Source organism: Mytilus edulis, chromosome 14 (assembly GCF_963676685.1).
Source record: "Mytilus edulis chromosome 14, xbMytEdul2.2, whole genome shotgun sequence".
In the NCBI taxonomy this organism is placed as follows: Eukaryota; Metazoa; Mollusca; class Bivalvia; order Mytilida; family Mytilidae; genus Mytilus; species Mytilus edulis.
In genome coordinates, this window is record NC_092357.1 from 8,368,982 (window position 1) to 8,513,160 (window position 144,179).

The 144,179-nt window shown below is 32.7% G+C and overlaps 3 protein-coding genes and 1 long non-coding RNA gene across 4 annotated transcripts; 3 read left to right on the forward strand and 1 right to left on the reverse strand.

Moving 5' to 3' along the window:
* Window positions 1-35,472: 35,472 nt before the first annotated feature.
* LOC139502783 (ankyrin repeat domain-containing protein 33B-like) lies at window positions 35,473-82,385 on the forward strand. The gene is made up of 5 exons (XM_071292366.1): window positions 35,473-35,633; window positions 58,928-59,120; window positions 75,468-75,597; window positions 80,460-80,600; window positions 81,600-82,385. Exons 2-5 carry the CDS (start codon window positions 58,959-58,961, stop codon window positions 82,046-82,048), a joined length of 882 nt encoding a protein of 293 aa, XP_071148467.1. The 5' UTR covers window positions 35,473-35,633; window positions 58,928-58,958; the 3' UTR covers window positions 82,049-82,385.
* Window positions 82,386-86,739: 4,354 nt separating this feature from the next.
* LOC139502662 (perlucin-like) lies at window positions 86,740-94,533 on the reverse strand. Its single transcript, XM_071292188.1, has 5 exons — window positions 94,409-94,533; window positions 90,626-90,708; window positions 88,875-88,968; window positions 87,774-87,981; window positions 86,740-86,821 (listed from the first exon to the last, which is right to left on the reverse strand). Exons 1-5 carry the CDS (start codon window positions 94,455-94,457, stop codon window positions 86,794-86,796), a joined length of 462 nt encoding a protein of 153 aa, XP_071148289.1. The 5' UTR covers window positions 94,458-94,533; the 3' UTR covers window positions 86,740-86,793.
* Window positions 94,534-97,212: 2,679 nt separating this feature from the next.
* On the forward strand, window positions 97,213-101,344 carry LOC139502663 (RE1-silencing transcription factor A-like). The gene is made up of 2 exons (XM_071292190.1): window positions 97,213-97,260; window positions 100,708-101,344. The coding sequence occupies exon 2, from the start codon at window positions 100,731-100,733 to the stop codon at window positions 101,133-101,135; it is 405 nt and encodes a 134-aa protein (XP_071148291.1). The 5' UTR covers window positions 97,213-97,260; window positions 100,708-100,730; the 3' UTR covers window positions 101,136-101,344.
* Window positions 101,345-127,458: 26,114 nt separating this feature from the next.
* Window positions 127,459-131,179, forward strand: LOC139502672 (uncharacterized). Its single transcript, XR_011658909.1, has 2 exons — window positions 127,459-127,592; window positions 130,786-131,179. It is a non-coding gene; the product is annotated as an uncharacterized lncRNA (long non-coding RNA).
* The last annotated feature ends 13,000 nt before the right edge of the window (window positions 131,180-144,179 follow it).

Here is a 144,179-nt window from a genome sequence, read left to right on the forward strand (position 1 = left end):
CATAATCATATGCATCTAAAATACACCTGAAAACTGATGTGCTTAACTGGTATCACCGATTGCTCAGAAAGAAACCATTTCCTTTTATGCACCTGTTTGATTAGCTTTGTGATTATGACGTATTAAGATTTCAAACAGAAAATCTTATTTAACAAATATATGCATAAACAAATATATAGAAGGACAATGAACATATGTTGTGCACATAAAACCATGCTAAATATCATGTCATGTGCGACATATTATTTTGGCGGACAGCATACGAAGAATATATAAGAAGAGTTAAAGTACAGGTAAAATTGTTTGTCTTATCTCCTATACATTTCTAGGAATATGATTGGTTAAAAGCGTCCGCGTGAAAACGGTGTATATTTGATATTAGGTTAGTAGGGAGGCGGGGCTTGTTTCATTCACGGTTAGTAGTTGTGTTACGTCCCTTTATATTCCATATTAGGTAAGAAGGAAGGCGGGGCTTATTTTATACACGGTTTGCAGTTGAGTTACGCCCCTTTATATTCCATAACGAAGGCGGGGCTTATTTCATACACGATTAGTAGTGGTGTTGCGTCCCTTTATAAAAACAAAACGGAACTGAGAAAAAATCTTGAAGGTTTAAAACAGACGAAGAAATTGATGATTAACATTGAAATTAATTCACAAATCACATTTCAACCAATTAAGTTGCTATTGCTGGCATCTAATTTTGTAGGATGAATGAAAGTAGTTTAATAATGCTAACAAGACTTGCTCATTTTGATAGGTCACTAGTCTAAATTTCACACTAAAGATAGTCGGTAAGATAAATTCGTTACATAGTGTGCTAGTGACCTAATATGGTATATATGGGGTCAGTAAATTCCATATAGGGATTCGAGATTCGCTCTCACCCCATATGGAATTCACTGACCCCATATATACCGTATTAGGTCACTAACACACTATGTAACTAATAGTATCAAGAAACAATCTAAGTAAATTAATCAAACACCATAAATGCATTAGCAAATATAGGTCATATTTGATACGATATCTATCTATATATATATATATATGTTGCCAAATACTGAGAAATGTTATTATTTACAACTATTTATCAGAAAGTTAGACTGAGAAACACGTTATAACGTACATCTATATATCAGATTGACAGAAAACTATATAACCAAATTTGAATAGGATGTTATTTTTGGTATTATTTTGAGACGATCTGTCCAGAATGGCTCTCTTGGGAATCATACAATTGAGATAATATCAATGCAAATCCATCACTCGATTGTGAGAGATTTACACAATATTGATATTAAGTTGTCCTGTCATTATATATTGCTTTTAGTGAGACACTTTCCATTTAGCAATTACTTTTGTTGGAATTACTATTGTTTATTGAAGAGATAATACTGATCTGGATAACAGAGGTATATTGAAACTTATATCTCTTATTTGTTTCTAGTTAAAAAAGCATGCTAACGATAAAAAGTTTAAGTGTTGGTTAAGGTTATTTGCTGAAACTTGGTACAATTGAAAAAAATAAGAAGATTTGGTACGTTTGCTAATGGGATAATTTTCCACCAGTGACTGAATGATGTTTTCATTTTTATACATAAAAAATACATATGCATACGTAATATTATGTAATCGTTAAGACATATTTGTAATATAACACACGATCATAAAGTTTGACAATTTACTCATTAAAAGTGAAAATCACGATTGAAACACACATGATCTTATAAGAAAAGAGTAAAATAACAAAAATACCGAACTCCAAGAAAAATTCAAATAGGAATGTCCCTAATTGAATGGCTAAATAAAAAGCTCAAACACATCAAACTAGTGCCAAATACCTTTCCTAATTTGCTACAGACATGAACTTATGCAGAAAATTGTGAATTAAACCTGGTTTAATGTTTAGTAAACTTCAATTGTATGATAGTTGCATAAAATTCCACTGTATTGAAAACGATGTGTAAGGAATAAAATTTGAATTTAAAAAGGAACGATTAACGATTATGAAACAGTTGTACGCTAAACCTCAATAATAAATAGCTCCAATTGTAGCATACAATGTAATCAAATTGTTAACTATCGTCTACTAGCAATACAACTATTTACTGTAGATTAAAATAGAATAATACAACAAATAAGTCCAAACAGGCAACCTAAATCGAGGCGATTTATTTTTAATGGTGAACGTTGATAAAATGAGTATTTGAAAGTGGGGCTTTTCATAGGTTCCCCAATGTGAATAAGTCTTTGTTTGATTTTTGCTTACAAAAGTTAAACTTCTAAAATTTAACTCTGTCATATTTTATTTAGTCTACATCTATTGATTTAGGTTCCAAATAGATAATAATAAGTTTGTATATTAAAATACCATATTAATATCAAATTTCCTGTTGCTTTAGTTATTAGTTTTCTCAGTTGTACATTTATATTGATATTGACACTTTTCATCTTGTTTGCAGTCAACAATTATGCATCTCGATGCCATACTAATTTGATAAATATATCACGTGGTAGTAACAGCGAGGCGCCGATGTCGTAAATAGTAAAAGTACACTTATAATTGAATAAGTAATATCATTTTTGTAATTTAGAACAATTCTAATAGAAAACTGTTAATGTGATCCTTTCCCTGACAGCCTTCTTTTATGTTATTCTAATTAGCTATTGGTGAATTTGGTATTTTATATATGAGTTTTGAATTGGTTGTTTTCGGTTATTGAAGTCCAAACCTGAAAACGGGAATTATAATTATCATTGGTAATATCTTAACAGTTGGTGTCATAGCTAAATTATCTTAATGAATTAGGTATGTGAAAAATTAAACAAATTATTTCGTAAGAGAAATAATCTAGCCAAGAAAGCACCCCACAAACGTTATTTATAATCGTGATCACAGATGAAAGTGATATCATGAATTGCATAATGAAAACCATTTATATTTGCGAACTTATATCTATTCCAGACAGTTGTAATTCGTGTTGGAGGATTAGATTAAATAAATGTAAAAATAATTGACAGTTTCGGGAATTCATTACCATGGATTTGACTCCTTGTAACAAATTTTAATCTTTGACAATATTTATCTATTCCATACTAGGATAACTTTAACTGAAAACGTTAACTGTCCAATATCAGAATAACAGGCTCATGAATTTGAACTGGCACCCACATATTGACACGGGGTTTCACATGTTTGTGCCACTCGGCCACTCCTCATTCGATGTGTTAAAGTTGGGAACACAAAACGATATAATCTAGAAAAATATGCTGCATGAACGATATGTTATGGCAACACATAAGTAATGACTTATTGCCTTGTTATAACTATTTATACTTGAATCTTTGAAAAACAAATGTTCTCTATTCCTCATTTCTAAACATTATATGAACTTCAGTGGTTGTACTTTGTTGACGTGTTACATATTTGTTTTTTGTTCAGTTTGTGTACATACATTAGGCCGTTAGTTTTCTCGTTTGAATTGTTGTACATTTGTCATTTCGTGGTCTTTTCTAGCTGACTATGCGGTATAGGATTTGTTCATTGTTGAAGGCTGTACAGTGAACTTTAGCTGTTAATTTCTGTGTCATTTCGTCTCTTGTGGATTGTTGTCTCATTGGCAACCATAACACATCTTCTTTTTTATAAGACCTGTGCAACCAACACAACCAAAGCCATTTTGAATCTTGGTTTCTTCAAAACTGATAAAATATCGTAATGTGTGTGTATAGCTCAACATGCAGACATCTTATACGTTAAGGTATTTCACATCCAATCTTTTATGGTAATATTCTTTACAAAGCACAAACATGTCAGTATTCACCTAAAAGCGTACAAAACCTTTAAACAGACTTATTAAGCAGGGATATAGTTACGATTCTGCCTCCAGGTCATTAAAGATTGCATATTTTGGTTTTAATATTGATTCACTTATAGGGTCTTTGAATCGGAACTAAACACATTTATTTAAAAAACTGTTGTTGGCATGACACGGGTTATGTTCTTCTCATATATTTTATGATAGTATGATACTAAACCTCTAACTGGAGGTATTGTGCCTGATATGCATATGATGAAGACATAATCTTTCAATCAGTTTAATTGAGGTCTAGAGCTTGCATGTCAGTTAGTTGCTAGTAGTCTGTTGTTATTTATGTATTATTGTCATTTTATTTATTTTCTTTTATTTCATCTTCAGACATCGGACTCGGACTTCTCTTGAACTAAATTTTAATGTGCGTATTGTTATGCGTTTACTTTTCTACATTGGCTAGAGGTATAAGGGGAGGGTTGAAATCTCATAATAGAATTGAGAAAGGAAATGGGGAATGTGTCAAAGCGACAACAACCCGACCATAGAGCCGACAACAGTCGAAGGCCACCAATGGGTCTTCAATGTAGCGAGAATTCCCGCAACCGCAGGTGTCCTTCAGCTGGCCCCTAAAAGTATGTATACTAGTACAGTGATAATGGACGTCATACTTAACTCCGAATCATACACAAGAAACTAAAATTAAAAATCCTACAAGACTAACAAAGGCCAGAGGCCCCTGACTTGAGACAGGCGCAAAATTGCTGCGGGGTTAAACATGTTTATGAGATCTCAACCTCCCCTATACCTCTAGCCAATGTAGAAAAGTAAACGCATAACAATACGCACATTAAAATTCAGTTCAAGAGAAGTCCGAGTACGATGTCAAAAGATGTAACAAAATAAAATAAAAAAAATGACAATAATACATAAATAACAACAACTACTAGCAGTTAACTGACATGCCAGCTCCAGACCTCAATTAAAATGATTGAAAGATTATGTCTTCATCATATGCATATCATGCACAATACCTCCAATTAGGGGTTTAGTATCATACTATCATCAAATATATGAGAAGAACATAACCCGTGTCATGCCAAAAACTGTTTTAAAAAAAATAAATGTGTTTAGTTCAGATGCAAAGACCCTATAAGTGAATCAATATAAAGCCAAAATATGCAATCTTTAATGACCTGGAGGCAGAATCGTAACTATATCCCTTCTTAATAAGTCTGTTTAAAGGTTTTGTAATCTTTTGAGGTGAATACTGACATTTTTGGGCTTTGTAAAGAATATTACCATAAAAAATTGGATGTGAACTACCTGAACGAATAAGATGTCTGCATGTTGAGTTATATTTACGAATTATTTCCTTATACCGGTGATGAAATTTAGTAAATGTTTTGACCAGTTTGTGATATCGAAAACCCTGGTTTAATAATTTTTCAGTAATACATGAATTTCTCTCGCTAAAATCTAATACGTTGTTACATACACGAGCGAATCGTACAAGTTGAGATAAATAAACACCATAAGATGGTGACAAGGGAACGTCACCATCTAAAAATGGATAATTAACGATAGGAAATGAAAAATCAACTCTTTTATCATAAATTTTTGTATTAAGCTTCTGGTTTATGATATAGATATCAAGATCGAGGAAAGGGCAGTGATCATTGTTAGTATTAGCTTTATTTAAAGTAAGTTCAACAGGATAAATTTCTTTAATATACATGCTGAAGTCGTCATTTTTGAGAGCCAATATATTATCCAAATATCTAAAAGTATTGTTTAATTTTTGTATCAAATGTTGTTTCGATGGGTCTTTGTTAATTTTAGTCATAAATTGTAACTCATAACAATAAAAAAACAGATCCGCAATAAGTGGTGCACAGTTAGTCCCAATTGGAATTCCAATAACTTGACGATATACGGAATCTCCAAAGCGAACAAACATGTTATCAAGTAAAAATTCAAGCGCATATATAGTATCAAAGCATGTCTAATTGACATAGTTCTTTTCTTTATTGCTACTAAAAATGACCTTATAAAATTGACGGTACTAATTTTCTTGCACCAGATGCGCATTTCGACAATACATGTCTCTTCAGTGATGCTCGTGGCCAAAATATTTGAAATCCAAAGCTTATATAAAAGATGAAGAGCTATAATCCAAAAGGTCCAAAAAGTATAGCCAAATCCGTGAAAGGAATCAGAGCTTTGCATGAGGGAGATTCATTCCTTAATTTATAATAATTTCTAATATTTTGTAACAGGAAATTTTATTAACACAAAAAATCCGTATTTTCATGCCAGTACAAAGTACTGGCTACTGGGCTGGTGATACCCTCGGGGACTAATAGTCCACCAGCAGAGGCATCGACCCAGTGGTAGTAATAAAATTGACGGTACTAATTTTCTTGCACCAGATTTTCATTTCGACAATACATGTCTCTTCAGTGATGCTCGTGGCCAAAATATTTGAAATCCAAAGCTTATATAAAAGATGAAGAGCTATAATCCAAAAGGTCCAAAAAGTATAGCCAAATCCGTGAAAGGAATCAGAGCTTTGCATGAGGGAGATTCATTCCTTAATTTATAATAATTTCTAATATTTTGTAACAGGAAATTTTAATAACACAACGAATCCGTATTTTCATGCCAGTACTTTATGCCAGTACAAAGTACTGGCTACTGGGCTGGTGATACCCTCGGGGACTAATAGTCCACCAGCAGAGGCATCGACCCAGTGGTAGCAATAAAATTGACAGTACTAATTTTCTTGCACCAGATGCGCATATCAACAATACATGTCTCTTCAGTGATGCTCGTTGCCAAAATATTTGAAATCCAAAGCTTATATAAAAGATGAAGAGCTATAATCCAAAAGGTCCAAAAAGTATAGCCAAATCCGTGAAAGGAATCAGAGCTTTGCATGAGGGAGATTCATTCCTTAATTTATAATAATTTCTAAAATTTTGTAACAGGAAATTTTAATAACACAAAAAATCCGTATTTTCATGCCAGTACCGAAGTACTGGCTACTGGGCTGGTGATACCCTCGGGGACTAATAGTCCACCAGCAGAGGCATCGACCCAGTGGTAGTAATAAAATTGACGGTACTAATTTTCTTGCACCAGATGCGAATTTCGACAATACATGTCTCTTCAGTGATGCTCGTGGCCAAAATATTTGAAATCCAAAGCTTATATAAAAGATGAAGAGCTATAATCCAAAAGGTCCAAAAGAGGTTGAACATATATACTCGTATTCTGACTTTTTAAATGCCCAGTTAGTAAGGGATGTGAATTTTGTTTTAATAAGAATATGCGGCAAAGTGGTATAAAGGGTTGAAAAATCAAATCTTTGAACAGATTCAAAATCACCAATATATGCATGCAATTTATCAATTACTTCCAACGAGTTTATAGGGAGAGGGTTGAGATCTCATAAACATGTTTAACCCCGCCGCAATTTTGCGACTGTCCCAAGTCAGGAGCCTACGGGTACGGGAGTTTTTCGCTACATTGAAGACCCATTGGTGGCCTTCGGCTGTTGTCTGCTCAATGGTCGGGTTGTTGTCGCTTTGACACATTCACCATTTCCTTTCTCAATTTTATTAAGGTTTGAAACCTGATGTGGTTTAGAAGCAGATACTTTATGACATGTCCACCGGATCGTTGACAGCAGATACTTTACGACATGTCCATCGGATAATTGACGGCAGATACTTTATGACATGTCCGCCGGATAATTGACAGCAGATACGTTATGACATGTCCGCCGGATAATTGACAGCAGATGAAGCAAATATGTCATTTGTTGACGCATAATTTCCATTAAGTGTTTTAAGTGTTAAAAACAAGGTTCATAATGATATGATTTCATAACTTCAAAAAGATGAATTCATAATATCTTCTGATATATATCAATTGTGCCCTTGAAAACGGTTTAAGAAGAAACGCAATTTTTGAAATGAAGATTAAGATGACAAAGCTCCATTGACGATTCTGATGTACACGGGAAGTGTGCGTGAAGCGTACCTATTTTTTGACATTTCAAAACTGTTTCTTTTTAAATCTTATTTTTTGGGGGTAAACTTTATTCATCTTAAACTGCTGAAGAAGATTGTCATCATGGACCATAACAACAATCTCGTCCTCTATTTTTCAACTGTGACATTGTCCTATCAGATTAAAACCGGATTTGTACTTACATGAGCAACCCCAAATCGACAGCTTGTGGAGCGGGCATTGTCTCCCCTTACATAGAGCAAAGGTCCCAAATCCTTTTTATGTTGGGTTCGTGTGGCTCGCTCTTTAGTTCTCTTTGTGGCAGTAAGTCGAATAGTTGTTTTTTTTCATGACTTTGTCAGTTCTCCTATAACTATTTGATTTGAATGTTCATAAAGAAACTGCAGCCTCTTCGTTTATCAATCAGAAAATTTAAAAGGGGAATTTACTAGATAAAAATAGAAAGATAAAAATAATGAAATCACTGTTAAATTAAAGCCAAAATCGCAGGAAAAAAATTCTTTTATAATTTTACAATATCAAAACTGCATTAAGAAGCTACAAGTTAGTTAAACGTACTTAAATAATGAAAAAAAAAAATGTTACATGTACACGTGGCGCAATACATGTATCCTTTTCACGAGCACCTCAGGTTTTGTTTTGCTTTGATCCTTACTCCTTAGTCTTTAGTTTTCGTAAGTCTAGTTGTATTTGTACAAAATGTTTTCTATAGTTTGTCTTTTATCTGATTAATGTTTGCCATAGCTCTATAAATATTTGCTCAACCTACAAGATTGCATTTCATTTTGGTATCCGCTCTACAAAATTAAACAAAAATATGCAAGGCAAATTTAAAAAAAGGAACTTTGATGAAAATTACAAAATCAAACGCTGTCAATCAACGTAACAAGTGAAAAAGAACTGGCAGGTCCCTGATTTCATACATTTATTTCTAAAAGGAAAATGTCGGAAAACACCTGGTTTAACATTTTTTGTCGTTATAAAGATATATTGGGTGGGGAATCAAGAGTTGAGCGATACGTACAATTTCTTGTAAGATAGACAAGCTAAAAGAGGGATGAAAGATACCAGAGGGACAGTCAAACTCATAAATCGAAAAATAAACTGACAACGCCATTGCTAAAAAGACAAACAGACAAACAATAAAAACTAAAGAATAAGTAACACGAACCCCACAAAAACTTGGGGTGATCTCAGGTGTGCTCCGGAAGAGTAGGCAGATCCTGCTCCACATGTGGCACCCGTCGTGTTGCTTATGTGATAACAAATCCGGTAAATAGTCTAATTCGGTAGGTCACATTCATGAAAGCTAAAACCTGATATAAATTATCTTGTCAGTCGATATGTGATACGATGCAAATCTCTAGGATGAAGTCGTCATATGCATGTGGTATCAGATGACAAAAGACATTGGCGTTAAACTCTACGATATTTCGAGAATTAAAACGGTGTTTAAAACAGATTTCCTCAATTCTGTCTTCAATGGCACACAATTTTGAAACTTTATCAATATGTATTATTTTAACATTGATGTTTGATATACATGACTCATATAATATAATGTCATTTCCCTATACAAACCCCCTCCAGCATATAATAAGTGATTGTTCTGGTCTCGCACCACACGATTGTAGGTCCATTACTACGGATTTCTCTCCATAGAATTGAATCAACGTTTAAAATATTGCGCTAATAAGTACATTAATAGATTGATGGATATTCAACATCCAGTAAATTAAATTTAGAGTAGCAGCATGCAGATATATCTATAAACTATATACACATAACTAAATAAAATACCCCATAGTATTTCCGCCAATTTTGGCGACCTAACGGTACATCTATATACATTATTGACAAATATAAGATATATATATTGCATGCCGCGTTAGCAATTATATTCTCTGTTGTGGATTTCTATCAATAATTGAACCTTTCATCCCATCCTACTATTGACAATACGATATCACATTTACTTCGTAATAAATTCATGAGATAAATGTTTCTGTTGTGTAAGTTTTAGTTGGACTCTAACATCAAAGTTATCAATAGTGCAAAGTGATGTAAATATTTTATTATTGTTTTTTTTTACTCTTCAAAAAAAGTTGTTTTAGTTTCTGCTATATGTTTGACAGTTTATTGATCAAGCATATCTCAAATAAGAGGCATATTTTAATCACGTACGCCATCATTGTTTAATAAAAGGGGCTAGTGACAATATAGTATACTACTTATCTCTTTACATACATGTTTGTTGTGAAGTTGTCTTTAGTCTGTTCTAAAAATTGAAATGAATTAAGATATATAGCTTGATAGTATAGACATTTATGAATTGACTGACATCACGATGACCTGTGCATTAAAGTGATTACTTTTAACTTGAAAGAGTTAGTTATAGACTGCATGCAACACACGATTTTAGAACTACAATTATGAACACTGTAATGTGACAACTATTATCAAACGGTGTGCAAAACAATTTCAGCGCAGACACCTTATTCCGACAAAGTAATGATTAACGATTGTATATCTTGATTTATATTATCGATTGGCCCAAGGCACGTTAAAGAATCGTACATTAAAATTAACAATTGTGATTAAAATGATTATCATTTTAAATGCGTTCCATGTTTGTATGCATAAACTCTTAAATTCATGCAATTGTATTCTAATGTAAACTGGCTTTTTTTTATCTAGATGGTTACCATAGTTTTTTTCTGTCAAACGTTATAAAATTGAATCGGTAAAAGTACACTACCAAATATGACAATATGAATAGATGTACTTTCCCCTTTAATCACATCATTTAGATGTTCAAAGTACAGATTGTGTATTCAAAGGTAGACAGGTTTATGATGTATTTGTATAGTAGTATACAAGACATACTTTTAGTGAAAGTGTTAGGTACCACCTTAGATGTTCAAAGTTCAGATTGTGTATTCACAGGTAGACAGGTTTATGATGTATTTGTAGTGTAAAAGTAACACAAAAACAATGTACGAGACCCATTTTTGTTATCCGCTGTTCATGATCAGCACTTACGTTCCAATATCGACCACTGAAAACACTTCTATATTTTGTATAATTCTCAATTGCAGGTTTAACACTAAAACCAACAATGAATTCAGACGATGACGATGATGATATTGTGCTGCAATATCTATACGATGAATTTACACTACTGGAAGTTGTAATGGAAGGCGACTTCGAAAGTGTACAGAGCATTCTTGATGATAATCCTACAGTTGATGAGTTAAATGAAAGGGACAGGACAGGAAAGGTACACATGTAATTGTTGTTATAGCAATTGAAGTTACTATATCCTTTCCATACAACATTGTTAATTGATATACGAAGATGTGGTATAAGTGCCAATGAGACAAATCTCCATCCAAGTCACAATATGTACAAGTAAACCGTTATAGGTCAAAGTACTGTCTTCAACAAGAATACTTAGCTCATACCGAACAACAATGAGAATCAGAATGTTTAAAGGAAGTATAATGTTTGTCTGTTTTAACAATGATACTTGACATTTGTGCAGATATTAAATATATACAACGTTTAGCCCTTGCTTTGATTTGTTTTTAGAGTTCAACTTAACGAATATAGAACAATGGTGTCAATTAATAAATTACACCATTCCAGACTCTTTTGTTTTTCAGATAATTGACATTACCAAATGATTAACAAACTGAGTGCCAAATATGAAACTGATACCAATATTATAATGATATCTGTTATACGTATATGTTACCTAATGTCAGACTCACAACCAAACGATGTATACGGGATTAACTACATAGACGGGTAATAATCACACCCAAACGGTGTATACGGGATTAACAACACGGGTCAAAATCACACCCAAACTTTGTCATTGTACAAGATTTACACTTTGTTATCATGTTTTTGACTCAAAATGTCGTGATAATAAAACCTGAAGTCGGGTTTAAACAGAAAACACAAAAAACAGTCGCCTTATAATCATCATGACTTTATCAAGTTAATGTCAATACGAATACTAAAATTTCAGGTTGGAAATAAGTTATAGGTACTTATATTCAGGTACGGAAAGATTGCGGTTGTATTCTAGAAACAAAGATAATTAGCATAGCCGGCAAAATACGTGATAAGGCACCACTACACATATTATGGTATATACACTTCTGATGTGTTATTTTATCGAATAAGGAAAACTATCGATTTATATAGAGTTTTGTTAGTAAGCTGGTCTTAATTCGGTACATTCATTGAGTGGAAATAAATAGAAACATAAACTTTGGTAAGCATCTCTAAGAATATTTCTTCTTCAAAGAAAATGTTTACATATGGAAAGTATTCATACTGACATTCAAATCGACAGCATCACATAAGTTCTGACATTAAGAGGTACTTTACATGCATCTAGAAACGAAATCTCAAGGAATGCATTTTTTCAAGAAATACAATATATGAGCAAAGCATGCATATCAATGTCATCATTATTATTAAATCTAAATCTGACATGATAATTATTGCTCTTTAGGTAAAACAAAGAATATCAAAGAGAAACCATGAAATAAAGAACGAATTTTGAAGAAACTTGGCACATTTTTTAAGTAAACATTTCGGTTCTGAGTTTGATCGCGAAAATGTACTTTCAATTCATTTATTTTTACGGGTATTAATTTTCGAGGATGGAGAAAAACTTGCATTTCGTTGATTTTTGATTGCGTGGGTTTGCCAATCTTTACATACAAAGCCTATAGCACATTTGTAATTCATTTAACATTTGAATTCGTGGTTCATCTGTTCCAACAACACCAACTAAAATTGGTATCCAACGAAAATAATGAATCAACAGTATTTATGTCTTTAAAAGAATAAGTCATTTTTAAAGATATAAACTGTAAATGCTTCTCCCTAGACATGTTTTTCCTGAGAATAAGTTCTTATACGTCATTAAAGATATTGTTGAATCAGCTTTACTGTCTCGTTATGTTGACTTCTTTAAACAGTTATCGTAATGCTAATTAGCAGTTGTTGATTTTCAAGAGCACTTTCTAGTCATTTAATGATGGCTTAGATTTACAAATCACTGTCTTAGTGCAGACACACTGTTGTAAACTTATCGACACGATAATGTGATTATCTAAAACATCCTCTTAATTAAAATGTCTTTTGTCGTGTAGCATTATCGTTTATAACTCCTTCAAACATCTCTTTTCAATCGCTATTTTGACTTTAAATTACGCTTGATAATGTTCCAGAATACTAACAGGTTATTAAATGAGGGCTTAGGGTAACAAATTACTGTAGAAGCTCAGACAATGGTGTAATCTAATCGACACAAGGTAACAAACTACTGGGGTAGCTCAGACAATGGTTTTATCTAATCGACACAAGGTAACAAATTACTGTAGAAGCTCAGACACTGGTGTAATCTAATCGACACAAGGTAACAAATTACTGGGGTAGCTCAGACAATGGTGTAATCTAATCGACACAAGGTAACAAATTACTGGGGTGGCTCAGACAATGGTGTAATCTAATAGCAAAGGTAACAAATTACTGTAGAAGCTCAGACAATGGTGTAATCTAATCGACTCAAGGAAAAAAATTACTGGGGTAGCTCAGACACTGGTGTAATCTAATCGACACAAGGTAACAAATTACTGGGGTAGCTCAGGCAATGGTGTAATCTAATCGACACAAGGAAAAAAATTCCTGGGGTAGCTCAGACACTGGTGTAATCTAATCGACACAAGGTAACTCATTACTGTAGGAGCTCAGACACTGGTGTAATATAATCGACACAAGGTAACAAATTACTTGGGTAGCTCAGACACTGGTGTAATCTAATCGACACAAGGTAACACATTACTGGGGTAGCTAAGACAATGGTGTTATCTAATCGACACAAGGTAACAAATTACTGGGGTAGCTCAGACACTGATGTAATCTAATCGACACAAGGTAACAAATTACTGGGGTAGCTCAGACACTGGTGAAATCTAATCGACACAAGGTAACAAATTACTGTAAAAGCTCAGACACTGGTGTAATCTAATCGACACAAGGAAACACATTACTGGGGTAGCTCAGACACTGGTGTAATCTAATCGACACAAGGTAACTCATTACTGTAAAAGCTCAGACACTGGTGTAATCTAATCGACACAAGGTAACAAATTACTGGGGTAGCTCAGGCAATGGTGTAATCTAATCGACACAAGGAAAAAAATTCCTGGGGTAGCTCAGACACTGGTGTAATCTAATCGACACAAGGTAACTCATTACTGTAGAAGCTCAGACACTGGTGTAATCTAATCGACACAAGGTAACAAATTACTTGGGTAGCTCAGACACTGGTGTAATCTAATCGACACAAGGTAACACATTACTGGGGTAGCTCAGACAATGGTGTTATCTAATCGACACAAGGTAACAAATTACTGGGGTAGCTCAGACACTGATGTAATCTAATCGACACAAGGTTACAAACTACTGGGGTAGCTCAGACACTGGTGAAATCTAATCGACACAAGGTAACAAATTACTGTAAAAGCTCAGACACTGGTGTAATCTAATCGACACAAGGAAACACATTACTGGGGTAGCTCAGACAATGGTGTAATCTAATAGACACAAGGTAACAAATTACTTGGGTAGCTCAGACACTGGTGTAATCTAATCGACACAAGGTAACACATTACTGGGGTAGCTCAGACACTGGTGTAATCCAATCGACACAAGGTAACACATTACTGGGGTAGCTCAGACACTGGTGTAATCTAATCGACACAAGGTAACACATTACTGGGGTAGCTCAGACACTGGTGTAATCTTAACGACACAAGTTGACACATTACTGGAGTAGTGCAGACAATGGTGTAATCTAATTGACACAAGGTAACAAATTACTGGGTAGTTCTTCAAAGCATTAGAGAAAACTACAAATTACAAATTAGCGATTGCAATTACACTCGCTCCCTTTGGAATCCATGCTACTCCTTCAATTTATGTATGTTATCTTTGATATGTTAACTCAATCATTTTAGATATTCGCATATGAACTGTTACGTTTATATATCTGTATTAGTAAAGTCATTTGCAAAAGTAATTATACTTCATTCTAATATGAAGGCCTATTATCGTCAACCACAGTATAATCACAATATATCTACAAAACACGAATCGTCTCAAATTTCTCCTCAGGTAGATTTCATCCCTGTTTGATTCTATTAATATTAATCCCAGCGGCACCAGCATATGGAGTATAAGTGTCTCAATTGATATGTTACTCTAGAGCTAGCTCAAAGTACGTTGATAACGAGGAATACTGCTTTCTCAAAAGTTGCTAAGACAGGGCTATGAAACAATCAAATTAAGGTCATCACTCAAGACATTTTACGGTCGCCATCATCAGCTTATTGGCCATTATGACAAAAGTGTGTCAATAATCATACCCGTTATTCTTCCTCAGTCATAAAAACTTTCAATCATTACCGAACTGTACAAAGAAATAATACGACGGGTGCCGTATACGGTGCAGGAAATGCTTACCCTTCCGAAGCACCTGATTTTATTCCCGGTTTTTAGTGGAGTTTGTGTTGTTTCTTAATTATTATTTATAACTGTTGATGTAACTGTCCTTAGATTTTGTGAGTCTTTACCATATAAACCTGCTTAAAGATAGTACAAATAGAATTTAGATCTAAATCGTATAATGATTTCTTCAACTTAAAGTTTAAATAAGCAAATGAACATAGAATTCAATTAGTAACCATGTGATATAATCGGAATATCTTTGAAAGCAATTTTTGCAAGCGATGCAAAGATTTTTTTTTAAAGTAAAATCATAAAAAAATCAAAAGAAAATTAAAAAAAAAATAATCCTTAATCTAATGGCAAAATTAAAAGCTTAAACACATCAAACAAATGGTTAACAACTTGTTATAGGATGTTCTCGTCTCCAAAAATGTAAATTCGTTCACTATTTTACTTTTAATCAACTTATTACTATGTAATGCAAAAAGGGGGCTCAAACAGGGAGCATCAAATGCTGAATGGTCTACTCACGTCATCCTTTTACATCAATAGTTTGTAAAAACTGATATTGTGCGTTGGAACTCCTACCATGGCATTTGTATTCGAATCCGGTTTGTTTTTACGATGATTTTGCCGATGATCGGTTGTGCTGTCTGGTCACAATTACAGTCAATTTATTCGTTAGATACCAACTTGCTTAAATTTCGTGCGAACTTGGGAACCACGAATTTAAATGTTGAACGAATTACAAATTTTTTAAAGGAATGTATGCAGATTTCTGCAAAACCACGAAATTTAAAATGCAAGTTTTTCTCAATCCAGGAAAACTTAAACTCAATAAAATATATGAATCGACAGTAGATATAAAGATATATGTTTGAATTTATCTGAACACTTTTTTTTATCATCTATGCAAATGAAAATAAAATTGTACACATAACATTGATAATAGCTTCTCCAGAAAAAGTAAAACAAAACACTGAACCCTTTGAATATTTAAAAGGGGTAATTTCATAAAAAAAATACGACAAAGATCAGATCAGCAGTACTCAATGAAGCAATTCTATATCATGTATATGGAACGATACTGTGAATTGATATGAGAATTTGAAGTACAGATAAATCCTCAGGGGGAAATTGAACATTTAAATTAACACAGTGTTGAATGAATCATAGCAAATACTAATTAAGTCAACGACTTAGTGAAATTGAAAGTTTAAATTTTCGAGAAAGTGAATATGTGGTTGTATTCGATAATTGATAGATACATATCCCTTATCCTTCTTTTCTAGGACTGATTTAATTTTTAAAAAATGTTTACGAAATATTTACTTTGACCCTTTTTGAAAAATATGAATTTCATTGGCTATATAACTGTTTGACAAACACAAAAGTTGATCATTGAGAAGCCTAACATTTCTTCAACAATTGAACTGATTAAAAACTTAAAATGATTTTTGTAGAGTTATGTTCCACCTTAAAGAATAATAGTGTCAATTTCGATAGCAGTACTTTTAAAACAGTCGTTTCATATTCAGAAAATGATTTAAAAAAGTCAATTTCTTTTTTTTGATGGAATTGCTCTTATAACATAGTTTCAGATAAGAAAAAGAAACAATGAGGTCACCGAACTTGTTTTCTTGCTACATATCAAAATAGGTAAATTCAAAACACTTTCAATTATAAAAATAACTTTATCTGAGTTATCTCCCCTTATTTGGCAAAGTCAAAAAAATAAATTAATCAAAATATAATCAAACACAAACAAGGTGTTTTTGAGAAAATACAATTGAAATTATGATAAAACACACAATTTTCAATATTTATATCATAAGTCTTTTACATAAATTATATGCAACTCTCAAAATTTGCACATTTAATCAAATATATAGACCAAAGATATATGCTTCTTCAAAATCCAAGATGGAGAAAGACACCCAAGCCACCTTTGTAGTAAACAAAATTCAATCATCTCGAACATAATCTGAAAACAAGTATCCAATCTTCTTTGGTTCGTTCGTTGTTGAACAAAAACTCTTACCATATTCTTTCGTTAATTAGACATTCGATTGCTTCTCTAATTAATCTTTCCTTCAATTTCAAGTCCAATACAATGAAATTGAATTTACAGATCCTTGCATAGAACTGCAAAAATGAAAAATAGATAGAATTTAGTAGATAAAACAACAACAATTCTAAATAGATGGAATAGAAGATGGAAGTTTTACAGTTTCTTATAAGTTTAGTTTAAACAATAGTATATATATACGTCATTTCGGAGCCGTTTATAGCTGACTATATAGTGCGGGCTTTGTTCATTGTTGAAAGCCGTACGATGACCTATAGTTGTAAATTTCTGTGTCATTTAGTCACTTGTTGAGAGTTTTCTCATTGGCAATTTTACAACATCTTTTTTCTTATATTTAGTTAATATGCTGAATTCGTATGCAGCAGCGTTTACTTGCCTATTAAGATTTAAATTAATCAAGCTCTAAAATACCAAAGACCCTTACAACACACACACACCTACACAAACAAACAAATCCAATCATTATGACTAATGTAAACTCTTACAGTAAATTTCGGACAAATAGAATAAAAAAAAACCAAGTGGCATGATTGCCAATGAGACAATTGTCATCAGAGATAAAATAGCATGAGGAAAATTTTTATGATTTATCAAAACATTAATATCTCAATCAAAGAAATTGAATCATTCAGAATGCGTTGCGGTATAAGTAATATAAATGGGGTTGATGTTTTTCAACGAGCACATATATTTTAAAAAGACAGATATACCAACATAAACATATACAAATGAAGTTTGTTTTTTTCCTTACTTCGGAGAAGAATTAAAAATCTACACATTGATTATCAATCACTGCAAGCTAAATAAAAAACTATTATTTTATAATCACGGACTATATTTCTATGATGACCTCATCGGCAGGGGTCAACACAAATCGTTGATTCCATTTCTAATTAGTAGCCTCATTTATATCTGGGTGAAATGTATATGTATGGGTCAACATAAAGCTTTGATTCTTATAAGAAGCAATTAGTATTCCGAATTTGCCTTTTCAGTTCGATTTATTTTATAAACGGTTTAAAAATTAGCTCGTGACATCGTATAATGTTTAAGGAAAGAAACGTTTGATCCTTAACGGAACTCATTAAAATTTTGTTCTTATGCAGAAATACAATAACAAGCATTTTTGTACGGTTATATAGTTAAATAATATATGTAAAAGGGATCAGCTACTTATGGATAAAAACTAGCAGTACCAGTTTGAAGGATTTCCTTCCCATATTCAAAGTTTGGATTTTTTGTTTTCAACCTCTACTACAGTTTTCTCGACTGATATATTCTAAATTTAACCGAGTGGTTGCACATATATGTAAGTTGGGAAAATGTTATAATGGAAGAAAATAACAATCAAAATCAAAACCATGGAGTAAACCAATGAGTAAACCAAGGAGTTAACAAAAACTCATAAAACCAAACGACATTTACATCAACAGTTATAAATAATAAATAAAAAAACAAATGTTTCAGAAATTTCAGTTATTGTCACAGGCCAAAAAGTTAAACTTTCAAATGTCATAATTATTTCTTTATACAAGTAGCCTTGATCTTTGTAACTTTATAAAAATTCGCAAATCTATTGAGTTTTGCACCTTCTATTATGTTTCCCGTTCATATTTCCATACGATTGAAATTAAAATATTGAACATTCTTCATCGTGAAAAAAATCTGTATTATAATGAAATGTCACTCAGAAATTGATATTTATATGTTTATGATTAATCTGGAAAAGGTACGATGAATCCATTTTTTCTTTTTAAAATATCACAAAATCACTCTATTAGACATATCTTCTCGTACATTATTTTATCTATTAGCTTACTTATTCACATAATATTATTCACATAATAACAATTTTTTCTGTACAATCCAGAATATACAAAATGCTTGAAATCTTTACAAATTTTAGTTGTAAAACAAGCTCGGGGACTTTTCATATTTTTTTAAAGAAATCAAGTTATGTACTAAGTGTTGGTGAAGTGTGAAAAACATATATCTCATTTGTTGTTCATACTCACATACCACATTTGTATTTTATATACATCTTCGGCAAACTTCACAACATCTTTCAACGATGACTCTACATGATTTCTAAATATAATTTCTAATGTTTATAATTCTTCTGTGAATTTTTACAGACTTGTATTTATCTGTTGTAAATTGAGTTTGAATGTATTCATCTGTATAACATGTTTCATTTCTTAACCATTGTACAGTAGTTGTATTTGTCTTAAGAAAGGAAATAATCAAATTTGATCCTTTTATTGAATTTCAATGTAATGTTTTGCCGTTAATCAAATTTTGTTAAGGATTGAATGAAGTTGAAAAAAGATTGAAATTTTACATGTTTTAATTATAGTTATTATTCTGTAAGAACTGACATCATGGATTCAATCAAACTGCAACAACAAATGTTGTAATTTTATTATTTCATTTGACTGCACGATCAAAAATCGAACTAAATAAACACTTAAAGAAGTGCAAATATATATTTAGGAAATAATTGATATTTTAGATAAAAACGAACTGTTGCATTCACAGATATTTTTGACATAACGTAATAATATGCCCCTTATATATCCATGTTTTTTTGCAAGATTCTCCTTGTTGCTGTATCTTTTTGAACTTAAGCATCACATATTAAATAGTGTTATATTCTTCTTCAATTTGTCCCAAATGTAATGGTCATTTTCGCAGGACGTCATATATCGAATGACGTCATTGTTTGACATCTGACTTCACAGAGGTCGAGCTATCGTATTGTCTGGCACAAGACATGCAACATTGAAAAACAATTGGCAGCAAGACGGTTAAATAAAACGCATGTACATTTTTATATTTAAAATACTAGAATTGCATTTAATTTAGAAGTATAATAAACCTAAATACTATTTTGGATTCTGCTACACATCACCCGTGATTTGTTGTCATTTAAACTATTAACTTCATACAATGATGTTGTTTTAATTGTTACCGCAAACATTTTTAAAATGACGTACACATTTTAATGGGACGTCTGTAATGTTTTGGAATGGTGAATAGGCATGAGGTGAATGTATGTCAATTTGTAATAATCAGAACATTCATTGTACCAATTCGCTGTTTTAGAATCTAGAGGACTATGGGTAATCTCGTTGTTCGTACACCAAAATGAAAAATAATGTCACAATATTGGTTGAATTGCCATTGTTTAGAAAGATTTAAACATGTTAAACCAATCACAGCGTTTTGGGTTACGTTTTTGAAGATATTACCCAGAATGCATTAGATTCTGAATAGGCGAATTACTACAAGATATATAGGCAATGAGATATTGAACTTTTACTTTGGTAATAGCCACTGTTTTTTCTAACCTAGAAATATAACCCTGTTCAACAAACAATCTATACGTTAATGCTATCTTCCGACAGTAAAACAATGTACGCTTGTCATAATAAAATCCTAAGGTAGTTGTTTGATTCATTTGTTTTGTCCATTTCAGACCGCACTAATATTTGCATCTCAAGCAGGTAAACTAGCATAAGATCTATAATATTGGCATACACATGGAGCAGGCAAGTTGTATATGAACCATAATTTATTTTTACAAATTGGGACTTGAATAGAGAATTTTCATTGGCACTCATACCACATCTTCTTATATCTACACTATGGTTGCATGTTTACATGTGCGGTAGGTACATTTTATATGACACATATACGAATATATACTTCACATAGTTGAAGCAAGAAAATTTGAATAAGATATATGTCCTCAGCATGAATTTTGCAGGTAAAAACGTGGTTGAGACAATGTCAGTTTTCACAACTATTTTTAATAAATTGTCAATTTACATGAACTGTTTTTTTTATATAATGACCATAAACCGGTGAATTGCACATGTTAAAAAACAGTTAAAAACTAAATATAGTCTGTCATCGATATAAAAAGATGAAGACTCTAATTAATATGAATAACGATGTTGACAGTATAGAATAATGTCCTTGAAGAACAAAATAATCGTCGATAATGATGCGTTTCCTTCAGGGGTTAGATTGTTGAATGAATTTTATATTTATTTATTAACGAATTTATCTACTTAAGGATTACCACGTTAATCATCTCGAGTTAGTGAAATGTCATTCGCCAATAAACAGAACTATACAGAGGAATCCAATCAAGCATTTAAAAAAAAAAAGGTAATTGGTTATGTAACAATTTGACATAAGACTTCGATGTTTTATGTGTTTTTGTACAGAATAACTTTCTAATTGTTTACATACATGACATTATCAACCGTCATGTTAACAAAACACAAATGTACTGAGCACAGAGCACTTACAAGATATTCAGGGATAGATGAATGGATACTTAAAAAAAAAACAGAGAAAAAGAGAGATATTTAGATTTAAAAATTTTTTCCAATTCAAGGAAATTCAAGAGTTGTTTAAGCGTTGATCATGTGACTGTTTTTAGTAAACAGATCGCAATACAAAAATGTTTGACGGCCTTTCCAACAAATTCAATTCATCAAAATAAAACATGATACACAAATACCACTGCATAGGATAAAATGTAAAATTAAGTTCATGTAGACTTGGATAATCCCCAGAGGTTTACATACGTTTTTGTCTAACATGCAGACTGTTAAAGTGGTCTTTTTGAACCAGTAGTATCTGAATGAAAGTCCAACGTGCGTATTGTTGTGCGTTTGTTCATCTGCATTGGCTAGAGGAATAGGGGGATGGTTGAGATATCAAAAAAACATGATTAACCCCACCGCAATTTACGCCTGTCCCAAGTCAGGAGCCTCTGGCCTGTGTTAGTGTGGCATGATTTTTAATTTCAGTTTCTTGTGTATAATTCGGAGTTTAGTATGACGTCCATTGTCACTGAACTAGTATGCAAATTTGTTTGGGGGCCACCTGAAGAACGCCTCAGGGTGCGGGAGTTTCTCGCTACATTGAAGACCCATTGATGGCCTTCGGCTGTTGTCAGATATATGGTCGGGTTGTTCTCGCTTTGACACATTCCCTATTCCCATTCTCAAGTTTAATCATGGCTCGTCTCTTTAGTTATACCAAGACCCTGCTATGTCAGGATAAAACTGCAAAATTTTGAAGCAAAATGGTATTTACCCCTGTTGATAATGATATATAAGTGCGAGTGTACCCTTTCAAATGTCCAGGTTCATTTTGTTATTGTTCGTCCAAAAATAGTATAAAAATAACACATAGCTGAGTGGGCGATAGAGCAGACTGTTACCCGGAGAAAACATTTTCCACCCTCTCAGCTACATGAGCTATGTGTTATTGAATTTATTAAAGTAAATGTCCTATCATAATTGTCTTTTACAGGATTTTTTTTATGACGTCACGTAAATAACGAAGGTACGGGTACTAGAAAAAAAATTAAACCAAGACGTTTTATTTTTTTATTTTTACAGTCAAATAATAAAAATCGGAGCAAAAGCTTGGTCTGGACGAGTGGGTAATATTCACAAAAAATTGTCACACGCTCAGCCATGTGATAGACGAAATTAACATTCTCCTATTAGATAATAAGAATATGGTATTTTAACATGAATTATAATAAAACACATTGTATCATTTGAAATATAAATTATAAAACGTCTTTCTTACAAACTGTGAGTCCCTCTTTTACAAATGCATTTGCAGCCAAGTGTATTAAAGGATTTTCCATTCTATTTGTTTTAATTTCTAGAAAAAAACAATATGTGATGCTAATAAATAAAATGGATAGCAAAAGTAGCACAAAATGTCGGAAAAACATCTGTAGAAAAAACCAACATTATCGATGTCATCCGATATATCGTCTCCGTATGTCAAAATAACATATAATTTTACAGTAGCGGAAAAAACCCATCAGCAGAAAAAACCGTATCGATGTCCTCTGATAGAGAAATCGTCGCTGTATGCAAAATAATAAACATCACTTCTATAACAAGGTTACTACCAATTTGTTGACTAAATGCGTGAAAATTAGCCAAGAATTTCATTTACAACAGAAATCAATACAAGACCACACTTGTAATAGATTTTCCTGGTGAAGAAAGAATTCAATTAATTGACAGAAAGGTAGTTTGTTTGACAACATGAATCAATTTAGAAAACAGAGTGTTTTCAAAGTAAAAAAAATAGTTTTTAAGATTGATATATAGTTGTTTTGACTGAACGTGAAAGCCACTGTTAAATAAGTGATTGAAAAAGAGAAAAAAACAAATGCTTTCAATGAAATGCTTGGTATACAAGACATGGTCTTTAAATCCCTCGAACGTATTTGATCATTAAAATCCGAGTGCTGTCGAAAGTAAAAAAAAAAAAAAAAAACAAAAAAGGTTTTAATAGTGCTATGTAGCTTTTTTTTTACTGAACGTAAAAATACCTGGGTGAAAATTTCCAAAAAATTCTTTATTATTTTTGTCTATTTCTTTTTGTCTTATTGTACCAACACTTTCAACTTATCGATAACATTTACAGTACAAAGAGCATTGTCTCTTCATTCATCGAACTCAGTTTATCCTTGAAAAATGAGGGATTTTACAGAAATTTAACATGTAATAAGTGCACCTATAAATGCGTTGAACTGACGGGAAAAAAGTAGTTAAGGTTAGACATTTATTTGAAATTTAACTTGCTTTGAGATATAAGTGACAAGGTCTGACTTCTTCTCAATTGATCAATCCATAAAAAGAACAAAAATACTAACTTTTGTTTCAACTTATTAATAGATTCATTCTTTCAAATTTGAACGTATATATATATAAAGTCTGATCATTGCAAAAAGTCGAAATATACCAAAATATCCCAACAAATTTGACAAAAAACAGAAATGTAATGCTAAAACACGAAAAACGATCAAAAACAAACAACAGTATTGTATACAAAAAAACGTCGGATTAGAATTCATGTATATTACGTTTTATATAACTGAGCATTCCCTTGTTCGTTATTTTGTCACCGTGTCTGTTTTTTTTGTGGTTATCATGTTGTTCATATCGGTAAAGTTTTTACAGCATTACTTGAAACTGATGATGTCTAATACACACATACTTTTCGTATCGTATCCGGGATTTTTCGGCGCCGGCAAAAAGGTTTCTGTGAGAGAGAGGCGCGTGTGAATTACAGACTTGTAATATTGGTATCAATAATTCGCTTTTTACATGTAACTTTTCTAAGGGCATTGATTTCATGAACACAACTGAAAACTGTGAACATTAATACATGTAGCAGGTCATCACAGTTACATTTTTCAGGATAAACGTAGTTTAAGGAACGGAGGGATTACATACAAATTAAACTGATTGATTGATTGTTGGTGGCTTAACGTCTAAATGTAAATATGTCATGCATATTCAGGACGAAAACAAATTAAAAAATGAGTTCAACAGGTAGGTCATGTAATAGAGGTCGTCCGCGGTGAAGGTAATGCAAATTCAAACTGCCATTGGAAAATAAGGGCTACTTGGATGAGTACAGAGTTTTTTCCTTGTAACGACTACTTATATTTAATGAGTCCTCAAAGAGTATTTATAAGGGTTCTATTTCAACGTGCAGAGAACTGTCATGCAAGTGAGAGGTTAAGCGCTATAAGACTAGGTTCAATCCAAAATTGCTCCATTTGAAAATGCCTGTACCAAGCCAGGAATATGAGAGTTGTTGTCCATTCGTTTGATGTGTTTTATTATTTCATTTTGCCATTTGATGAAGGACCTTTCGTTTTGGATTTTATTTTCCGTTTTGGATTTTCCTCTGAGCTTGGTATGTCTGTGATTTTAGTTTTTACATTGCACTCTTTCTACACTTGGTATCGGATTCAAAGTCCCCTTTCGAATCATACGATACTGCGTACTTGTATCTACCACATTGTTGACTTGTAGTGACAATATTTCCATAAGAAAGTACAATAACTGATATAGGTAAGGGAGAAAGTTTTTTTTAAATCCCGTTTTATAAGCCCGAAAAAAGTAGTACACACATCTCTAACAGATATCAATTGACATAGAAGTTTACAATGTTTTTAGTGCAGAAAAGTTGTTATTTGTATAATCAGTCAAGGAGAAAACTATGAACAGTGAGTATAATGTAGGATGAATTGCAACAGATAAAAATAATGTATAAAAATGTTGTTTCAGCGTTGGTAAAAAAAGAAGAAAAATCTAATATCAGAATGAGAGATCGTACAACTTATAGAAGTGCGGAAGATAAACAAAACTTAAATAAGTATAAATGCATGAAAAAGTATAAACACTAAATATTAGTGTGAGAGAAAGACTTTTTTATTTATTAGTGAGTTCGAAGTTCATTGTGTTAAGATGACTTGTGTTCATTGTGTACACATGACTTATGTGTATTGAGTTTTCATGTGTTTATTGTGTAAACATGACTTATTTTCAATGTGTTCATAGTGTTAACATGTATTCATAGTGTTTACATGATTAGATTCATTGTGCTTACGTGTGTTCATTGTATTAGAATGACAAGTGTTCATTGTATTAGAATGACAAGTGTTCACCGTGTTTACATGTGTTAAATATGTTAATATGTGTTCATTGTGTTACTTTATGTGTCCATTGTTATAACGCGTGATCATTGTGCTAACACGTGTTTATTATGTTTATATGTGTTAACTTTATGAACATGAGTTTATTGTGCTTATATGTGTTTATTGTGTTAACATGTGTTCATTGTGGTAGTATATATGCCCATTGTATTTACATGTTGGTATTGTGGTAACACGTCTTCACTGTGTTTATATGTTTTAATTTTGTTTTCATATGTGTATTGTGTTGACATATATTTCTTGTGTTTACATTTGTTCCTTGCTAAGTATATGTGTTCACATTATTAACATGTGTTCATTTTGTTAACTTGTTTTTATTGAATTAATATGTGTTCGTTGGGTGTATGTGTGTTTGAAGAAGAAGAAAAAACGTGGATTATTGTGTTAACCTGTGTTCTATATCAACATATGTATCAATTCCGTTGATTAACAGAGACAACAACCTGACCGAAGTGCAGATAACAGCCGAAGGCCACCAATGGGTCTTCAATGCAGCGAGAAAATTCCGCACCTGGAGGCGTGATTCAGCTTGCCCTTAACAAAATTGTAAACAAGTTCAGTAATGACGAATTGTATTAAACAAACTAAAATTAAAAACCAAACAAAACTGACAAAGGATTATCTTACTATAAATCATTGGTATAAAAACTATGTTTTATTGTTGCAAATGAAACGACTCTCCTCATAAGACAAAGTCACGTAGGTAGAATCAACTTTGGGTTATCGGACGGCCAAATAGGCCCGGCAAAACAAAATTAGAAACGACATACTGGTCATATGGTCTTACAATGGAACGAAAAAAACACGATATGTATACAGCAACGAACGACAACCACTGAATGTTTGCAGACTTCCGAAGTTGTTTATATGCTTAAGCAAATAATTATGTTCGATTTTATGCAATGAAAAACCTTTCACGATATGTATACAATTATTTTTACACCCCTTTATATTATACTTTTAGGTGCTAACCCACGTCTCCGTGACCAACCGACATGAATGTGCTGATGAAATAGCTAAATTTACCATAACGTTGTCTCTTTGGTGGAAGTAACAAAAATCAAAAGAGGTCAAATAGTGAATTGGACTTAAAAATAGAAGCAGAAAAATGCGAAGACTGTAAACCTATACACAGAAAGAAATCTAAATCGTTCGTACAAAAAGTTAAAAAAAAAAATAGTAGTAGTGAATCATCTCCCTCGATCTTTGAAAGATCAAAATCCGTTTAAAATTATTGCAAAGTGTGTGTCAACACCCGTACTTTCGGGTGGACTCGCGCCGACACCGGCGCTGCCTAGACTGAAACTACCCGTCAGTGTTGATGATATTACAAGAGTTGAAATACCTCACCCACTGAAAAGTGTTAATGCATGTTATGCTACACACTTTTTATCTATCGGATAATCGACTAAGGAATAAAAACAGTTTAATATCAGATGCAGATCCAGGATTTTTCAAAGGAGTTAGAATTTTCGAACACTGAATATATTTAGACTTTCGGTGGACGAATATATCCTGAAAATTCATAGACATAGAAAAAGAAATTATATTGTTTAATCCTACACGCCCTATTCCTAGCCCCATCACTGTACGTCAAAAAGTTGTTTTTTCGTTCTCTAACATTAGTTTGCCTCAACTAAATGTGCTGAAACTTATACACATTGTTTGTTACCACAAGACACAGTTTGTGACATCACTGTTACCATTTTAGAGTTATGTCCCTTTTTACAAATGGCACAATAACTAACATTTTAGTTTCCGTTGTCAAACTTTAGTTTCCTTAATTTAAATACTATAGCAATGTATGAAGATTATACACAAATTAGAGATCAAGTTTAAATTTAGGTGGTGCAGCATTAACTGTTCTGGAGTTAAGTCCCTTTACCAATGGAAACATTGCTGACATTTTTCGTTTCCGTATTTTAGTTTGAGTCAACCAAACGTCAAGAATCTTATTCACAATATCCCAACATTTTTTATAGCAATTTTATTATTACACATTAAGCTAATGAAAATGAAGGGAATACTGGTAACCAAGATCATCATTATGCAGGATTAGCTAGAACTAATAATGATGTGGTATGAGTGCCAATAAGACAACTCTCCATCCAAATAACAATTTAAAAAAGTAAACCATTGTAGTTCAAGTAACGGTTGAAAACAAAACTTTACAACAAAATAGATGATTTCAACTTTCCAATTGTGAACTTTCCATTTCTAAGTAGCAACATTCCAGCAGCACCTGCATACATGGTATATATCTCCAAATTGATACGATATTCCCTTGCTTGAATTTCGTATTGTGGTTTTCTTGATAGAGGGTTGCTGTTCACAAGGAAGCTATTAAACCATACGTTCCAAATGGTGAAGTTGAAATCATCCCTTTGTAAATTTTACGGACGCCATTACGAGTTGGTTGACCGTTATAGAATAACCGTTTCACAAATAATATCAGATATGTTCCTTACGTTTGTTGTACGTCGTAACTACAATCCCCTTCCCTTTCATGAATGTGACCTACCGAATTAGACTATTTACCGGATTTGTTATCACATAAGCAACACGATGGGTGCTACATGTGGAGCAGGATCTGCTTACACTTCCGGAGCACCTGAGAACACCCCTTGTTTTTGGTGGGGTTCGTGTCGTTTATTCTTAAGTTTTTTTTTAAACTGGGGATGAAGTACTTCTTATATATTGAGTGATACATTTTTCGACTTTTTGTCGCCTAAATGCAACACGATACCAAACCAAACAAATCTTTGATGACGGAGGAAAATTGTCAGAAATACTATAAAAACGAACTAATTATCAAATAACAAAACAAACAACTGTTTGCCTTTCGAAAAAGTCACCTTAATTGTTATACTTAACAGCTTAATACGTGCAGTCAATAATAGAACTGTTTCAGTGGAATCTGGAAACTGTAGAATTGCTTTCCAAATTAATGGTTATTACACACAATTACATTTCCCGAATACTAAACCCTATTCTTTTTAAGATGATTACTGTTTAAAAACGGAAATATTACGCAAGGAAACATGTTTTCGTTTTGGATCATATGAATGAAACCTTTCTTTCGGCTAGGTTAGTACATAGAATAAGATGACAGCTGTATAAATTAAAAATCATGGAACCAATATTAAAGGGGATTGAGAATTAATCAATTAATTCTGAAAGCTTTGTTCACTGTCCTTTAATATAATCGACATATCCGTTTGAAATTAAATCAACTTAATTTCAAACAAAACTAACTTTTTATACATGTAGCTGAAAAATGTCATAGATACCAGTATTAAATTTTGTATTTACGCCAGACGCATCATTGACGATCAAATCCCAAAAAAGTTTAAAAGACCAAATAAAGTACGACGTTGAAGAGCATTGAGGATCAAAATTCTTAAAAGGTATGCCTAATACAGCTAAGGTTATCTATTCCTGAGGTACAAAGCCTTAGTATTTAAAAAAATGAAATGTTTCATAAACAGTTAATTCTTTAAATATGACCATATCAATGATATTTCATGTCAGCACAAAGCGCAAAAGTGCTGAATACTGGGCTGGTGATACCCTCGGGGTATTAAAACTCCACCAGCAGTGGCATCGACCCAGTGAGTGTAAATAAACTCATCATAGATACCAGTATTAAATTTTGTATTTACGCCAGACGCGCGTTTAATCTACAAAAGACCCATCAGTGACGCTAGAATACAAACCAGTTGAAAAGGCTAAGTTGCAATAGCTGGTTTCCCAATCCACTATTTATAATTATATTTAAACTAACTGTAATAAAAGGAGGAACATATGCATTGCCACTGGAAAATGTAGATCGGATAAGGTCATAAAGTTAAACCTGTAACAGGCCATACCCTAATGATATTAACGTACGAAGCGTGTGGCGCAAACTCTTTACCCGATGCATAGTATTTAACTGTTCGATTCAAACGGGTAGTGGTTGTGAATTTATACATCTTACACAATCGAACGTAAGCTCAACTTCAATGGTTATACCCCCTGATATGGTTATATACATTTCGAGATACGATCATCGCACTCAAACTCAGAATTCAACCAATAAAACAACTGAAATATCAGACGTTATACTGTTGCTAAATAAATCTCTAATATTAAATATAAACACAAGGCATATAATGTTCTTGTATTGTTAGGAAAGTCTTTTATCTATTTTCAAAGAGAAAGTTTTAACCTAATAGATATCTGCGTATTTTTCTTTATCAATATGTTTACGGCGGAAGGTAATTTCATAGGTGTTCTTCTGTAGGTATTAAACAAATTATTGTGTTTTTGCATGGTTTTATACAAACAAAATCTATTAAGAATAGAACTATATCTTAGTAAAAATAATAACTTTTGCCTGCTCATACGTTATTCTAAAAACAAAACAAAAAAGTACAGGAACAAGTGCTTTGCCAAAAATTAAAAGCATGAACATCTGTAAGTTATAACTCCTATAAATAATTAGTTTTACAAAGGCATGGTTCAGTTAAATTCAGTGATCCATTGCTTTTCAATACGAAAGTAAAGTTTATCGCCATAACGTCTGGATCCTTCGTTGCAAACCCTGCCGACCTAATCTTAGTTTGACATCCGAATTTCATGTTAACATTTCATAGTGGAAAAGTTTGAAATTATGTAATGGCAAGTGGCGGTTTCAGAAATTTGCATAAAAGGGGTGAGGAGGCACGCTCTAATCGTGGTTCAGTGATTCCATGAATATCTAACCAAAGTTTTCCGACACAAGGGGGAAGGCTTACACATTGAAAAACCTTCTAAATCCGCTTCTCATGCAATTGTATAATTTTTGGACTTGCACGAAATAACCTAATTATTACCTAATGCATAGTCAAGAAAAATTTCTCCGAACTGTGATCACATGAGACTTTCGTGAAAAAATGTCAAAATAGGTACAAGTTTGTTGCAAATACAAAAGACTGTTTGAATAGATAATTGTTAATTTGTATACACTAGATTTTAAGGGCATTAATTTTTTGATGGTCGTAAATATCTGTTTACTGGATTACGAGCCGTTTTCGTCTGACCATGCAGTTACACGTAGTTTATTATAATGATCTGCGTTCATTAATCCGCCAACTATTTTTTTAAGGTGGAGCATTGGTATATAAAAGCAACAGTAGTATACCGCTGTTCAAAACTCATAAATCCATGGACAAAAAACCAAAATCGGGGTAACAAACTAAAACTGAGGGAAACGCATTAAATATAAGAGGAGAACAACGATATATACTTTCCTCAGATAAAATTTTCTTATAATTTTCTTCTGGAAATGGTTTTAGTATGGTTTGAAAATTGTAACAAAGAACAAGTCTGGTTCACTTTTCTATTTTTCTAAGCTTCACGAATGTTGTGGATAATAGAACATCCCATTTAAAACATAATTCAAAAATAAATAAAATATGTGGCTGTCCCGTGTTAAGAGAAACCATATATCTCGCAAGTAAAAGACACCCTTGTAGATTCGAAAAAAAGCAAGCTACTTCCGCTACAAGACAACACTCGCACTCCAAAAGAGGAAAATGATTAATATGAATAAACTCCTCATAGATACCAGTATTAAATTTTGTATTTACGCCAGACGCATCATTGACGATCAAATCCCAAAAAAGTTTAAAAAGACAAATAAAGTTCGAAGTTGAAGAGCATTGAGGATCAAAGTTCCAAAAAGTTATGCCCAATACAGCTAAGGTTATCTATTCCTGAGGTACAAAAGCCTTAGTATTTCAAAAAATAAAATGTTTTTATAAACAGTTAATTCTTTAAATATGACCATATCAATGATATTTCATGTCAGTACAAAGCGCAACAGTGCTGAATACTGGGCTGGTGATACCCTCGGGGAATTAAAACTCCACCAACAGTGGCATCGACCCAGTGAGTGTAAATAAACTCCTCAGGAAATTTAAATCATCTGGTACGGGATAATTGGTACCGTTAATGTTATTACTACCACTAGGTTGATGCCTCTGCTGGTGGACTTTAAGTTCCCGAGGGTTTCACCAGCCCAGTAGCCAGCACTTCGGTACTGGCATGAACATACGGATTTTTTGTGTTATTAAAATTTGCTGTTACAAACTTTTAGAAATTATTACAAATTGAGGAATGTATCTCCCTCATGTAAAGCTCTGATTCCTGTCAAGGATTTGGTTATATTTTTTGGACCTTTTGAATTATAGCTCTACACCTTTTATATAAGCTTTGGATTTTCAATATTTTGGCCACGAGCATCACTGAAGAGACATGTATTGTCGAAATGTGCATCTGGTGCAGGCAAATTGGTACCGTTAATGTTATAACTACCACTTTGATGATGCCTCTGCTGGTGGACTATTAGTCCCAAAGGATTTCACCGGCCAAGTAGCTAGTACTTCGGTACTGTCATGAAAATACCGATTTTTGTGTTATTAAAATTTGCGGTTACAAAATGTTAGAAATTATTACAAATTAAGGAATGTATCTCCCTCATGCAAAGCTCTGGTTCTTTTCACGGATTTGGCTATACTTTTTAGACCTTTTGGATTATAGCTCTTCACCTTTTATATAAGCTTTGGATTTCCAAACTTTTGGCCACGAGCATCACTAAAGAGACATGTATTGTCTAAATGTGCATCTGGTGCAGGAAAATTGGTACCGTTAATGTTATTTCACAAGATCAGACAAGCTATTAAATTGTTTCTCCGAAGTAAATGTAGTGCCTTTTTAGAGATTTGATGTTAAAAAATACTCCTAGCGTAAATGACCACTCAATATGTATTATGCTAATAAAATAGTATTTATGAAATACGAAGCAATTTTCGAAAATGTTGTCATAACAATTGTGCATTTACATTATCATTATAACAGTCCTTTTAAAGGTTTTATATTTGTTCACGAAGAATTATAATTTTATTAAAAGTCTCAATATTCTATCAATCTTCTTAATTTTAACGTATTATACAATAGAACTCTGCCAAACAATTGATTTCTCCCTTTTTCAAACAGTGTTTATCGAATCACGCGGGTAATATGAAGTGAAAATTAATTAAGTACGCATGACGATAAACTTGAATCAATGAACGTGAAGTGGTAATTAGGAGATCCAATTATTTTCCGATGGTCACTAATCCATTTGTTAGTAGAAGCTTATTCAATTGTCTGTAAGACGGTATTGTTTGTATAACATTTTGTAATGTATTGGAAAAATGGCAAGTTATGCAATTATCATACTAATTCAAACATCATGTCGTTTAACATTAGTTAGTATAGAGATTGAATGAATGATCATAGGTGTTCGGCGCTAAAAAGTTCACTAATTGTGTGATTTCGAACCTTGCGCATTGATGGTGCGGTTGACTTCAATTTTACTGGAATAACATTTTCAAAATTTCCTGCCAATAGCTGTGGTTCCCTCCATACACTCCTGCTTCCTGGTCTACTATACACTACCACCACGGAAAAACAATGGTATTGAGAGTGACGTTTAATACACATCTATTAATGCTTCTGAATAGTTTCCGCGATCGGAAATTAAATGTTTTGATGCCTGTTATCGAGGAATATACAAAATACAAAAGTTAAGTACTGCATAAATCAAACTAAGGTAACAGGAGATAACTGATGTTCAAATCTAATCAATTAAGTAGGACGACAATTCAATGAAATTAAAACAAACTGAGATAATCCAATTGGAGCAATACCAGGCGCGTTAATAGGATAGGCGCCTCCTGCTAAATATAAAAGTAAAAAGATGCTGTGAAATTACCAATGAGAAAACTCTCCACAAAATAACATATTATCATAGCCTATATTCTATAATCAGCAGTAAAAAGCCGCGAAAGGTGAGTGCAAAACAGACGAGAAAACTAACGGCCTGATTTATATACAAAATAATTAACATAACACAAGTATGATACAGGCATCATCCGTCATACAAATGCACACTCAGTCAAAATTTCACAATCGGAAATATTGTTTAGACATAGCAATATAGTTTTGGTAAAAACATTGTTGTTAGGGACAGTAAAAGAGAGGCAAAAGATACCACACACTTATCCATACACATAAGTCGAGAAAAGACACCGACAACGATAAGACGACATACAATAACGATAAACAACCAGAACACAAACAGTATACACAACAAAACATAGAAAATAACAGACTGAGCTATACGAACCCAATAAAAACCGTTGGTGATCTCAGGTGCTCCTGGAAGGATGAGCAGATACTGCTTCACATCCTGTTAATTATATGAGACATGATTAAGCATGGAACATTTAACTACTGCTTAGAGGTTGATCGAATTATGTAGAAAAAATAGAAAATACAATAAAAGAGAGACGAAAGACACCAAAGAGACATTCAAACTTGTAAATCGAAAACAAACTGACAAATTGAACGACATTTTTTTTTTGAATTGCCAACACACAAACCCAAGTGCATAAAAACAACTTTGAAAAATAAAGAACCTATCAAGATCTTAGGTGAATTACACCATATATTTTGACACAAAGTACTTTGTCCAAAGGAGTAGGTTCGGTAAGGACCAATTTTTGCCTCAAATTTCAGGTTCATCTGACGAAAGATTTTGACCACTTTTTAAACACTTAAGTGTCTATTTTATTTGAATTAATTAGTGTATGTGAAAGATTTTATCAGATTTAATCATTAAAAACGATCCGATTCAAGCTCAAATATGAAAAATCTACCTAATATGCCGAAAAATGTCACTTTTCAGATGGTTTTTGGTAAAAATGAAAGCGGCTGCATCCGTGTTCATCCTCAACCTTTATATATGTTATGTATTATCATAAAATACAACTTACATTTCAATATTAAGGATGAACACCAATGCGGCCACTTTCGTTTTACATGAAAACCGTCTAAAATTTAACTAAAATGCTAGAATTATGAAGATTTCAGTAATTTAGCATGACTCAATGGTGCTAGTACCGGATATATGTGCATTGTATTGTCAAAAACAGCCCATATTTATGTAGCAAAAGCATTCTACTGTCCAATAAAGAACCAAAGGTTTACATTTTAACAATTTTGTAAAACTGATATATTTTGGGGCCAACAAAGGGTCTTACTGAACCTACTCCTTTAAAAACTTGTCTTAAAATGTTGTAAAAAAAAATAAGAAAAATAAAAATAGGAGAAGATGTGGTAGGTTGCATGAAAGTAATACATTTCAATCAAAAGCCGCAAAAGTACACAAAATTCAGATAACAATTCAATAATCAAGATTATGTTGTATTAATGGAAAAAACGTGACATCTGAAGTAATAAATTAAACAAAACAGAAAACGTATATATCATTTAATAGAATTTCATTATTACATCTTAATTCCTTCCTAGGAAAATTGATATACAAATGTGACTGAATCATGAAATTAAGCGTCATATTGATTTTGTAATCTGAGTTACGAGGACTCTTTACAATATTCAATGTAGGAATAAAACGATTAAGTATCTCAGTATGACAGCATGTCAACACTGCTTCAGACTAGTGTTTGGATTTACACTCTCTGTCATTTAAGTGTTTGGATTTGATTGTTTATTTAGTTTCACAACTCTGACGGTAAGTAATTTTGCATATTTGCACGAACAAAAAATTCAACAAAGAAGTAATGAAAGTTCGTATCATAAAGCTATAACCATGATAACAGAAAAACACAAATTAATAATAGTGTCCTTTTAGTACCGTTATGGCATGGTATTGGTAATCTTTCCCGCGTTACGCGTAATGAAACTTTGAAACCCGAAGTTATCGTTTTTGAATTACGAAGGTATGATTATGATATACCATTTAGAGGATTTATATACTATTAATACTCCATAACATTTTATTTTCAATGTAATTTTTGTGTTAATTCATAATACTTTCAGATTCCTGTTTTGTTCAAAGTTACGTTTTTAAAAGTGTTTGTCAAAAATAATGTAATTTCTAGGCAAAGCAAATTTTATTTTATATGAAACTATTGTACAAGTATATGACAATGCTCGTCTTGTTTGCTGTTCTGACCCATTCATCCATTACAATAAATTGGTTTACCCATATACATGTGTAACGTTGTAATGACAAACTATAAAGACAATTAAAAGGTCACTATAACTGAGAGTTTTCTCATATCCCTACCTACAACGCAAGGAAAAAGTTATGCATCTTAATCAGATTGTAGATTTTTTTGGAATTTTTTTGGAATTTTTTTTAATGACAGGGTAAATTCTTATGTCTTTTGAAAGTACTGTATTGGATTAAAAATAAAGTCTTTCTCAAAGCTGTATTTTGGAAAACTGTGTCGGGTGTACAAAATGTAAAACTAAGTATCTCGTATTTCACTGTATTTATCAAAAAATGTTGCAATCAAAATGTCTCTTCGTACTATACAAGATGCTGTTTAAATAATGTTGAAACACAATAATATAGAAGTAGGTTCTATAAGATGTCGTTTCTGTACGGTTTCGAGACATACTAAAATTTGATAAAAACTGTCCAAATTCTAGTTTTTGGACACAATCTTACCTAGAAGAACACGCACTTAACTATACATTTACTATAAATGTAAAGTTTTGTTGGTTATCCAATCGTCGTGTTCTTATTTTTGGTCATTTTTTTTTCGACTGATATATTTCATTGCCGTTTAATGTCTTCACTATCTCATAACATAGTTCAATATATATATATAGTTGTAAAACAATGTGGTTATTTTAACTTCAACATGTCGAAGATCAAGGATGACAAGGTTACTGTTCATAAGGTAATACTATTATCGCCCGTATATTTCAAGGAATATAACTGGTTGTACAACTGCACCAAGACTATGTATAATTCAATAAATGAAGAAAATACATTAAAAGCTGTCAAAGTTGTTATTGTTGGCATTTGGTTTGTATAAACCATTAGAACTTAGTCGCTTTGATAGACCACTAGTCGAAATGCCATATGTTAAGGAGTCGATACGATTAATTCGTGACACACTGTGGTAGTGACAAAATGCATATACATGGGATCTACAAATATGAAGCGGACAATTCATGATCAAAAGGCGAAATCAAAATTTGAAACACATCAAACGAATTGATAACAACTGTTATATTCCTGACTTGTCTTTCGTCTTCATATGAGTAATTTATTTTAGAACAGGAAAATGGTTGCCGATAACCATTATTTGGGGATTCATTGAAATACCATAAGATTCAAACATCACAAATCATCTGACTATAATAATTTGTTGATAATGAAGACCGATTTGTTGTTGTTAGAGCAGTATGTTAGATGACAAATGTCTTTAGAATACATTCGAGTTGTTTGAAAAATACTAGCATAGAATATTTTTAATACAGTACAAAGTATAAAAGTATTGTTTTGTATTCAAACATTTATGATATACCATAACTTGCTAGACATGTGTTAGTAAATTGTCTGTTGTAACATCATATAAAATAATTAATTATACATGATTATATGTATAGTGTATACATCCCAATCACGTATTGGTTTCCGAATAGATTCTCAATACAGATCATTCGGAACCCTTGGGACCAATGTCTCCACCTGATCGATATTTTAATCACTTCCATTTATTCTGTAATATAGATACGAATTGTTAAAAAATGGATACGAAAAGGTCACATTTTTGTCAACGGTATTTAAAGTGGAATGAAATTAATTCAATAGTTTCTGTAATAGTTAACAAAACTCTGATTCATTGATTGCATTTATGAACACACATTAAAATAATATATGTTTCGATGAAATGTAAAAATGACGTCACAGTCACAAATGTCCTAACTTTTATCTGATAGATGATTTATTTTATTCCCATTCTGTTCTAATTAGGTTTTGTGATACATATGCAAACTAACCACAATCTGAAAATGTGCAGTTTAGACCAATATGAAAAGTAATATAGTCAGTTTCTTGCATGTTTCCGTTTGATTTTGTTGCACATTAGTTTTTCTGATGTTCCCTTGTTTTCCTCTAATTGGTAACGTGTTTTAGTCGGATTTATTTTGTAACCGGATTTGTTTTCTCTCAATCGATTAACGACATTTGAACAGCAGAATACTTATATTGCCTTTATTTATGATACTTTTTAATTTTATTTTGGCGTTTGTGATTCAGAGGCCTAGGATTACTTGGAAATAAGTCAACTTATTATAATAACTCTAAAAGAGCCAAATGGAACCGAGTTGCTGTGAATTTATGTTGATATTTATGAACTTTTTAAAAGTGACCTACTCCTGTTACACCCTTGTTAACCCTTGCTACAGTCAAACTGTTTTTTTTGCAAGTTAATGAATATATAAACCATGTTGTATGATTGCCAATTAGACATAATTGCACAAGAGATCACATGACACAAAAACTAATATATATAGGTCAATATACAATAAACAAAGCCCATACCGCATAGTCATCTATAAAAGTCCCCAAAATCACAAATGTTAAACAATTTAAATAAGAAAATTAACGGCATAGTAAAGGCTTAAGACAATTTCTATTACTGGACGTAAGTTAATTTAAAGGAAATAAAACCCTCAATGTTACAAAAAAAAATACTAAGATATATGGACCAAACAGTATGGTTATAAAAATAAGATATCAAGATGTAAGCACATTGTCTTCAACAATGCACAGCAGCCACAACAAAAAACGACATCCTTTTAACTGCCGTGGGATAATATAAAGTATATTTCACAAACCTTTAATTATGATTGTGTTTGTTTGATTTTCATTGTATAAGAAAGGTACATTTGATGAGAAATATGAACATCTTAACTAGTCACAATATTAATAGTAAAAACCTTGAAACGACACGAAACATCTCGATCAGAAATAATTTGAAATATAGACTCTTAAAAAAGAACGTGTCTAAACATGGCTCAGAGCAAAGGTATAATTAGGACAACATCATGTTGCAATTGACAATGATTTGATGAGAGAAACGGTATTTTTTCACAAATTTTCTATTTATTGATCTTTTGTCTTTCTGCTGGTGTATTTGTCCTTTTAGAACTCTATGTGTCGGTGTATTTGCTAGAAAAAAAAAACCAACGACACATCAAAAATACCCCGTCTAAAAATAACATGAAGCCCGACCGATGATCTCGAGACTTTTTCTTCAGATTTATACAAAGAACATTTGGTGGAATTATTAAATTATATTTTTCATACAACGGATATTTGCCAAAAATACTTCTGCTAAGCATGATATATTTATAAACAATACGTTGTAACTAAATAAGACATTTAAATATATACAAAGTCGATGCTTAGTCTATAACGTATATGTTGAAATCCTTCCTTGTCAAATCTATGTTCTATGGTTTTTGTTCTAAATATATCAGTAAACAAATGTGATCATCGTGAGATCGAAATCCGATCATAGAAATCAATCAGTTAATCTCCAAATAAAGTAGTCAAAACGAAACTTTGGTGATGCGTTTTACAAAAGATTGAGGTAAAAATCCGGCATTAGTTTGCGCACGTTTTAGAAGCATGTGTATTAACAACAAGATATCCCATAACTTAAGGTGAATTCAAAAATGTTTGTAATTCTGATGGTGGTCGGTTTGCAAATAAAATTGAGAATTGAAATAGGGAACATATCAAAGAAACAAAATCCCGACCAAAGAGAAGACAGAAGTCTTGTCCACTTTCCTGCGCATTTGTTTCACATATACACAATTAACATAAGTGCGCGGTCAATTGTTAAGTGGTGCATGATTTGTATGTTGGATAGATGTATATAGAGCTATTTTGTGAATCGGGAAGGTAAAGATATAATAGGTTGTGATATGAGACAGCTCTCCATCCAGGTAAGTCTGCTTAGGAAACTTCCTTGCGAAATTCGTCATATACCGTTCACATTGAAAGTTCAAATGCCTACGTTAAATTTGCTTTCAGAGAAGTATAGGCGACCAGTTGCGTTCATAGAAGGGCCGTTAACACATCATTGCTATTAATACATATTTAGAGGTATTTGCACAGTCATCCTTAACTTTTTGTTTTAATTAACATAACACACCGATTTAAAACTGGACAACATTTTAACTCTGACACACGCATGACACGCAACCGTATACACTTATAACATCACTGATGCAATACTGGTCATTTAATAAAATGTTTTATGATTGTACATAAACGAAATCTCTAAACGAAACTGAGCTATTAGAGGTCATTGTATGATCTTTGAAAAATAAGACAAAACACACCGATAGTAAGCTACAAAAGAACTAGAAATGACAAATATAAACAATTCAAAAGAGTTAGAATATTCTGCCACTCGCAGCCGATTTAAAGTATCAATTTTTATTACGATAAGCGATAAGCACATTCAATTTTGTCAATTATTATGTTGGTCCGTCACAGTCTTTGTTCAATAAAAGAAAAGATACAGGTACTTTTCTGTCAATGGGAGTATGGTTACGGAATACTGTGTTTGAACTAATATTGATATATGCATAACAGTAATCTGTCTCAGCAGTTATAATGTAAAGTAAATTTATAGAAAATACTGAATTATAAATATAAATTTAAAATAATTGGAATTACATTTACCAATTAATAAACAGAAGCTTTTGTGCGATTTAACAGTCTAATCATTTGGATTACTTGTTTTGATTTCCTGGATTATTTTTTCTATAAATAAATGCTTTACAGTTGATCAGTTCAAGGTTTATTCAGCTACGAATAAATACAGATATACATAAATATACTTTTGTATATAGATTAGACCGTTGGTTTTGACGTTTGAATAGTTTTACACTAGTAATTTTTGGGGCCTTTTTTTTATAGCATGCTGTTTGTTGAGAGCCAAAGCTCCGTGTTGAAAGCCGTACCTTGACCTATAATTGTTTACTTTATAAATTGTTACTTGGATGGAAAATTGTCTCATTTGCACTCATACCACATCTTCTTATATCTATGAACAAAGTGCAATTGCAATCAAAACGTTTCACCTACCACGATATAGTACATTCGTGACCTTATCCTAAACAATCTAAAACGACTGCCTAAAATTAGATGTATGAAAATAACAAGTATATTTCTCGCCTCGAGATAGAAACATGAAAGCTATTATAGTAACATCCTTGACAAAACAACTCGGAAATTATTTTCTTGGAGACTCTTTAATGCATAGCATTAATGGAGATGAACAGAACTAATCATTAATGTTAGAAGCCTCTTAAGGTATAATGCATTGACATTAGGATTTCATATGGTTTCTATACGTAAACATGACAAAGATATATCAACAAAGATAACTATGGAAGGATTCTTCATATCCTATCTTTTCTATTATACACAACAACAGAAAGTTGTTTAAGCAAGAGTTATGTTCGCGTACGTATTTTGTAAAAAGAAATGTCATTTTTCATATGATTATTTTCATAAAACGATTGTGTGCGAAAGCGAATTATGTGTTTTAACATTTTATTGTCATGTAAAAAAAGCATCATCGTTTTGTTGTTTTTTTTAAATAGCAAAGTAATGAAAATATCAAACCCGAAGAAAAATTTAAAACAGGTCTTTTCTCTAAAATCATGTGTACACTATTTGAATTACAAAGATACAACAACAAATAGAGACATCTCATCTCTATTTCTATCACCAAAATGACTCTGAAGGTTAACAAAGGTCAAAGCGTTTACGAGAGTTTGATTAGTAGATGTCCTTAATTGAAACTATATGAAGAGATTAGCATTGCTGATTGCCATGACAACATATCATTGATTTTTATTGAAATAAAACAAACCAAGAAAATGAACAGTACTATTATTTATAACCATGATTTGATAATAACGGTGATTATAATGATAATAATAAAAGTTCTTTTGACATAAGAAAACACAAGCTGTATTTTTAGAATGTGTGATCTAATAAGTTGGTATATTTGTCATTTTGTGTTTCTCTGTTACATCATGTACATACATGTATTTGTCTGTATTTATAGTAAGTAAGATCTTAACATAATTTTGACTGCTGTACCACTATTTTTGACATTTTTACCTACATGTAGTATTATGTCTGTTTTTATTTGTTCACCCATCGTTTTCATAATAATTAAATTTGATGCGACTGTCTTACAAATGAGAGGTTAAACTAGCTTTTCAACTAGTTTTAATTCACCATTTTCTACCTAAAAAAATGTCTACACTAAGACAGGAATGTGACAGTTGTTAAGATGTTTAATAAATGCGAGTACATTTTTTTTCAACAAGCTTAAGGTCCTCGCTTATATTTTTTATCAAGAATATATTAAGGAAATGATTTTTTCTTTCTAAATGATGTTTATAGAATTAAACATGAAAATTGGGTTTGTGTCAAAGGGACAACACCCCGGCCAAATAACAGAAATCAGCCGAAGGCCACCAATGGGTCTTTATTTACAGGTCAACATGTGCAATGCATCATAAGAAAAAAATAACAGACTTTTCGGCATTAAAATGTTTAAATTAAATTAAACAGATTATGGAAATTATTGAATTTCAGAAGCTAAAAAATGTCAACGTTTAATCAAATTCCTGGAAGGAGAACCTCGACTTATAAAACTTAAAAAGGAAAATGATGTCAGAGTTAACATGTAAGATACGAATGACTTTTTGTTTCCCACAATGTTTAAAAAAAAACGCATCCAAAAATAATGAAAGTGATGATATGATTAAGTCGTTGATGACCATACTGTTAACTTACTATTACTAAATTGAATACAACAAAAATAATGAAATCTTGGATGTAACACGTCATCTGATTGGAAGTATTTTATCTATTAGGTCATAGATAAAATTTTGTCAATTGACCGCGACGTCATCAACAATTTTTATCATTATTTACTCGTTTTTAGATTTAAATTATAGTATGAGGAAAGACTAAAATATTTTTTTCTGTCTATTCGAAATAACCTACGCGTGTTACTCAATGCACAACATTTTTATGTCATTTCATCATAGACAGGGAAAAATAGTACAATCATTCCTTAAATTAAAATGTTAATCATACCATCGATAATCATTAGTCTTTAATTTGAAATGAATAACAATGTATCTAACATACAATATCGAATATGATCTAGATGTCATAAAACTATATCGAACGGAATCTTCATGTCATGAAACTATATCGAATGGAATCTGCATGTCATGAAACTATATCGAATGGAATCTACATGTCATGAAACTATATCGAACGGAATCTTCATGTCATGAAACTATATCGAATGGAATCTTCCTGTCATGAAACTATATCGAACGGAATCTTCATGTCATGAAACTATATCGAATGGAATCTACATGTCATGAAACTATATCGAACGGAATCTTCATGTCATGAAACTATATCGAATGGAATCTTCATGTCATGAAACTACATCGAATGGAATCTTCATGTCATGAAACTATATCGAATGGAATCTTCCTGTCATGAAACTATATCGAATGGAATCTTCATGTCATGAAACTATATCGAATTGAATCTTCCTGTCATGAAACTATATCGAATGGAATCTTCATGTCATGAAACTATATCGAATGGAATCTTCCTGTCATGAAACTATATCGAATGGAATCTTCATGTCATGAAACTATATCGAATGGAATCTTCATGTCATGAAACTATATCGAATGGAATCTTCCTGTCATGAAACTATATCGAATGGAATCTTCATGTCATGAAACTATATCGAATTGAATCTTCCTGTCATGAAACTATATCGAATGGAATCTTCATGTCATGAAACTACATCGAATGGAATCTTCATGTCATGAAACTATATCGAATGGAATCTTCCTGTCATGAAACTATATCGAATGGAATCTTCATGTCATGAAACTATATCGAATGGAATCTTCCTGTCATGAAACTATATCGAATGGAATCTTCATGTCATGAAACTATATCGAATGGAATCTTCCTGTCATGAAACTATATCGAATGGAATCTTCATGTCATGAAACTATATCGAATGGAATCTTCATGTCATGAAACTATATCGAATGGAATCTTCCTGTCATGAAACTATATCGAATGGAATCTTCATGTCATGAAACTATATCGAATGGAATCTTCCTGTCATGAAACTATATCGAATGGAATCTTCATGTCATGAAACTATATCGAATGGAATCTTCATGTCATGAAACTACATCGAATGGAATCTTCATGTCTTGAAACTATATCGAATATGATCTTCATGTCATGAAACTATATCGAATGGAATCTTCATGTCATGAAACTATATCGAATGGAACCTTCCTGTCATGAAACTATATCGAGCCAACTCTTCATGTCATGATACTATATGGAATGGAATCTTCATGTCATGAAACTATATCGAATGGAATCTTCATGTCATGAAACTATATCGAATGGAATCTTCCTGTCATAAAACTATATCGAATGGAATCTTCCTGTCGTGAAACTATATCGAACGGAATCTTCATGTCATGAAACTATATCGAATGGAACCTTCCTGTCATGAAACTATATCGAGTCAACTCTTCATGTCATGATACTATATGGAATGGAATCTTCATGTCATGAAACTATATCGAACGGAATCTTCATGTCATGAAACTATATCGAATGGAACCTTCCTGTCATGAAACTATATGGAGTCAACTCTTCATGTCATGATACTATATGGAATGGAATCTTCATGTCATGAAACTATATCGAGTTGTTCATACAAGTCATGCATTATAAATAATTTCTTTATATTTCGTACACCCTTTGTTCATTAATGAGCACCGATATTGCATTTGATATATTCAAACTCAACCTAATAGGGTATTAGTGGATAATGCTCTGTCCATTTTAATATGATTGTATGTATATGAAGTGCCCTTGATTTGAAAGTAAGTTAATCCAAGGGTTTGTGATGAGTTTAGTCTCTTTCATTAGTTGTAAATTATCGAGTCATTTGCTTATACCCAATGCAAGTGTAATACAAACGCATTCATTATAATTATGTTTCACTGACGTATGAAGTGTGTTATAAGTATTATATATTTGTTATTTCAGTAATTTCATTGATATTAGAAAAAACATGTATATTTCCATCGTCTACATTCAGTATCATCATTATTGGAAAATTTATAGGTCTACTTACTGCAATCACTCTTTTTTTCTTATTATTATATTGATATGTGATCACATGTACAATAAAAATAAAACAATCAAAGAAACAACGCTTTTGTTACTGTTCTTCAGCTAAAATCTATCTGGAATAATTTATCTGGAATGTCCTACCATTATCTGAACGCTGTCGTTTAAGTTCGTAACAGATTCCTACGGGTCGAAAAGGGTCCGAATAGTTCGGCGAAGCACCCCGACAGTTAGGTGCGTCCAGTAATATTCGGGGAAAGTCAGCCGATTTTGACTATTCGGATTACAATCGAGCATATGTCGTGACAGATTCTGTTGTATCGGATCCAAATTCTAACAATGTTCTGTGTATTCTGGACGGTGTCCTATGGAACGGGAATGATCTGGAGAAATTTTACATGAATGTTTTTTTGCTGATTGAATCCGGATTGCATCCAGATCATGTCGATTGCGAACCGTTTTTGCCGAAACCGTTCCGGAACAGTCCCGTTATTAATACGAAATTCGTCAATGATACCCAAGTCAGGGTCCCGAAAATTACAGAATACAATACGATGTAGACCAGACAAAGCCGTTTGCACTTTGATAGAGCGGACCGTGATAGGATTACGTTCCGACAGTACCTAATCATCCCGAGTATGCCGACATTTGTTGAACGGATAACTTCCGTCAGCGTCGGTTCACTGTCTGGTCACTGTCTGGGCACTGTCTGGTCACTGTCTTGGTACTGTCTTATCTCTGTCGGATTACATTCGGTAGACAGACTCGGTCGAATTTTACTAGGCGAAAGATACAAATTGGATTATAAACGGATTGAGAACGGGATTATCGGGATAAATTCGCTTTGAAACGGTTGAGTATCGACGCTTCCTGAACAATATCTGATTGTTGTCGTGATTAAATTATTTGTTTAATGCGGGGTTCACACATTGACGATTATTGAACCCGTTTGAGATCAGACAGCAAGACGACACGATAAGTGAAAAAGTCGGATTACTACCCTCAATTATCTGGAATGTCCTATTATTGTCTGAACGCACTCTTTTAAGTTCGTGACAGATTCCTACGGTTTGGGAAGGGTTCGAATAATTCGGCGAAGCACCCCAATAGTTAGGTGCGTCCCGTAACATTCGGGGAAAGTCAGCCGATTTTGTCTAGTTGGATTACAATCGTGCCTATGTCGTGACAGATTCTGCTGTATCGGATCAAAATCCTAACAATGTTCTTTGTATTCTTGACGGTGTCCTGTGGAATGGGAATGATCTGGGGAAATTTTGCATTGCTGTTTTTCTGCCGATTGAGTCACGATTGCATACATATCTTGTCAATTGCGAACCGTTTTTGCCGAAACCGTTCCGGAACAGTCCCGTTATTAATACGACATTCGTCAATTATACCCACGTTAGAGTCCCGACAATTATAGAATACAATACGATTGAGACCAGACAAAGCCGTTTGCAATGCGATAGAGCGGACCGTGACGGGATAACGTTCCGACAGTATCTGATCATCCCGAGTATGCCGACAGTTTTCGAACGGATAACTTCCGTCACCGTCGGTTCACTGTCTGGTCTCTGTCTGATCTCTGTCGGATAACATTCGGAAGAATCGGGACGCAGTCGTGGCAGACTGTGTCGAATTATACCCGGCGAGATATACAAATTGAATTAGAAGCGGATTGAGAACGGGATAATCGGGATAAATACGCTTTGAAACGGTCGAATATCGACGCTTCCTGAACAATATCTGATCGTTGTCGTGATTAAAATATTTGATTTACAAATTTGAATAAAAGTTTAAATTTCCATCCACGATTCACAGGATCTTGATCAGACTTTTGACAAATTTTAATCGGGAATGGTCCTGTCAAGGACGGCAGTAAACATCGTGAATGTGTGACCCCAGTCTTAAGGGCGACAAATTAAAAAAAATCTGATAGATACTAACAACATTATACAAGATAATAATAAAACAATATTAGTACATGTAGTAATGCAAATATCAAGTTATTTCGAAGTAAAAAAAACACATTACAATTTTATTAAACGTTGGTCAAAATTACGAATATTCAAATTTGTTTAACTTTAGATTATAAAAAATTTTAAGAGTCAAAGGCTCATACTAATATGTTATTATTAAATGATAACGGAATTGAGACTATACCTAAACATGCACAAGGACTTGTTTTTCGCTGACTGTTTATGACGTCTTACAAAATTGTTATAAATTAAATAATGTATCTCCCTCATGCAAAGCTCTGATTCCTTTCACGGATTTGGCTATACTTTTTGGACCTTTAGGATTATAGCTCTTCATCTTTTATATAAGCTTTGGTTTTAAATATTTTGGCCACGAGCATCACTAAAGAGACATGTATTGTCGAAATGCGCATCTGGTGCAAGAAAATTGATACCGTTAATTTTATTTACACTTAATTCATTGGATGTTGGATGTGTACTGATTGAAAATTTAGTCTTAGATGCATGATTTTTTTTTATTATTATTAGTTGATAGTGGCTTTCAGCTAGCTGGCAGTAACTGCGAGTATTTTCAGCTCTGTACTTAGTGTCATTTTGTTGTTTGGATGTACAAGTACCCGGCTACATCCACTGGCATTTGTAATAGTTGTATTTTTATCCCTCTGATGAGTTAAGTTTTTTTCAACTGATTTTCGTAGTTCGTGTTGTATGTTGCACTGTTACACCACTGTCCAAGCTTAGGGGAGGGTTGAGATCCCGCTAATATGTTTAATCCTGTCACATTCTGTAGGTATGTGCCTGTCCCAAGTCAGGAGCCTGTATTTCAGTGATTGTTGTTGGTTTATGTGCTACATAATTTGTTTTTCGTTAATTTTTTGTACATACATTAGGCCGTTAGATTTCTCGTGTGAATTATTTTACATTGTCATTGTATTAGAAACGTTTACATTTGTTTGCTTTTTAATTCGTTTATTTAAACAATCGATTGATAAAATGACTTTACCAAACGTTTCTAATTGACATTAGCAAAACCAACAAATGGAAACTTTGTTTTAGAAAGCAAATAATTTGCTTTCCTTTCTTGAGAACGATAAATTGGCCTTACCCATGTCCCAAATCAGGAACACCTGGACATTGTTAGTCTTCTATGTGTTTTTAATTTAAGTTCATGTAAATATGTTTCTGGGTAGTTTGTGACGTTCATTTTAGCTAAATTAATTTTACCAGCTGAAACCCGTTTACGGATGCGGGCATTTGTCGATGTGTCATCGGCCGTTTTCTGCATTTTAATCGGGTTGTGGTATTCTTTGAATATTTCCCTGTTTCCATTCTCTATTTCATTTTTTAAAACATAACAATGGAAAAGATTGAGAACATATGCATTTACCTCTTGTTGTAAGTGTTTTGTATGAGGAAAACATTAATTTTGTTACTCACTTTATTCCAGTAACTTTTAACGTATTTAATTATAATCCTGGTACCTTTGATAACTATTTTAAATATGAATACGTTATACTGCTTCCAAATATTGGCCCCTTTGATTCGAATGTCATACAAGGATTTTACATTTATGCATTTACATCATTTAAGTCTTCACAAGACATTTTAGTGCATATACTTTTGAGTTTGATTTATTACTCCGAGTTTGTCGTTCAATATACAAACTGCCACATTTTCTTATTAGAAGTATTGTCAATGTAGTTATATGTAATCTTTATTTCTACCAAAAATAAATCTTTTAAGTACATGTTAATTGATATTAGACGTATGGGGATTCTAATTTGCAACACATACGCTTGTTTAAGGACTTGACTCATATGTATTTATTTTGTAGAAAATTTGTAAAATCTCCTTGACTATTTATAAAAAAATATCTGGCATCTGTGCACTAAAGTATGTATAATTATATCATTCTGTGTATAAATCAATAAAACTAATATAATAGTGAGAGGATTGTTACTTGATACACGTATGCTAATTCAATAGCAATCTAATTACTCATATAATCCTTCCTCTCGTATCTATAATACTAAAATTACGAGGTCCAATTTGCCAGCCGTCATCACGTAAAAACGATGAATCAAAGAATTTAACTTTATATATAACTAATATAGTACAATGGTGTTGATTAAAAATTACACCACTCTAGGCCCATTTGTTTTCCACGTAATTAATATTGCCAATAATTAAGAAGTTCCGGATCGAGTCCGACACCGATACCAATAGTATATTCACCTGTTACCTATTACCTTATCTGTACGTTCCGCATCTGACAGGCGCACCACCAAACAGTGTATTTAGAATTTTGCTGTATAATGTTGAGTAAAAAATACTCCATTCCAGGCCCTATTGTTTTCCAAATTATTAATATTACTAATAATTGATAGATTCCAGGTCGACGGGTTCATACAGAAAGATTTTGAAAGCAGAGTGCACCTTATACATGTACATGTTATAATCGGCATGACTTTATCAGATGACAATACTAATACTAAAATAAGGCATACGCATAGTTATATATCAGTCACGGACCCGCGATATCACGGGTGTGTTCTAGTGTCTATAATGAACACATGCTGTTATTGAAAAAAAATATGATAACTAAAGTTTAGCAACCATTTCTTTTTATTCCTCCTTTATTTCATAGTCACATGCATCTGAAATATACCTTAAAAACTGATGTGTATAACTGTTATCACTGATTACTTTATGGGAAAGCATTTCCTATTCTGCTCCTGTTTTTTAAGCTTTGTAATAATGATATATTAATATTTCAAACAGAACAGCATGTTAAGAAAAATATATATAGAATAAAAAGGACAAAGAACATGTGTTATGTACATGAAACTATGATATGCATCATTGTAATATACGACAAATTGTTTATTGGCGGGGCAGCATACGAAAAATATAAGAGAAGAGTTACAGTACGTTACTGTTAAGGTTCAAGACACCATCCTGAGTAAATTAATCGAATAACACTAATACATTAGCCAACATGGCATATTTGATGCGATATATATCAATGTATATATATATATCTGTTGCTTAATACATCGATAAGAAAGTTAGAATGACTGAGAAATACGTTATTACGTACATCTATTTATCAGAATGACAGAATACAATATAACCAAATTTGAATAGGATGTTATTTTTGGTATTATTTTGAAACGATCTGTCCAGAATGGTTCTCTTGGGAATCATAGAAATGAGATGATACGAATGCAAATCCATCACTTGATTGTGAGAGGTTTACACAATATCGATATTAATTTTTCCTGTCATTAGAAATTGCTTTATTTGAGTTTCTATTTAAGTCAGACGGGACATGATCGTTAGTTCAATATGACCCAGAAATTAGTTTTTTCTTTGATTTTCTTTTGGACGTTTTAACATTGAAACAATATTTTGTGAGACACTTTCCATTTTCGCAATTACTTTCGTTGGACTTACTAATGTTTATATAAGTGAAAATACGGATCTGGACATCAAAGGTAAATTTGAACTTATTTTACTTATTGTTTTAACTAAAAAATGATGTTAAAGAACAAAAACAAATTATTGTCTCCACTTGTTATTAAATGTAACTCACTATAAATGCTACCTGTTGTGCTGTCAACATTATTCATTATCATACCGTCATCAGTAAAACATCTTGAGTTTCGTTTTAAACTTGTTTAAAAATTAAATAAAAACATATAATAAAATCTGTCAAACTTTTTATCTTTAAAAACAAGGAAAACAAGGATAATTGTCATGCTTTAATGATTCGTCTTCAAAAAAGAGGGACGAAATTTAACAGAGGAAAAGTCGGACTAATAATTCGAAAATAAACTGACAACGCCTGGCTAAAAATGAAAGAAGACAAACAGACAAACAGTAGAACACATGCCACAACACAGAAAACTAAAAAATAAGCAACACAAACTCCACCAAAAACTAGGGGTGATATCAGGTGCTCCGGAAGGGTAAGCAGATCTTGCTCCACATGAAGCTCACTGAAGCCGAATACTTGTATTCCGATTATGTATTGAAACTGATACAATTGAAGAGCTTTGTGACCAAAGAGAATCGAAAATTATTGCCAAATTTCTCTTGGGTCAAGTTTGCGTGATGGAATTGTAACCTTAGAATCTTAATAACTTAAATACTTCATTTTGGTTTTGTGTCTTGATGTCTTTTGACTTTACAATGATGTACTGTTGGAATTCGTCTGGTCTCAGTCCTATGTCGAATTAATTATATCATGTATATGGTATATGCACTTCTCATATATAAAACAGGAAAAAACATCGGCTACTCATTAAATATATTATGTTTCTGAAATTAAATATATATATATTGGTTTGAAAGCACCATTTTGTTGATGATATAATAAGTCAAACTTTTGGTCGATTTGGTCTCTACAAATTTCGAATACATAAGGTGAGATAAGACTCCATTTTAGCTATTATATTAGTTTTTACCAAAGAGGTTATATAACATCAAAGTATTGTAATACATCTGATTTTATTCTCAAATTTCATTCAATAAAATAGATGCTATTAATTACCCGTGTCATATGATCCTTAAATAGATGTAACATTATTTGAATGCTAATCTGTATTTGTGATATAAAACACGATAATAAAAATGCATAATCTACTCATCATAGTGAAACTCACGTCAGAAAAAAGTTAAATAACAAAACTACAGAACTCCAAGAGAAATTCAAATCGGAAAGTCTCTTATCAAACATGGCGAATGGCAAAAAAAAAAAAAAAATTAACACATAGAACGAATGCAAAATAACTGTCATATTCCAGACATGGTACAGACATGTTCTTGTTTAGAAAATAGTGAATTGAACCTGGTTTCATAGATAGCCTCAACGTCTTATTTCAATGAAATTTGCAATCAAATCCATCATATGGAAAAAAATGTGTGAGGAACGATATTTGAATTTAGATTTACAATGCTTATATATAGCGGCAGAGGGACATTCAGAGAGGGTGGCCATTACAACACATGTGACTTTTATGGCAAGAAAGAGTTCTATTCAATTCAGATTCAATGTAAATAATACGGTTAGCCTGTTTATTGATTAAATTCATCAAATACTTGTTGGAATACAAGAGGAACGTTTTACATTATGAAACATTTGTACTTTTTACCTTAATAATTAGAGTAATCAATGTGTTAACTGTTGTCTACTAGCGACATTAGTTTGTACTGGAGAATAAACAAGGACTGTGCAAAAACTAAATCTAAACAGACATATTACACCAGAACAATGTGTTTAAATGGTCGACAATTTTTACAATGATTCTTTGAATACTTTTAAGTGAGACATTTTAATCCGTTAAAATTAGAAGTCATTTTGAAGGTTCCCCAATCGTGAATTTGTCTTTGCTTGATGTTTGTCTACAAAAGTAAATCTTCTGTAACCTAACTCTGTCATATTCTATTTAGTCTACATCTATTGCTTTAGGTTCCAAATAGATAATAATAAGTTTGTGTTTTATAATACCATATTGATATAAATATTCTTTATTCATTAGTTTTCTCAGTTGTACATTTATATTGATATTGACACATTTCATCTATTTTACAATCAACAATTATCCATCTCGCTGCCATACTTTAGTAAATAAATTTTGTGGTAGTAACAGTGAGATACTGACGTTGTAAATAATAAAAGTACACTTATAATTGAATAAGCAATATAATTTTTGTAAATTTGGTTTATTTTATTAGGGAACTATTTATCATGTTTATGGCAACATCAAGTAATCCTTTCTGTTCATCCTTCTTTTATGTTTTTTTTTTAATTAACAATTGGTGAATTTAATTGTTCTTTAATATATAGTTGTTGAATTGAGGGTTTCCGGTTATAATAGTCTAACCCTTAAAAGGACATTATAAACATTATTGGTAAATTCTTAACATCTGGTGTCATACTAGTTACATTATATGAATGAATAGTTATGTGAAAAGTAAATCAAATGCTTTCATTATATGACTGTTATGGCCAATAAAGCGCCTCACAACATTCCTTATAACAAATTCTAATCCGCGACTACAAAAAAATCCTCAGAATCAATCGTACTAGAAATTGTCAATTAGTAGGATTCATTACATCTGTATGAGGGCATGCCCACCTCCCCCAACCCATAAACAAGATGATACTCACGGTAGTTTGAAACGCACGAATTAAGATGATCTGAAAAATGGTAATGAGTAGCTAATATTAAACTCGGGTCAGCACATATAGGTTAAATGTGTCTTGAGTAATTTCGTTTGTTTTTATTATGTATCGAAGCCATCTGATGAGTTAAACAAATTTCAATGATTTTAATAAGTTTTTAGTGAGAGATAGTACACTTTTTTTCCAGGTAAGGGGCAAGGTGCGGTTGTCACACAACCATATTTAAATCCGGCATAATATGTATGTGCCTGTTCCAAATTTCGTGATCGTCGTTTATTGCTGTTTTTTTTTATATTTTGCTCATTGTTGAGGGCCGTATCATTTGAATCATTCCATATCTCCTTGTTGCGTTTTCATTGATCTTATATAAAGGAATATTTGCTGGATTTATATTCATCATCAACGTTCAAATCAGAATGCTAAATATAATATAACAGAAACACTTGCATAGCTGTATGGCCAAAAAGGACCTCATAATAATCTGTAAAAGTTGTGAAACAGCACAAAACGATATAATTTAGAAAATTATGTTGCATGGACGGTTTTCAATGGCAGCACATGCTTAGTGACTTCTTGCCTTGTTATAACTACTAATATTTAAATTTAAATCTATATAACTTATTTGATTTTTTTTTAATCTATTTATCATATTTAAACATTATCTGAAAAGTATGTGTACGTCCAAAGTCAGGAGCCTGTAAATCAATGATTATCGTTTGTTTATGGGTAACATATTTGTTTTTCGTAAATTTTGTTAAATGCTACGAATTGCCTTCTTTATTTCAATGGAATTTTTTTATATCATCTGGAAATATAAGATATAAATGCTAAACGAAAAGTTACATTGTATTAGGCCACAACAACTAATCCTCAAACATTTTGATAAATGTATTAATGATGCAAAACAAAAATACATCGAAAAAGCAATTGAAGCTATTACACTGCATGGTCAATTTTATAAACTGTTAGTAATTTTAATATCTAAGATAAAACCGCAATATTATTGTCTAGTAAACATGACGAATATCCAAGTACTTCTCTCTTGAAACATTAGCATCATTTTCCCTATTGGTCTGACAATTATTGACTCGGTTATAGACTAGTATACATAGTCGACACCTTCGACAATTATACATTATATTCCCTTACAAATTGAGTTAATTCAGATGGAGTGTAATCTGTTGACGCGAGTTGGGTTTTATTACAACAGATATAGAAAAACATTAATGTCCGGTATTTTTGCTCTTTGATTTCAGAAATTCCCCCATATAGAGACATTGAAGTTTAGGTTTTACTCTTTAATTTCAGAAAATCCCATATATAGAGACATTGCAGTTAAGGTTATATCAATTGTATGAAAACAACCATGTCAAATCATATAAATTTTATCTTCAGTTTAACTCTAACCACAAATTCGTTGAAAATACAATTGTGCCTTAAAGTTTCAAATGGTCTAAGATAACATCAAAGTTGTGAAATTCACGCAAGGAGCCAAAGGAAATCGAGTCACCACCGATTCAATAATCATCTTCCCAAAGCATAATCGGCATATGTGCATTTGGCACTAACATTTTGGTTTGCATTACAATTACACTTTGTATTTGATTTTGGTCTTCACTTTCTTTACATCAAGCCCCATATAAAGACGGAACGTGCGCGTATAGCATAACTATTATTTGACTGCTACAAACTCTATCACTTTTAAATCTGGATTCTTTGTTTAAACTTTAGTCATTTGAAACCGCTTAAAAAAATCGTCATCATGGACGACTATGATATATTCCAATTTAAACCCCAATCACGTCCTCTTTTTTCTCTCGAATGTGACATTGTCCAAACAGATTTATAACTGTATTTGTACTTGAATAAGCCTTACCACAAACACAGCTTGTTGAGCGTCATGGCTTACCCTAACATACCATCACAGTTCTCTAACCCTGATTGTTGTTTTGTTCGTATTTCTCGTTCTTTAGCTTTCTATGTGACGGTTAATAGAATTGCCGTTTCGGCGTTTTTTCCTATTTAATTGTTCGATGGCGTTGTCAGTTCCCATTTACCTATGTGATTTAAATGTCCATATAGTAACTGCATCCTCTTCATTTTACAATCAGACGATGCAAAAATAACATGTCGAAGGATAATTTAATCTGGAGTCAAAAGTAGGTAACATAAAAAAAATCTTTTGAACATATAGTTAAAGAAAATTTTAGTAAACACCTTTTTTCAATTTCTAATTATCGTAGTCTTTAACGCGTATTATGAAAATAGTCTATGGCACACACTTTTGAAAAATTATCAATTATTCATTATCTATACATTAACAAACTATATTTATGACTTTCGGTCAGCATATAATTAGTGGCTGTTCTGGTATCGCACCACTCGTTGGTAAGGTCCATACTTTCGATTTTTCTCCATAAAATTGAATTAACGTTTCAAATTTGGTGTCAATAAAAGATGGATTGATATTCAACATCCAGTAAGGGATCATTCATTATTGTCAACCATTTTCCAAAGTGTACAATAACATGCAGATTTGTCTATGAAGTATAAACATTAATAATTATACACTCCAACAACATATGAAATTAGAAAAACAAATAGTATTTTATATTTGTCTGCCAATTTTTGCGACATAAAGGTACATCTATATTCATGATTGACTTATATAAAATTTCATGCCGCGTTCACAATTATATTCTCTGTGGTGGATTTCTATCCATTATTGAACCTTTCATCTCATCCTACCATTAACAATTAGATATCACATTTACTTCGTAATTTAATTAAATTCATGAGATAAATGTTTCTGTTGTGTACGTTTTAGTTGGACTCTAGCATCAAAGTTATAAACAGTGCAAAATTGATGTTAATATTTTATCATTGTTTTATCTTAACTTTTCTTTTGTTATATGTTAGTGTATGACCGTTTATTGATCAAGCATTTCTCCAAAAAATAAAATACTTACGTCATCACTATTTCATAGAGGGGTTAGTAGCAATGTAATTATACTGCTTATCACTGGAAATATTTGTTAGAATAAAATGTGTCCGTATCCTGTACATTAATACAAATTAGTTTTGATTTGATTTTTGTTTTTGTTTTTAATGCTAACATTAACAAATGATTAAGCACCGCTTTTGGGCTTTTTCGTGGCGACAAGTTTTTATTAGTGTAGGAAGCCCGACTTCGATAGGAAACCAATCCTAGTCAATTACGATTGGAGTCGAGTGCAACTGCACGACCGAGGTTCGAACTCATTACCTCAGTGTTGACTGGCTTGTGAGTAAAAATTAGAAGACAACGATTGGGGAAAAGTAGCATAAATTTGAATTCTATAATTCCATAGTAAAATATTGTCAAAAGCATGCTATTCGTGAAATGACTGTCTCGTTGGCGCATTCTCATATAGAATACATACATTCAGAATCAACAGAAACGTCTTAGAAGGTTCATATTCTGAGTGTTTTGGTTCGGGTAGTTTTGAAAGAAAAAACTTCCCTTAAAAACTCACATTGACCATAACAGGTTGTTTTTCCTTCACAAGTTCATATAACGCAATTAAATGTACAGATGAGAAAAACATTCTCGACAATTTCTTCTTCAACTTAAAATTAAATGTTCCCCAACAAAATTTACCTTTGAAACCTTTTGTAAACCTTTTCCTAAATTTTGTTGTTTATATATAATTTAAATTCCACTGTTTCAATACACATGATGCACTTTTTATTATCTTACGAAAATTTAGTTTTATAAGTAAAACAATTTAAACATAAGACAAGCCTGCAAATATATCTTGTTAACCCTATATTGGAGTTTGGTAGAATGTATTAAACTATTGTTCTTCCTTATATCAGTACGAGACGCATTGCACTTAAAGATGAACTAACGTGAGGTTTAGAAACTTGTGCAAGCTGTTCTGACTCCTTAGTTTCTTTCTGTACCTGTACCAAATCAGGAATATGCCATTTGGTATCCATTCGTTTGATGTATTTGAGCTTTTGATTTTGACATTTGATAAGGGACTTTCCGTTGAAATTTCCTCGGAGTTTAGAATTTGTTTCATTTGACTGTTTCCCTAAGGTAAAATAGTTATTCCATAACGACCATTTTCTTTTCATATAAGATGACATTTATTAAATCTTTAGAATCAAATTAAAAAGGAACCGAATGACCTTTCAATATGTTCAGCTTATATTGTTCCTTAACTTATTGTCTTCCCACTTAAAGATTCAATTTTGAATTCATGATATTTTCTAATTTTGTACATCCTTAATATCAGTAGGAGACTTATTGCACTTAACAAAGTTACTTCCTGGTTTCTTTTATAAATAATAAATAAAATGTAGTTTATGCTATAACGAAGTTTATATTTAAAAATGATATTGCGTTTTAATCCTTTTGCGTCGTTTTAACGTTTTGATAAATGCGGATATTCTGCACTAGAACCGAGAAGTAACACATGATCTGTCTTTGTAATATATGGACAGAAAATCAGAATACTCCTGTGTAATACAATTCTTATTATTTTATTTCATTCTAACTGAAAGAATTAAGACAAATAGCTTTATAACATAGACATTTATAAATTGTATGTCATCACGATGACCTGCGCATTAAAGTGATTAATTCTAACTTTAAAGTGTTGATTATAGACTGCATGCAACACACGATTTCAGAACTACAATTATTAACACTTTAATGTGACATCTTTTATCAAACGGCGTGAAAAACAATTTTAGCGCAGACACCTTATTCCGACAAAGTAATGATTAAAGATTGTAAATCTTGATTTATATTATCGATGGGCCAAAAGCACGTTTAAAAATCGTACATTAAAATTCACAATTGTGATGAAAATAATCAACACTTTAAGTGCGTTCCTTTTAAAATTGCTAAACGATGATGACTGATGTACCCATATTTTGACTATTATATTTAGTGTGTCTGTTTATTTAACGCATCAATGTAAAAATATCGGAAATTGATGAGACTGTCATTAAAGTGAGAGGATTAGCGCTATAGAACCAGGTTTAATCCACCATTTTCTACATTTTAAAATGCCTGTACCAAGTCGGGAATATGACAGTTTTTGTCCATTCGTTTTTGATGCGTTTTGTTATTTGATTTTGCCATGTGATTATGGACTTTCGCAATTGATCTTCCCCTAAGTCAGTATTTTTGTGATTTTACTTTTTTCCATGTTTGTATGTTTGTTATGATAATGTTATCACTAGTCTACGTATTTGTCTGCATAAACTCTTAAAAGGAGGCATTGTATTTTGAGGTACACTAATTGTCTTGTTCTTATTTGATCTAGATTGTTTTCATATTTTGTTCTGTCATACGTTACAAAATTGAATCAGTGAATAACACAACCAAATGAGACAAAACATGAATTGATGTACTTTTCCCTTAATCTCATCATTTATATGTCCAAAGTACAGCTTGTGTATTCAAAGAAACACAGGTTTATGATATATTTGTATAGTAGTATACAAGACATACTTTTGTGTTATGCGCTGTTCAGCATGTACATTGTAATACTCACCACTGAATTCTCTATATGTCAAACAATTTTCTGTTGCAGGTTAAAAATTAGATATTAAGAAAAACCAACAATGAATTCAGACGATGAAGATGATGATCTCGTGCTGCAATGTCTATACGATGAATTTACACTACTGGAGGTTGTAATGGAAGGCGACTTCGAAAGTGTACAGAGCATACTTGATGATAATCCTACAGTTGATGAGTTAAATGAAAGGGACAGGACAGGAAAGGTATACCTTTATTTTACTATGATTTGCAATTACCATAACCGTTATATACAACATTATATTTTGCATTTTGAGTTCAAATTCACGTTTTTGTGAACTGAAACGTTTTTGAGAGCAAAAATCCCACCCACTACTTATGGTCGAATAGAATAAGTCATTGTTCAAGATATAAACTGCAAATGTTTATCCCTATTTCCTTCTTATACGTCATTAAATATTTTGTTAGATCAGCTTTACTTTCTCGTTATCTTGGCTTCTTTAAACAGTTATCTAAATGCTAATTAACACTGGGTGATTTTCAAGAGCACCTGCAAGTCATTTAATGATGGCTTATATTTACAAATCACTGTCTTGGTGTAGACACACTGTTGTAATTTTAACGACACAATAATGCGCTTATCTAAAGCAAATACTATATCATCAATTATCATTTTTGCTATTTAAAAACATTATATACCAAACCTAATATGTATTATCAAATCAAAATAACACATATAAATAGTAACACCCCAAAATATTATCTTTAGCTCATATATCTCGTCACGTGTTTGACAACTTATACATCGTTTGATATCTAGTATTCAGATTCAGGCATTCCTGATAGAGAAAGCATGTAAAAAAAAAAAAAAAAAAAAAATGTAATTGATAATAATTGCTGTTTTTATTCTTACTCACAAAACCATTTTATTACATCATGTTCTACATAAGGAAATGCCTGTAAAACGTTTGAAATATGAGAGCTGTTTTGCATTCGTTTGATGAGTTTAAGCTTGCTTTTAAGTTTGCAATTTGATAATGAACTTTCCGTTTTGAATTTCAGTATTTTTTTTCCATTTTGGACTTTGTCTAGAGTACTCTTGTTTGTAGTTAAGGTGTTTATTGTCACAATTTTGTCTGACTATTGCTGATCCTATCACCTGTTTAAAGATGGAAAACCTATGTCATACTTACTTTCCAATTAAAAAAACAACAATTTCTAAAAAAAAACACCTTTAAAATAAAATGTCTTGTAGCATTATCGTTAATAATTCCTTACATAATCTCTTTTTAATCGCTATTTCGACTTTAAATTACGCTGGATAATGTTCCAGAATACTAGCAGGTTATTAAATGATGGCTTAGGTTAACAAATTACTGGAGTAGCTCAGACAATGGTGTAATCTCAACGACACAATATATCGTCGATGATTAATGCTCTTTACGGTTCTTATGGATGTAAATGCTTGGCTGGCGATAGATGGACTTTAATTGAATGGCTGCCGATGTTATAGCTCCTTTTTTTTATATTTAAGCCGGGAGACGATATCATGGCGTCGAGCAACATTTTTAATATATAATTGAGATCAGTACTATCGTTTCCCAAGGACTGCCAGAATTATCTTGTTTACAATATATACCTTTATAGGACAGTGTAACATGCATAGTGTACACATATGATAGATAAGCCAAAAAAAAAAACCCAAGAAAAACATCAAAAGATGTGAGCAACACGATTCTCAACATGAAGCATTAAAGAAAAACTACAAATCACAAATTAGCGATTACAAATTCACCCGTTCCCTTTGGAGTTCATGCTATTTTTCCATGTCTGTATGCCATGTTTGATATGTAAACTCAATGATTTAAGAAGTTTGCATTCTGTGACCTTAATCTGTTTAAGTGAAGTCATTCGCAGAAATACTTATTTAATACACGAATCGTTCACAATTTCTCCTCTTTTAGACTTCATACCATATGATGCTTTTGTAAAGATAGTACAAATAGAAGTCAAATCTAAATCATATAATGATTTCTGCAACTAAAAGTTTGAATAAGCAACTTAAAAAAAAATCAATTGATAAGCATGTGATATAACCCGAATATAAAAATAAACTACTCGTCATGATGATATACATTTGTAAATGCAATGTTTTCAAACAATCCAACGATTCACTTTATTTAAACGTGTTAAAGGAGTCAGATGTTCAGAAGTAGTCGTTTGTTGATGTGGTTTATAAGTCGATGCCACTGCTGGTGGACGTTTCGTCCCCGAGGGTATCACCAGCCCAGTAGTCAGCACTTCGGTGTTGACATGAATATCAATTATATGGTCATTTTTATAAATTTTCTGTTTACAAAACTTTGATTTTTTTTGAAAAACTAAGGATTTTTTTACCCGAGGAGTAGATTACCTTAGCCGTATTTGGCACAATTTTTTGGAATTTTGGGTCCTCAATGCTCTTCAACTTTGTATTTGTTTGGATTTTTAACTATTTTGATCTGAACGTCACTGATGAGTCTTATGTAGACGAAACGCGCGTCTGGCGTATAAAATTATAATCCTGGTACTTTTGATAACTATTTACACCACTGGGTCGATGCCACTGCTGGTGGACGTTTCGTCCCCGATGGTATCACCAGCCCAGTAGTCAGCACTTCGGTGTTGACATGAATATCAATTATATGGTCATTTTCATAAATTTTCTGTTTACAAAACTTTGAATTTTGTCGAAAAACTTAAGGATTTTCTTACCCCAGGAGTAGATTACCTTAGCCGTATTTGGCACAACTTTTTGGAATTTTGGGTCCTCAATGCTCTTCAACTTTGTATTTGTTTGGATTTTTAACTATTTTGATCTGAGCGTCACTGATGAGTCTTATGTAGACGAAACGCGCGTCTGGCGTATAAAATTATAATCCTGGTACTTTTGATAACTATTTACACCACTGGGTCGATGCCACTGCTGGTGGACGTTTCGTCCCCGAGGGTATCACCAGCCCAGTAGTCAGCACTTCGGTGTTGACATGAATATCAATTATATGGTCATTTTTATAAATTTTCTGTTTACAAAACTTTGAATTTTGTCGAAAAACTAAGGATTTTCTTACCCCAGGAGTAGATTACCTTAGCGATATTGACGACTTCAAGTCTAAACCTCCTGATTGCACTTGTGCTAGTTCCCAATTCACATATAATCCCGCTGGCCACGTTATTACCGGTGACCTTAACATTGTTAATAACACTTCTCTACGAAACGTGTTATCGAAAGGTCCGAAATATCGTGAGCCTAAATCCATCAATTGGAAATACAACTTTAAAATTTTGATGGATTCAGTCGAGGATTATGCCAGGCAATGGGCTAAGCGCGAAAAGGAAGACGTAGACACTCTATCCGAATGGATAAAGGCAGTGAGGTCCTTAATACAAATCAGAATTAAGAAACTGAATGGGTCCATCAATGCCCATGCTACGTCAATTTTTAAAGACCCAAATGTTGCTAAACACCTATCCGACCTCCATGATAAATATGTTGTTGTCCCCGCAGACAAAGCCCCAAATAACATCGTTTTTGTCTGTAAAAGTCATTACATTAATTGCTTGATAAACGAATTAGGTATAGACAATTCACTTGGAAACTCAACATATACCCTCACGACACTTACCAAAGAGGAAATCCTGGATAATCATAGGTCTGTTCTTTGTTCCTTTGGTATTTCAACCAAAGATGAAGAACTGGATCTTCCATCACTGTATTGGATACCTAAACTACATAAGTGTCCTTACAAACAGCGGTATATTGCTGGGTCTTCCAAGTGCTCCACAAAACCTCTTTCTAAATTATTAACATCCATTTTATCAGCAATCAAAGACGGGCTTCAAAGTTATTGTGAAACTGCCTATTCTAGAGGTGGCGTGAATCAGATGTGGATACTTAAAAATTCCAAAGATCTTTTAGAGTACATACAATCTAACTCTCTTTCATCTTGTAACAGTATTAAAACATTTGACTTCTCTACTCTTTACACAAGTATTCCACATTCCAAACTTAAAGACAAATTAAAAGAGTTGGTATTACTTTGCTTCATAAAAAAGAATGGCCAACGTAGATACAAGTATCTTGTCTTAGGGAGGAATAAATCCTACTTTGTAAAGAATCACTCTGATTCAAACAAAAAATTCTCTGAAACCGATATTATCAAGATGCTTGATTTCTTGATTGACAACATATTTGTTACGTTCGGAGGACGTGTTTTTCAACAGACTGTCGGCATACCAATGGGAACAAACTGTGCCCCTCTACTTGCTGACTTGATTCTTTATTATTATGAGGCTGACTTCATGCAGGAACTTCTTAGGAAGAAAGATAAGAAGTTAGCAATATCCTTTAACTCTACTTTCCGCTATATGGATGACGTTCTTTCACTAAACAATTCAAAATTTGGTGACTATGTGGAACGCATCTATCCCATCGAATTGGAGATAAAGGATACTACAGATACAGTTAAGTCAGCTTCATATCTTGACTTACATCTAGAAATTGACAATGAGGGTCGGTTGAAGACAAAACTTTACGACAAAAGAGATGATTTCAGCTTTCCAATTGTGAACTTTCCATTTCTAAGTAGCAACATTCCAGCAGCACCTGCATACGGGGTATATATCTCTCAATTGATACGATATTCCCGTGCTTGCATTTCCTATCATGATTTTCTTGATAGAGGGTTACTGCTCACAAGGAAGCTATTAAATCAAGAGTTCCAAATGGTGAAGTTGAAATCATCCCTTCGTAAATTTTACGGACGCCATCACGAGTTGGTTGACCGTTATGGAATAACCATTTCACAAATGATATCGGATATGTTCCTCACGTCGTAACTACAATCCCCTTCCCTTTCATGAATTTGACCTACCGAATTAGACTATTTACCGGATTTGTAATCACATAAGCAACACGACGGGTGCCGCATGTGGAGCAGGATCTGCTTACCCTTCCGGAGCACCTGAGATCACCCCTAGTTTTTGGTGGGGTTCGTGTTGTTTATTCTTTAGTTTTCTATGTTGTGTCATGTGTACTATTGTTTTTCTGTTTGTCTTTTTCATTTTTAGCCATGGCGTTGTCAGTTTGTTTTAGATTTATGAGTTTGACTGTCCCTTTGGTATCTTTCGTCCATCTTTTAGCCGTATTTGGCACAACTTTTTGGAATTTTGGGTCCTCAATGCTCTTCAACTTTGTATTTGTTTGGATTTTTAACTATTTTGATCTGAGCGTCACTGATGAGTCTTATGTAGACGAAACGCGCGTCTGGCGTATAAAATTATAATCCTGGTACTTTTGATAACTATTTACACCACTGGGTCGATGCCACTGCTGGTGGACGTTTCGTCCCCGAGGGTATCACCAGCCCAGTAGTCAGCACTTCGGTGTTGACATGAATATCAATTATATGGTCATTTTTATAAATTTTCTGTTTACAAAACTTTGAATTTTTCGAAAAACTAAGGATTTTCTTACCCCAGGAGTAGATTACCTTAGCCGTATTTGGCACAACTTTTTGGAATTTTGGGTCCTCAATGCTCTTCAACTTTGTATTTGTTTGGTCTTTTAACTATTTTGATCTGAGCGTCACTGATGAGTCTTATTCAACCCACCACTTTTATTCCCCTTTAAAAGTGTCCTGTACCAAGTCAGGAAGATGGCCATTGTTATAATATTGTTCGTTTCTGTGTGTGTTGCATTTTAACGTTGTGTCGTTTGTGTATTCTCTTATTTTTTAGATAAGACGTGGCACGGTACTTATCTATCCCAAATTCTTGTATTTGGTTTTGATGTTATATTTGTTATTCTCGTGGTGTTTTGTGTGTTGCTTTTCGGTGTTGTGTCGTTGTTCTCCTCTTATATTTAATGCGTTTCCCTCGGTTTTAGTTTGTTACCCCGATTTTGTTTTTTGTCCATGGATTTATGAGTTTTGAACAGCGGTATACTACTGTTGCCTTTACTTATGTAGACGAAACGCACATCTGGCGTATAAAATTATAATCCTGGTACTTTTGATAACTATTTACACCACTGGGTCGATGCCACTGCTGGTGGACGTTTCGTCCCCGAGGGTATCACCAGCCCAGTAGTCAGCACTTCGGTGTTGACATGAATATCAATTATATGGTCATTTTCATAAATTTTCTGTTTACAAAACTTTGAATTTTGTCGAAAAACTTAAGGATTTTCTTACCCCAGGAGTAGATTACCTTAGCCGTATTTGGCACAACTTTTTGGAATTTTGGGTCCTCAATGCTCTTCAACTTTGTATTTGTTTGGATTTTTAACTATTTTGATCTGAGCGTCACTGATGAGTCTTATGTAGACGAAACGCGCGTCTGGCGTATAAAATTATAATCCTGGTACTTTTGATAACTATTTACACCACTGGGTCGATGCCACTGCTGGTGGACGTTTCGTCCCCGAGGGTATCACCAGCCCAGTAGTCAGCACTTCGGTGTTGACATGAATATCAATTATATGGTCATTTTTATAAATTTTCTGTTTACAAAACTTTGAATTTTGTCGAAAAACTAAGGATTTTCTTACCCCAGGAGTAGATTACCTTAGCGATATTGACGACTTCAAGTCTAAACCTCCTGATTGCACTTGTGCTAGTTCCCAATTCACATATAATCCCGCTGGCCACGTTATTACCGGTGACCTTAACATTGTTAATAACACTTCTCTACGAAACGTGTTATCGAAAGGTCCGAAATATCGTGAGCCTAAATCCATCAATTGGAAATTCAACTTTAAAATTTTGATGGATTCAGTCGAGGATTATGCCAGGCAATGGGCTAAGCGCGAAAAGGAAGACGTAGACACTCTATCCGAATGGATAAAGGCAGTGAGGTCCTTAATACAAATCAGAATTAAGAAACTGAATGGGTCCATCAATGCCCATGCTACGTCAATTTTTAAAGACCCAAATGTTGCTAAACACCTATCCGACCTCCATGATAAATATGTTGTTGTCCCCGCAGACAAAGCCCCAAATAACATCGTTTTTGTCTGTAAAAGTCATTACATTAATTGCTTGATAAACGAATTAGGTATAGACAATTCACTTGGAAACTCAACATATACCCTCACGACACTTACCAAAGAGGAAATCCTGGATAATCATAGGTCTGTTCTTTGTTCCTTTGGTATTTCAACCAAAGATGAAGAACTGGATCTTCCATCACTGTATTGGATACCTAAACTACATAAGTGTCCTTACAAACAGCGGTATATTGCTGGGTCTTCCAAGTGCTCCACAAAACCTCTTTCTAAATTATTAACATCCATTTTATCAGCAATCAAAGACGGGCTTCAAAGTTATTGTGAAACTGCCTATTCTAGAGGTGGCGTGAATCAGATGTGGATACTTAAAAATTCCAAAGATCTTTTAGAGTACATACAATCTAACTCTCTTTCATCTTGTAACAGTATTAAAACATTTGACTTCTCTACTCTTTACACAAGTATTCCACATTCCAAACTTAAAGACAAATTAAAAGAGTTGGTATTACTTTGCTTCATAAAAAAGAATGGCCAACGTAGATACAAGTATCTTGTCTTAGGGAGGGATAAATCCTACTTTGTAAAGAATCACTCTGATTCAAACAAAAAATTCTCTGAAACCGATATTATCAAGATGCTTGATTTCTTGATTGACAACATATTTGTTACGTTCGGAGGACGTGTTTTTCAACAGACTGTCGGCATACCAATGGGAACAAACTGTGCCCCTCTACTTGCTAACTTGTTTCTTTATTATTATGAGGCTGACTTCATGCAGGAACTTCTTAGGAAGAAAGATAAGAAGTTAGCAATATCCTTTAACTCTACTTTCCGCTATATAGATGACGTTCTTTCACTAAACAATTCAAAATTTGGTGACTATGTGGAACGCATCTATCCCATCGAATTGGAGATAAAGGATACTACAGATACAGTTAAGTCAGCTTCATATCTTGACTTACATCTAGAAATTGACAATGAGGGTCGGTTGAAGACAAAACTTTACGACAAAAGAGATGATTTCAGCTTTCCAATTGTGAACTTTCCATTTCTAAGTAGCAACATTCCAGCAGCACATGCATACGGGGTATATATCTCTCAATTGATACGATATTCCCGTGCTTGCATTTCCTATCATGATTTTCTTGATAGAGGGTTACTGCTCACAAGGAAGCTATTAAATCAAGAGTTCCAAATGGTGAAGTTGAAATCATCCCTTCGTAAATTTTACGGACGCCATCACGAGTTGGTTGACCGTTATGGAATAACCATTTCACAAATGATATCGGATATGTTCCTCACGTCGTAACTACAATCCCCTTCCCTTTCATGAATTTGACCTACCGAATTAGACTATTTACCGGATTTGTAATCACATAAGCAACACGACGGGTGCCGCATGTGGAGCAGGATCTGCTTACCCTTCCGGAGCACCTGAGATCACCCCTAGTTTTTGGTGGGGTTCGTGTTGTTTATTCTTTAGTTTTCTATGTTGTGTCATGTGTACTATTGTTTTTCTGTTTGTCTTTTTCATTTTTAGCCATGGCGTTGTCAGTTTGTTTTAGATTTATGAGTTTGACTGTCCCTTTGGTATCTTTCGTCCATCTTTTAGCCGTATTTGGCACAACTTTTTGGAATTTTGGGTCCTCAATGCTCTTCAACTTTGTATTTGTTTGGATTTTTAACTATTTTGATCTGAGCGTCACTGATGAGTCTTATGTAGACGAAACGCGCGTCTGGCGTATAAAATTATAATCCTGGTACTTTTGATAACTATCTACACCACTGGGTCGATGCCACTGCTGGTGGACGTTTCGTCCCCGAGGGTATCACCAGCCCAGTAGTCAGCACTTCGGTGTTGACATGAATATCAATTATATGGTCATTTTTATAAATTTTCTGTTTACAAAACTTTGAATTTTTCGAAAAACTAAGGATTTTCTTACCCCAGGAGTAGATTACCTTAGCCGTATTTGGCACAACTTTTTGGAATTTTGGGTCCTCAATGCTCTTCAACTTTGTATTTGTTTGGTCTTTTAACTATTTTGATCTGAGCGTCACTGATGAGTCTTATGTAGACGAAACGCACGTCTGGCGTATAAAATTATAATCCTGGTACTTTTGATAACTATTTACACCACTGGGTCGATGCCACTGCTGGTGGACGTTTCGTCCCCGAGGGTATCACCAGCCCAGTAGTCAGCACTTCGGTGTTGATATGAATATCAATTATATGGTCATTTTCATAAATTTTCTGTTTACAAAACTTTGAATTTTGTCGAAAAACTTAAGGATTTTCATACCCCAGGAGTAGATTACCTTAGCCGTATTTGGCACAACTTTTTGGAATTTTGGGTCCTCAATGCTCTTCAACTTTGTATTTGTTTGGATTTTTAACTATTTTGATCTGAGCGTCACTGATGAGTCTTATGTAGACGAAACGCGCGTCTGGCGTATAAAATTATAATCCTGGTACTTTTGATAACTATTTACACCACTGGGTCGATGCCACTGCTGGTGGACGTTTCGTCCCCGAGGGTATCACCAGCCCAGTAGTCAGCACTTCGGTGTTGACATGAATATCAATTATATGGTCATTTTTATAAATTTTCTGTTTACAAAACTTTGAATTTTGTCGAAAAACTAAGGATTTTCTTACCCCAGGAGTAGATTACCTTAGCCGTATTTGGCACAACTTTTTGGAATTTTTGGTCCTCAATGCTCTTCAACTTTGTATTTGTTTGGATTTTTAACTATTTTGATCTGAGCGTCACTGATGAGTCTTATGTAGACGAAACGCGCGTCTGGCGTATAAAATTATAATCCTGGTACTTTTGATAACTATTATAAGTGATCCTCCTTTTTCGTTTTTTATATAGAACATACCGTTGATTTTACCGTTAGAATGGTTTAACACATATCATTGTTGGGCCCTTGATAACTTGCTGTTCGGTGTGAGTTAACGCTCTATGCTGAGACCGTACTTTGACCTATAATCGTTTACTTTTACATTTTGTTTTCAACACTGATACTATACGATGGCACCCTACCATGGCAGTTGGGTTTTAGTTCGATTTGTATTTACGATGATTGTCAGTGTTCCTGTCGATGATCAGTTGTTATCTCCGGGAACTCAGGTGTTTTCCGACAATAAAAATTGACAGTCATGATTTAATTAGGAGTCCTGAATGTGGTATTAAATGAAAACAATCAATTCACTTACACATAAGATATAGATATAAATAAACTTATCATAGATACCAGGATTAAAATTTCATATATACGCCAGACGCGTGTTTCGTCTACAAAAGACTCATCAGTGACGCTCGAATAAAAAAATGTTTGAAAGGCCAAAATGAAGTGCGAAGTTGAAGAGCATTAAAAGATATATGTTAAAATTTATGTGTTGAACGTAACGCCTTGCCTTTCTTAGAATGCAATTGAAATAATTAATTATAGTGACGTTTATGTAATGCCCAATTAGTCAATTTTAATTTGATTTGGTTGAATTTGGTCTCTCATCGATTTATTTATTTTTACTTTAGAAAAGTTTAAGGAAGCAAAACAAGTAAATAGTCACAGCTTGTCCTTCTAATCCATTGTAACCAGTTTCCTATCAAATGGGTCTTAATGACAATCATAGATAGAAAATATTAATCAGAGTACAGTTTATACGCGAAAGGAAACCATTGTGTCGTGTTTAATGTCTAATGATAGTCTTAAACCTATGATTTAAGTAAAAATATTTAAGAACATTTCCTGATTGGAAGAAGTAATGTGATTTCATTAGATAACGATACCATGCTCAAACATGTTACAGTTGAACAACCTTTAAATATTAAGCAACCTTCATTTGATACATGAATGACCTTATAAGCAGCTTTACCAGCACGTATGTTGTATCCCTTCAGATTTAATTTCCGACTTGATGCGTTTAAACTTTTAAACTTAAAATCATTGTTATTGCTTAACAGTAAAATAATAGAAATATAGAACCCCTCGAAAATTAAAAACGTGGAGTCCGTATTCAAATGGCAAAATCAAAAGGTCAAAAGGTCAAACACATCAAATAAAAGGATAACCGGATTGCGTTCAATATTGTAGCAGCTACGTAGTGCTACGTAAATTTTGACAATTGAACGTGTAGCTATATACTAGTTGTTGAATATATATTGATAGCAGCTACGTAGCCGCTACGTAGCTGCTACGATATTGAACTCAACCCAGCTGTCATAATTCTGATTTAGTACAGGCAGTTTCTTATGTAGAAAAATATCATCAATTGTTTTCCAGTATATTCAGGTTTTTTTTGGTTTTTTTTTAGGTTTTATTGTTTTTGTTTATGAATAAATTGAGATAGTGTATATTCATGAAGTTCTTAATATGTGTTTCCGTTTCTCTTTTTATATATATAGATTAGACCGTTGATTTTACTGTTTGAATATTTTTTGAAGTACTGAGGCTTTTCTACCCAAGGCATAGGTTACTTAGCTGTATATAGGAAAACCATTAGGATTTTTTGGTTCTCAATGTTCTTCAACTTCGTATTTTGTAGACAAAACGAGCGTCTGGCGCAAATACAAAATTTCAATGTTGATATCTATGATTTTATTAACACTAGTCATTACTGGGGCCCGTTTATATAGCTACTTGTATGGTGTGAGATCAGGCTCAATGTTGAAGATTGTACTTTAACCTATAATGGTTTACTTTACCAAATTGTGACATGGATGGAGAGCTGTCTCCTTGACACTCATACCACATCTTCTGATATTTATATACCAGATATTCCGTGACATGAAGACCCATAATTTCATGGTTACATTTGTTCGGTGTGTACATTATATTTTTTGTTCAGCTTACATGAGGCAGAAAAATAATACAAACAATATACCATTTTAGTTTTGTTTTTTTCTCACATTGTTGTCAATTTAATGGAGTTGTTTGTAATATATGGGAAGAGAGTAAGGTTTTATGAAGCGGGGTAAACTTAGTGCTAAATAAGGATTTTATCATCCATTCAAATTAAAATAAAATTATATACATGACATTTATAATTGCTTCTCCAGAAAAAAGTGAAGCAAAACACTGAACCCTATTAATATTAAATATCAAAAAGGGGACATTTCATTAAAAAACAAGACCAAGATTAAATCACCAGTACTCAGTGAAGCCATGGTACATGGAACGATACTGTGAATTGATATGAGAATATGTATGCAATACTGATAAATTCTCAGGGGGGAAGTGTATATGTAAAAATCAAGACAGTGTTAAATGAATCATAGCAATTACATATGGAGTCAACGACTAATTGAAATTGAAAGTTTAAATTTTCGAGAAATTGAATACGTGGCTGTATTCCCTCATTGATAGAAACATTTACCTTATCCTTCATTTCTATGACTGGTTTAATTTTCATAAAATTTTACCAAATATTTATTTTGACCTTTTGAACAAATATAAATTTCATTGGCTGTATAGCAGTTTGACAAACATGAAAGTTGATCATTGAGAAGCCTAATATTTTTTTAACAATAAAACTAATTGAAACATTAAAACGATTTTTACAGAGTTGTCTCCCTATGTGTTATGTACCATCTTACCATTAAAAACCATGACAGTGTCACTTCACAGTCTTCTTCATATTCATCAGGAAAAAAATTAGAAATATGAAAAAAGAAGATGTCGGTTTCTTTTTGTAGTGGCATGGAGCATTTAATATGCAATATCTTTCTTCAGAAGTCAAAGACCGTTTAATTGTTTTCAAAAGTACTTTAATCCAGAAAATATTTGCGGTTTTATTTCATTAATAGTGAACAATGTTCAATTATCTCGAACATAATCTGAAACAAGAATCCAATCTTCTTTCAGTTTGTTTGCATCCGATATGTTAGTTGAACAAAACTCTTACGATATTCTTTCGGTAATTAGACATTCGATTACTTTTCTCATTAATCTTTCTTCAATTTCAAGTCCAATAGAAATGAAATTGAATTTACAGATCCTCGCATAGAACTGGGAAAATGAAAGAAAAAAGAATGAATTAGATAAGACAATGACAATAGCAACTCCAAATGAATGGAGAAGATAGTTCTGACCTTTCGTATAAGTATATGGTTTTATACAAAAACAAACATGTATCGATACTAAAGGTTATATTGCAATCTTTACATATAAGCATTTAAATGCGAAAAATCTATATGACATACATTAAAACATTGAAATCCGCTTCGTTTGTTTGTACCTGTCCTAAGTCAGGCATCTGTTTTTCAGTAGTTTTCGTTTGTTGACGTGGTTCATGAGTGTTTCTCGTTTTTATTTTTGTTTCTATAAATCAGAACGTTGGTTTGTCCCGTTTGAATGATTTTATACTTGTCATTTTTATAGCTTTATAGCTTGTTGTTCGATGTGAGCCTATTGTCCGTGTTTAAGACCGTACTTTTACCTGTAATAGTTTACATTTACAAATTGTGACATGTATGAGAAAGTTGTCAAAACATATATTCTTATATCTATGTCCAGTCACGTGGTGCACTGACCATATAAGGCCTTCAGTCACAACTTTCACTGATGATATAGGAATCAATCATTTTCTCTTATCCGTGACGACTTTGTATATCGTTATGTGTCAAATCAATAGGGTATTACTGTCTATAGTCTGTTGTATCGTTATGTGTCAAGTCAATAGGGTATTACTGTCTATAGTCTGTTGTATATCGTTATGTGTCAAGTCAATAGGGTATTACTGTCTATAGTCTGTTGTATCGTTATGTGTCAAGTCAATAGGGTATTACTGTCTATAGTCTGTTGTATCGTTATGTGTCAAGTCAATAGGGTATTACTGTCTATAGTCTGTTATATCGTTATGTGTTAAGTCAATAGGGTATTACTGTCTATAGTCTGTTGTATCATTATGTGTCAGGTCAACAGGGTATTACTGTCTATAGTCTGTTATATCATTATGTGTCAAGTCAATAGGGTATTACTGTCTATAGTCTGTTGTATCGTTATGTGTCAGGTCAATGGGGTATTACTGTCTATAGTCTGTTGTATCGTTATGTGTCAGGTCAACAGGGTATTACTGTCTATAGTCTGTTGTATCGTTATGTGTCAAGTCAATAGGGTATTACTGTATATAGTCTGTTGTATCGTTATGTGTCAAGTCAATAGGGTATTACTGTCTATAGTCTGTTGTATCGTTATGTGTCAAGTCAATAGGGTATTACTGTCTATAGTCTTTTGTATATCGTTATGTGTCAAGTCGATAGGGTATTACTGTCTATAGTCTGTTGTATATCGTTATGTGTCAAGTCAATAGGGTATTACTGTCTATAGTCTGTTGTATATTGTTATGTGTCAAGTCAATAAGGTATTGATGTCTATAGTCTGTTGTATATCGTTATGTGTTAAGTCAATAGGGTATTACTGTCTATAGTCTGTTGTATATCGTTATGTGTCAAGTCAATAGGGTATTAATGTCTATAGTCTGTTGTATATCGTTATGTGTCAAGTCAATAGGGTATTACTGTCTATAGTCTGTTGTTTGCCGATAGCACTACAGTACTTTAATTACTTGAATAGATACACATAATCATTACTGACATGTATTCCTCAAAGTTAGAACAAGATAATTTTGTGTTTATATTGCATCCTAGAGTATGAACTGATATAAGAAAAAACTGTAATGTAATCGCCAATGTGACAACTCTCTACCAGAGACCAACTGATATAGAAGTTTAGCTCTATAGACAACCATACTGCTCAATGAATAAACGACTATGTATACATGCAATAGTAGATAATAAGCTGAATAATATCTGTTAAGAAATATCTCACCTTAGCCCTAAACAATGACAATCTATAAAACAAACAAAAACAACCATTAAAACTAATGTCTTAGGTGCATTATTATTACAATGAGATTCGAACAAGCCAAAAACAAATGGTTTAAAGAAATGTTATGATGGTCAATGGGACAAATGTCGTCAGAGACCAACTGGCACAAGAGAGAATTATACTAATTATTAAAACAATAATATATAAACCAAAGAAATTAAACCATTCAGACTGTTTTTTTTTTATAAGGTAAATAAGATGCGTTAAATGTTTTTCAATAAGCATTGACATTTTAAAAAGACAGATTTATCAGCAAAGGCATATAGTTTGTTTTTCTTCTTACTGCTATAGAAAAGCAAAGTCCGTTCAAAGTCTTGTCATTGTTTACGAATAACTTTAAGTTTTTATAATCACTTACTCTATTTCTAAGATGACCTCATCTGCAGGTGTCACAACAAATCGTTGATTCTAATTAGTGGTCTCTTCTATGTTTGGGTCAACTCTATTTACATGGGTCAACATAAAGCGTTGATTCTGATAAGAAGCAATTAGTATGCAGACTCTGACTTTTTCGTTTGACTACTTATAAATGGTTTACAAATCAGCTCCCGGCATTATATTATTTGTAAAAAGTGAGACGTATTTTGCTTAACGGAACCACATCATTATTTTTTTCTTAAAAGCAGAAATATATTTCTGGGCATTTGTGTACGGTTAAATTGTGGAAAATATTTGTCAAAAGAACTTATTATCGATGAAAGAACTAACTGTACCATTTTCCATATCAACAACAATTATTGCATTATTTTGGCGCGTTTTTCACATGCACCGGAAATTTATGTACAGAAAGTTTTGTTGTAAGTTTGAAATGTTTTGATTTTGAGTTAACAACCCCTAATTAAGTAAACTCGACTGAGACGCCATAACTTTCACTGACTAGTTACATATTTATTTTATTTGTGCAAATGTTGAAATATATAGAAATAATTCAGAAATTTTAGTCATTTTTACATGCTAACAGATTGAAAAAAAAAAGCTTTGGAATCCATCATTTTTTAAATTTTTTAACATATCAAATCAAATAATTAGTTTTGGAAAAATATAAAAACAAAGTTTTTTTCACATACATGTACTTCCATACCACATTTGTAAGCATCTATGCAAACTTCATATGATCTCTTTAACATCTGTATGTACATGATTTCTACATCTAGTTGATCTTTCTACAGATGTTCATACATATTCTGTGAATTCAGTTACCCTTTATACAGACTTATATACATATTTTGTAAATACTCATCCGTTTAAAATGTTTCATTTCATTCCATTATATAGTAGTTTTATTTGCGGTAAGACAGAAAATAATCAATTTTGATCCTTTTATTGAATTTCAATGTAATGTTTTGGCTTTAATCGAATTTTGTTTAGGATTCAGTGAAGTTGAAAAAGATTGAAATTTTAATTGTAGTTATTATTCTGTCAGAACTGACATCATGGATTCAATCAAACTGCAACAGCGTTGTTATTTTATTATTATATTTGACTGCATGATCAAAAATCGTACTAAATAAACAATTAAAGACAACAAGTGCAATTATTTATCTTTGAAATGATTAATTTTTTAGTTAAAATGAACTTTCGCATTCACTCAACATTGTACTGCAGGCAACACATTAAACAAAAAAACTGTTGTTTTCTATTTCAGACCGCACTGGCACATGCATGTTTTAGTGGCTATCTGCCGATTGTTGAAGTTTTATCTGAGGTGCCAGGGGTTGATGTAAACTTATCAGACAAAGAAGGCAACACACCGCTTATATTTGCATCTCAAGCAGGTAATTAGTTTAGTACACGATTTATAATATCGGCATACACATGAAGCAGGTAAAGTGTTACAAGATCAATACAATCTGTATACACATAAAGCAGGAAACAAACCGCTTATATTTGTATCACAAGCAGGTAAAATAGCACAATATTTATAATATCTGCATTCACATGGAGCAGGCAATTTATATTATAACCACACTGTTTACGTGTTAACAAGCTCAGTAGGTACATTTTACAAGATACATATCTTCTTCACACATTCTACGCATGAACATCAACATAGAATACATGTCCTTAGCATGCTATATACATTTAATCACGGTGTTGGGACATCGCCAGTCGTCAGGACTATTTGTTATCAATTGCCAATTTACATGATTGTTGTTCCTTTTTATTTCTTGAACTTCTTGAACTTAAGCCAGTAAAATATACGTATTGTTAACAAAAGTAAAAAAATAAATAAAGTATGTCATCAATATAACAAAATGAAGTCTTTTACTGTTATAAAACAATGTTGACAGTATGACATAATGTCCTTGAAGAACAAAATAATATTCGATAATGATGCGTTTCCCTCAGGGGTTAGATAGTTAGTTTTATATTCATTTATTTACGAATTTGTCTATAAAAGGATTATCACGTTAATCGTCTCCAGTTCGTGAAATGTCATTCGTTCATTAAGGAAGTTCGCTTCTCAGTTTCAAAGTAATTAACTTTTCAAAACAATAGTTTATATAGATAGGGGATTAATAAAGGAATCCAAAGAGCAAAAAAAAATATAGAGGTCACCTTGCTTGTTTTCGAGATATTAACTATTGACATTTTGGCGGGAAAATATTCATTCTTCACTTTTCAAAGCTTTATCATTGACAAGTTGAAGTTCTCAAAAACTGTTAAATGTAATCAAAGTTTTACAGATGCTTATCATTAATCATGTAAAAGATTTACAAAAAGAAAAATGGGGGTCACAGGGCAATTTTAGCAATGCATTCAAATGGATAAAACCAGAGGATTCCGAAAATCTGACAAAAAAATCTAAAACATGACAAGCCAGCTCGACTGTGATGTTTTCTGATTTCAGTTTATTTTTGTAGAGTAACTTACTTATTGTTTACATACGGGACATTATCAAAAGAGGGACGAAAGATACCAAAGGGACAGTCAAACTCATTAATCTAAAACAAACTGACAACGCCATGGCTAAAAATGAAAAAGACAAACAGAAAAACAATAGTACACACGACACAACATAGAAAACTAAAGAATAAACAACACGAACCCCACCGTCATGTCAACAAAACACTAATTTATAGAGTACAAAGCACAACATAATATTGTGGGGTTGGTTGAACGGGTACATAGAAATAGTTATCAAAAGTACGCCAGACGCGGGTTACGCCTACATAAGACTCATCAGTGACACCCATATCAAAATACCTATTAAGCCAAGCAAGTACAAAGTTGAAGAGCATTGAGGATCCAAAAGTCCAAAAAGTTGTGTCAAAAACGGCACATATATAGAAAATATATAGACAAAAGATAGGGAGAGAATGAAAGACAGAAAGAGTCATAGATTTTATATTTGTCTTCAGTTCAAGATACTTCAAGAGTTGTTTAAGTGTTGATCATGTGACAATGTGTAGTACGCAAAACAACATACATTAATTTCTATAACCAAACTAAAAAACCACATGAAAAAATATTAGATTAAGTTCCCTTACAATTAGTATCATTTTCTTCCAATAATATAACACGTTTAGTTTAATCATTTGAAATTTAAATTACACAATAATCTGTCTTTTTTACAAAATGTTGTTGCCCGCTTTCGAAGTATTGACATATCATATACAGCAAAGTACAAACAAATGTATCTTTAATATAGGAGTGGCATTTCTATTTGTTTTAATTTTCAACAATTCCAGTCATAAACAACAAGTGATGCTGACATAAAGATCGCAATTAGTTTGGTTTAAATTTCAACTTTTCGAGTAATAAATAATAAGTGATGCTGAAAATAATGACTGGAAAAAGTTGGAATTCTTTTTTATTTTAATGTTCAACTTTTACCGTATTAAACAATACGTTATGCTTATATAATGGATGGACAAAGACGCAATTAAATTTGTTTTACTATTCAACTTGTCCAGTAATAACAATAAGTCGTGCTAATATAATGTATGGAAAAAAAGTCGCATCACAGATGAAAGATTCTAATTTTACAACAGCGGAAATATATCTACAGAAAAATATTTTCGCATTTATATTTGTTTTAATATTCGTTTCCAGTAATAAACAATAACCAATGCTAACAATTATAATGGATGGACAAAATCGCATTACAGATAACAAATTAGAATTTTACAGCAGCGAAAAAACATCTGCAGAAAAAGTTTATTGGTGTTCTCCGATTGAGAAATCATCGCTGTATGTCAAAATGATAAACGTCACTGGAATAACAAGGTTACTATCAATTTGTTGACTAAATGCGTGAAAATTAGCCAAGAATTTCATTTACAATAGAAATCAATACAACTTCACACTCGTAATAGATTTTCCTGGTGAAGAAAGAATTCAATTAATTGAGAGAAAAGTAGCTTGTTTGACAACCTGAATTCATTTATAAAATATAGTGTTTTCAAAAGTCAAAAACATAGTTTATAATATTGAACGTAAAAAGCAACTGTGAAAAAAGTTCTTGATTTTTTTAATTTTTTTTTTCATTTCAACAACCTTTTCAATAATATGCTTGGTATACTAGACATGGTCTTTCAATACATCGATCGCAGTTTATCCTTATAAACCGAGTGCTGTCGGAAGTAAAAAAAAAATAGATGTCAATAGTGATATAAAGGGTTTTTCATACTAAAAGACAAAATCCAAACCCCTTTCAATTTTGCAATTACATTTTTCGTGTCAGGGCATTGTCTATAAATTCATTGAGCAAAGATTATCCGAAAAGATAGTTTTGTCAAAAGTAAAAAAAAAAGTTTTTAAATGTGATATTGTTGACAAAAAAAAAAAACTTGAAAGAGTTATTGATTTTTTTTTTTTTTCGTTTTTTTTTTAAATTTAAAATTTTTACTCTAGTAATAATATCAACCCTTTCAATTTTACAATTCAAAGTTTCTATAAAAGGTCATTGTCTCAAATTCCACTGAACGCAGAATAAACTTCAAAATGGATTTTATAGAAATGTATACACTTAATTAGTGCAGTTAATGCGTTGTACTGACGGAAAAAAAGTAATTAAGGTTAGATATTTATTTGAAATTAACTTGCTTCGAGATATAAGTGACAAAATCTGACTTCTTTTCAATAGATCAATCGATACTAAAAAATGAAGGATACATGTTTATTTAAACTTATTCATAGTTGATTTCTTTCAAATTTGAACTGATTTTATAAGAAAGTCGAAAGATACCAAATGAATATTCAAAATAAGAATGACAAATCGGATTAAATGTCCTCTACGGACCAGACGTCACTGCTTACTTGTACCTCCTGCACAACCAAACGATTGATAAACTAACTAACATGTAGTGACCATGGATATTTTCATTTCCTAGTCAACTTTACTTTGGGGATAATATATAAAAAATAAAGCGGTAGACAGCTAAAACATTATATTAGCGCACAGGGCAATAACATTATTCATGTGGTTTGATTGCCAATATGACAAATGACCACCAGCGACACTGTATATCAGTACGGGAAAGTACTTTTATTCATATTAACTCGAGGGCGAGGTTCTACCAAGCCCTTCTCTAGTTTGCACCGAGTACAAAAAAGGTTGATTTTTTTATGACATTGACCTAATATTGTTTTTATACTGCAACTTAAATTATACATTGAAAGCTTTCTAAATCGAAACACTAATGTCGAATTGATTTTTATCCCTTAAAGTACCCCTGATTGTAGAGAAAGTGTTCCATGATGAATTTGACATTATACAAAATATAGCTATGTTACTATATTTAGGAAATAAACACAGCTAGTTTCAGTATAAAGTATATAATGTTGTATGAGGGCGGACGATAAAGCAAAATCTAATATTAGCGCGGGATAACGTACAACTTATGTAAATGCGAAAGAAAAAGTAAAAACTAAGATAAGTATAGTAGAATGTATAAATACTTAAAAATTAATAGAGAAAGACAATTCTTTATTGTTAGTACCTCCAAAGCTACAAACACTGGTATAAGAACGGGTAAAGAAACCTATAATTTCTATACATGCAGATGAATGTTCAAAGACTGATATTGATGATGGAGAAAATACCAAATTTCCATCAGATTTTAGTGTCCATTTTTCTCATATACTTTGATTGTGATTTTCTTCCGATTATCAGCTAGCAAGAAATAGCACGTTTTCCGTCTAATCTTTACGAACAGGTAAGACAATGAATATTTAATAACGGATATTCTTTCAATTCAAAACAATTCCTAAAGCTGATGTTCAGCGGTTGTCGTTTGTTAATATGGTTCATAAATGTTATAGTTTCTCTATTTTTTATATAGATAAAACTCATTTTAATGGTTTTACACTAGTCAGTTTTGGGAAACTTTATAGCTTGCTGTTCGGCGTGAGTAAAGGTTCCGTGTCGAAGACCGTACGTTGACCTATAATGATGTACTTTTACAGATTTGACTAGGGGTGAGTTGTCGCATTGACACTCATACCACATCTTCTTACATCGATATAAAATTCCATGTCTTTGTTGAGGCTTATTTATTGGAAAAAGTTGAGAAAATTGTTTATTATCAATGACATTGTAATGGAACAAAAAGTAAAACAAAGTTTCTAGAGAGAAAGGAAAAAACAGTTATTATTGTTTTCTTTACATTAATAATTTTATTTCATTTTGTAGGATATAAAGAAATTCTAAAAGTATTATTGAATGATTTCCGAAAAATAAAAGTCGATCAAAAAAGTAAAGCTGGATTTACCGCTTTGATGAAGGCTGCTATACAAGGACGTACAGCATGTGCAAAACTCATATTATTCGCAGGTACGTGTTTATTTTGTTTACATGTATCTACTCTGTTGACATGAATATGATGTGTTTACATGTGTATACTGTGTGTGTATCCTAGGAATAGATAACCTTAGCCGTATTTGGCACAACTTTTTGGAATTTTGGATCCTCAAAGCTCTTCAAATTTGTACTTGTTTGGCTTTATAAATATTTTGATATGCACGTCACTGATAAGACTTATGTAGACGAAACGCGCGTCTTGCTTACTAAATTATTATTCTGGTACCGTTGATAACTATTTACAAGCATTTATTGTGTTAATACTTGTTCGTTCATAGTTAACATGTGATCATTGTGTTCGTTCACGTGTCAATTCTATACAAATGTGTTCATTGTGCTAACATGTGCTCATTTGTGTTTTCTTATTACCATGTGTTCATTATGTTTTTAAGTGCTTTTTTATTGTGTTATTTTAACATACTTTTATTGTTTAAACTGTGTTCGTCGTGTTTTCATAGATTTAATGTGTTAACATGTGTTTATTGTATGTGCACAAATAAAAATAAAACGAAAACTGTTGTGTTAATCCGATCTTTCCTGTGCATGATGATAGTTCAATATAAATGTTTGATATATAAATATGTATTATCATGTCAAATGAGACAACTATCCACCAAATAACAGTAGAATATATAAGCCACTATACGTCATCATTTAGCCTCCAACGATAAGTAAAACTAATATTATATAGCAAGATATGAAGGGCCTGGTATAACAACATGAGAAACGACATAAAATGTATCTTCAAATGAAACAAAAACAATATAACAGGCAGCAAAGCACGAAAGCACTGACCACTGAAATTTACCCGGGTTCAGACGCATAAGGAAGTTATCATGTTTAATGGAAAGTTTCTTATTGGTACTCATACTACATGTACATCTTTCATTTTATATTGGTTCTAAAAATGAAAAAAAAACCTGTAAAATCTGTATACAACTATTTTCATACCACTTTATATTATACTTTTAGGTGCTAATCCCCGTCTCCGTGATAACGGCAGGAAATTAACAGCGGAGGAATGGGCAAGGTTTACCAACCGACATGAATGTGCTGATGAAATAGCTAAATTTACTAAACTAAAACGTTGTCTCTTTGGTGGAAGTAAAAAAAATCACAAAAGGTCAAATAGTGAACCGGACTTAATAATAGCAGCAGAAAAATTGAAAGAATGTAAACCTATACAAAGACAGAAATCTAAATCGTTCCGAAAGAAAGTTAAAAAATTCATTCCATGGAGTAATGACTCATCACCATCACTGAAAGATCAAAATCCATTTGAAATTATTGCAAGGTGCGTATCAACACCCGTACTTCCTGGTGGTCTTGCGCCGACAGCGGCACAGCCTAGACTAAAACGACCTGTCAGTGTTGATCATATCCCAAGAGTTGAAATTACCTCACCTATTGAAAAGGGTTAATGCATTTTATGCTACATACTTTTTGTATATCAGTGTATCGCCTAAGGAATGAAAAGAAGGAACAGCTGAAATGTCAGAGGCGGATTTACTATTTTTGCAGGGGGATATTAATTTCCGAAAAACTGAAAATGTATTTAGACTTTTTTGTGGACGAGTATATCCTCAAAATTCGTATATATCATAAGAAATAAGAGATTGCGTACTCCCTCTATGCACTATCCGTAGATCCGCCACTCACTTTGTTCAAATATTGATATATGATGACATATCACAAGCTTTTTGTCAGATTTCTTTTTTAAAAACTGTCTATCAATATAATAAATGTATTTTTATACAATATATCTCATTTTACATCTCTTAATAATCGGTATGTTTGATTTGTATAGACTCCCTTAGATACGCGCAGACCACGTGTACGACACGCGTTCTGATGAGACCTTCCAAAAATACGCTCGATATCATTGGTACGACGTGTTTCTGGCCTCGACTTCCTTAAAAACGCTCGAGACCAGGGACACGACACGTGTTTCTAGTAAAGACCTCTTGAGATACTTAAGAGATCAGAAGAACGAAACGTGTTTTGGTGTAGCCTTCTTGAGGTACGTATGAGACCAAGGAAACGAAACGTGTTCTGGTCTAGCCTTCTTGATGTACGTATGAGACCAAGGAAACGAAACGTGTTCTGGTGTAGCTCTTTTGAGATACGTATGATACCAGGGGTATGACAAGTGTTGCTGGTGTAGCTTTCGTGAGGTACGTATGAGACCACGAGAAAGAAACGTTTTCTGGTGTAGCCCTTTTGAGATACGTATGCGATCAGGGGTATGACATGTGTTGCTTTTGTAGCCTTCTTAAGATACTTAAGAGACCAGAGTTACCGAACGTGTTTGTTTCTGTAGCCCTTTTTAAGACACGTACAAGACTAGGGATACGATAAATGTATCTTATGTAGCTCTTTTTGAGCCATGTACGAGACCAAGGGTACGATATGTGTTTTTTGTGTAGCCCTTTTGAGACACGTACGATACCAATGGTATGACATGTGTTTCTTGTGTAAGTCCTTTTAAGACGCGTACGAGACAAAGGGTATGACACGTGTTTTTTGTGTAGCTCCTTTTAAGACGCATACGAGACCAAGGGTACGAAACGTGTTTCTTGTGTAGCTCCTTTTAAGACACGTACGAGACAAAGGGTATGACACATGTTTCTTGTGTAGTTCTTTTTAAGACGCGTACAAGACCTCGGGTACGAAACGTGTTTCTTGTGTTACCCCTTTTGAGACACGTACGAGACTAGGGGTACGATCATTGTTTCTGGTGAAGCCTTCTTTGAGGCATAATTCGGAGAACAACATGTAACTTCTACAAAACGCCAAATCCAAATAAAGTACACATCATGTAAATGACGTAAAACTATGTAAATGCGTGATACATCGAATTATAAGTATTATATAATAAAGACGGATAACCAATCATTTAAACAATAACGCATTTAAATCTTCTACATACTCACCAATAAAACAATCTAATGAAAATGAATATATCTGATTCAGTTATAATATGCCATAGTTTTTGTCCTTTTAATTTTAAGCCACGGTGGTGTCAGTTTATTTTAGATTTATGAGAATTAACTGTCCCTCTGGTATCTTTAGCCTCTTCTATACACATGTGTAGTATAACGTAGAACAACTGAACCTGAGATATGTGTTTTAATTAAATTGATTAATAAAATTGATTGGGTTGCTCTATTGTATGCCCTATTGTTTGAAGGTATGCAGTCTTGTAAACCCGGATCATTTGTTTTACCTTTCCTTATTTAGGAAACTGATGTTAAGTGGTTGTCCTGTGTTGATGTGGTTCATAAATTTTCATCGTATCTCGGTTTTTATATAAATAAGACTGTTGGTTTTCCTATTTGAAAGGTTGCTTTTTTTACCAATTATAGCTTACTGCTTGGTATGAGGCACTACTCCGTGTTGAAGGCCTTACTTTCAACTATAATGGTTTACTTTTACAAATTATGAATTGGATGGAGAGCTGTTTCATTAGGATTCATAACACATCTTCTTATTTCTATTTTCCAGTTTGGCGTAATTTTTGTTAGTCCTTCTTTAGATATCAATTGTTTTTTAACTCAATTTTTTGAATTTTTGATTGTTTTATCTACTATTTATTACAATGCGATTGTTTCACCGATTGTGTATGCCCACTTTAGACTGTTGTATAAATTATAACATTGAAATTTGCTATTTTTTATTTTATTTTTAATAACGAAAAAGATGAAAAAAGACATAGCACAAAGGATTTTAAATCCGTTCGAAAATGGCAAATATCAAAAACTCTAGAGATTGGAAGAGTGATTGTATAGCTGGCTTAACCTCTCACTTGTATGAAGTTCGCATATAATTTCATTATATGGTGTGAGCAAAATAAATAGACATTTATAGGTAAAAGAGTCAAACATTAGGTCCCCGAGGTAAACAATGTAATTATTTAATATATATCTGCTCCATGCAAAGCTTTGATTCGCTGTCCGGATTATACTTTTAATTAGGTCCTTGTTTGTTTTGATCATTTCTCCATTGTTGTAAAACAATAATGATATTTTATTCTCGAACATAACTGACGAGACATTTATTGCTCAAAATGTGCATCTTGTGCAGTAGAATTGGTACTGTTTAACTGATTTTGATAACATGCTTTGAAAGCATTAAAGTGGATGACTAGACCGATAAGTGCCTTTTGACAAACAATGCATCAAGTCATAGCTTAAATTATCTTTAATCGTTATAGTATTCAATTGTTTTAGTTCATATATATAACGAAATCGATATAAAACTTATTCATACAGTCATGTTAAATTTCCACGTTGTTAAACTCTTTAAAATCTCCAAATGTCACAGTTGTTTTCTCTTTCTCCAATGAATGTAATGCCAATTGGGGTTAAAACATATCACCGACCTGTATTTCTTATAAAGACACCTATATATTTGACGAAACAAAATACGTGACGAAGGACAAACAGAAAAAAGGGAGAACAACAACATCAAAAAGACAGAAATGACCAACCCCGGTGGCCCATTATCTTCCTCATTTATATTGATCACTGTCTTAATTTCACATCAATGTACGCATAAACAATAGAGTCCATAACTTTAACAAACATGTTTATCCTGATTATTGATAACCCGTAGGATTTTCTAACAAACGTATCATTTTAGTATAGTTAACCATTCTTCATAATGGAGTTTTTCTTCACTTAAAACGAATAATGAACATCGTTATACGAGTTAAGTATTTTATATATTGAAATGTTGTGAACTTTGCCTTTACAATTAATGATATCGGGATAAATACAGTAGGAAAAGGTCAACCACCATCAGTTAGAGAGTATAGGACGGTGTGAACAGTTCTAAGGATGATATTTACATACACGTCTAAATGAGGGTCTGAATAAGTGCCATCGTTTCTTTAAACATTTATGTTGTATATAATTTTTTTCTGTATTATATATTAGCCAATGCTTATCTTTCAATTTCATTCATTCCCCCTTGTTCTCTTCTTTTTACGAATTATTCTATTTTATGTCCACCCTATCCACACGCTTTTTAACATTTGTCTATCGATTCCGATGTTATACACATGTCAAAAAACTATTTCTCGTCAGACGCGATGAGATATTGATTGATTGATTGGTTGATTGATTGGTTACTTAACGTCTAGTGGCAAATATGTAATGCATGTTCAGGACGAAAACAAATTAACAATGAACATATTAGGTTGGTACCACAAACTGGGTTGCAGGTCGGAAAAAACTACCACGAGAAACTACAAATATGTTGGGTAGGCATAGTTATTTATTCTAATAACAGACAACTTTTACGCAGGTTCCTGTGTGACTATCTCTGTACGCGAGTTATAGGATTAAACGTCGTCATTTGACTGCGTACTTTAGTTTTACTGTACTGGTCATAATTTTTATTTCTTTGTCACAGCGAAAGCCGAAATCAGAATAGTACATAAATAAAAGGTTGTATGGGTGTGGTTTACAAATAGAAAATGGGCCCATACTTCAGAAAAACGGACCAAATGTAGAAAATAAAAAGAGACAAAAATAGACAAATACTCTCATACATACTTTATCGAAGTACCATAGGAAGTACTTGATATGAAATTTCAAACATAAAACAATAGATATAAGAATTTATGATATGAGTGCCAATAAGACAACTATCCATCCAAGTAACATTTTATAAAGTAAACCATATAGATCAAGTTAAGTCTTTAACACAGAGTCTATGCTCACAATGACTAGTAAGCTATAAAGTCGCCCCAAAGTTGACATACATTGTATGTATACCAGTCAAAAAGAAGGACGGAAGTTACCAGAGGGATAGTCAAACTCATCGATTTAAAATAAACTGACAACACCATGGTTAAAAATAAAAATACAGACATACAATTATTGGTCCTCAATACTCTTCAACTTCGTACTTTATTTGGCATTTTAACATTTTTTGATTCAACTGTCACTGATGAGTCTTTTGTAGACGAAACGCGAGTCTGGCGTGTATATAAAGTTTTATTCCTGGTATCTATGATGAGTTTATTTAATAGTTTAGAATCGAATGTTTCATTGTTTACAAAGATAATGATTTATTAATCCCTTACTGATATATGCAAATGCAAAGATTAGTTATCAACCATTTTAATTCATAAAGAGGCTGATGAGTGTTCAGTGATATATCATCCTATAACGTTGACATCGGCGTTTCTGAAAAAAGAATATAAACGTTTAAAACAGTTTGTATTAGATACAGCATGTACATTCATGGGACAAAAGTGAGTTCTCACTCACAAAATGTCCTATTATTTCAACTAAAATCGATATTATTCAAAAAAATATTACCAAGTAACTGTTTGAGCGATTTTTATAAAAATAGATGCCAAAAGATGTAAAATGTCTGAAGTTTTATTGTTTATTTAGTCATAATTTTCTTGAGTTTCGTTTTCATCATCTGACACGAATGCAAATTTTTACGATTTTAATTTGGTTAGAATAATAGCAAACTGTTCAAGAAATATTTTTCTTTGTGTTCATCTCGTCAGAAAATTAAAATGAGCATGCATAATATTATAACCAAATCAACAATTCAACTTCAGAAATTTCTACATGTTTTGGTATTTATATTATGAAAATCGCTCATACAGTGTATAATGTATGTATTAAGCTAGAATAGACAGATATTTGTGTCACTTCTGTCAGCATTTTAATAATTTACAAGGGAAAATAAACATTGCTTTTTTCTCCAAAAACGTGCAAAAACAACAAAGTCACAAAATTCGGAAAAGACCATTTTTTGTCTCTAAATTAGTATGAATTTTTAAAAAGGAGGACCACTTTGTGTCCAAATAGTCTGATTTAATCTGAACAAATTTGAACATTCTAAATTCTTATGAACAAATTTTAAAACTAATCGTCGCCATTTTGATTCAATCTTGATTGACGAGACTCATCTAGATAAATCATGCGTCTGGTGTTACATATCAGGACTAAAAAACAATAAAAAAGCATGTACAAGATTGATCTTCATTCCTGTTATTAATCACATTAAAGGCTGAATCAGCGATGTCCCATAATGTTCCATGTAGTATTTGAACTGCTATTTAAAGTAAAATTGTTCTTGCATTTATGCTACTTATGGTAATTACATAACATAACTTACTCAGCCTCGCAAATAAATCGAACATCTGTATCACAAGGAACGTCATTCCAAAGTCCATCATGATTGACAGTGAGACAGTCCTCACCAGTGCCAATATTATTTGGTTCACTCGGTTCCCAGTTGTGTGCAACTATACTGGTCTGAGATGTTGACCATATCCATTGACCTTCGACGAAGAAGTCAGAGCCACCAATATAGTAACGTGAAGCTAGAAATACATACAAGGTTTTTCCATTCACATACTTTACATCGTCTTTGATATTGTTATATTATATTTCATTAAGTATTCATAAATAACTTATAGTTTTAAGATTTAACTTTTGTATGCAAAATTGTAATGAAAATATAAATGCTTCGAGGTTGAATGTTTACTACTCATCTACATGATATGATAGTATTTTGTTTTGTAACTTATAAATATACATTAATTGAAATGAAAATAATATGTTTCGTGTACATTTGTCAATATTACTAACTATATGAAAGGGGCGAAAGACACAAGAAAGACAGTCAAACTCATATATCGAAAAAAGACTGACAACGCCATGGCAAAAAATAGCGATATCTTATATACAGATAAAACCACGAAATTTAATATCAACGAAAGTGTACTTTTTTTCCATTCACAAAAATTGGCACCCACGAACATAAATGAATCACAGTAAGTACCGTCTCTCACAAAAAAGTAGTGTCTCTTACCAAAAGAAAAAAATATCACAAAAATACTGAACTCCGAGGTTTTTGCGTGACCTTCTTTCTACACGAGTCAAAGGATTAAACGTCCATAGTTTTTGAAAGGACTTGGCTGCATAATAGATACTTCCCGCACAGTCAAACACATGCCTCCCTTTGGTTTTTACTGCCGGGCTGAAGAAGAGTCGTATTGGTCACATTTATTTTCCCTTGTCACCGCGACAAAAGCTACAAAATTAGTATAAATATACAAAAAACAAAATTCGGGTTGCATCTCCTACAATGCATTCACTAGCATCCATACCCGCTTATCCACACTCAAATGTAAAAAGAAAATTCATGTAAGAATTGAGGCACTAATATAAATTCATCACATGTGAACGGAATGTTGACATTTTTACGACTTACTTCCAGCTAGTCTATTAAGTTCTCCTTTGACAAAATTTAGTTTGTGTTGGTCCATCGGCTCTGCTAGTTTATACCCAAATGCCTGACAATAACTCTGTAAAAAACACCATTTCATTGTATTGATTGGCAATGTCTCATGAATTGCACTATTGTCATTTGGCAATTCAAATTGTGTTTCAAAATACACCAATGCCTGCATACGGAGTATATATTTCCATATTGATACGATATTCCCGTGCTTGTATTTCTTTTTATCTTGATAGATGATGCTGCTCTATTAAACCAAGAGTTCCAAATGGTGAATTTGAAATCATCCCTTCGTAAATTTTACGGACGCCATCACGAGTTGGTTGACCATAATGATATAACCGTTTCACAGATGATATCGGATATGTTCCTTAAGTCGTTTTTACAATACACTTCCCGATGCACGAATGTGACCTACCGAAATAAACTATTTAGCGGATTTGTAATAACATAAGCAACACGACGGGTGCCCCATGTGGAACAGGATCTGCTTACCCTTCCAGAGCACGTGAGATCACACCCAATTTTTGGTGGGGTTCGTGTTGCTTAGTTTTCTATGTTGTGTCTTCTGTACTATTATTTTGTCTGTTTGTCATTTTATTTTTAGTAATTGCGTTGTCAGTTTATTTCCAATCTATGAGTTTGGCTGTCCCTCTGGTATCTCTCTTCCCTGTCTTACCGACTGCCATGCACAATTTTCTGTTATGGTTTTGATTTTTAATCAGGATTAACATTAAGTCAGGCTTTAATAATCTTAGTATTTTGTTTTTGAAGGTCGAAGGGTGAACTTATATTATTTGCATTCACAATCTTTGATTAGTCGTCTCTATGTAAACAAAATAGTCTTCTCCCAATATCATTGCAAGTTTAAAAATAGAACAAATTTGCGTTGATTTGAAACGTTTTGACTTAAAGAGTCACACGGGACATGTTAGGAACAAAATCTATGCACACAATGGAATATATGTACATTCATAATGCATTGTATCGATGAGATGAGATAAACCCTTTTCAACTGATTTTTATAGTTAAACTTTGTTCTTATCTTGTTCTGTTAAAAGTATACTGCCGTTCTTTGTTAAGATGAGGGATTGCGCCGACACACATGATAATCACCGTTGCGATCTATATGTACCTGTCAAAAGGGTCGTCATGTTTTCTTGGTTTTGTTTTGAGATTATAATTGTCAATGAAGGTACATATTACAAGGAATTTGGAATAGACAACAAGGACGAATTCTTTGTTACTATTCATTCATTCATAAAGACTAACAATAATATGTCAAAGTATCAATGTTCAGATTGAATTATACCCCATTTACCAGAAGATAGAGTGAAGTTATTAAAATTGACTGTATACAACTGCTAACGATTAGACTACTCCTTGAAATCGAAAAGGAATGTACACATTGACAATTCGTGGGACCTTTTTATACTGCTACTGATTTTGATGTTGATCAGTGTTTATAACATTTAGCTATGATTACATATATTGCAAACTGTCCATATTTTGTTTTGTGAGTTGTCGTATTGATTTTACCATGAATATGACAACAAATCACATATTTAAATTTTAGAATATTACTCCACAAAGTATGACGGATTTAAAAGATAAATCTTCAAAAAACATAACAAAATATACTTTAGAATGCCGTATAAAGATAAAACTACTCTGTACAGGAAAGGATCTTGGTAGCCATACAATACAAGGTAAAATATACTAACGTTTGCATCAGCCCATGAACTTGCTAGTCCTTTACTGAAAAAATAACACGTATCTCCATCTTGTATCCAACCCGACGGACAACCTAAAACAGGTATATCACTCAAAACAAGTACACAAAACAAATTAAAATCGATCTCTTAAGGTGGTACCTAACACAAAAAAAGATGTGGTATGATTCCGAAAACATGTTCACACAGCAAATTAAAATTGATCCCTCAAGGTGGTACCTTATACTACAGGGAGATAACTCTGTAAAGGCAGCTAATGGTTTTAATTACGTTTTGTTGTAAAGGGAATATTAAGCTTCTCAGTGATCAAAATTAATGTTTGTCAAACTGCTAAATAACCTGTGTAATCTTTTTGATAAAATGGTTGGTTCAAATTTTTTTTATATTTTTGTTAAAAGGTCAAAGTTAATATTTTGACAAAATTTATGAAAATTAAACGAGCCAAATTAATTTTGGTGAAAGTGTTGGGTACCACCTTAATGTCTTAAAATCTTGTATACTCTAAATGAACTCATATAAAAATTATCATAAACGACGGATTGACATGTTCTTATTAAGTCAGGAGCCTGAAATTTTGATGTTGTCGTTTAATTCTGTATTTCATATTTGTTTTCGTTTATTGATTTTAGCATAAAAACAGATAATCCGTTTTCCTTTTTTCGTTTTGTGTTTTGACAGGAAGATGTCATTTATAGATTAATGGTCGGTATGAGATGTGTTCATTGTTGAAGGTTGTATACATGTAGTTACCTAGAGTAACTTATTCTTATCATTGATTTGACTGTATGTAATCAACACCACATTCTACACGTATCTCCTTATCGTTACGGCTAGTTTTATTGGTAGAAAATTCTGAAACGCCTTCCGAAAACCATCTAACGTATTGAAGACTGCAAATACGATCGCAGTAGAAAGCACCAGTCTTGTGCAGTGTTCGAACTCATAACCTAAGTGATTGCAACCTTATGATACAGTTTTTCTATTGCTACTGCACCAAATTCTGATTTTTTTTAGCACTCTTTGTTTCATCGTGAGTAAACTTACATTAACATATCCATTATATTGCACAGATTAAAATGTTAACATCTATTAATTAACAGTGATAAACGAGGCCATCACAATATGTGGACATGAAAGACTGCGACCTTTAGAAAGGAAAAATGCATGATTGTATTATTTTTTTAAATATGACTCAATTGTTTTTCTTTTCTTTTTTCTTAATTTTATCAGTTTATTTCAAAAACAATTTTGAATAAACATCTATTCAACTGAAGAAAATGCTAAAAATTATTCCATTTATTAATTTTTTCAACACTTGAGTATAAATTTATTGCACTGAAGCTGATAAAAAATGTCTCAACCCTTCAGAGCGTATATCAATGGTGAGATTTATTTGAGCCGCAAGTCTCCTGAAACAAAGTTGGAAAGGTTTGTGTTATGCCGGGTCAATGTAGTTTTTTGTGCTTCCTACTATCGCACTATCAAAAACTTTCACTAGTTACAACAACTTGCATCACTTTATAAAATTCTCTAGGAGTGTTAAATTAAAAGCATCAGAAGATAACCGATGTTAAAAAAAACAATGAGAAGTTACTAATGGAACTAAAGGTGGTACCTAACACTACAGGAAGATAACTTTGTAAATTCAGCTTAACGTTTTAATTATGCTGTGTTGTAAAGGGGATATTAAGCTTCTCAGTGATCAAAATTTGTGTTTGTCAAACTGCTATAAATCCTGTGTAATTTTTCTGATAAAACGGTTGGTTCAAAAATTTTATATTTCTTATATTTTTGTTTAAGGATCAAAGTAAATACTTTTAAATTTTTTCATAAAAATTAAACGAGCCAAATCAATTTTAGTGAAAGTATTGGGTACCACCTTAAAAGAAAAACCGGAGGGACTCGAGTATACTCCAAAATGAAACAAGACTTCGTAAATCGTAACAACTCGGCCATTCTCGCTATGCAGTATTTCTTCGTGAAACCAGAAAGGCCGAGTAGTTCCGATTGAAGACTTCGTGCATCGATTGGTAAATTTTTTCCGCTATGGATGCATCACTCGTCAATCTTGTGCAAACTGAAACAATTAGTCACATATTATTATAGAAACGTAGTTCAGGTATTTAACATTATACGCACCCTAAACGTTTACCAACAGTAGTGATTTAGGCCGTGTTCCCATTGACATAAACTCGGTGTTGTGTAAGTGTAAACTAAACAAAATTACGTTCCCATTGATAAAACTCAATGTTTACATGTAGTGTAAATCATGTTTTGTCTACATGCAGTCGATACTCGATGTAGGCCTTGTGTAGATTCAGTGTACATAAAACTAGGCATTTAAAACATTTGTTTCACCGTGCATATTTAAAGAAGAAACGATTTTTGAATAAAATTGATATTTATAGCAAATATAATGAAAGTTCTTAACAGAAATATTTGTCTAAACTTGATATATTTATTTGTTTTGTTTAGAAATAAAACTTAACGTAGCTTTATTAAGCCCTTATCAAGACTCAAAGCAGCATCATTGCCGAACACATAATTCATTTGAAAATTAAGGTATTTCCGAATAAACTTGACTTACACAGAAATATTTTCCACTGGTCTTTACTCAAACAACGATTCACTCATAAATGCATTACTAAAAAAGTGTGAGGTAAATGTATTGTTTGTGCAGTATCTCGGATCCGTGAAATTACACTTAAAAAGTAAAAAAAAAAAAAAAACATTACCCCCCCCCTTTTTGCCAAATACTTCTGGGAGAAAAGTACCATTTGAACAAACAGAAAAGATAGAAATATAGTGATCCCTAATATATCAATCCTTCTTCTTCGTCTGTAAGCACGCTGTTGCAGCCTACGTTTTCTAATGCTTAATCGAGACATCTTTAGTATCTTTAAACCACTGCAAATCATCAAAATGGCTTCCATAAAGAAGCAACCACTTAACTTAAAAAAAAGGGGGTATTTTTTTTATTTATCTGAGTCAGAATTTTTTCCGCACAAACGTTTTACGGGTTTTTTCTTTTTTTTTTTTTTTTTTTTTTGATGCTGGTAATCAATTTTTTTTCTACCAACATTTAACACTATAATGTATGGGGAAACTCTTGATTCAGAATATTTTTTATCAACTATAGAACCAGAATTGTTTTCTTTATCCAATTGGTGTTTGGAATATTTCCATCCCCCTATTCAGAGTCAAATGGTCGTTCCCTTACTGCTAGAAAAGTTGTCCGAAAACTTTTCATTCGATTCTACGTAATGAACATTTAAATGACATAAAGTTTACAAGTGTGAACGAATCTTATGTACAGGTAATTAAACAAGGTGTATAGATGTGAACAAATTTAATGTGAAACCAATGTCCAGTACATTAAACTAATTGTAAACAAGTTTACTGTACATGGAGTTTGGTGTGAACACGGCCTTAGTTACTTTTAATGTTAATTAGGTATTGCATGTTATACGAATCTGAAACATTCACAACTAGTAGTAATGTTAATGAGGCGTTGTATGCTATATGAACCCGACACATTTATAATCATTTGTTATGTTTATAAGATTTATTTAGGTATAGCATGTTTTATCCTGTGTCATATTTACAATCAGCAGTATTCTTAATAAGGTATATTATGTTATACGCATCCGAAACAATGCCAATAAGTAGTAATGTGTGTGTATTGTATGATGTTAAAGTATTGTATATCATACACACCCAACACATTTACAATCAGTAGTAATGTTAATGTATTGTATATCATATTATACGCACCCGACACATTTACAATCAGTAAAAATGTTAATGCAACGTAAATCTCCATAGTTTTGATAAATGAATCTCATGAGAAAATGACATGTGTTGTTATTATCTATTGTTCCTTATGGATTGTTGTCACACTAGACCAAAATACACTTATCTATATGATTCCAATTATTTGTATGCAGTGCATATAAATGAATATTTATGTTTATGTATAAGAGGGCCTGGAGCGCGTGTGTAACTTAATTATGTTTGATGGTTTTCTATTTTCTTTCTTTACTATGATCATTATTTTCTATTAGTCCGTATAAAGTAGTATGGTTTTATTTCAAGTATTGAAAATGAGGGGGTGTTTATCCGTAAACAAGTAAGAGAGGGGCGAAAGATACCAGAGGGACATTCAAATTCGAAAATATACTGTTAATGTCATTGCTAAAAATTGAATACGGCTAGCAGACAACTAATAGGACATAAAACAAAATAGAGCAACACAAACCCCACCAAAAACAAGGGGCGATCTCATGGGATCCGGAAAGGTAGACATATTCTGCTTATCATGTGGCACCCATCGTGTTGCTAATGATAGTCCAAACTCGGGAATAAGTTTATTTCGGTAGGTCACATTCAGGAAACGGTGACGAAATTGTAGCCACGACATAAGTATCATATCCACTACCATATATGACAAGGATATTCAATAACGATAAACAAACTCGTGAGAGGTGTCCGTACGTCTTCCGAAGGAATGATGTCAACATTACTACTTAGAACTCTTGATTTAATAGCTTCCTTATGAGCCACAACCCTCTATTAAGGTGTAAAAGCCGGTTTCTCTGGACTTTATCAATAAATAACTAAAATACTGTATTAACCAGATAAGCCTTGCTATCTTTATGAAGAATTTTTTGTACATACTACAAACACCTTTCATAAAACTTAAAACTTCTTTTGGGTTTGCGTAATAAACACATTAATATAGACAAATACGGTATTATAAATGATTCGATTATTAAATAAAAGAATGTATTCATACTCGACAACTTACTGAAATAAGAGAGACATCTGTACCCTATGAAGCCCCTCTCTAATTTCTATCTTAGCAAAAGAAGTTTTGCGATTCCACTGGACACCACATCATCCTTTCAATTCCTGCGGATTCGTTACTTTTCACTTTAATTATCTTCTGAAATGATTTATGTGATATTTATATCAATAATCGAGGGAATATGATTGTCGTATCAAAACGTGCCTGGTTGAATCATCCACCATGTGTATTGATGCTCAGGAGAAATGTCACAAGAGGGAATTAGACAAAATAGACAATTATCAATAAACACAATGCGTTTTGAAAAAATAAATAATAGCAAATAAACAGTTCAAACTTGGTATCTTTGATTTTGAAATCTTGCATATTTGGTCAATTTAAATTTGGCGGACCTGCTTCCTGTTAACAAGAATAACATGGACAAATATATTATGTTTATTGCTCCGGTCACTCGCGGTGTTGTGATTCTTAAAGCAAATATCCAACAAAATAGCTTAAGAATACGTAATAATGCCATTTTATTTGTCATATATATTAGAACAGACTAGTATTCTGTGTGATAAGTTTTCTTGATATAACTTAGTCTTGTGACATTTGAATTAACGTATTTAAACTGGTGCCATTCGGTTCATCAAGAGAATTGATCATGAAATGGTGGTGCAGTATTGCGTTTCGATCATGAAAGATCTGGTACCTGATCGATGAACCATGAAAATTGGGTCAATGTCATATATGAAACATGCACACAGACATGTACACTATACAACAAATACAGTGGCCCTATCGCATACAGGTATATAAGCAAACGACCAAACTACAAAAAAAGACATTGCCAAGCGATACATGATAATGAGGCCAAGGTTAGTTGAAACCTTTCTAGTCGAAAATTTACACCTTACAATCATAACTTACATCAAATACAGTTACCCTATTGATTAATATATCCGTGATACGGACTTGACCACTAAACTAAACCTTTATCCATTAAATAAGCCTAATTATTGCCTAAATTTGGTTAGCATGTTTCATGGAAAAACACATTTGTGTGCAAAAAAAAAATCTATGAGAAACAATTTTAAAATAAATTGTGAAAAGATAGTTTTTGTAATATATTTTAAGAAAATATAAAGAAAAGATGGTGTCACCGATTTTGTTTTCTTGCTACAAGTAAAAGGAAAAAAAACCTATCAGTCCAGTGTATTTTTTTTTACTAAAAGAGTTATCTTCCCTTAAATGGACCATTTGAAAAAAAATATTCTCAAAGCAAATAAAATTATATTTGTTTAAATATTTTTAATAATACAATAAATCACCAAGTTTTCTTTATATTATTAAACAGTCTAACCTTTAAATTGCAAATATGTCTCCAAATTTGCAGATTTAGGCAAATAACTAAACCGATTTTTTTTGTGATTGTACAATCCAAGATGGCGGTATATCATGTATCTACATTAAGTGTTGTTCAATCTTGGGTTTTTACTGTTGTGTGTCTATTTGGTTTTTTCAACAAAGGTAAACATTTTGTCGCAAGTCCTTTTGTATGTATGATACATAGTCGAATAAGTGACACATAACGCAGTTATGTAATTTGACGAAAACACAAACAACAACTATCTGATTATGTTCTTCACTTTACTATAACTATAACTAAAAATCATTTTAAGAACACGAAGGTACGAGAGTACACTACTGATTTTGACAGTGATGATATCAACAGACCTCTTAATTGGACATATTTTCCTGTTTCTAAATGCCTGAGGTACATGTAGAGACTAATGCACACATGTTCTGTGAATATTTGCAGTAGCATAGAATAACGGTAGGTAATATTCATTTATAAATTCATTCTGAATTAACTGTTTACAAACTTTGAATTTTGGAAATACCTCACCAATCGATTACTTTTACTGTATTGGGTAAAGCATTTAGGAATTGTTGATCACCAATGCTCTTCAATTTTGTACTTTATTCAGCCTTTTTAATATATATTTATTTTACCGTCAGTGATGATTTTTCCTTGTAAACAAAACGCGCGTGTGGCGCAAATACAAAATATCAACCCTGCTGTCTGTAATAAGTTTATGATAGTATTTTACAGTGAAATATTTTATATTGTATTAAACAGCGGAGCCTCTTGGATCTAGCCCTGTTTTTTGGAGGGTTCGTGTTCAGTTCTTTAATATTTAAATGCTTAATGCTTACTAGAACTATGGTGAACTGATAAAAGAGATACATTTGTTCGTTTACCCATTTTGTACTAGTATATGAGTCGACACAAAAGTGTCAATTAGTTGTAGAAAGTAAAATCACAAAGATACTGAATTCCGAGGAAAATTCAAAACGGAAAGTCTATAATCAAATTGCAAAAACCAAGGATAAAACACATTAAACGAATGTAGATGTTGTAATTGTTTTTATTGTTCATGTAATGGATTGAATAACAACGAATGCCAAAATCAGAAAAGATCATATATTTTATTTGGAGAAAAAAAAATACACTTGATTTTACTTTAAAGATCTTTCTGTGATAAGGGAACGTTGATAATACTTCAGCAATTTTCCTAAATACTTAGAATAAAATGGTTGGATATGAAATAATTATAAAATGAAATTTAAAACTAAAAGTAACAAATAAAACTGTCAACTACTCTTAGTTTTAAAAATAAATTAACTACAGAAGAAACATACCTACGGTATTTATCTAGAATAACAAAATGTGTCAATTGAATAAGTATACTTGTTACTTTTAGTTTTAACTTTTTTTTATATCAGTTCATTATAAATGTGGGGCTTACTAAGGGTTGGTGTAAGACCATGTATAGCTTTTAATAAGTGTTGGTGTAAGCCCATGTATAGCTTTGTTTTCACGTATAAACTAACGAACGTTGTTGAGCATCAAAAAGAAATTAAAATCGCAAACTGATACATTAACACATTTTTTTCAGACGTCTTTATATCGATTCAGCTTTATTTCACTTTTCCTCCTCGACCCTAATAGATGTAACAAATGTAAAATAAATGTACTGCAATTTATTCTAAAGTTTGAATAAAAATGCATATGCATACATAGGGGTAATCCCAGGGAAAATCCTACACCCACTACATTTGAATCGACGGCTGTCGTAGACGACAATACCACAGGACGTCTTAACTCGTCTTGATTGATAGGATTTCAAACTGGGCGCGGTATTGGTATTAAAATGCGTCTTTAATATCCAATTGCTTGAGGCAAATTTTCATGAACATGAACATTTATTTAAAATAAGAAACTGTTTCAATCAAGACGAGTCAAGACGTCCTGTAGTATTTTATGTAGAAATGGCAACGAGTACTCGAGTACTCGGGTACTCGGTCGGAAGGCCGAGTACTCGACTACAGTTTTAGTACTCGGATACTCGTTTGCCTGTTATACATCTTGAGATATGTCTCATCATATTTCCACTTACTTTAGTTCCGTTGAGATATCCCCTTCGTAATACTAAATCAAGTCAATAAACAAATTAAATATGTTTATCATGAGGCTACTATTTGTTAAACTAGTACCAGCAACGTCCTTCCCTTCCGAGGGAATGTTTCATGTGCACTGCTTGTAACAAAGAATAGAAAGTCAAACCGTCTTTCGTCTGAAATTGATGACCAGTTCATATTTCTAAACAAGAACAAAATCAAAGTGACCTGTGGTGAACCCTATGCAACTGATTAAAGATGTTTTTAACAGTGTTTGTACTCGGATCAACACTTTCATGGATTAATAATTAACTCATCACAAGCGTTAACAAATTACCTGTGTTTGTTAATCAAGACTTCTATTCAAACGTGATTGGTTTGAGATGGGCGAAAGTGAGAGAGCGACATTCAAACCCAAAAGTCAAAAATACACAGACAACTCCGTGGCAAAAAAAAGAAAATCAGTCAAAAATAGGGCAATAAAACAAAGCACAGAAAAAGTAAGACCGATCAACACGGAAAAGCACAAGCAATTTAGAGTCCACTATTGTTATGACAAATTAATTGACAAGTCGTATTATAAAAATACTAACTCATCAGGTACAGAATGAGATGATACACATATTGTTTACTTTGTCGGACTTTATATGGAAATATTTTTGATTTTATTGGAATTTGGTTCATGAACACGTACACAAACAATAATTGCTATTAACGAAAGGTAATAACAAAAATACTGCATCCCACGTAAAATCTAAACCTTTCAATATACGTTAAAGATTCATCCGAGTACTCGCGAGTACTCGAGTATCATGACCGAGTATCCGAGTATCAAATTTCAGATCTTTTGACATCCCTAATTTTATGATATGTCATACCTATTTGAGATTATCTCTGAGTTTGAATTATAGTTGTACATGCTTTATGAGATGATAGGCAGTAGCAGTATCATGGCAGATGATGAATTCATACCTAGACACGCTTACACCTAGTATAGCTTGTTTGAGTTTACACGATTTCGTTAGGTTTCGTGCCTTCTTGTTCAATCCCCGTGTCCGCTAGTTAAGTGTCTCAACTGAAAAACTTGATAAACTCAGAAAGAGATTAAACAGATTTTCTTAAGGTGGTATGGGAGTCTAAAATAAAAATGATAGAATTTGTTCATACTTTGCCAAAACGTTGTATCTATTGATACATGTTGAAAAATATAATAAAAATGATAGGTCACCGCGCATTTTCTCAAGCTACAGGACGGGACAAAATGACACATTTTGTATGGATTATACAGGAAAAAACACCATTTTGTGATTAGAAACTAAACAAAATGATAGAATTGTTAAATACTTCAGGAAAAGATAGCTTTCAGACACTGCTTTGAGAATATCAAAAGAAAAGATAGGGTCTCCGTACGTTTTTTCCGGCTAAAATACAAAATAGGAAAATTCCATACAGAATCCTTCAGAAAATGCACTTTTTTAGAGTTACCTCCCCTTAAAATGCCAATTTTTGAAAAAGATAAAAACAAACAAAAATAATTAACATTTGCAAAAATATCAATATTCAGATGTTATATTCTTATAAATTGGTACTTTTTAATGAAAATGTACATTAAACATCTGCATTCCTGCATCAAATTTTGCTAACTTGATGGAAAATCTGGACCTTTGATTCTCTGTTTTTTACAATCCAAGATGGAGGAAGACACCCATACCACCTTAAGGGTAATACTTTAGAGAAGAGTGAATGCGATAATATTGATGTTACCTTAATATATCTTGTATGTGGCATTTTTCCGTTCACTATCTTGTTGTTATTTTAGTTGGATCTAAAATTACATCTCCAATGCCAATGGCGTTAATTAAAATGGCAATAATTGCAATACTGATGATCATGCAGATGATGGCCGAAGTAGACCTTACTACACCAGGACGTACTCCTACTGCACCAGGACCTTATCCACCAGGACCTAATCCAACTGCAGAAGTACCTACTATAATAGGACCTAATCCAACTGCAGTAGTACCTACTATAATAGGACATAATCCAACTGCAGTAGTACCTACTATAATAGGACCTAATCCTACTGGAGTAGTACCTACTAAAATAGAACCTAATCCTACTACAGTAGAACTCACAACAACGGGACCAAATTCAATTACAGTAGAACTCACTACAACAGGAGATTTCTATTACAGTAGAGCAAACTACTTCACTAGAACCTACGACATGTACTTCACTAGTACCTAGATAATTTAAAACGTTAGTGGTGCAGGTTACATTTTTGTATGTTTTCAGTAAACATATGTTTTAATTATTTGGCACCAGAGAATATACTGATAAAATCGAACATTTTTAGAATAATTCTAATTTTAAATGTAACACATCTTCCGATTGGCTAAACGTTTTTTGTTTATCAGCTCATAGGCATAATTTTGTCATGTGACCGTGACGTCACCAACGTGTTTTTTTTTTTTTAATTTACTACTTAAAATGGAATTTAGCATTAAATTAAATTACATGAAATTACTGTAATAATGTTTCTTTCTTTTCGAAATAACATAAACATGATAAACAGTGGGTTGTAAACTTTTTCAATAAACCATGCTTTTTAGTTTATCAAGTTGTCCAGGGTTTGTTTTCAGATTTTTAATTACATGAGTTATGTGATTGTTGTTTTTGGTTTCATTGTTCTATGTATACTTCTTTTATTATACTTTCATACAAGTGAGAGGTTTATCTTGCTATAACATTTATAAAACGAGATCAAATCTTCCATTTTCTACATCGGAAATGACTGTACCAAGTTAGGCACATGACAGTTGTTATCCATCCGTTTGCCGTGCATAGAATTTGATTCAGGACTTCCTCGGAGTTCGGTTTTTGTATGATTACACTTTTTACAAGAATCGATTTAATTGTCGCTATGAAAAAAGAGGGAAGAAAGATACCAAAGGCACAGCCAAACTCATAAATCGTCTACTGTTTTGTTTTGAATAAAATTGAGAAAGGAAATGGGGAATGTGTCAAAGCGACAACAACCCGACCATAGAGCAGACAACAGCCGAAGGCCACCAATGGGTCTTGAATGTAGCGATAATTCCCCCACCCGTAGGTGTCCTTCAGCTGGCCCCTAAAAATATGTATAATAGTACAGTGATAATGGACGTCATACTAAACTCCGAATTATACACAAGAAACTAAAATTAAAATCATACAAGACGAACAAAGGCCAGAGGCTCCTGACTTGGGACAGGCGCAAAATTGCGGCGGGGTTAAACATGTTTATGAGATCTTAACCATCCCCTAATACCTCTAGCCAATGTAAAAAAGTAAACGCATAACAATACGCACATTAAAATTCAGTTCAAGAGAAGTCCGAGTCCGATGTCAAAAGTTTTTTTTTTTTTTAAATTAAAGTGTTTAGTTTCGATGCAAAGACCCTATAAGTGACTCAATATTAAAGCCAAAATTTGCAATCTTTAATGACCTGACAACAGTATCGTAACTATATCCCTCCTTAATAAGCATGATAAGTCTGTTTAAAGGTTTTGTAAGATTTTGAGGTGAATACTGACGTTTTTGTGCTTTGTAAAGAATATTACCATAAAAGATTGGATGTGAAATACCTGAACGTATAAGATGTCTGCATGTTGAGTTATATTTACGAATTATTTCCTTATACCGGTGATAAAATTTAGTAAATGTTTTGACCAGTTTGTGTAGAAATCCAGGATCGTTTGAGAAAGTTATTCAAATTTCAAAAAGTTTAACCACAGAGTGAATATTTGTGGACGTCGCCGACGACGACGGAATGTAGGATCGCTTAGTCTCGCTTTTTCGACTATGATAATGATCAAAACCGCCAATATTGACTACAAAGTTAGATCTGAGGTCAGAATTTACTTGTTCGAGTAAAAAACGATGCCATAATTAATACAATTTGTCCTTTATTATGTTTATTCGGTAGGGTCTGGCACCTTCAATACAAACCTTTCCAAACTTACATACTTTTAAAAAAATTGAAAACAACACGTTAAATACTTTCTTGTGTCCGAAGTGCTTTTCTGCATTTACCTTCATCAGGAACGCTAAAAGCCAAACATTTGAAATCTGAAGATGTGTAAGTACCGAAACCGTTTAAGAGCTATATGTCAGAAATACCTGAAATAAATAGCCAAATGCATTTGCCGAAGGGAGTTGAAACCTTAGTTTCTTAATAATTTCAAAATTTATAAACGGGCAATTTTAGTAAAGTTTGTTAAATCATATCAGTGCATACAGAAGTGCTGACTACTGAGATGATGATACCCTCGGGGAATGATAGTCCACCAGCAGAGGTATCAACCCAGTGATGTAAAAAATTGAAAACAACACGTTTATTAATTTCTTGCGACCGAACCGCTTTTCTGGATTTACCTTCATCAGAAACGCTCAAAGCCAAACATTTGAAATCTGAAGATGTATAAGTACCAAAACCGTTGAAGAGCTATATGTCAGAAATACCTGAGATAAATAGCCAAATTCATTTAAAGCCAACTTGCCGGAGGGAGTTGAAACCTTAGTTTCTTGATAATTTCAAAATTTATAAACGGACAACTTAAGTATACGTTTTTTTAAATCATGTCAGTACAGAAGTGCTGACTACTGAGGTGATGATACCATTGGGGAATGATAGTCCACCAGCAGAGATATCGACCCAGTGATGAAAAAAATTAAAACCAACACGTTTAATACTGTCTTGCAACCGAACCGCTTTTCTGGATTTACCTTCGTCAGGAACGCTCAGAGTCAAACATTTGATATCCGAAGAAGTATAAGAACCGAAACCTTTGAAGAGCTATATGCAATAAATACTTAAAATAAATAGCCAACTTTGCCTGAGACCTTTTCAGATAAATAAAAGCATATTCGAGAAAATTAAAAGAAGAGTTATTATCGTTTTTATCTATCAAGCAGAATGCTGGTTTGAGGAGATATACATAAACTTTATTGGTGAACTAACTGTTATGTAAACAAACAAGAGTGCACACGCTGAAATGTCTCGCCTTCTATACTTATCATTGATAGTATGTTGATAGTCCTAAGTATAAAGCTAAGCTTTATTACAACTGTCACATAAACTTAACATTAACCAAGATAACTAAACAAAGACCAATGAACCTTGAAAATGAGGTCTAGGTCAGATGAACCATGCCAGGCAGACATGTACAGCAAACAATGCTTCTATACAACATATATAGTTGACCCATTACTTATAGTTTAAGAAAAATAGACCAAAACACAAAAACTTAACACTGTGCAATGAACCGTGAAAATGAGGTCACGGTCAAATAAAACCTCCGCGACTGACATAAAGATCATAAAATATTTCCATACACCAAATATAGTTGACCTATGGCATATAGTATTAGATAAAAAGACTAAAACTCAAACACGTAACTTTGACCACTGAACCATAAAAATGAGGTCAAGGTCACATAACATCTGCCCGCTAGACATGTACACCTTACAATCATTCCATACAACAAATATAGTAGACCTATTGCAAATAGTATGAGAAAAACAGACCAAAACACAAAAATTTAACTATAACCACTGAACCATGAAAATTAGGTCAAGGTCAGATGACACCTGCCAGTTGGACATGTACACCTTACAGTCCTTCCATACACCGAATATACTAGCCCTATTGATTATAGTATCTGAGATATGGACTTGACCACCAAAACTTAACCTTGTTCACTTATCCATGAAATGAGGTCGAGGTCAAGTGAAAACTGTCTGAGAGGCACGAGGACCTTGCAAGGTACGCACATATCAAATATAGTTATCCTATTACTTATAATAAGAGAGAATTCAACATTACAAAAAATTTGAACTTTTTTTTCAAGTGGTCACTGAACCAAGAAAATGAGGTCAAGGGCATTGGACATGTGACTGACAGAAAGTTCTTAACATGAATCATCTATATACATAGTATGAAGCATCCAGGTCTTCCACCTTCTAAAATATAAAGCTTTTAAGAAGTGAGCTAACGCCGCCGCCGCCGCCGCCGCCGTAGCCGCCGCCGGATCACTATCCCTATGTCGAGCTTTCTGCAACAAAAGTTGCAGGCTCGACAAAAATGACCTCCGCGACTGACATAAAGATCATAAAATATTTCCATACACCAAATATAGTTGACCTATGGCATATAGTATTAGATAAAAAGACTAAAACTCAAAAACGTAACTTTGACCACTGAACCATGAAAATGAGGTCAAGGTCACATAACATCTGCCCGCTAGACATGTACACCTTACAATCATTCCATACAACAAATATAGTAGACCTATTGCAAATAGTATGAGAAAAACAGACCAAAACACAAAAATTTAACTATAACCACTGAACCATGAAAATTAGGTCAAGGTCAGATGACACCTGCCAGTTGGACATGTACACCTTACAGTCCTTCCATACACCGAATATACTAGCCCTATTGATTATAGTATCTGAGATATGGACTTGACCACCAAAACTTAACCTTGTTCACTTATCCATGAAATGAGGTCGAGGTCAAGTGAAAACTGTCTGAGAGACACGAGGACCTTGCAAGGTACGCACATATCAAATATAGTTATCCTATTACTTATAATAAGAGAGAATTCAACATTACAAACAATTTGAACTTTTTTTTCAAGTGGTCACTGAACCATGAAAATGAGGTCAAGGGCATTGGACATGTGACTGACAGAAATTTCTTAACATGAATCATCTATATACATAGTATGAAGCATCCAGGTCTTCCACCTTCTAAAATATAAAGCTTTTAAGAAGTGAGCTAACGCCGCCGCCGCCGCCGCCGTAGCCGCCGCCGGATCACTATCCCTATGTCGAGCTTTCTGCAACAAAAGTTGCAGGCTCGACAAAAATGAGATAGCCGCACGTACCTGCGTTGAACATGTTTTGCTGGTGTCGTTGTAACTTATTCGGTCCAAAAAATAAACGAGACAAACTCTCGCTTAGTTATAATATATGGCATGGCATTCACCTATAAAAACACAAGTTTCACAGATTTACCAAATTTGACAGTAAAAAATTCCCAACAAACCATTGACAAATATCTTGAGGATTGCTTTTTTGTACATACAGCTGTTTTAAAAACTTCGCTTCTTGTCAGCAGATATATAATATTCATAGATGAATGTTGTGTTTAAGTACTGGTTCCAAGATATGATCTATTATATCCTGTACAATCGCTAGGACAACTTTATTAAATACATTGCAAATGTATTTCAATGGTTGTTTCTTGTCTGTCCTACACTACCAATAATTTACCCATACTTTTTTGGTACATTTCTACCCTCGTGCATATCAGTACTGTAAGGAAAGACTGAAAACTTATAATGTTATACTTTCAATGAAATCAGTACTGATTTTTTCAGTATTGTTTCAGTACTGATATTTATCTATGGTATTTGAAATGCGAATAAACACAAAGTCAGTCATGTTGCCTATAAGGATTATATTAAGGAATACTTTGAAGGTATCTTTATCAAAGACAAAATCAAAGTTTTATCAAATAATTATAGAGGACAAAATAAAAGGACAATACAATGTAAACAAATCACACAAAAAAAGGAAAATAATCATCGTACAAAAAAGTAACTGAAAAGGTGTATATAATGTATATGTCGGTGCTTTGGAAAAGTAAGCATATTTCAAAGTTAGCCTAATTTATTTTGAATCCTCAATTTAAAAAAATATAGATACGTAGTAAAACAATGCAACACACAATACTTCATCGGAAGATCGGGTTATTCTACCTCAAAAAAGACATTCGGATGTGAGATGGAGTACGCTATTCACGGAACCAAGAAAAGACACGTGCAGGGAAAAAAACATGATATAAACATCAGAAGATTTGGTATAATTGCTAATAAAATATCTGTTTATTACAAGCTATAGATACAGTTGGTAAAAGCTCTCGTATATATAAAAATAAATTGTATCAAGGAACCTAGATGACCTGTGACTCGTTATCTGAAAGACATAGAAAACACTTAATTCTTAAACATGAATTGTCTTGATAATAATAATTAGTGTCACTCCTTACAAAATCATCAGACGAACAAACGAAACAGTTTTTTTTGCTCGATCTACTCGACTCTCCTTCAGTCTCATGAAAGCGTTTAGATGTATATATCGTGTTTGGTACTTGATTAATTCAAATTTTCTAATGGAATGTTTTAATTACAAAAACTTGAAGCTGAGTTATATAGTAATATAAGAGTTCATCAAATTTTCCATAAAGCAACTTGCTATTTTTTTCAAATGTCAGAGCCCGCTTTACAGTCTCCCGAATGACCAAACATCACGAAACCATACAGTTCCGTTCCATTATGTGTTTTTGCACAGTTCTACATGTAGTGAATTGGTTAGTCTCATATATTCCATACACTCCTGTTTTCTGTATTTGATAATTCTGTTGACATTTACACTTTAAAATGATTAATACTTTCTCAGTCGTACAAGGTGAAACACAGTAAGACCCATAAGATATTTATTTTAAATAGTTTGTAAATGTATGTTGACAGTTTTATTTTTTCTTTCTAAAAGCATATACTTGAATTTATTTTTTTGCAATACCTGAAGTAAATTGAAAAAATCAACTTAAGTCTTGTAAACATCATCTATAACTGTGAATTGTCACACGAAGTTTTGAACTGTTTTGCCATTTTCATTTCAAAGTTTATAAACAGGGATAGAAAACAAACATTTAAAACAAGAACTCACGTAAAGGTGTCGACAAGCAGCCAACAAAAACAGACATTTGCTAGAAAATATAGATATATTAATATAGAATCGATTTCTTATACATTCATAACATACTTGTTAAAAAATTTCTAACACAATTGAATATATGAACGTGAACAATACCATTTCAGAATATCTTACTGAGAGATGGCCGTAGCAGGTATGGTGTATCATTTTAAAGAGATCTTACCATGTCACGTTTATTTTAAATATTTGTTTCTTTTCTTACACAATATAAATACATTCGTCGTTAGAGTTAAAGTTTGTTTTGGTTTTGGAAAAAAAACCTTTCTGATCACTTTCATTTTAAATTGTACAAAAAAATGTTTGATAGATAGCCATAACTAATTTGTAATTGTTTAAGAAATACAGATTATCTTTTTTATACTAGAGTTACTCTCCTTAAAACACATATATCTTTGATACTTGTGTTTTATTAATTTCAGTTATATTGTTTAAATGCTATTTTTTGTTGAATCCATGTTATTAATGGCTATGTTCATAATTGAACTTTCTTAAATAAAATATTTCGTATTTCATATTTCGTACATTATACGATTTGTTAAATGAAATAAAAGCAAACAAGTCAACCGTTTTACATGTTCTTCGTCTTTTTCAATGCTTTTTTTGAACATGTATAAATAAAGAAGTTAGGACTTTAGAAATTACTTTAACTTTATTATAAAAGATGACGTATTTCAAATACACATACCAAACTTTGTAATGTAATGTGTTCCATTATTCAAATATTGTCTATAAAATCAGTGAAAATCAAATTAAATTGAGCTCAATTGAAAATCACAAAGTCATTACTCGTTATACATTGAATGTCTAAGTTAACTTCGGTTATCTAAAGATGATGTCGCAATATACACTTAGCAAAATGATATATAATTGAAAATGACACAGCACACCATAACGTAGTAGTTGACGTTGAAGTTACAATTATATATCAGCGTGCGGCCTTAAACTATGAACAAGCCCATGTCACCAATTAATATATAAAAGGCCCCAAAATGACAAATGTAGAACACAACTTAAGCGAGAAAACACTCTGCCAGATTTATTAACAAAAAAAGAAAAACAATATTTAACCGTCACTTGATAGAATATAAACAAAAAGTCAATCACAATAATAACAAAAAGTTCAACAAACATTTACCTTTACTTAAGGATGTACGTACAATGTAGATGAGGTTTTGGAGTAAGTGTCAAATGTTCGGACTCCTTGGTGTTTTTCCATACGATACAAGGTAAAGTATTGTGCCCCATAACACCTATTTATCTTTTAACATAAGACGTAATAGCTCGTGAAATGTCATTTGACAAAATTTAAGCACATTCTTGATTTTCTTTCTTTTGATTTGAGACCCAAATAATACCAATGCAAATATAAGGTAGAAGTCCGAGCAGGCCTTTTCCCGCCATATTTCATAAATCAAATATCTCAAAAAGGAGCTCCATGACCTATCAATAGTTATAGCTTATTTCTATCCTTAACTAATACTCTTAAAACTCAAACTTAAAATATGAATTTTGAATTCTTGATTTATTTCATTTTTACCTTAGATCAGATAGATTAGATAAGTACATCCTTAAGTGGATAATAAAAAAAGCAGTATTTATTGTAAAGCAAGGCATAATGATTCAATATTAGGTAGGTATCTCCCTATTGTAAAAATTTTGTTGACACATTTTACCTTCATTTTTTAATTGGATTGCTAAAGGATTATATACTGAAATACAGGCAAATAATTATTTCCGATAATTCCGCTCATGTTATATCATGTTATTGAAATGAAGAAATTATATTTTGTTTTCAGAATCTACAAATGCTTCTTTGTTTAAACACAACGTTACAGACACTTATGACTATCCTACAGATGATGATTCAAACATCGTATCTGACCTACATTTACTTCTGATTAGTATTGTTTCGTTTTGTGCATTTTTTGTGATACTGTTTTCCTGTTTCTGTATGGTTAGAAAACTACCAGCTGACCGTTTAACTCTATCGTGGATTTCATCCTACGTTTCAATTGTAAGTAATATTTTGTTTATCACAAGTAACAGTTTCATAACCTAAAGGATTGTGGGTTATTTCAATTTTCAAAATGTAAATAACGACTCAACATGGATTGCATTATAATTGTTCAAGACGCTGTAATAGACTATAATCTCCCTTTCATTTTCAAAACCAGAAATATCTGTAATTATTTGTTCGGTGATTGAATTATATCTCTTCTACAATCTGTTACATTCATGTTTTTAGGCACCGGAATATGCTTCTGTACATGTACACGAAACCAAGAAAGACAAAAAATACACCAATCATAAAATAAAAGAAGGAGTAAAGGAAAGTCAGCTGTAGAAAATTGTACGAGGTCAATGTTTGCTGGATTTATTTATCAATAAATCAATGACATTATTTATTTCGAAGCGGATTATGTAAAATGTGAAGAGTCAAAAATAAATTTTATGGTTCAATAAATTTAAAATAAAGTATTTCCATTCATTATTAATAAATGTCTGTCAAACATAAGGCTCAAAGAACTTTTTATATTATTTATATTAACAATAACAACGTACACACATGTTGGCGTATGAATACACAACGTCAGAGTAAGTGTGTCGCCAAAAAAATTACAATATTGAAAATAAAAGTAATACTTTTAACCAATCAGAAGACAGTAAATACACCAAATTTATTCATATTACTTTAATATGCAATTGTATGAATAAAACAAGTCCTGCAGTAACAGCTCTTATATATAGTAACCTTTTCATCTCTTAAGACATTTGAATGTTGTTTTACTATTCCTTTAACTTTACATATTAATTCTATCACCCTTTTCTAAACTAAGAAAATAAAGTTGCATCCATGGCAAACAGTTGCAGTCACGATTTTTATATTAAAGCCCAAAAAGAGATTATCATGCAAATCACACGTGATTTACAAAATGCAACCTATATGTTCTCAATTTTGGGCTTCATTCCAATTTTTGTAATATTCAAAATACTAAGTCAAAATGGGTTCTATAAATTGTATATGTCGTTCATCTTTCGTTTGATACATAAATTACCAAAGTATATTCTACATAGTTTAATATTAACACCTATGCACAGCATGTTCTTCTTTTTAGATACTAATTGTTTTACCCAGCCCGATTCTATTGCGTTACATCTTATTAAGTCTATCCAAATTGCTTTGTTAAACAAATTACGTCTTATAGCTATGCTAGAGTCCGCTTATTTTAAGAGATCGTATTTCGGTCTGTGATGAAAGTTTTAGTATGACTTTAAGGTGAAGAACAGAAACAAGGCGCTATGCCTTTGTCTTTGTTAAGTAGTTTGCTGCGCATGTACTGATTTTGTGTCAGCCTTAACAGTATTCTATGTAGCCTAATCCATTTTCATTGAAAATTTAAATAAATCTCCGAGTGGTTAGCATTTAAGAATTATTTAAAGTTGAAAAAAACAATGACAACATTGTTTTATCATATTTTTGTTATTGTGATATTATGAAAGGTCACTATTCGTTGATTTTTCATGGTTATGATTCTAAATACTTTCATGAACTGAAATTGTTTTCCTAATACTTTGACAATTCACTTTTGATAGAATATTTGTATATAGATTTTTATCAATGTTTCTTCACACCATATATTAAGCATGAAATTGAGAATGGAATTGGGGAATGTGTTAGAGAGACAACAACCCGACCATAGAGCAGACAACAGCATGGCTGTAAACACATTAAAAAGAATTATGTCCAATGAACATGTTCTTCTATTGCACTGAATACTTGGTTTACGTATTCAGTCGAACCACGTCATTATGTTTTTTTTTCCAATAGGCTGATCTCTTAAATAAAGGTAAGATGTGATGAAAAAAAACTCCCACTATGAATTATTAACATCAACCTTTATAAATATTATCTATCCTTGTACAAATGTACATGTACCTGCAATCATTATCGATCTATATATCTTTACCTCTCACCATATATAATTTTTTGAATAAAGTATGTTTACATCTTTATTTATTTCTCACAAAGGCTACCTGTATTTATTAGGCAGTTTCAATTTTATCGTACATCAAGCCTTTTGTTATGTTAATTTTAATTACATTTAATTTCTGGTCGAGTGATCATTTACCACGTGCGATTTGTTAAAGGGATGTGTAGTTCATTCATAAAAAATGGATTAATGATTTTGATTTCCAAAGATGTGATTTGATTCCAGTGTCCTTCATTGACGATTGGTCTAAACAGTAAATCAATTAGCCGAACTACTGTATTTGTTTTCTCTATCTATTTATAACTTTCGAACAGCAGTATACTACTGTTGCCTTACTAAAAACACTCAAGCAACTTACAAAATTGTATCATTTCACGATTCAACTTTGGACTATTATTATTTATAAATTATAACAATACGAAGATGATGTATGATTGACAATTGGACAACTTTTCATGGCGTTGTCAGTTTATTTTCGAGTTATGAGTTTGACTGTCACTTTTGTATCTTTCGTCCCACTTTACCACTCTTAAAATTGTAGGTCATCATACTACATTAATCGATGAAGCAAAAAACACAAATCCGATATACAGAAATTGATTGATATTTGAAGACAAATAGTATGTGCTCACCACTATATTTTTTTTTATATTTTATACATTTTGATATGAAAAAAAACATGTTTTGTTTTACGTAAACACCCAACAGACCTTGCAGCCATTTCCATTCTGTATAACTGTTATTGTATGTTACTTATTAATATATGAATTATACAAAACTATGCACCACCTTAAAGTGACTGATTATGATTCTTTTATTTAAGTTAATTGTATTTTACATAGACTGTGACACGGATTTTGGTTTAATGTTGCATACAACTGAAAATAATGCTAATATCCCTTTCATCATCTAAAACATACAGATTTAATTCTTTCAAAGTTGGAAAACAATTTAAAGCACACACCTTTGTCTTACGCTGTTTAATATAGAGGAAAAAGACACCAAAGGGTTTTAACTCATAAGTCAAACACCAACTGACAAGACAATGACACAATTAAACAAAACAAACACCAAATCACAGCATAATAGACAGCAGAAATATTAGGTATAACCCACCGTCTAGGGAAAAATATGCCAATTAACTTGACGTAAGTAAGCACTGACTTAAATTATTGATCGCATTGTATGAAGAAATGCTTAACTGGCTATGTGTTATTTTTTTTAAATTTCAATAATAAAAGCTGTTAACATTTTAAGAATTCATTCTGGTAACTTAGGATATGATAATTAAGTCTTGCCGAACTCATTTGAGAACAAACCTTTTGTCTGAAGGACATCACCTATTGTTTGCCCCTTCATGTTTTTGTTTTTATTGACAAACGTTATTATATCAATACATTTATTATGAGGATGGTCGGTACAATAACCATATTTATTCCGTGTACCATTTTGTTATAACAAATAAACAAAACAATTGTATGCTGGATGGAAACAAAAGTGTAAAAATTAATTTTGCAATCAAATTAATAGGTTTCTCGTTGTTATTCTTTGGTTAAAATGTTGAAATATGCTATCACAATATCTGTTTGTGTATTTTTCTGTCCTGGTTGTTCTTGTATTTATTTGTACTGTATTCTTGTTACGCATTGTTGTCATTTAACGCTATTTTCAACATTGCCATATAAACGGAGGTTTGGCTAGCCTTAACACCATGTTCCCTTCACCTTTTTCCTAAAATGTCCTTTACCAAGTCAAAAATATGGCAGTTGTTATCAAAATGTCTATTTGTACTGTACATCAATACTTATATAATTGGAATCGTAACTGGGGTTGTTACATCAAAATGGCTTTTTTGTGTAATACATGTTGAAGTTGTTTTGCAAATATATGCAATCTATATTTGGTAATGGCATATATTTTTATGAGGAGACACCAGTACATGAGCATTATAATGCTTCAAAATATAAACAGTAAAGGTGGTTGCTGCAGAAACCTATAACCTGAAATGAACGACTTCAAACGGACATTATTAATCTTGATACCACATTTTAATCCCTCAAGACAACACCAAACAATGCAATCTCTGCACAAATATAGTAAGCATTTATACAATTGCCGTTATTAATTATTGTTCATGGGATGCCAAATTTCGGTTGATTTTATGGGTATAGATCGACAACGTTTAAAACATTTTCTATCAGATTGTACGCAGATATTGACACTAAATTACAGGCTCCTTCCTTGGGACAGGCTCATACATACAGAATGTTGTGGAGTGAAACATGTTATAGGGATCCGAATCATGCCCCTAACCCCAGCTAATGGTGTAAGAGTATAACAGAAGAACGAACTATAAAAATCATTTGAAAACTCATCATATGGATATAAATTGAAAAGGATCTATAAAAACAAAAACATCGAGTGAACGTGGCCATGTACTTGTATATTACAAAAACAAAAATACAATTATGATTGATCTGAGAGTACTTGCAGTTACTGACAGTGTTATGTGCACTGCCAAGATAATGGTATAGACAAGTTATAGATCCATGAATGCGTATATGTATATAACAATAATATTCTGTTTACTTTTGATTTACTGATACTAAAATCAATATTAATACCAATAAAAGCAATATTCAATGATAGAATTACAGTGTTAAATTGGTAACCTTTTATAAAAAATTGATTTAAAGGATCGTCAAGTTTACCAGGATCGTTACTGAATTTATGTACACGGTAAACAACATTTCCGTAAAAATGAGGATGTGCTTTCGACGTTTGAAATAAGTTTTCTACAGTTACAATCAAACTTCAAAACCAAATGTTTATATTTATGGAAGTTATTTTTCAAAAGATTCGTTTAACTGTCCGATTGGTATCTTCTACTTCAAATTTGCAGTGTTGTTAGATAATGCATAACTTTGTGTCCACGTTTAAACATGATATTTGTGTATGTTGTCATGTGTATACTATTGTCCTTTAGGTTTTGTTGCCTTGGCGTTGTGAGTTACTTGGCGCTTTATGTCTTTATTTTTATTCTTTGGTTAGTCAGCACGTCGGTGTTGACATGCACATCCAATAAATGGTCATTTGTTTTATAAATCTACTGTTTGCAAATGTATGAAATATTCTAAATACCAAGGGGTTTCTTATTCCAGGCATAGATAACCTATGCTGTATTTGGTACATCTTTTTAGAATTTTTGCTCTTTAAATTTATATTTGTTTGGTTTTCTGACTATTTCTATCTGAGCGTCACTGATGAGTCTTATGTAGATGAAACACACGTCTGGTATATTAAATTATAAGCCAAGTACCTTAGACAACTACTATCATGTCGAAATGTATTATTATATTGTTGTCCTGCCATATTATATTGTCCTTTTAGTGTTATATTTAACATTGCCATAAAAGCACAATGTTTGGCTAGCAACAAAACAAGGTTCAATCCACCATTCTTTTCTTAAAATATCCTGTATCAATTCAGGAAAATAGCAGTTGGTACCTTGTAGTTCGTTTCTGTGTGTTACATTGTCGTATCTTCGAAGTTCAGAGTTTTTATGATTTTACTTATTTGCACTTGAGTGTTTCTTTGTTTTCGTTGTTTTCCTCTTATAGTTGATTTGCTTTTCTCGTTTTAGTTTCTCTCAATCGACTTATGACTTATGACTTTCGAACAGCGGTATACTACTAATGCCTTTAGTTATCACTTACCGTACTTTGTCACAGACGATTGTGAATGAGCGTGTTATATAAGCTTAATAATTAAAATTAGAATTCACATATTCCTGTTTGTTCTATTTCATCGTTTCACTGCTTGTGTGTAAATCATTTTGTGATAGAGATGATTTAGTGTTAACATCTCTTAAATATTAAAACTAGGACGAGTGTATCACATTACTTTTGATAAAACTATCTTTGTATTATACATGTTATAGTTTAGTGTTTCAAAGTAGTCAGTCTCTATTGTTCATTATACGCATAAAACAAATTGGATGGACGTGATCAACAAAAGGAATCTGTGGTACAGTTATTTCATCAATGTTTTGTTGGATTGTTAGCTTTTGATGATTTTAAAAAACAAAACTTGAAGAAGTAGTTGTGAAATAATAAGTGGCATGGTTTTGGCTTTAATGATAACCTTGAACCCTTCGCGTTTGTGGCTACTACTATGGTATTCATATTGACTGTTTCTGCCTCAAAATCACTAAACCACAATTGGGCAACATCATCAATCAATTTGTATATCAATAGTTATATATATCAGCTATCAATAATTATATATATCAGCTATCAATAGTTATATATATATCAGCTATCAATAGTTATATATATCAGCTATCAAAAGATTAAAAAGTCTTTTTTATCTAAATGGATTTCAATGGGAATCAACTATTTCTCTGCTTATCTATTCTGTATTTCCCTCTTACATTTAAAAAAAAAATGTTCTCTACGAAATCAATGACAATTATCAGTACGAATGTCCTTGTTTGGTATTCCTCGCCACTCAATTAGATAGTATTCTATGTTAAAAATGTTCCACAATTATGTTTTTTTTTTATCTCTGGTATCTATGGTGATTTATTGCTACAGCATTCTCCTCCTCTGATACATTTGTACGTCTTTGTTCCTTTGTGTGATGGATCATAATATAAATGTAAACAAGGTATTTTTATTTATACATGCTATAGTTGACCAATCTTCTGGAGCGACAAAAACCTGATGTATTTTTCGCACAAAAAGAAGGCCCGTTTTGTTGACTTTTGATATATATTTATCTTTATTATGACTAAAAACTTGAAATTAATCAAACTTTTTCAATAATCTTTTAATCCAGGATCAATGTTTCATTGTATATTTACCATTGTATAATGTCCGTGTCCCCGCTAAAAATGTTTTATTTATGAGAGTATGGCGGTCATTGATATATGGAGGAATATAAAAATGCTTTTTGTTCAAACACATAGAAAGTACACTACATCAGCATCAACATCAAGAAAGGGAAAGTTAACAATACGAAAAGAGATATCATAGTTAGCGTAAATATCAAAATAGGAAGATTTTGTAATAATTTAGGACACAAAATATGTTTTTCGTCTAAATCACCTATTAAAATTGTCTACGCAAAACGCGCGTTTCGCTATTTGTTGAAAGAACAAAGTAATTACGAAGCTGATCGGTGTTTACTTTGCTCTATAGTGTTTTGTATTGTTTTGTTTGTCTTTAGATGTGTTTCTTTTTGTCATGATGCTGTCATTTTATTTTATGCGTTTGTATAGGCTTTTGATATATTCGGCTTCTCTTTTGTTGTCATTGATATGTTCATAATTATAAATCAACTGTTAACAAAACTCTGGATTTTTGAAAAACTAAGGCTTTTCTACCTCAGTAATAGATTACTTAAGCTGTATTGGGAAAAACTTATAGAAATTTTGGTCCTCAATGCTCTTCAACTTCGTACTTTTTTTGGCCTTTTAAACATATTTTGAATCGAGCGTCACTGATGAGTCTTTTGTAGACGAAAAGTGCGTCTGACGTTAATGTAAAATTTTATTCCTGGTATCTATGATGAGTTTATTTGCAGAAAATAAATTTTCGAATATGTTGACTAATTGTTCTAAATACAGATAGAGTAAAATTTAGTTGGGGTAGGACATTCTAAGTAAAATAATCTAATAATAATAATGTAAATGGGTTCATTTCGTTGTCAGTATAACCTAGTTAATGTTTTATAAAGAGGTGAGAATCCCAATATACTAAAGCGAAATATGACGTTAAATGCCACATATGTTGCCATCCAATTTTGTTTCTCTCTTTTCTGCAGAAGTAGATATATCATCTTCATATTGCAAAGTTTTATCATAACACTGATATGCTGTGTATTCATTGCCTGATATTTCAAAACATACTCCAAGTATTGTTAATGAATTAGACAAAGTAGATCCAATCAGATATTTTTCTTTCACTGTTAAGAATAAGTCGTGCAAAGCCTGTTGTCTGTTGAAAATAAGACTTTGGTGATGATAGCCTAAAAATCTAGGGCAGTGAGACATTACAACAGGCGGTATATCAATATAATCGTCATCAACCTGCAGCTGTAGTTCTTCTGGTATTAATGATGAGTTCTTAACGTACCTGACACTTTTTATTATAGCTGTTTTCATCCGTTCATTTAATGTCATTGTATGATGTATATTTCGTCTGTACATATGTCTATGGCTACAACTGAGTTCGTTGCATCTAAATATCATATCAGGTGAACATCTTTACAAAACACAATTAATGAGTCTTAGTGTAACATCGTTCTGCGCAGTTACATAATAAAACGACGCGTATAACAACCAACCCGAGACGGCGTCTGCCATGATGCCTTCTTTCAATTATTTATGTTTATATTGGCGTATTTTGAACGCGTTCCTTGTTGTGATGCTGATGGTAGCAACTGTGCTTTATATTGATTGGTTTTAGCATATTGATGCATACACACACCGGTTACAAATGTAGAAGATTCGGACTTAAGTAAAGGTTGATTACTGCATACAAGCATAAAATATCTGGTTCACATTTAATTTCTACATATGCCCTCTTGTAAAATAAGAAGTCTAACGTAATGCACGAATATTCACTATTAGTACTTAACACATGGTGACTATCTTTGACAGTCGGAAATAAATTATGTATCAATCCATTAATTCCTGCAGTTTTCACTCTCTCAAGTACACCGAGTAAAATCTTATTGCTACTTTGGTCGATCTTTCCTATGAACATGTTGTGTTACGGTATAAAGAAGTTCGGACAGTATAATGAGTTGACCCATAATATTAATTTATCAAAACAAAGAGAAAAACAATAATGCAATTTAGATAATTGAAATGTCTCAATATCTTATTCCTCCGAAACCCAAAATAAAGCCGTCTTTAAAGAGTAAGAATACAATAAACATTTGACATCATCGTTTGTATTAATGATACCTTTTAAGGTCAATTTGAGGAGACCGTAACATAAGATTTGAGTGATATTAAACGAATGAACAAGTAATTATTCTGCTACAGAAAACGACAATCTCCATAACCTTTCACCATCTGATACCATTTTAGGACCTATAGATACTAGCAAGCATCCATAATTTATGATCCTGTCAATTGCGAAATTTGGCGGCCACTGCAATCGATGACGAAATGCAAATGGGATTGCACTGTGAGGTAGATATTTACTCCATAGGCAAATTGCAATATGAATATCAACTGTCTGTTTTTTTTTGTAATACATGGACCGTGTATAACTGTCTTACTTTTCGTATACTTATACAAATTTTCAGAAGAAGAATTTGAAAGATACAATCTTTCACCGATAGTTTTACCTAGACAAAGGAAACATTGTTGATTAAAGCACGACTCATTGTCATCAACATGTTTTACATATCTCATTCCTGCAAATCCATGATGATCAATATCTATTTCCATAGTAACTATATTACGATTTATTAGGTGTTTGTTATTCCTTTTATTCTAGATTACGTTCGGGGAATGCAATACAAACATGATATTTATGTCACTGCCGGGTAAATCAAGGCCTTTTGCCAAGCTTCCACTTGATATGAATGTAAAACCATTACGATTTTGATTGACTATCATGTCATGTATGATAAGCAGCCGTTGTCTCAGTCGGAGTTCTATTTCAGAACCAACTGTTTTGACTAGGTGTTCGTATAAGTATTTCTGTCTTGGGTCATTTCTAACCCAACACAAGACATCTATAATAGATAGATGCAATTACGTATTTATCACAAAGTTGTCACATGACGTTTTTACATAAAAAGTTGGCACCCTAAATTCTTTTACAAGCAAATGTTCTATTTAGAACGTAAATTATGAGTGCTATGTAGACAAATTTATATGTTATATGGGTATTTAATAAGCCAGATACATTTTACAACTATTGAAAAAATACTAATAATGTTGGTAATTTTGTCCACGGTGTATTATCGCACTAGTATTTAACAATCCTGCCATAAAACAAACATGTTCAATTCCTTTGAAAATGACTACAGTTGTGTCCAGATCAAACATTACTTGCAATTGACCGGGAAAAGTAAACCCTAGCGTGCGAACATTTGCACTAAGGTTTACCGCTATTAAACCAGTTTTAATCTACCCCTTTCTACATTTGAGAATGCCTTTACCAAGTCAGGAATATGACAGTTGTTGTCAATTCTGTTGATGTGTTTTATCAATTGATTTTTCCATTTGATTAGGGACTTTTCGTTTTAAATGTTCCTCGGAGTTCAGTATTTGTTGTTATTTTACTTTTTTGTAAATGTTGTAAGCGCCACGTTTACTCTGTGATGACCTCATCATAGGAAAACGTGTGCTTCCGTAGGCACGGCAGGATTTGTATATTTTGTTAAAATAAATACAATTGGCTATTACACAATAGTTGTAACAACTACAGAATCAAAAAGTTGTATATATTATTTTATATAAACAAGTCTAAATTGAAAACAACGTTCAAACCTATGATTGCGTTGGATAAAAACTGCAACTTATATACGTGTGTATATGAACATAAATCTTGGTTTAGGGGTCTAAATACAGCACAAACAACACTTTCCAAAGAACCAAACAGTGAAAAATGAATTTTAACAAAAAGCATTTCACTAACAGGTCGAACAACTGATGTTCTTAAACCCTGCTGACTGCCATTGGCGATTGCCAAAAAAAAATTGATCACCACATGTTACATGGATCTTGATTATTAATGTTAATACCAAACAGAAAGTAATAAACTTGCGAATAGATGGAATATCGCAAAAATGAGGTGCAAAACAAGGAACGAGGAAGTGGAACAATAAACAGGTATGTTTTTGTATACATCTTATAGACACATAATGAATGGGTTGATGGATTGATTTGTGAACGTCTAGTTGCAAAAACTACATGAATCTCAGGTATAGGAAAATGAACAATTATAATAATACTGTACTAAATTATTAGCAGCTTTACCTTTTGTACTTCAAAAAATGAAGACAACGATGTCATTCAGTAATGAACTATAAACTAGAAAAAAAATAAGATCATATTGATAAACACGGTACATTTTCTCAACCTAAGATTAAGTCTACCTGTTTTGGTGTGGACATGGAAATAAGTCTAACCCAGATTTTCGATTGAAACCCTTTTCCTTAGTCATTAGTTTAAAGTACAGATTTATCTGAACTTCTTTCAAACATTGTCATTTGTCTCTTTACTCGTGGTATTTTCTATCTGTCGTTTCGTTTAAAAGATAAAATTAAAAAAAATATCGAACTCTAGTGAACATTCAATATAAAAAGTCCTTTCACAAATTTCAAAATCAAAAGCACTAACACCTTGAACGACCGGTAAACAGCCGTCAAATTTCTAACTTCGTACAGGGATTTCCATCTAATGAAAATGGTGGTGGATAAACCCAGGTTTTATAGTTATGGTATTTTTGTTTTGACATTTCGGTTTAAATGTTTTAATATTTTTCCCTTTTAGGACTTCATCTGTATTACAAAATGTACGCAAAAACTAGTAATTACATACCGTTGTCTTGAGTTTAAGGCAAATAAATTAAAAATATTGCGACCTGTACAATTCAGTAAGAAGTCCAGATATTCATTGGAAGATTTATCAGGAAATTTAAGGTTAAGTATCCACTGTTCTTTCGTTTTCCTTCTTTCTAAACATGCTTTATACATAACTTCAAATTGTCTGATTGAAAGTCCGAAAACATCATTTGAGATTATCATCCCTCCATCCATGGGCTGGTAAATAAAAGGTGTATATTTTCGCGATTCGCGGTACGGAAAACGTTTCACGCCGTATATATCCAAATACGGGGTTTTCCTCATTTCAACAAAATTTCCGTCGTCATTACTGTATCGATTCATTGAGTTTTCGTTCATGATGTCTGTAAGAAAATTATGATACATTCAATTATGGATTATATATTATGCAGTAGATTTGAACTCAATTCATTTTACTGTTGAATATCTAAATAAGAGTACCAGTAAATAAGTTCAAAATGGAAAGTCCCTCAACAAATGAAAAAACCAGAACCGCAAACACATCAAACGAATGCATAACAACTGTTAAATTCCTGATTTGGTACAGGCAAGAACTCAAAGTGTTGTTTCGTTGTTTTGCTTTCATAATTTTATGCGGTATGTCTACTGAATTTAAATCTATATTTGTCATTAAGCAGGCCCTTCAAAACTATAAAAGCTTTAAGGCTACACATTTGTCACATGAATATTTTATCCCCCTTAATTTAAGTTTCTGTCAGATGCCTGAGCCTTATTGTGTCTTCTTTTTTTATTGTTTAATATAAAGCTCCTTTAAAGTGTATTTCCTATTGTTAATTAACATGTGATACGTGTTTGTATGGCGATCAATTGTCTTCTCAATTCTAACAACAAAACTATTTATTTAGTTATATATATTTCTGTTCTCTGCCTACATACAAATCTTAAAAATCAACTGTTCCTGTGGCAATGTAGAGGCAGATTTTTGTTTATTTATGATTTAGAATATGCCTTTTGTACATGCACTTATCGCTTTCAATTGATGCGGAATAAACATGAAAAAGTTTAACAATAAGCCTAGTACAATATAGGATTAGGATAATTTGTCTGACAAAAACATATAAACAAAAATCCGCAATTTGTCTTAACAAATTTACAGCATCTAGAAAATAGTTGAAAAACCGTCAGTTGAATAAAGAGAGATAACGCTATGACAAATAACAAAACAAAATCCTGGCATATCGGATAATTCACGACATGAGTATATTTATCACAAAATCCCGTCAAAGATATACCATTAATAGCAACTAAGCAGTTATGACTGAAAAAAATTATTCAAAACATGTTTTCTAAAATGTGTATAGTATCGGGAAAATCGTATAAAGGGTCCTAAATCTGTAAATGAAATAATCATAAAGTAAAATTTGGGAAAATTTCAAATCTAAGTGCGTGTTAAAATAATCCATTTAGATTATTTCATTACATTATAAAAGGACAACCGGTTTAAGTTCGTAAATTTTTGAAATATATTCATATACCTGTCCATCTGTTTTATATAAAATATCAAAGCCCTTTGTATGAAAAAGAATATGTGATATGTCAACAAGACAACTATCTACCACAGATCACGTGACGTGAGGCAATTATGGATCACAGTTAGGTCTTCAAAATGAGAAATAAATACTATATATAGTCAGCACAAATCAACACGACACCAAAATTGTATAACGTGATACATTTGTTGCAACTAACGCACTAATCTATATCAAAACAATTTACGAAACCCAAATCTGACAGAAATGAACTACCGACTATTACTGAACTACAGGCTTCACAATTTGGACAGGCATAAAAATAATATGAAGGGGTCAAACATGTCTGTTAGCGCAGACCCCCCTTTTTTTCCTTCCCTTTTCAATCTGGGACAATGAAAATTAAGAAATGACGTGTTCAGACAAAGATGTGTCTTCCTTGTCAGGAAAAGAAATACAAAAAGGACAATCTGAGGGACAGCAATATTCAACTTGACTGGACAATGACTGGTGGCACATTCAACGTGACTGGCACATTCAACTTGACTGGACAATGACTGGTGGCATATTCAACTTGACTGGACAATAACTGGTGGCACATTCAACTTGACTGAACAATGACTGGTGGCACATTCAACTTGACTGGACAATAACTGGTGGCACATTCAACTTGACTGAACAATGACTGGTGGCACATTCAACTTGACTGGACAATGACTGGTGGCATATTCAACTTGACTGGACAATGACTGGTGGCATATTCAACTTGACTGGACAATGATTGGTGGCATATTCAACTTGACTGGACAATGACTGGTGGCATATTCAACTTGACTTGACAATGACTGGTGGAATATTCAACTTGACTGGACAATGACTGATGGCATATTCAACTTGACTGGACAATGACTGGTGGCATATTCAACTTGACTGAACAATGACTGGTGGCATATTCAACTTGACTGGACAATGACTGGTGGCATATTCAACTTGACTGGACAATGACTGGTGGCATATTCAAATTGACTGGACAATGAATGGTGGCACATTCAACTTGACTGGACAATGACTGGTGGCATATTCAACTTGACTGGACAATGACTCAATGACTGGTGGCATATTCAACTTGACTGGACAATGACTGGTGGCATTTTCAACTTGACTGGACAATAACTGGTGGCATATTCAACTTGACTGGACAATGACTGGTGGAATATTCAACTTGACTGGACAATGACTGGTGGCATATTCAACAAACTGTTTTAGTCATAACACTTAACATTTTGCTAATATATACTAAGTTAGTGGACCATGACTGGCGACAGGGGTTGAAAAATCGTCAAACTAAAATGAACTGATAGTTATGAAGAAAATTTAACATTGTAATTGTGTATAATCATTGAAAGTCGCTGCACCCTGATCTAGGGGGTTGGTTCTAGAAATGTCGCCAAAAGATATGTACTGTTAGAAATGAAGCTTTATAGAAGTATCATTGATCTATCAGGAGAACTTCCTATCAATCTAAATTACGCAGAAAACATAATATAAAACTATTGTTTCTTTATGTACGAATGTAGTAATAGTCTGCTTTAATAGTAGTGCCTCATAAATCGTTTTCTGATGACATTCTTTTACTTAGTGTGTGGTGTTAATGACTTTGGTATAATATTGTGTATATATATATATAAATAAATAGATATTGTAATGGAGGATGACACCTCGATTAAATTAATTATCTGTGTATCTGTTAGGCACCTTAGGGACAAACATACATATGGACAAATGACAACATATACATTTTTCATAAATATTTGTTTTCCTTTCCACGATATCCGTCTGTTGACCATTTCATATAACATATTGTCAGGGAAGACGTTTTCATAAAAACGATCTAACACGCGCTGTCTTACATGTATGAGCCACCAATGGTGCGACGGCGAATATTGAAATTAACTTTTGTCTTTTAGGTATTGAGGCCACACCAAACCATTTTCAGTTTTTTAGAAAAAAAGTTGACGGATAACTTTGTTTTTATTTGAAATGTCCTTCTGTTGAGATTTCCTGTCTCACCCACCCAAAACAAGGTAAATTCCACATATGTAACGCTCATCCTTATTAGGGGGTTATACGCGAGATATTGATAAAAAAAATAAATAAAAAAAAATAAATAAAAAAACATTTTTTTTTTAAATTGGCCTTTCTGTGAAAAAAAGGGAAATTGACCCTACCTCTATCATGACAATCTGTCTATGAAATATTATCGCTATACACATAACAGAAAAACTACCTTTACAAATGTAACATGACAAAAATTCAGATAGTATTCATCCGTGAAATATTGTATAAAATACAAACAAAATTCTACAACAGAAATTTGTGCATCTCTGGCTACAGATTCACAGATGAAGACAATATTTCATCGGACAATATTTTGCTTTACAATAGTCTATTAAACTGAATCAATGGTTGTTTGTAAAGTCCTACAATCAATCAAAAGTGGCATCTCTACTCTTAAAATTTAAAAAAAGTCACACCGATATTTTTAAACAACTGTTCTAAAGACACACTAAACAAGATCGGGGATGTTTTTTTCTTTTTTCTTTCTCTCTTTAATAAGGAAACTAATACCTAGTCGGTAGAAAAGTAAAAAAAAAAAGTATGATTTAATATAACAACATAAGATGTGGTATGACTTACAAAGGGACAACTCTCCAGCCAACTAGAATATAAATTAACAATTATAGGTCAACCTACGTGCTTCAACAATGAGTAAATCACATACCGCATAGTCAGAAACTGTAAGTAAATATAACACAACTTCTTAGTTGAGTTTTTTTTCTGTCTTTGCAAGCACTTTCAAAATAAAATTGAGAATGTAAATAGGGAATGCGTCAAAAGGACAACAACCCTACCAAAGAGCAGAAAACAGCCGAAAGCCACCAACGAGCCTTCAACACAGTGCGAAAATCCCGCACCCGGCAACAAAAATACATTTGATTGGATATACAATCAGTAAATTTTAATTAGAGTCACTGAATGAATGTCCATGATATCTATTACATATATTATTATTCTCATCTATTGATAAGCAATGTATTCTCACTTTTGTACATTATTTTTTTCTTGTGTTACATTTTCATTGTCTTCCTGTCTTGGGAGAAATCATTTATGTCCAGCTAATACCATAAAATTAGACCAGGAAAGCACTTTACGATATATACATGTATATGTACTATACTTTGCCGACTCTAAATAAAGCTTATATTCATTAAGCTCTTACCAGGCAAGGATAATTATTTTTAAATTCCACCTTATAAAATTGAGAATGGAAGTAGGGAATGTGTCAAAGAGACAACAACCCGACAAAAGAGCAGAAAACAGCAGAAAACAGCAGAAAACAGCCGAAGTAAACCAATAGGTCTTCAAAATAGCGTGAAAATCTCACACCTGAAGGCGGGCTTCAGCTCACCCCAACACAAAAATATTTATGTATTAAATAATGTTTTTCATTGGATGAGAGCAATGGTATTTACATGTATATGAAATTTCGCATATTTTGAGATTTTCTTTTCTCTGTCGGTAAGTAAGTACATGTAAGTTTCTCTGCCAGTGAATTGTTCATTAGGCCGACTGAGTTTTATCAGTTCGAAATAGACGTTACAAACTTACAGTAAAATGGACAACCGGGAAGATAGCGGAAAGAGAGAGGTCGACATTACCACATAAAAAGAAGTCATCAAAGTCCCGTTCCGAAAGGAATAACCGCAGGCTAAGGGCATTTTTGGCCAAAAAGTCTGAGTCAACTGCAGAGATTGGAACTCTAGCTTAAATGTTAGACAATGACTCCCCAAAATCTGATGAGCTAGGCAACACCGCTCAATCAATAGAGATATATTCGGCAACGGACGCACCGACTGAGCTTATCTTTAAGAAATATGAAGATTCTCCACTACCAACAGCCCCATCATCGCCAGAAGGTCCCGCTTCCTCTGTAGGTGCCGAGGATACATCGACAACTGGTAGAGAAAGAAAGGAACGCCGCAAACACAAAAAGGTGGAGATAAGAATACAATTAATCACACTAGACCTTCCACAAAAGACTTACCTACTAGAAGTTGAAGGAGAAACAACAATACTTAAAGCAAACTGTGACACTTTAAAAGAACAAGGACTGATAGAGAAACAAGTCAATGAGGCTTTCTATAAGGATGTCAAGAGAAGCCATGACCATTGGTTAGATATCAGAGATAAGAGGAACTTTCTTTGCTCAGAACAGCGAGTGAAAGATATTGAACAAATAGCAAAACAGAATAATTCGTATTTGAAATTATTTAAATAAAGGGCGAGATAAGCCCAGGCCCTATTAAAAATAAATTGTTCATTAGGGAATTCCGATTTCGAGAAGAAAAAAAAATTCCCTCGCCTATAAACTAGCGGTTTTTGAAATTTGTTTATCTATCAATCTGAATTCTTGGCAAATAAACTTGTTAGCATGATACATTTGTATAAAAGTCTCACTCTCCATGAAAATCAAATAATCGTTCTTTAAGACATGATTCTGCTCTCCTGTCTCTCAATCGTAAGTAAATGTGTGTCAATTTACCTGCAACAAACATACATATATATGTCTTAAAATAGATTTCGTATTAAAATTACACCTGCTGTTTTGTTTTTGTAAATACAACTAATAGATCATTTAACTTCGGGCAAAATGTAAAATTAACACTAACAGGTCTACATGTGCTCAGGTATTAATTATAAATCAGTGGCTTTAAAATGTTTGGATTTAAATTTTCATATTGAAGGTAATATAGAAAGCGTTTCAGACTCAAAATAAGTTTTTTTTTCAATATACATGTAAACTCTATCAAACTACACCGGTTGATCGGGGCTAAGACATAATGTTATCTTCGAATCTAATGTGCGCAGTTGAAACCTTTACGCCAAAAATGGGGAGGTGAGTGTTTGATTAAACAGGGGCATTCCCTTTGGAGGCAATATAAGGGTCATTTTCAAAAAATGTGGATATTTCAGTTGTGAAATAACAATACAAAAAAATATTCGATTTTCAACTTTAATATATGAAATTGAATAGTTTAACAACAATACAACCTGAAATAAAAATATGCAATCTTAAATGCTACTACAAAAATATTTTAAAAAATAACATAGAAACAAGTATGGGACATATGTCAACTACATAACGGATTTAGTTTCGGTCCCTAATTTTTTTATAATAATATTTACATTTTGCTTGATATATATTTCCATAAAAATCATCACACTTTTTTCAAAACAGTTAACATGGTTAAAATAACACTTTTAGAAACATATTTTAAAGTGAATTTAATTCAGCATTGTCAACTACATAACGCTTTTTGTCAACTACATAACGATTCACTGCGTTATGTAGTTGACCGTTATGTAGTTGACCTATTTGTGGTTTTTGGATGTTTTTCTTGACCCTAATACTACCAGATAAATGGTTTTTATTGAATTAGAGTCAGTATTATAGACTTTCAATGATTTATGTAAAAAAAAATATTTATGCGAAAATTTATCAATGTTTTTGCCGTTACAAAGTTGACATAGAATAAAATTACGGAGTAATTTGTACTCACCAAAACTAATCTATAATGAAATGAATCAATGATGTCATCCTGTAACTTTAAGCACGTCATCAGAGGATGAAGAGTAAGTAGAGAACACTTCCTTAGTTACAAGGGATATAATCAGTTGTTTATTGGCAACATTATTTCATTTGTGTTATGTAGTTGACATTTTTTTAAGTACGAAATGAAAAGTAAAAAAAAATGCTAATAAAATCTAATAATTCCCTGTATTTGTGTATACATACCTGCAGTGATACCTATATATTTATAATAACAAAAGAAAAATAATAATTTCCGCTGGGTATTAAAACCAGCATTTAAAAAAGACTAGTTTTTCAATTTCGTACAAGCAATTTTGGGGTTTTTGGACCCTTTGAAACCCACTGGAAGCAATTTCTGTAGCTAAATTTCATATTGAATTTGCTGGAACTTGTTACACACACCAAAAACTAAATGGTGTATCTAAAAATTGGATAAAAATATTTACACTTTTTTAGAAATATTGATTGTACAAGAAAATCCACATTTTTTGAAAAAGGCCCATAAATAGCGTGTTGGATGTACAACATTAAGCAGTCTTATTATAAAACAAAACGATTGGACGGAGCAACGACATATTTAAATCCCTCAAAATATCATGTGCGCAGTAAAACCCCTTGCAAAAAGGGGGTATTTGACCAGAATGGGGACGTTAAATTCGATGTCTTTTGTGGGGAGAGGATAAGGTTCCCTGTTCATCAATTAGTCCTTCAAAAAACTGACCAAGGAAAACCTTTCTTAGCCTAAAGTTCAAATTTGTGGCCATCCTGCACAGTCAACATTCGTTGTAGTATATATACCTTTTTGAAGTAATTACCATTTTACATTAAACAACCAACAATCAACAGTTTGGTCGATTCATCTCTGAAATCAACAGCAAGATCAATCCTTTTGTGCTTCTATTCTTCTGTTTTGTATTTTATTTTTCTAAAATAATCTGATAAAAGTTTGTACCTATGGTAGTCATTATTTATATAGTCTTTGACACAGTCGTCCTGGTCATGCATGAACTATTTGTCACTGCACGTCCAGCAACCAGCAATCAATCAATTTTGACATAGATCGGCTGGCCATCTTCAGAAGGACCGAAATGAAGACACGGATGTTTTCTGCTCTATGGTCGGGTTGTTGTCTCTTTGACATATCCCCTATTTCAATTTTCAATTTTAAAACCGATAAAACGTTTCGGAGATGAATGGACCGACACGTTGATTGTTGATTGTTCAATGGTAACTGCCTTTAAATAGTCTACATGTACCAAAGTTTTGGATAAACCTATTGCTAACACTTTTAATAAACTGTTACTTAGATTTGGGGACATTCTTGTTTTTTTCTATGGTAAGGTTGTTGTCTCTTTGGCACATTCCCCGTTTCCATTCTCAATTTTATTAAAAATTTTTAAATTACTTCATTTTATCAGTTCACCTGAAGTTCACGCGAAATTCACACAAACTAATCAATCGTGCTATCGTCGAGTGTGGGGCCGTCAGTTTGATTTATGTCCTGGTCAAACAAAAAAACTCGAAATGTGTTATTTTTTGCCTCTCTGCTATTAACGCAATTGGTGTAATCGATAAGACTGGTCAGCTTGGGGTTAGGATATTAAGTACAATGTACATATGAAGGGTAACATGTTGGGTGTTGCGTTGTAAGATATCCCCAAATCTCGGTTTATAATGACTGTAGGTTCATATTGTATATCAAATTCTTCATCAACTTATCCTTGTAATACTTGCAACTGGACGTAAAACACAAAAAACGTTTTTTATCCTCGTTTTCATTGTCATTCTAGTAAAGATATATACTAAATAAGTATATTTCTCCTGTTTGCAAAGCCGTATGAAAGTCATCTTATGTTTACCTAACAACATAACATTAAAAGATATATTATGAAGCCCAATGACACAACTCTTCACAAGAGACCAAATGACACAGACATAAACGATAATAGGTCATCTTAAATCTTCAACTATTAGTAAAAGAACAACCATTCAACTTCAGAAGGGGAGAGGGGGGGGGGGGGGGGGGGGCGAGTTCTTGGAGTCAGATTTTTCATTAGTACAATAAGGTATGGGGAAATCCGGATTTAGAATCATTTTTTGCTTGGCCAGATTATTTGTTTTCATCCAATTTGGGATCAGAATATTTTATTTAGAAAAGAGACCCCCCCCCCTATTTTTGGGAAGTTATTGTTGTTCCCTAATTGTTTTCCCCTAATGTCTAGTTCAATTGTGCAGCAAATATCCAAGAGAAAACTTACTACTGAATTCAACCTCTTACATGACATCGGCTTTGGTATTGAAAGACAATTTACTTACGATTATCTCTCTTTCTCTTGTGTTTTTAGACAACAATCACGAATTCATGACTACATGTAAAGAAAGAATAAACGGAGAAACCAATTACAAAACTATTGTATTTTTGACATTTAAAGAACCACCATGTTTTTGAGAATAATGAAACACAGAGCACATCATCTCAGCACAACAGATGAACATAACACATGTACAAACCGGACAGAAGACAATGTGACCATCCGGAAGGAGCACGTGCTGACCTACATGATCTACTTAGTTATGATATTTATTTTCATATTATTGTTGCATGCATATATACGCTAACTTTATCTATATTCAGGATTAACACTGTGTCGTATTGTAAAAATGTTTAAGCTTTTAATTAATTTATATTATTCGTTTTTGTCATATTTGGTTGAATAAACAGAAATAGTGCTCGAAAAATCAATTTGTTTCCTCCGTAAATTAAAGGGCGGATAACGTCTGTGAGACAGCAACCTTTCCACACAACAAATGACAATTCACTGAACATGAAAAGCTCAATGATGTCTTCTTGTTAGTACACTTAATAGCATTTCGGAGCACATGAAGCCGAAAAACTTATATGTAAAAATTGGTAGCGAAAAAATAGATGCTGAAATATATGAAGAATTTTAGCGTCGGATGTAAATTCGACGAACAAAAGCAAAAAAAAAAAGATTAGTATTTTTATTCTAATAATTGTATTACAGTATAATATTGTTATATTGGATTGTTATGATTTTACATGTAAACACGGACCTCGGTTCTAGAACTTTCAGTTAGTATAAGGAAATTGATAGTAATCTACCCTTTACTAGTAAAAGATAACGATAAAGATACAGATATTTTATTTCCTAATTATAGGGCATGTAATTACATAAAGTAAAAATAAAAAGCCTTTCTCTCCCACTCGCATACACTCACACATACAACTATCGTAAACATGCTAGAAGTTATGCCTACGTTCAAAATTAAAAAAAAACTTTGCAGAAAATACGGAAAACAAATTGAAATCATAATGACTTAAAAAACGGTTTGCCCTAAACGGAACTGGGTGTTGTGTGTGACTATGTCTAAAGCAACAGTTATTTCAAATACAAATGTGGGAATAGAATGATAAAACAGCTGTGGTATTGTATTCCTTTTTTGATCGAAAATGGTTAACAGGGGTTTGTCCAGGATACGAAGAAATAAGGTCAAACATAGCTGCAAATGTAGCAAGGCAAAATTTTGAAAAAAGTTAAATCACAAAAATATTGAAGTAAGAGGAAAATCTAATCGGAAAGTCCATAATCCCATGGCAAAATCAAACTAAACACATCGAAAGCGAATGATCAAGAACTGTCATATTCCGTTATATTTACAATGATGCGTGAACTAAACAGACATAATAAATAAAATAGTCAAAATATGGGTACAGCAGTCATCATCGTATAACAATTTTAAAAGGAACAATTTAACAGAGCACAAAAACACATTCATTGATTCGCGTGTCTGACGTCAGAAAATTATATACGTCACATATATAAAGGGCGACTTTATGCCAAAAAAAAAACCCATTTTTAATTTATTTTGTACCGGACTGTGTAGCAATATTTATCCCGCCATGTTAAATACTATGAATATCTTACTGTGCATAGGTCTTTCTGCCGAGCGTGAAAAGTCCAGAAACCTCATGCATATACCCCAGTAACCCTTTTTATGTTTTGCTACATTTTGGTTGATTAGTGTAAGGCGGGAACCGGATTATCAGTGGTTGTTAGGGACGACATAAAACATCATTGAAGACTAAACAATTTAATTCAAATTCATTGTAGTTCTGGTTGTTTTTTTTTTGTGTTTTTTTTTTGGGGGGGGGGGGGGGGTGGGGGGGGGGGGGGGGAGGCTGTCAAATTACTGCAAGTTACTATCGATTTTATATAGAAAAAAAAATATCAATATTTGCCAATCATTTAACCCAAATTAAGTTAAGAGGGTGGTAGGAGGGTCAGTGAAAAAACTATATGAATTAAGTTTTTTTTTTTTTTTTTTTTTTTTGTCTTACACTGAAATTTTGATGTCGTCCCTTACAATACTGTCAATAGTCATTTTAGGAGCTTTGTGAAGCTTTGCTGTCGATGTGAGACAAGGATCCATGTTGAAGACAGTACTTTGACCTATACTTGTTTACTTTTACAAATTGCGACACTTTGGTGGTGAGTTTTCGTCATTGGCACTCATACCATATCTTCTTATATCTAAGCAATCATAGCATCGGGTTCTTTTATGACGTCTGAATCGTGCTTTTAACTTTTGTAACGTAATTGTCTAAATCGGTATTGAATAGTCTACGTGTGATGTGTCTAGAGGAGACAGATAAAACAATATACGTGATCTTTAAATGGATTTAAATTAGAAAATACAAATAGACCCGGAAGTTCCGGTGACAACGCAATAAGCAATTATCCTCTTCTTTAATATATAATGTCTGGAGACAACAGCGATAACAGTGTCTTCTTTACAAAAGAATGTAAACACGATCTTCATTTCAAGATTTTTTGTTATTATTCGTTTTTGTTGGAATGATATATATTTTTGCCTTAAATTTCAAATGTCTAGATCTAGATCATCAAACCTTTCCCAGTTGCCAGATTTACATATGCATAAAAGAAGATACTGAGACACAATACCAACGGAAAAAAGACATCTAGAGGTCAACATACTAGTTGTTTACGGGCACGTGGAATATACATGCCTATCTTAACAAGACCTAGCCTCGGTGGCCGAGTGATCTAAGTACATGTAGTTGCTACTGTCATCACTGACTGAGGTTGTGAGTTCGAACCCCGCTGCACTTGACCCAAGTCTTAATTGACTAGGATTGTTAGTTTTCCTATCGAGGATAGGTAGTTTTCTCTGGGCACTCCAGCTTTATTCACTAAAACGAACTGGCCGCCACGGTATAGCCTAAATGCAGTGCTTATACAATGGCGTTATTTAAAACACCAAAAATCAAGTCAAATCTAAATCAAATTTTAAAAAGACGTGTCAATCATTTAAAGGCAAAAGTACAATATTGAAATAAATGTAATAGCCAACCAAAATCCTGAGATGAAAGAAATGCAACCAAACAATTTCTGACAGTAGAAAATATGAAAAAAGGTATTTAAATAACACTAAATAACTAAAGGTTGAGAAACACCAAACCATTTAAAAATCTGTGAATGAATTAGTTTGTTTTAGTTTAAACATATTTTATTTGCTTAAATGTGCAAAAGGGATGACTGAGACACAAGTTAATAACACTTATAAAGACTTCTCCCATAACAATTTATAACAATAGAATATTTACAAAGCATGCATACAAACAATACATTATATATACATATAAAATATTTGAACTGTGAAGAGATGGTGTGTGATGATGTGAATGGTTATACACAATTTGCATGTATTTCACTTTATAATGTGCTATATAACACAACAAAAAATCTCTTAGACTCTTTAATAAATTCATATACATTCTTTACAATTCTTTCATTTTCAACATTAGTTAAAGACGTATCGCCGGAGGTTAAGATGTTCAAATTTAGTAGAGAGTTATCTGGTAACCAATGTAGATTATCAAATAATTTGGACAATAAAAAAAAGAAGTGACGTGAATCTTCGCACTTAGCACCACAACTACAAGAAGGATCTGAAATAATGTTGACTCTGTTAAGATCATAATTCAAAAAATATGCTGAGCACCTTAGTTGTGTCAAAATAATATTGAGTTTACGATTGCCAAAGTCATAATGTTTTGGTACTTGGGCTTTTTAATTCAATTTAAGATTTTTAAGTTCGGTTTTAAATTTACCTAAATAGTCAATGTTTCGTGTCGCCACATTAAGGTTCTTCCACAGTCGTATAGTTTAAGGTATGAAGGATTCTTGGGTTAATGAAGTCTACAAAAAGGGTATATTATTTCATTCCCGTTACGTAATGGATAAACAGCTGTACTTTGGATTGTTGGTGGTATTGAATTGCAAAGATAGGCTGGTGCATTATTATGTTGAATATTATAGAATAATTGTAACTTCCTTCTTTATTTTCGTTCAGCTAGAGTTTCCCAACCAACCTCATCATGAATAATTCTATTACTTGTAGCTGCAGCTGTTCTAATTTTTTACAATGACCCAGGTTGTTATGGTATTGTATACGACGCATACTTTTTATGTATAACACCATTCATATAAGATGATAACGGAGTACCATCAATTCAGCCCATACACAGGTCCTTGTTTATTCTCTTTAAATCAAAAAGTTCTACACGAATATTAATTAACAATTTAATCGTCTAAAATACTAGTTAAGTGAAACATTTCTCTCGTTGCGACTATTGTGATGGTATTTTTTACCAGTGGCCGTAATTTTTGTCGAGCCTTCGAATTTTGTCGCAGAAAGCTCGACATAGGGATAGTGATGCGACGACGGCTACGGCGGCGGCGGTGGTGTTAGCTAACTTCTTAAAATCTTTAAGCTTTTTTTTAAGAAGGTGGAAGACCTGTATGCTTCATACTTTGTATATGGATGCCTCATGTTACAAAGTTTCCGTCAGTTGACCTCATTTTTATGGTTCTGTGACTACTTGAAAAAAAGTTAACTTTGTTTTGTAATGTTCAATTCACTCTTATTGTAAGTAATATCACAACTGTATTTGGTATGTGCACACCTTGTAAGGTCTTTATGCCTGTCAGACAGTTTTCACTTGAACTTGAACTCGATCTCATTTCATGGATCAGTGAACAAGGATAAGTTTTTGTGGTGAAGTCCATATCTCGGATACTATAAGCAATAGGTCTAGTATATTTCGTGTATAGAAGGACTGTGAGGTGAACAAGTCCAACGGGTAGGTGTCATTTGACCTTGATCTCATCTTCATGGTTCACTGGTTATACATTGTAGTTAAGTTTTTTTCAGTTTTGGTCTTTTTTTAATACTACATGTATATGCAATAGGTCAACTATATTTGTGTATGGAAACATTTAATGATCTATATATCAGTCGCGCAGATTTTATTTGACATTGACCTCATTTTACGGTTCATTGGTCAGTGTTAAGTTTTTGTGTTTTGGTCTGTTTTTCTTATTCTCTATGCAAAATGTCTACTGTATTTTAGTTTGGAATGCTAGTAAGGTGTACATCTCTAGCTGTTAAGTGTGATCTGACCTTGACCTTATTTTCATGATTCAGTGGTCAAAGTTTAGGTTGAGTTAATGTGAGAGTGTAAAGCTTTATATTTAGGACTATCAACATAATATCAACGATTAGTAAAGAAGGCGATACATTTCAGTGTGTGCACTCTTGTTTTTTAATGTGTGCTTTCAAAAACAAATATTGGTCCTTCAAGGGATCACTTAGTTCCCCTTAAATGTCTTATGTGTACTTCTCAAACATGTAGGCAATACAATTAGTCTTCATTTAACCTGCCGTCGACTGTATTACAATTATGTCACAATTAACACTCCTGGATAGCTCCTATATAACTGTTTTGCACTTTCAAATTATAGTCAACAGCTATATAACTCCAGTGATAAAATGCATGATTATATCCACAGAGATCAGTGAATCAGTACAAAGATTACCGATGATACCTTAACAGTACAAGGTTAACCAAGGTTAATCAGGTGCATTTAACATTGATCTAATGTAATTGGTTTGTACTCGATTGTTGACGACAGATCAACATAATGAAACAGTATATTGACTCTGGTAAACTCAGATTGATATAAGGAAATTGTTGGCAATTTCTAAAAAATAAATTCTTTAGTCCAAACTTAATACATTCATTGCAACTTACGATAAATGATATGGAGACGTAGTAATTGTCCCGACCAGAAGTTCATCTAAGGAGACTTGCTTTAAGTGGATCTAGTGCAGGGCCGTAACTACATTGAGGCAAATGAGGCAAAAACCTAATGTTAGAAATTTCAAAAATAACAAAACAAAAAAAAATGAAACAAACGATTGTCTTCATAATTCAGCCCCATTCTACTATTTAATACTGATAGCGTTTGACATTTTTAGCCGAACAAATTTATCCATTTTATATAACTTCAATTATTGTATGCTGGTTCATATTCTGGACGCCAATCTTTGCTCCTTTATTATATAAATTAGTATGGCGTTCATTATCACTGGACTAGTATATATTTGTTTATGGGCCAGCTGAGGGACGCCTCCGGGTGCGGGAATTTCTCGCTACATTGAAGACCTGTTGGTGACCCTCTGCTGTTGTTTTTTATTTGGTCGGGTTGTTGTCTCTTTGACACATTCCCCATTTCCATTCTCAATTTTATCTTCATATTAAATTGTTTTCACGGAAAGTGTCTTGCAAGCAGCAAGTTCTCTTCACTCGCTGGTGTCGCCCCTGCATGTTTTTCGTTATCCATGTTTCTATTTTCCTTTTAGTTTTCAGAGTTGATGGTCTATTGTTTGTAGCTTTGTGTCCCGGGTTTGTCTTTTGTTCATTTATTGTCCTACTTTTTGACTATAGTCTGAGTGTTGATTTTTATTTGTAAACGTGGTTTTGCAATGTTGCATGTCCACCGATATTTTAAGAATATACGATGCTACTGGACACAAACAAATGTTCCTTTCTGCATGGATAATTGAAATTGATATCAAAGAATACAAAACATGGTTTTTTTTTGTAAATAAAACAAGATAGTTGATATGGTTTGAATTAAACTTTAAGGTCACCTATTTCCCGGTATCAAATACTTTGAAGGAAAAAAACCAACAAGGTATTGCCATATATGACCTCTTACATTGAAGGGTTAAACTTGCATTAAGTCGTGTTGAGACCCTTTAACAGATAATAAAGGAGTATGGAGTACACGTTAACAGGACCTAATCACACACAAAGTCAATGCACAGAACAAACACAAATGATCAATGGTCAAAGTTGTGTTCCTGTTCCTAATTTTGATTGCTTGAGGGTCTTCAACAATACTTTGAAAGAATCATTAATAACGTAAAACAAAGTGAAGATGGCCCCCAGTGTGGATTTTAGCAGTACTAGTACTTAAAGTATAATACTGCACTGACACTATATTTAAATCTAGTCATACGAAAAAATCACCAAAGTCTAAGCACATTTACAAGACAAGAACAGACAGACAGATCCGGTATTAATATTTATGAGAATTACGATTTTTGCTTTATCCTACAATCGGTCTTTTGATGTTGTCTCTAGAACCTAAAAGTCTCAAATTACAATGAATTTCATGTTTTTGCTTTGGGACCAGGATATTGTCGAAAAAAAATAACTATAAAATAATTAAGCCGTTTCAATGCAAGAAGGAGTCTGGAAAACGATCCAAATGCACGATTTTGCGTTATTTTTCTCAGAGTTTCATGGGGCCATCAGCGGCCCCCATACCCCTCGCCAAAAAAAAAAATCGCCTCACTACGCTCGGCGAATATATTTTGCCTCACTATTAAAAGAAGCTAGTTACGACCCTGCATATGGCAACCATCGTCTTGCTCATGTTATTACAAACCCGCTAAATATAGCATAATTCGGTAGGTCACATTCGTGAAAAGGAAAGGTGACTGTCATTCTTGTTTAAAAGAAGCTGACGTAAATAAAACATGCCAACAAAATACAAGCAATTTCGTTGTATTCTGAAAAATACTTCCATTTTGATTTATCCAACTATCGAAGGTCATACTATTAAAATAACAGAATCTTGTCCATGCTTTTCAAGTACTTGTATGTACCATAATTATGTATTACAGAATGGTACAAAAAGCGTGTTAATTAGATATGCGTTCATTAACAACAAGATGTGTTTAAAACCATTGAATTTCATGTAAGAGGGGTTGGATGGGGTATACAAAATAGATAAATAGCGGTCAAAGGGGGGAAATATAAAGAATAGAAAATAGTGGGGAGGAAAATACTAAGAATAGAGAAAAATAAAAAAAATAAGGAACACTCTCCAACAGAGACCAAATAATAGAAAACAGAAAACTATTATAAGTCACCGAAAGGCCTTCAACAATGATCATTAGTTAGTAAAAGTCCATATGTTGTGATGTATGAAAGGTCATGACTACTGTCAAGTGCATTATTCGTTGTGATTTGTCTTTTTTACGGAGGAGTCGCGTATCCAAGGGTGATGTTGCAGGGTTAGTGATTTTTGTTATTCTTCCTAGCCCTTTGTATTGAGAATTTATTGAGTTTGCCATTCCGTTATGTTTGTCGTAACATTGTCTAAACTGTGAGCCTGTTGTGCATCCAGTTTCTTCCAAAACACAATAAAACATTATATATAATAACGCAAATGTACACTGGGGAAAACTGGTTACATAAGATTCCAGTCTTCAAAAGGTTTAAAATAAAGCTCTGAATAACAAAGTAAATTGATTTCGTTTTATGTCTGCCATTTCTGCAGATAATTGTGAAAAGCAATAATGGCAATTATGTTGAAGTTTTCAATTTCCCTCTGTTATGTCACTTCCTGGAAAGGGGGTTAAAAAAAATGATTAAAACTGCCCACTATTCGGTCTCCTCGTGACCATTTGTCTGAACAATCTACACGCAAAAAGTTTATTTAGATTTTCATATTTTGCAAACAATTTATGTAATTAGGTCTTTCCACTTTTCCGTGGAAAGACCTATTGGTTTTCTTCTGATTATTAGGTCTTTCAACCTTTCGGATGAAAGACCTATTGTTTTTGTTCTGATTATTATTAGGTCTTTCAACCTTTCAGTTGAAAGACCTATTGTTTTTGTTCTGATTATTAGGTCTTTCAACCTTTCAGGTGAAAGACCTATTGTATTTGTTCTGATTATTATTAAGGTCTTTCCTTTCTTAAATGGAAAGACCTTACTGTATTTCGTTTGTTTATTATTATTATTATTATTATTATTCTTTTTCTTCCGCCGTTTTTCAAAGTTAATCGGTGATAAAAGTACGCAAGATATCAAAATGATCTTTGGTATCAAGTATCGGGTTAATAAAAGCTATCTTGTAAAAGGGGCACCGAAGTGTACTATTTACTTTATAGGAGTTATCTCCCTAATTACAAAAAACACTGTTATCGCTATATCTCATAAACTATAAGACTTAGCGGCAAATGGTTTTTTTTTAAATGTTCCTTGCCAAATGATACAAGTTCAAATAATTTTAACCGAAGCGATCCGGTGACTTATTATAGGAGTTATTTCCCCTTGAATATTTAAATTTTCGATATGCATATAAATCTCATGAACCGTAAGTCATAAAGACTGCGGGTCTTCAGATTTGAGTTCATTGGACCAAAACTAGAAAATATAGGTCAAGGTCAAAGGTCAAGGTCATATTTTAGATTTTCAAAAGTTTTTCATTTCCCTATAACTATTGAACGGTTATAGATACAGAAAAATTAAGCAGTTGAAAATGATTGGTACTTCAAGGGGCAACTTTTTTACATTATGACTATACTGATTTTACCATCATGTAAGGGACATAACTCCCATTGATGGTTTTTAAAAAGCCATTTTTAGGCAAAACTCTTTAACAAAAGGTCCTTGACCCATACGGTCTTTTGCAATGACCTTGTGGAGCAATGACCTTGACGAAGGTCACAAGGTCAAAGGTCAAGGTCATCAAATTATGTGTTTTTTGGCACTATTTAAACAGTTTTATGTGTGTTTGAATTCCAACCAACCAACCAACCAATCAATCAATCAATCAATCAATCAATCAATCAATCAATCAATCAATCAATCAATCAATTAATCAATCAATCAATCAATCAATCAATCAAAGCAAGTTTCCGTTTCATGTGTTTAATACGGGATCCAAGGTCTCTTTTTTTCGCTTGTTTTAATTGACACTTTCCAACGTGTTTAACCAACGTGTTTAACCAACGTGTTTTACCAACATGTTTTACCAACGTGTTTAACCAACCAACCAACCAACCAACCAACCAATCAATCAATGCATGTTTCTGTTTCATGTGTTTCATACGGGATCCAATGTTGTTTTTTTTTCGCTTGTTTTAATTCAGCCTATCCAACCAACGTGTTTAACCAACGTGTTTAACCAACGTGTTTCACCAACGTGTTTAACCAACGTGTTTAACCAACGTGTTAAACCAACATGTTTAACCAACGTGTTTAACTAACCAACCAACGTGTTTAACTAACCAATCAATCAATGCATGTTTCCGTTTCATGTGTTTCATACGGGATCCAAGGTTTTTTTTCTCGCTTGTTTTAATTGAGCCTATTCAACCAACGTGTTTAACCAACGTGTTTAACCAACGTGTTAAACCAACGTGTTTAACCAACGTGTTTAACTAACCAACCAACGTGTTTAACCAACCAACAAACCAATCAATCAATGCATGTTTTCGTTTCATGTGTTTCATACGGGATCCAAGTTTTTTTTTTCGCTTGTTTTAATTGAGCCTATCCAACCAACGTGTTTAACCAACGTGTTTAACCAACATGTTTAACCAAAGTGTTTAACTAACCAACCAACGTGTTTAACCAACCAACCAACCAATCAATCAATGCATGTCACGTTTCATGTGTTTCATACGGGATCCAAGGATTTTTTCCCGCTTGTTTTCATTGAGCCTATCCAACCAACGTGTTTAACCAACGTGTTTAACCGACTTGTTTAACCAACGTGTTTAACCAACGTGTTTAACTAACCAACCAACTTGTTTAACTAACCAACCAACGTGTTTAACCAATCAACCAATCAATCAATGCATGTCACGTTTCATGTGTTTCATACGGGATCCAAGGTTTTTTTTCGCTTGTTTTAATTGAGCCTATCCAACCAACGTGTTTAACCAACATGTTTAACCAACGTGTTTAACTAACCAACCAACGTGTTTAACCAACCCACCAATCAATCAATCAATGCATGTCACGTTTCATGTGTTTCATACGGGATCCAAGGTTTTTTTTTCGCTTGTTTTAATTGAGCCTATCCAACCAACGTGTTTAACCAACGTATTCAACCAACGTGTTTAACCAGCATGTTTAACCAACGTGTTTAACTAACCAACCAACGTGTTTAACACAACCAACCAAAAAATCAATCAATGCATGTCACGTTTCATGTGTTTCAAACGGGATCCAAGGTTTTTTTTCGCTTGTTTTAATTGAGCCTATCCAACCAACGTGTTTAACCAACATGTTTAACCAACGTGTTTAACCAACATGTTTAACAAACGTATTTAACTAACCAACCAACGTGTTTAACCAGCCAACCAATCAATCAATGCATGTTTCCGTTTCATGTGTTTAATACGGAATCCAAGGTCTCTTTTTTTTCGCTTGTTTCAAGAGACCCTATATCAAGTGTTTAATTAATAAACCAATCATCCAACCAACCAACCAACCAACTAATCAATAAATTAATCAATCGATATATATGATATATTTATTTATGACAGTATAATTAAAAGAAAATGGAAGGAAAGACCTATCAATTATTCAAGAAGAATTGAACTTTAATATTGTTCTTACATCTCTTCTGAAAAAAAAATCCACATCCTTGTTATCAGTTGAACTCGGACACTACAAGTCCAATCGACCCCAAAATATGCAGTCAGCAGGGCATACATGTACTTAAGGTTCATAAAACAACGTGGTGCAGATATCTCTCAAGACTTTTCCTAGAGAAAAAAAATTGCAATGCCGTATAAATTGCTTGCTAGGTCCGTAAATCTCAGTGAAATGCTACAATAAAATGTCCGCTCCTAGATTAAAATACTAATCTGTGTTACAAACTGGTGCTGAAAAATGTACATTTTATGAAAATAATCGTTAAATGTGTATTAAAGTTCCACCGGTTCAATTAAATCCAAAACATGCACTGCTGGTGAACTGTGATCAAAATGTCAATTTCCTACAATGACAAAAGAAATTACATTGTGTACATTCCGTCTCTATACATGTTGTCTGTTCAACATCCCGACCTAAAGAGAAATAAAAAGACTAAGTTTTCGTTATTATAAACCCAAGTCACGTGGTGTCTCCTCAATCTGGCGCGCGCGCTGGACCTAAAATAAAATAAAAACTTTCCAAACTAAACATGAAACTTCCCCGGAATAATATAGACCCCTTACAGAAACAAACAAACAAACAAACAAACAAACAAACAAACAAACACACACACACAATCATGTTTCAAAGGGGGGAAAGACCGTTTACAATTGCTTTTTAAAAGCAATTGATTTATATTTATTATTATTATTATTATTAGGTCTTTCAACCTTTCAGTTGAAAGACCTATTGTATTTGTTCTGATTATTATTATTATTAGGTCTTTCAACCTTTCGGTTGAAAGACCTATTGCTTTTGTTCTGATTATTATTTTTTTTTTTCTTCCGCCAAATTTTTTTTCTTTCACTGTTTTTTTGTTTCGCAAGATGTCGCTTAGATATATAGTATATGATATGGAACAGTTGATACGCTTCTGAAACTGACACCGCGTAACAAAAACCTTTACCATGTAAGAGTTATCTCCCTGAACACTGTTTTTCTTGTTATCTCTAAGGCTTCGCAACCGTATAAGAAACCGGCCAATTTATTTTTCCAAATTGCTCGTTATATCCTCAGGATGTTCTGTTTCATTTGGACCGAAGCTATCCGGAGACTCCATATGAGAGTTATCCCCCTTTTGTATATGATATAAGTGATTTGCATTTCTAACTGGTAAACCATAAGTGATAGAGACCCAGGGTCTTTTGATTAAAGATCCTTGGTCCAAAAAAATGAAAATTAGGTCAAGGTCAAAGGTCAAGGTCAAATTCTAAATTTTGATTTTGGCTTATTTTCACTTATTTTCATTAACCTTATGAGATATCGACAAATTATTTTTACTAAATTGTTAGTTGCGACATGTCGTAACTTATAAATTTTGGTTGCAAGGGTGCGTAGACAATAAATGGGAGTTTTCGCCCCTCTTATATTTAGAATTATGCGTAAAGTGATATTACTCATGAACCATACATAATACTGACCTAGGGTCTTTTGATTTGGGATCCTTAGTTTATGACCTTGCAATTGAGGTCAAGGTCATAGGTAAATTGGACGATCTAGATTTTGACCTTTGCTCGAAATTCATATTTTTATATCATAAAGACATAGCAACTGACATTTTCAACTGAATCTTAATATTTTCATATCAAAATAGATCCTTATTGGTTGAAAGACCTTCAATTGTTCTTTGAACAATTGGTTTTTAATTATTAGGTCTTTCAACCTTTCGGTTGAAAGACCTATAGGTTTTGTTCTGATTATTAGGTCTTTCAACCTTTCGGTTGAAAGACCTATAGGGTTTGTTCTGATTATTATTATTTTTTTTTTTCTTCCGCCAACTTTTTTTACCTTCGCTGTTTTTTTGTTTCACAAGATGTCGCTTAGATATATGGTTTATGATATCGA

What these genes read in the sequence shown, in the direction of transcription:
- LOC139502663 (XM_071292190.1), top strand. Translation starts at nt 100,731, where the DNA reads ATGCCAATGGCGTTAATTAAAATGGCAATAATTGCAATACTGATGATC.
- LOC139502783 (XM_071292366.1), top strand. Translation starts at nt 58,959, where the DNA reads ATGAATTCAGACGATGAAGATGATGATCTCGTGCTGCAATGTCTATAC. An exon ending in AAAGGGACAGGACAGGAAAG is followed by an intron (nt 59,121 to 75,467) that starts GTATACCTTTAT and finishes TTTCTATTTCAG; the next exon opens with ACCGCACTGGCACATGCATG. An exon ending in AAAACTCATATTATTCGCAG is followed by an intron (nt 80,601 to 81,599) that starts GTACGTGTTTAT and finishes TTATACTTTTAG; the next exon opens with GTGCTAATCCCCGTCTCCGT.
- LOC139502662 (XM_071292188.1), bottom strand. Translation starts at nt 94,457, where the DNA reads ATGGAGATTTACGTTGCATTAACATTTTTACTGATTGTAAATGTGTCG. An exon ending in ACTGATTGTAAATGTGTCGG is followed by an intron (nt 90,709 to 94,408) that starts GTGCGTATAATA and finishes TACCTGTTTTAG; the next exon opens with GTTGTCCGTCGGGTTGGATA. An exon ending in GTTCATGGGCTGATGCAAAC is followed by an intron (nt 88,969 to 90,625) that starts GTTAGTATATTT and finishes TGTTTTTTACAG; the next exon opens with AGTTATTGTCAGGCATTTGG.